Source organism: Diceros bicornis, chromosome 27 (assembly GCF_020826845.1).
Source record: "Diceros bicornis minor isolate mBicDic1 chromosome 27, mDicBic1.mat.cur, whole genome shotgun sequence".
Classification (NCBI taxonomy): Eukaryota; Metazoa; Chordata; class Mammalia; order Perissodactyla; family Rhinocerotidae; genus Diceros; species Diceros bicornis.
The window spans coordinates 39,388,513-39,532,691 of NC_080766.1; the positions used below are offsets into that span (position 1 = coordinate 39,388,513).

General features: G+C 40.5%; 1 protein-coding gene and 1 pseudogene across 1 annotated transcript; one reads left to right on the forward strand and one right to left on the reverse strand.

Moving 5' to 3' along the window:
• Nucleotides 1–21,726: 21,726 nt before the first annotated feature.
• SH3BGR (SH3 domain binding glutamate rich protein) lies at nucleotides 21,727–91,942 on the forward strand. Its single transcript, XM_058523120.1, has 8 exons — nucleotides 21,727–21,851; nucleotides 28,668–28,853; nucleotides 48,088–48,168; nucleotides 64,646–64,720; nucleotides 65,332–65,424; nucleotides 84,233–84,262; nucleotides 88,218–88,368; nucleotides 91,507–91,942. Exons 1-7 carry the CDS (start codon nucleotides 21,807–21,809, stop codon nucleotides 88,332–88,334), a joined length of 627 nt encoding a protein of 208 aa, XP_058379103.1. The 5' UTR covers nucleotides 21,727–21,806; the 3' UTR covers nucleotides 88,335–88,368; nucleotides 91,507–91,942.
• LOC131423036 (cAMP-regulated phosphoprotein 19-like) lies at nucleotides 42,607–43,043 on the reverse strand (annotated as a pseudogene).
• Nucleotides 91,943–144,179: the final 52,237 nt, after the last annotated feature.

Sequence of the window (144,179 nt, forward strand, 5' to 3'; positions counted from 1 at the left end):
GTGTGTGGGGCTCCCACTGTGGAGAGACTGGGTCCACTTTGGGTGGTCGGGGTGCGCACATGGGGCAGGACTGTGTTGACTGTGTGTGTGGACCTGTGGGCGGCAGGGCTTGTCAGCTGCAGAAGACTTGTGCTTCTCAAAGACCCACATAGGGGGTTTGCCCCACCTTCCAAAGCCTGAAACGATTGGGTGCTCCTGTGCCTGAGGCCAGCCCCACCCAGCTGCAATCCTCAGAGAGCTGACAAGAGACCTAAAGCCTGGAGGCTTACAGCAATTGTAAGGCCCTGAGCCTAACAACCTGCCACGCTGGGAGCCTACTCACTTAAAAGAAATACTGCAACACAAATGTGGTATTAGAACTTGCAGCCAACTGTGCTGGGGCTCCCCACACCTGATAAAGAGACTGAAGGGCCCACAACAACTACAAGCAGCTGAGCATTACAACAGCTGGCCAGGAGCATAACTTGGCCTCCCTGGGTGCCTACTGGGAGAGCAAACAGGCCACAACAGAAGGACACACGTAGCCCACATAGGGGTCACCCCTGGAACATTGAGAACTGAGGGAAGCACACTGCAGGCCTCCTAAGCCATCATTTACATAAGGTCACCTATCCAAGAGCAGGAGACGTAGCTGACCTACCTAATACGTAGTCACAAGCACAGGGAAAGAGGCAAAATGAGGAGGCAAAGGAATACATTCCAAGTAAGGGAACAGGACAAAACCCCAGAAAAGGAACTAAGTGAAACAGAAATGAGCAACCTACCCGACAGAGAGTTCAAACAAAGACTGTGAAGGATGCTCACTGATGTGGGGAGAAGAATAGACGAACTCAGTGAGAATGTCAACAAAGAAATGGAAGATATAAAAAAGAACCAATCAGAAATGAAGAATACAATACTGGAAATGAAAAATTCACTAGAGGGACTCAAAAGCAGAGTAGAGGATACAGAAGAACGGATCTGCGAGCTGGACGAAAGACTAGAAGAAATTACCCAAGCTGAACAGGTAAAAGAGAAAAGAATTAAAAAAAGTGAGGACAGTCTAAGGGACCTCTGGGACAACATCAAGCGCACTAACATCCATGTTATAGGTGTCCTGGAAGGAGAAGAGTGAGACAAAGGGGCAGAGAATCTATTTCAAGAAATAATAGATGAAAACTTCCCTAACCTAAGGAAGGAAACAGACATCCAGGTACAGGAAGCACAGAGAGCCCCAAACAAGATAAACCCAAAGAGGCCCACACCAAGACACATCATAATCAAAATGTCCAGAATTAAAGATAAAGAGAGAATACTAAAAGCCGCAAGAGAAAGTCAAGTTACATACAAAGGAAACCCCATAAGGCTATCAGCTGACTTCTCAGCAGAAACCTTACAGGCTAGAAGAGAATGGCATGATATATTTAAAGTGCTAAAAGGAAAAAACTTACAGCCAAGAATACTCTACCCAGCAAGGTTATCATTCAAAATGGAAGGAGAGATCAAAAATTTTTCAGACAAGCAAAAATTAAAGGAGTTTGTCACCAAGAAACCAGTGCTACAAGAAATGTTAAAGGGACTGATTTAAGGGGAAAAGAGAAGACCACAAGTAAGAAAAATTATCTATTTCCATGATAAGAGGGTAATGGATACAAATGTACAAAAAAGAGGTTAGATATGATATCAAAAATATAAAAGGAGGGAGGAGGGGAGTTAAAGAGTAGAGCTTTCAGACAGAGGTCAAACTAAGAGACCATCAATTCTGTATAGAAGAAGGAAGGAACAGAGAAGTACTACTAAAACAGTGAGAAAAAAAAAGTTAAAAAATGGCAGTAAGTACATACTTATCAATAGCTACTTTAAACGTCAATGGACTAAATGCTCCAATTAAAAGGCATAGGGGGCTGACTGGATAAAAAAACAAGACCCATATATATATGCTGTATACAAGAGACACACTTCCGACCTAAAGACACTCACAAACTGAAAGTGAAGGGATGGAAAAAGATATTCCACGCAAATGGCAATGAAAAGAAAGCTGGGGTAGCAGTACTCATATCAGACAAAATAGACTTTAAAACAAAAACTGTAAAAAGAGACAAAGAAGGGCATTACATAATGATCAAGTGAACAATCCAACAAGAGGATATAACACTTGTAAATATCTACGCACCCAATGTAGGTGCACCTAAACATATAAAGCAATTATTAACAGACATAAAAACAGAAATAGACAATAACACAATAATAGTAGGGGACTTTAACACTCCACTTACACCAACGGATAGATCATCCAAACAGAAGATCAATAAGGAAACATTGGCCTTAAATGATACACTAGAACAGATGGACCTAGTAGATATATACAGAGCATTCCATCCAAAAACCGAAGAATACACGTTCTTTTCAAATGCACATGGAACATTCTCCAGGATCGATCACATATTAGGCCACAAAACAAGTCTCCATAAATTTAAGAAGATTGAAATAATACCAAGCATCTTTTCTGACCACAATGGTATGAAACTAGAAATCAACTATAGGAAGAAAATCAGAAAAGCCACAAATACGTGGAGATTAAACAAAATGCTACTGAACAATGACTGGGTCAATGAAGAAATCAAAGAAGAAATAAAAAAATACCTGGAGACAAATGAAAATGAAAATACGACATGCCAGAATTTATGGGATACAGCAAAAGCAGTTCTAAGAGGGAAGTTTATAGCAATACAAGCCTATCTCAACAAACAAGAAAAATCTCAGATAAACAATCTAACAATGCACCTAAAGGAACTGGAAAAAGAAGAACAAACCAAGCCCAAAATCAGTAGAAGAAGGGAAATAATAAAAATCAGAGCAGAAATAAATGAAATAGAGACCAAAAACAAAATAGAAAAAATTAATAAAACCAAGAGCTGGTTCTTTGAAAAGATCAACAAAATTGACAAACCTTTAGCTAGACTCACCAAGAAAAAAAGAGAGAAGGCACAAATAAGTAAAATCAGAAATGAAAGAGGAGAAATTACAACAGACACCTCAGAAATACAAAAGATTATAAGAGAATACTATGAAAAGCTATATGCCAACCAAGTCGACAATCTCGAAGAAATGGATAAATTCTTAGAATCATACAACCTTCCAAAACTGGATCAAGAAGAAGTAGAGAATTTGAATAGACCAATCACCAGTAAGGAGATCGAAACAGTAATCAAAAACCTCCCCCCAAAATAAAAGTCCAGGACCAGATGGCTTCCCTGGGTGAATTCTACCAAACATTCAAAGAAGACTTAATACCTATCCTTCTCAAACTCTTCCAAAAAATTGAGGAGGGGGGGAAGCTCCCTAACTCATTCTATGAAGCTGACATTACCCTGATACCAAAACCAGACAAGGACAACACAAAAAAAAAAGAAAACTACAGGCCAATATTACTGATGGACATCGATGCAAAAATCCTCAACAAAATACTAGCAAATCGCATACAACAATACATTAAAAAGATTATACACCATGATCAAGTGGGATTTATTCCAGGTATGCAGGGATGGTTTAACATTTGCAAATCAATCAACGTGATACACCACTTTAATAAAATGAAGAATAAAAATCACATGATCATCTCAATAGATGCAGAGAAAGCATTTGACAAGATACAGCATCCATCTATGATAAAAACTCTGAATAAAATGGGTATAGAAGGAAAGTACCTCAACATAATAAAGACCATATATGAGAAACCCACAGCTAATATCATCCTCAATGGTGAAAAACTGAAAGCCATCCCTCTAAGAACAGGAACCAGACAAGGATGCCCACTGTCACCACTCCTATTTAACATAGTACTGGAAGTCCTAGCCAGAGCAATCAGGCAAGAGAAAGAAATAAAAGGGATCCAAATTGGAAAGGAAGAAGTGAAACTGTCACTATTTGCAGATGACATGATTTTATATATAGAAAACCCTAAAGAATCCACCAGAAAACTTTTAGAAGTAATAAACAAATATGGTAAAGTTGCAGGATACAAAATCAACATACAAAAATCAGTTGCATTTCTGTACACTAACAACGAAGTAGCAGAAAGAGAAATTAAGAATACCATCCCATTTACAATTGCAACAAAAAGAATAAAATACCTAGGCATAAACTTAACCAAAGAGGTGAAAGAGCTGTACACGGAAAACTATAAAACATTGCTGAAAGAAATTGAAGAAGACACAAAGAAATGGAAAGATATTCAGTGCTCTTGGATTGGAAGAATTAACATAGTTAAGATGTCCATACTTCCTAAAGAAATCTATAGATTCAATGCAATCCCTATCAAAGTTCCAACAACATTTTTCACAGAAATAGAACAAAGAATCCTAAAATTTATTTGGAAAAACAAAAGACCCCGAATAAGTAAAGGAATCCTGAGAAAAAAGAACAAAGCTGGAGGTATCACATTCCCTGATTTCAAAATATACTACAAAGCTATAGTAACCAAAACAGCATGGTACTGGCAAAAAAACAGACACACAGATCAATGGAACAGAATCGAAAGCCCAGAAATAAACCCACACGTCTATGGACAGCTAATCTTTGACAAAGGAGCCAAGAACATACAATGGAGAAAAGAAAGTCTCTTCAACAAATGGTGTTGGGAAAACTGGATAGCCACATGCAGAAAAATGAAAGTAGACCCTTACCTTACACCATACACAAAAATTAACTCAAAATGGATTAAAGACTTGAATGTAAGACCTGAAACTACGAAACGTCTAGAAGAAAACATAGGCAGTATGCTCTTCCACATCGGTCTTAGCAACATATTTTCAAGCACCATGTCTGACCGGGTAAGAGAAACAATAGAAAAAATAAACAAATGGGACTACATCAAACTAAAAAGCTTCTGCACAGCAAAGGAAACCATCAACAAAACGAAAAGATAACCTAACAATTGGGAGAAGATATTTGCAAACCATACATCTGATAAGGGCTTAATCTCCAAAATATACAAAGAACTGATGCATCTCAACAACAAAAAAACTAATAACCCAATTAAAAAATGGGCAAAAGACCTGAACAGACATTTCTCCAAAGAAGATATACAGATGACCAACAGGCACACGAAAAGATGTTCAAAATCATTAACTATCAGGGAAATGCAAATCAAAACTACAATGAGATATCACCTCACGCCCGTCAGAATGGCTATAATTAACAAGACAGGAAACAACATGTGTTGGAGAGGGTGTGGAGAGAAGGGAACTCTCATACACTGCTGGTGGGAGTGCAAACTGGTGCAGCCACTGTGGAAAACAGTATGGAGATTCCTCAAAAAATTAAGGCTAGAACTACCATATGATCCAGCTATTCCACTGCTGGGTATTTATCCAAAGAACTTGAAAACCCCAATGCATAAAGATACATGCACCCCTGTGTTCATTGTAGCGTTATTCACAATAGCCAAGACTTGGAAGCAACCTAAGTGCCCGTCAAGGGACGAATGGATAAAGAAGCTGTGGTATATATACACAATGGAATACTACTCAGCTATAAGAAACGATGAAATCCAGCCATTTGTGACAATATGGATGGACACTGAGGGTGTTATGCAGAGTGAAATAGGTCAGAGGGAGAAGGTCAAATACTGTATGATTTCCTTCATTAAGTAGTAGATAATAACAACAATAAACAAACACATAGAGACAGAGATAGGATTGGTGGTTACCAGAGGGGAAGGGGGGAGGGAGGAGGGTGAAAGGGATAATTCAGCACAGGTGTGTGGTGATGGGTTGTAATCAGTATTTGGGTGGTGAACATGATGTAATCTATGCAGAAATAGAAGTATAATGATGTACACCTGAAATTTATACAATGTTATAAACCAATGTTACTGCAAAAAACAAAAAATTAAAAAAAAAAATACTGTTCTAATGGAAAAATGTGATCCCGTTGATGATATGTTTTTCTGGAATGCACTATGGTGAAAAGGGATGGCTGCCTATAAGAACAATACATTTGTATACGGTGTTCATTTAATTATAGAAGTAGAAATAAGAATGTTCACAATCAAGATATACATCTGAATCATTCTGAATACTACACTCTTGTGTAGTTGTCTTCAATTCTGCTTTTGCAACAAGGCAGGAAAAATAAACATACGCTAAACTAAGATGATTTAAAATGAATGAATGCATACCTGCCGTTCTTTATCAAACGATCCTAAGATGTAGGAAGACCAGTAATGGTATGTTCTGAGTGGAGGGTTCTTCACACTGCAGTATTTACGAGGTTTCCAGGGTAGTATTTTTTTTTTTTTTTTTTTTTTACATGTTTTGGTCTCTTTTTAAGGAAAGAATATATTTCAAAAAACCTAGAATGATATTACAAAAGTAAAATGTTAAGATCTCACAAATAAACATTTATATGAGAAGAAGAAGTTAAAAGTTTTATACCAGTATTAATTAATCAATATATATTCATTTGCATATGGATTGCTGTGTACCTCACACACTCAGGCTCTTTCTCTGTCAAAGGGAATCAGCTATTGGCAGTTAATCAGGAAATTCTTGGTTGTAGTTATCAAACAATCCTGCTGAAATACGGTTTTGAGGAGCCACAACAGAGCAATGCCTCTCAAAATTTTGGGGACAGAACAAAAGATCGTGTGAACCTGCCAGTCCTTTCTTTCCAGTGCAAAGTTGAACATGGATAGTGAAAATTTTTTACATTATACGTTACTTGTCTGTAGACGACAAAAAATAACAAAAGGAAGACCCTCCTAGTACTACTGGTGGGCACTAGATCTTATTTTAGAAGCACTGATATTGGCAGACTTAGTATTATATACTGAAATCTGTCCTTCTGGCCCCACAACCAGTTTCACAAATTATCAGATTCTTGGCTATTACTACAACCAGAAAATCCTAATTCTTGAAGGTAAATATTCTGTAATGAAGTTATAATTAAGTCATAGGGACGATTTAGTTTTCAAAGGGTCACAACTATTTTTTCCAACCCAAATTGTTGTGTGGGTAGGTAACTGTATTCTTAACCAGTTCTGCTTCATGGGAAACAGCAGCCTGACGTACAAGTTTTCCCTCTTTTCTTCTCCATTCGCAACACCCTATTCCCTTTGTCACTTCATTATTCCCCTTAGCACACATCATTATCTAACATAACACGTATTTTACTTATCTAGCTCATTTGTTGCCTGACTTCCCCACTGAAGTGCATGCCTCATGATGGCAGTATTTTTCACCGACTTGTCTACTGTGTATCCCCAGTGCCTAGAAGAGTTTGTGGGAAATGATAAGTCTTCAATAAATATTGATTTAATAAAATTAATGTTCAGGGTGCCTCTATGCTTCCTTCATTCCTGTCTCCATTTCCATTACTCCTGACACACTTTTCACTACTGCTGACCTAACTCAAAATGCCCCAAATGAATGCTTCCCCAAGATGATAAATACATACCTCAAACTAAAAGCTATCTTCATGCTTAATAGTAAAATATTAATTTACATTGCTGTAAGGATTAAGATAAGGATGCCTACTATCTCTCTTGTTATTTAATATTGTTCTGGAGGTACCAGCCAATGAAATTAGACATGAGAAAGACATGAGGTATAAATACTGGAAAAGGAAAGGCAAATTATTTATTATGTGCAGATGACAAGATTATATCCTTAGAAAGCCCTACAAAACACTACAAAATAAAGAGAATTCAATAAAACTAAAGGTTACTATATGAATTAAAGTCAATCTTTTCTATATGCAAATTAAAATGACTTAGAAAATAGATAAAAATCTCCCACCTACTATATCAGCCCCAAAATTTAAAACATCTAACATTGGTTTAATACAAATAACATGAAAAAAACTTTAAAACTACTGAAACAAATAAAAGAAAATTTATGTAACTGGAAAGACATATTGTGTTCTTACATAAAAGGACCAACATGATAAAGATGTAAATTCTCCCTAATGTAATGTACATAATCAAAGTATTCCTAATAAAATGCCAAGAGTAATTTTTTTTGAAATTTGACAAAATGATACTAAATTCAAATGGAAAAATAAATATGGGAGAGCACAGAGGATTTTGAAAAAGAATGATGAGAAGGAACTACCTCTATCAGATATTGAGATAAAAAGCTACAGTCATTAAAATGGCCTGATACTAGTGCTTGGATAGAGAAACATAATGAAATGAAGAATTCAAAAAAAGAAACATATATGGAAACCGAGTATAAAATAAAGGTGGAGATAAGTGGACTATTCAATTAATGATGGAAGGACTATGGGCTAGACATCTGTCTGCAAATCAAAACAGAAGTGAATCCTTAAAATGTAAATGTTAAAAACACATCTTAAAAAAAAAACATGGAGTGTGGCAAGAAATAAAGTTCAGAAATCACACAGGAAATAATCGTAAAAATGCATAAAAATGTAAAACTTCTGTATAACAAAAATATCACAAAGTTAAAAGGCACACCAGAAACTGGGAAAACAAAGAGCTAATTTTCTTAATAATTTACAAAGAATTCTTATAATAATCCATTAGTAAAATGGGCAAAGGATACTAACGCATCACAGAACAAGCACATTACGGAAACACAGACAACCAAGAAATACATAAAAAGATATTCGAACTGGCTCTTAATTAACGAAATGCAAATTAAAGCAATTATATTCCAGTTTCACCTATCAGAATGGCAAAAACAAAAGAATTGGATGAAACATTATTGTTATTCTAACTATGATTACTAATAATACTGATACTGCATAGTTGTTTAAAAAATGGAAGAATGAAGTATCTCTCTATATGTGTGGACATGTAAAGATCTCCAAGACATGTTCATTTTCTAATCAATGTCTACGTGCTGCTTGTCACCTGCCATAACGAAAGGAGTTAAAATCCCATTTTTAAGATTTAAGACTTGCATTTGGTACTGTGGCAGGCTGAATGATGCACCCCCCACCCCTGCCAAGGATGTTCACATCCTAATCCCCAAAATCTGTGAGCAGAACCTGTTACTTTATATAGCAAAAGGGACTTTGCAGAGTGATCAAGTGAAAGATCTTGAGGTGGGGAGATTATCCTGAATTATCCTGTAATACCCATGTGGGCCTGATGTAATCACAAGGGCCTTTATAAGAGGGACCTAGGAAGAGTTAGAAGACAGCAATGTGATGAGGGAAACAGAGTCAGAGAGATATGCTTCGCTGCTGGCTTTGAAGATGGAGGTAGGGGTCACAGGCCAAATATAGACTTTTCTAGAAGCTGGAAAATGCATGGAAATGGCTTCTCCCCTGGAGCCTCCAAAAGGAACCAGCCCTGCTGATAACCCACTTCAGACTTCTGGCCTTCAGAACTGTAAGAGAATACATTTGTGGTGTTTTAAGACACTGAGTTTGTGGTATTTGTTACAACAGCAACAGGAAACCAATACAGATTATTAGATCTTGAAAACATCACGAATCAAAATGAGACTAAAAGCAGGCTATTAAAATGTAAATTAAATGCACTTTTATAAATTTCAAGAAGTCAAAGAAGAGGGGGAGTTCGAACACTTTGGGGAAAGAATTTAACGCTCCCAGAAACCGTCTTGCTGTTTCTACTACATCTAGGAAAAAGATGACCAGCCGTGGGGAGCTGGTGGGATTGTTTGCTTTGGAAAAACTACCTGGAGAAAGCAGCAGACTCTCATCAGCATTCACGATGAAGATTTTAAAAAAGCAAGAAGGCTGGCCCTTGTGCAGAGGCATTGGTGGAGGCATGCCTGGAGGCTGAGACAGCAGGGTGGGGAGGAGAAGACGGTGACAGAAGGTGACAGACAGGTAGCTGGTAAGGTCAGGAAATTAACTACACAGAGCACGTAAGTTAATTGAGGAAATAAGCAAATATAATTAGAATCATTTAGAATCATGGGAGCCACGTTTCTTTCCGCCTGAAAGCGTTTTACTTACATAGAAAGGGGGAAAGTGAGAAAGAACCCTGAGGTGTTGGCCTAAAACAGGAAATATTGGGTTAAAAAATAGATATATATATAGACACACACAAGGATATAGAAACAGTTATAGATCTATGTGTGTGCACATGTATGTATGTGTGTTTTTTTATGTGTGTGTGTATACGTGTGTATTTTTCCTAACTCTGTTCTCTGAGAGGGCCTAGAAGCAATGACACCCAGGAACAATGAGCACACTGACTACCTTTCTCCACTAAATGGAACTGGGGTTCCTTGGAGAAATGGATGATTCCAGGCCTGGGGCAGGCAAAGTACAAGATAAGGCTGTACAAAGGACACAGCAGCCAGCTTGGAGAAGTTCTCACTGGTCAAATCTAGGACAATTTGAGCATCAAAACAAATAAGGAGGATATACAATTATAATCTATTAAGTAAAACAGAAATCCACAAGTTCATATAAACGAATAAATAAATGAGAAAGGAAGAGAAAGCTCTTCCTTACAGAAGATTGACACTAATGAATGTACAAGGAATGGTGGAAATAGATAACGACCACTTGACAACTGTCAGGGGGGTAGTTGAAACAGGCAGGAGTTCTCAACGGATGCTAATGGCCAGTGAATGTAAGTTGGTACTGGACAGGACTTAGCATAATACTAATCACAAGGGAAAGATGGCGACTTTGTGGAGGAACCTGGCCGGGTCATCCAGGGTCATCACCAGGGGTGGGACAGGCGGACCTCATGAGCCTCCCTGGGACTGAGGAGGGCACACAGTCATTTCTGTGGTCTTCCTGCCAGAAGCACAGGTGCAGGGTCTTCCGCCAGAACGAAAGGCCTGAAGTCTTGAACACAAACTCTTTGATGCAAGGTTAAGCAGAATGTTAAATGAATAAAAAAGCTCTTCCCTTAGCTTACAAAAATAGTATTTTAGGGCACAGCCCTGTGGCTGAGTGGTTAAAGTTCTTCGTGCTCCACTTCTGCAGCCTGGGTTCACGGGTTTGGATCCCAGGCGGGGACCTACTCCACTCACCAGCCATGCTGTGGCGGTAATCCACATACCAAAAAAATAGAGGAGGACTGGCACAGATGTTAGCTCAGGGTTAATCTTCCTCAGAAAAAAAATAAATAAATAAAATAGTATTTTATAGGTAAGATGGTCACATATCGTAGGGCTTTCAAAGAACACTATTTCAAACACTGTATCCACTTTTAAGACTATGTGTCTCAATTTTTTGCTTCAGAAATTTGGTCATTCTAATATTGAAGAAGGGAAGTTTAAGAATCAACATGGATTGGGGTTGGCCCCGTGGCACAAGCAGTTAAGTGTGTGCGCTCCACTGCAGCGGCCTGGGGTTCGCTGGTTCAGATCCCGGGCGCGCACCGACGCACGGCTTGCCAAGCCATGCTGTGGCGGCGTCCCATATAAAGTGGAGGAAGATGGGCACGGATGTTAGCCCAGGGCCAGTCTTCCTCAGCAAAAAAAGAGGAGGATTGGCAGATGTTAGCACAGGGCCGATCTTCCTCACACACACACACACACAAAAAAGAATCAACACCAATTAAGAAGAGAGGGAGTACGCTACAGAAGAAAAAAAGGCTTGTGTGGCAAGACACCTGAGTTACAGTGCCAGCTCTGCCAGTACAACCGGCTGTTGCTCTGTTGTTTAATGTACGAAATTAGCCGATTGTTCTCAATGACTTCTAAGATCCAGTCCTGTGTGAAAACCCATAAATTAAACATACCTGTACATATCGGAAATTCCAAGCTTTACTTGATAACATGGAAATGTGCCATGTTCAAAGTTTGGATGGTTATAGACAAGTTATATAGGTTTTGGTCATTTAACAATTTTATATATTTTATTTAAATTTGACAAAAACCTTGAATTCATCACCAGACTGAGCATCCCACAGACTCGCCTTCAGGGTTAGAAAATGTGCCTCTCTACTTCCACTAAGTGGTGGCAAATCAATGTACTGCGTGGCACTAAAGGAAAAAAACGTGGTGTGTGTGCGGGGAAGCTATATTTATAGAGACGTAAAGTTTTAGCTCCCCCTCCTGGTCACTGCCATATTTTAATTTTCAGGATTGACCTGATTATTTTTTACCAGAATTTTCATTCTATTTTAATAAAATTGTGCTATAATATCCTACATTTGATATATCGACACACTAGAATATTCATTTCATTCATTCTTTCAACACATATTTGCTTACCAAGTGCCAGGAACTGTGTGAGGTGTAAGGCACACAAATAGAAATGTTCCTGTTTTCATGGATATCATATGTGGGCAATAAAATAATCACAATTGTGACTGTTCCAAGTGTTTTAAAGGAAAGAGATACAACTCCGTGAGGACACACAACAAAGAAACCTGATTGAGGCAGTGACCTGGGAAGTTCCCCTACAGAAGTGCCGTCTGAATTCAGATTATGAAGCGTCAGTGGAAACTAACTAGGCAAAGAGGAATGGAGGGTAGGAGGGAAGAACACTGCAGACAGAGAGAAGAGACAGTGCCAAGGCCTGGTGGGCAGAGAGGCCCATGCAGCTGGGCCCAGTCAGAAGGGTGAGCAGCTCCAGATGGGTCTCTAGAGGTAGGTGGGGGTGAGCAGCTGCAGTGTCACGGGAGGGCAGGCTTATGATCAGGATCATTAATTCAAGAGCAATGGGAAGCTAGTAGTAAGAAAAGAGGGAGGTTGGGGAAGGGAGGACATAATCAGCTCTGCCTTCTGAAGAGGTTCCTCTGGCTGCCGTGTAGAGAACAGCACAGAGAAAAGCCAGAGAGTGGAGGACTGCAGAAGGCTGGAGGAAGGTAGGCAGTAGCTTGGACTAAGGCGCCAGTGACGATGAACAGCTGTGAAAGATACCCAGGAGACAGCGTCACCAGGGCTTGGTGATCCACTGGATGCAGGGGGTGAGGGAAAAGGTCAGGGAGGAATCCTGGTTTCCAGTGGTAGAGGTCACAGTTGGGTGGGGGGGTGGGAGACTGTTTGGTCTCGTGCGTGTTGAGTTAGTGTCTGAGAGGTAGTAAGAGGGAACGCCATTCAGCTAGCGGGACATGGGGTCTAGCTCAGAAAAGAAGGCCAAACTGGAGACATCAAGGTGGGAGTCAAGAGCATGTAGATGGCGGGCATGGATTTGTGCCTAACGTCAGCATACAGGGGGCACTGGGTGAAAACACGATGAGAGCAGACACTAAGCTTTGAGGACCTGCAACAGTAAGGAGCGCAGGGGAGCAGAGTGAGCCGGATGGTAGAAGGAAAAGCACAAGGCTAGGGGCCGGTGGGGGCGAAGAAGCCAAGGAAAGACAGTGTTTCAAGAGCGAGACGGGAGCAGCACTGTCAAATGCAAACGCTGCTGAGAGACTGAGCAAGATGAGGCCTGGAAATGTCTGATTAGTAGTTTCCGTTTTAGTATAGAGAAGAGGACGGATGGCAGACTAGAGTGGGTTGAGGAATGAGTGACAAGGGATGGATCCATTGAATGTGTTAATTCTTTAAAGAAGCTTCCCCATCAACGGGGGTTAGAGATTGGGCAATAACTGGACAATGAAGGGGAATGTGGGGTCAAGAGAGATTTTTCTTCTGTTTCCTTTGTGACGGGAGACTTGAGCATGTTTAAAAGCCATGGGAAAGAGCCAGCTCAGATGGAATAGGTGGTTATACAGGCATGAGAATGGATAGCTGACAGAGACAGTGCAGGGTTTTTGACAAGCAGGAGGGGAGGAGATGCAAAGCACAGAGAAGGGTGACCCCGTACAGGAGGAAGGAAGATAAGTACATAAGACTTGCAGTGTAGTGGCTGGGATGGAGGCATTCCCATCAGACAGCTGTAAGTTCCTCTATGAAGCAAGAGCATGACAGGGAGGTGGGAGGTCAAATTTGAGAAAAGTGGAGGTTTATGATCTGCACCATCCTGCAGACCCTCTGCAAGCTGTGGCAATCCTACCATGTTACTTTGGTCAGTCGGGGTTTCACTCGATGGAAAAAGAGAAAAAATGGGGGCTGGGGGTTTGAGATTGGCAAGGGTACAGAAGAGTAGGGCCATTAGCTCCCTGAGGGCAGGGACCTGTTGTGTCAACCGCTGCACCACTCTGTGACTGAGTGTCAGCACCGAAGTACTTACTAGCAAAATGATCAGCACAGGGATGACCAACTGTCTCCATTTCAACTTGCCTCTTTTGGTGCTTCTCTAAAAAACCAAAAAAGAAAGAGTAGGGAACAAGCAGAGCCTATATTCCTACACGACTTCTTTTTCTCACTTGGAAGGCGGCTCTGGATTCTTTTATTCTTCCATACAGTCAGTTTTAAGGTTCTTGCCACAGTTCTATTCAGGGACATTGTCACAGACCTAAGAAAGCTAAGGGACATCTTTCAATTTTAGCTTGTTAATAGTCCTAAGGTGTTTATGTAGCTTCGTCTATCTGGTTTAAAAGTTGCAATTCTCAGAATACATACTAAAAATATTGTATTTTTATCTATGGAAACTATAAAATTCATACTTTTTTTTTAACTTATTCACTTGAAATAAGAGAGAAAGGGAAAATAGCATTAGCGCGTCTATACTCAAGGCAGGTAGGATACAAGCAGGGAGACCAATTAGGAGGCTACTGAAATAATCCAGGCACCAGATGAGGGTGGCCTGGACCAGGGTGGTGACAGTGGGGGTTGGGAGAAACGGTAGGATTGTGCAGCTATTCTGGGTCCGTTTAGAAGGATGTGTTGACAGACTGAAGGTGCGGAGGCAGAAAAACAGGACTCAAGGAGGACACTAAGGCCTGGACAACCGGGAGAATGGTTTCCAGCAACCGGCGTGGTACAAGTGTGGGAGGAACAGGTTTGCGGGAATGTCAGGAGGGGTTCTGGACCTGGAGATGCCTTAGATGCCAGAAGCTTTGGGGATGCCGCAGACCTCCAAGTAGAGATGTGGGCAGGTGGCTAAGCGCACGGGTCTGAAGTTCAGGGGAGGGTCAGGGCTGGAGATAACACATTTGGGGCTCATTGGCATTTAGATGGGTTTTGAGCCTATGAGACTGGATGAATTCATCGAGGGAGTGAAGGTAGACAGAAAAAAGGTTCAAGCTCATGTTCAGCAGTGGAAGACTGAAAAAAGTTACCTGTTGGCACAAGTGTGGCACTGAGGGGAAATTGTGGGCAAGGAGCTCCGAGGCTGAGCGGGAGAGGGACAAACAGAGCAGGCGTTTCAAAGGATTCAGATTTGCCCGGGGATGCGCATGGGGAAATGTCTGCGCTAAGGTTGGAAGGCAAAAACAAAACAAAGCAAAGCAAGTAGGTAGGTGCAAAAGGGAAGGTACACGATTCAGATAAAAGAGAAAGATACAGACGAAGGCCTGCAAATAGGGGGAGGGGAGAGACTGGCCCCCGTGTGACCGGAGTGGAGTTGGGGGCGGCCCGAGGGCCTGGGCTGCCCGAGGGCCTGGCTCCTACCCCTGGCCCTACCAGACCACTGGGGCCGCCCCTGCGGCCGGTGCACGTGCCAGGGGTGCCGGGGCGGCTTGCGAGCTGCGCGGCGCAGTCCCACTCTCTGGGCAGCAGGGGGCGCCGGGCGGCTCTTGCCGGCCGCGCTCTGCAGGAGGCGGCGGCCGGACGACCCGGCTACGTTACCAGCTCCAGTGACAGCGAGGCACCGAGGCCCGAGCTGGGCAGGCGCCGGGGCTGAGCGGCCGGACGACAGCGCAAGGCCCGGCACGTTTAGCAGGAGGCTCCGAGCCTCCTGCTCGGGCTGCGCCCGGACCTCGAGCAGCAGCGGAGCGGTTACCTGCTTGGCGCCGCTCCCGCGGCTCAGACGCGTCGCCATGGAAACCCGCGCGCGGGGCCTCCTGGGACGGGCGGGCCGAGGGGAGGAGAGAGCCAGGGGGCGGGGACCGCGAGGCCCGCGCGCATGCGCACTCGGGGGCTCGTCTAGGCGGCTGGGGGCTAGAGTCTAGGGCTAGGGGTGAACTCGGGCGGCACATGTAGACGCCAGGTTCCCCGGGAAGGGAGTGGATCCCGGGAGGCGGTGTAGACGCTTCGTCCGTGCCTGGAAAGGGAGTGGACCGCGAGCAAAGCGCTTATGTTAACCTCTCTTTATAAAGATGGATCACTTTGGTGTAAGAAAATCTGGTCACAAAGCAATGCATGTTTGGTGTAGAGAATTTTGAATGAACAGGACAGTACCAAGAAAAAGTAAAAATCACCTAGATGATGAAATTCTAGGTGATTTTTAATGATTGCACAGGAATTTTTAATGACCGCATAGGCATAAGTAACGAACATTTATATTAATTCTTCTGTTCTCTTCCTCTCCCTCTTATTCCCCTCCTCCTCCTCCCTCCGTTGTAGCAATGTCTTGTATCCTTGTAGATGAATCTTTGAGGTCACCCCTGACTGTTTCCTTAGGATAAATTCCTACGTGTGAAGTTGCAGGGTCAAAGGATGTGCCCACTTTGAGGGTTTCTGAGGGCTTATGAAAGTTTGTCTTCCAGGCGCTTGTCTCCAATCCTTAACCCACTTTTGGGATAATCTTTCTTTTTGGAATGTTTGCCCATCTTATTGTCAAAAATCGACATCTTAGTGGGGCCGGCCTGGTGGCGCAAGTGGTTAGGTGCGAGCGCTCTGCTGCGGCGGCCCGGGGTTCGCTGGTTCCGATTCCCAGTGGGCACCGACGCACCGTTTGTCAGGCCATGCTGTGGTGGCATCCTATATAAAGTAGAGGAAGATGGGCATGGATGTTAGCCCAGGGCCAGTCTTCCTCAGCCAAAAAAAAGAGGAGAATTGGCAGATGTTAGCTCAGGGCTGATCTTCCTCACCAAAAAAAAAAAATTGACATCTTTGATTTTGTTCATTTCTTTGATTACTAGTAAGGATAGACATTTTTCATATTTTTAGCGACCATTTGACCTTATTTTGTGATTTGCATTTTCTTGTCTTTTCCCATTTTTTCATTTGGTGTTCATCTTTGTAAAAATTGATTTGTTAGAACTTTTTTTAATGTTTTTTTTTTTTTGTGAGGAAGATCGGCCCTGAGCTAACATCCACACCAATCCTCCTCTTTTTGCTGAGGAAGAACAGCCCTGAGCTAACATCTATTGCTGATCCTCCTGCTTTTTTTTTTTTTTCCTCCCCAAAGCCCCAGTACATAGTTGTATGTGGAGGTTGCACATCCTGCTAGTTGCTGTATGTGGGACGCCGCCTCAGCATGGCGGGACAAGCAGTGCCTCTGTGCGCGCCCAGGAGCCGAACTGGGCCGCGAGTAGCAGAGCGCCCGCACTTAACCGCTAAGCCAGGGGGCCGGCCCCAGAACTTTTTTTTTTGTGAGGAAGATTAGCCCTGAGCTAACACCTGTTGCCAATCCTCCTGTTTTTGCTGAGGAAGACTGGCCCTGGGCTAACATTCATGTCCATCTTCCTCCACTTTATGTAGGATGTGGCCACAGCATGGCTTGACAAGCAGTGCGTGGGTGCGGCGACTGGGATCCGAACCCTGGGCCGCTGCAGCAGAGCGCGCACACTTAACCACTACGCCACTGGACCAGCCCTGATTTGTTAGAACTTTTTGATGTTCTGTGAGACTCAGGCCTGTGGTGTATGAAAACTCCTCTGTGGTGTATGTTGCAAATATTTCCTCCAGTTTGTCAATTGCTTTTTAATTTTGTTTACAATGTATTTTGATATTTGTGTAGAGTCAAATTTATCACATTTTCCCTTTATGATTTTTGCATTTGGTTTTTATGTAGTAGGGGCAGTGGGCATTTCCAAGCAGACTCTGTTTAATTCTAGCGTTGTAGGGGTGGGTAGGGGGCAAGGCTTTCTCTTCACATCACCACTCCTTCCTCCATGTGCTTTTGGCGTGCCCACTCTCAATTTTGGTGGGCCGTGTGTTTCTACAACCTTCGGTGGTGAGTTATTCCTACAAGATGGGTAGCATCTCCAGGCCGATATGCATTAGACAAGTGTCACCCTAGACTTGACCTTCATGGAAAGATGGCTGGTTCATGGCTGGTGGTGCTCCCAGGACAGTAACAAAAGTGGCAGTGTATTTTTATGGGAACATCCCAACCCTGGTTCTCAGAACTGGAGGAACCTGAAAGATGAAGGTTCCTCAGAACTTCCTTTCCCATCTGAATGGTCCCTTCCTCTCTTTTTTTGCTAGCTTTTCCCAGTCTCTAGCCTTTGTTTCTGCTGTTCAGTGGAGTGCTTCTTTTCCATCTGTGTCTTATGGCGGGGGGAGAGGCCCTTGGGCTAAAAAACTGAAGAACTGCATTTCAGTGGTTATGGTAGTCACCTCCATCATGCTGCATGCTAATATATGCCTTTATTTGTCTGTATTAGCTTCCTAAGGCTGCTGTAACAAAGTACCACAGACCTAGTGGCTTAAAACAACAGACATTTATTCTCTTATAGTTCTGGAGGCTAGAAGTCTGAAATCAAGGTGTTGGCAGGGTCGTGTTCCCTCTGAAGTCTCTGGGGGAGAGTCCCTCCTTGCCTCTTCCAGCCCCTGGTGGCTCCTGGTGTTCCTTGGCTTGTGGCTGCATCACTCCAATCTGCCTCTGTCTTCACATGCTGTTTTTCTCTATGTCTCTCTGTGTGTATTCTCTTCTCAGAAGGACATCAGTTGTTGGATTTTGGGCCCAACCGAAATCCAGGATGGTTTCCTCTCAAGATCCTCAACTAATTTCATCTGCAAAAACCCTGTTTCCAAGTAAGGTCACATTCTGAGGTTTAGGGTGAACGTGAATTTTGGGGGAGACACTATTCGACTCACTACAGTTGCTATGATGGTCACCTCTGTCATTCTACATAATAAAAACATGCCTTTATTTCTTATTTTAGGTTATCCATAAAGTTATGCAAACCAAAACATAGCATCTGGTACCATTTATCATAAGAGCATCTGAGGATCTCTGTGAAGTTTGGAGCCAATATTTCATACTCTTATCATTAAAATTAGGTCAAATCATCCTTTCACAATCTATGTCTATGTCAAATCATCACAATGTACACTTTAAATATCTTTCAATTTTATTTCTTAATTATACCTCAATAAAGCTGAAAAAAAAACTTCATTCTGTTAAAAAAATTAGGTCAAATGTAAAAGTATTGTTATTTGACTTAAACATCAAGGACTAGAGATGTGAAATGACTGGCTTCCTGAATCTTCACTAGATTATACAGTTTATTTCTGAAGTGAATATTTTTTCTTTAATTAATTTTTTATTGAGGTAACTGGCTTATAACATTATATAAATTTCAGGTGTACATTATATTTCAATTTCTGTGTAGACTACATTGTGTTTGAAGTGAATTTTCTAAGTCAGAGATTTATTGAGCTTTATTTTAAGACTCATTTGGAATGTTTGGTGTTCCCATTAATTATCTTGAAGCTCACTTGTGTCACTGTAATAAATCTAAAGATCTTTCAGCTGGAGTTAGCTTATTACTTTCTTAAGTGCTATTTGGAGAAAAATAGTGTGCTTGTGTGGTAGACTTTAAGGTGTTGGAAAAAAACATTTTGTATGACAAAAATAGTATATATTCACTGGAGAAATTTTGAAAACACAGAAAAGAAGAAAAGCAAAAATGATCTATAATCTTTGGTGGGCTTTAAAATATAATTTATAATACTAGTGACTTAAAATTGGGGAACCATTAATCATCTTCTCCAAGGGCCTAATTTTGGGAGTAAACTTTGCATGGTGAGGCTCTACGGTAAATTGTGTGGGCATCATCTCAATCATTCGTCCTGACATGCAGTGGTCCCGTCTTATTCGAGGTTTCGCTTTCCGTGGTTTCAGTTACTCGGCATCAACCACAGTCCGAAAATATTAAATGGAAAATTCCAGAAATAAACAACTCGTGAGTTTTAAATATTGCACCATTCTGAGTAGTGTAATGAAATCTTGTGCCGTCCTGCTCCGTCTACCCGGGACGTGAATAATCCTTTTGTCCAGTGGATCCACACTTGGGTGTATATGCTACCCACCCAAGTAACCATCTTGGTTATCAGATTGACTGTCCCAGTATTGCAGTGCTTGTGTTCAAGTCACCCTTATTTTCCTTAATAAAGACCCAAAGCACAAGAGTCTGTGATGCTGGCAATTCAGATATGCCAAAGAGAAGCCCTAAAGTGCTTCCTTTACATGAAAGGGTGGAAGTTCTCGCTGTAATAAGGAAAGAAAAAAAAATTGTATGCTGGGGTTGCTAAGATCTATGGTAACTTTTATTACAATGTATTGTTATAAATGTTCTATTTCATTATTAGCTGTTAATCTCTTATTGTGCCTAATGTATAAAATTTATCATAGGTATGTGTGTATGTACAGGAAAAAACATAGTGTATATAGGGTTCAGTACTATCTGCGGTTTTAGGCATCCAAGGGGCATCTTGAACATATCCCCCCACAGATAAAGGGGAGACTACTGTAAGTGAATTTGAGCTATATTCCAGGGACAGGGTGTCTTTTCTCATCGCAGGCACCTGCCTGGTGGGGAGAGGAGCAGGCCTCCAGGCCTCTGGGACTCTGGTGAAGGGGCACACGCAGAAGCCAGACAGATCCCTCCCTGCTCCTGGGTGTCAGTGCCACCTTCTCCAGGAGTAGCAGGGAATTAAAAAATTTGAGAGAGACTCAGTTACCTAAGAGGACTAAATATCCCTCCCGGATGACTTTGCCCCTTGGTACCCTTGATCTTGATTCTGAAACCCATAAAAAGAATTGGGTGGCTAGATTTTGAATTCCTCTAACTTTTTTTTTTTTTTCTGTGAGGAAGGTCAGCCCTGAGCTAACATCTATTGCCAATCCTCCTCCTCTTTCCTTTCTCCCCAAAACCCCAGTAGATAGTTGTATGTCATAGTTGCACATCCTTCTAGTTGCCGTATGTGGGACGCCGCCTCAGCATGGCCTGATGATGGGTGCATCGGTGCGCGCCCAGGATCCAGCCGGGGCCGCCAGTAGCAGAGTGCGGGCACTTAACCACTAAGCCACGGGGCCAGCCCCTGAATTCCTCTAACTTTTAACGCAATTCAAATTATTTATGTAAATAAGATGGAGAGAGCCTGCTACAAACAGATCATTAATTTTCTTCCCCCAGCATCTCTAAAACGGTGAAGACGATTTGCTTGTTGAAGTCCTGGGCACCGGCGAGCCAGCCGCCCTCTCCCTGCCTGCACTGGGATATCAGAGAATCCTTACACGGTCCAAGGCCTGTCACCTCCTGTTCTTTATGAGAGACAGGTGGCAAAGGGAGAAAGCAGGAAACAGACCACTCACAAAGGAATCTATTGTGTGACAGGTCGCTGAATTTGTTTTTCACCTGCCAGAAAATTTTAAAGAAGCTGCTATTTATTTTTTTAAAGGTCTCTGTGGCTCTTCCGACACCAAAAGCCCTGTAAACACAGCCTCCTCCGGCTGAGCTGGTGTTTCTGGGCTTTCCCAGCCCGCGAGAGGTCCTCCCTCCTTCCTTTCTCCCGGCTCCTCTGTCACCCGGGGCCCCACCTCCCTTCACCCCAAGGCCTCTCCCTGCAGGCCTCTGATTGGCGCGCGGCGCAGCCTGGCCTTTTAGGGACTGTTGTGGGGCATTGAAAGCGATAAGGGAAAGGGTCCAGTGGCTGCTTTTATCAACCAATCAAATATTTTCCCGACAGATCCCCAAATATTCCCTAGCCAATGGAGGGGAAAGCCCAAGATGCCCGGGCTGCTCCTCTGAGAGACAGAGCTTAAGTGGAAGTGGGAGGGGCCGGAGCTCAGAGGAGCCCTGGGCCCCCGCCGGGTCCCCCCTGGCACTCGCTCGGCCGTGTCACTCTCAGGATTTGTCTAGCGCCGCGCGCCCTCACTGGGGTGTGTTGGGGGGAGTCCTCTATCCGACTATCAAAATGGTTATCAAAGTGTTTGTGGCCACATCTTCTGGGTCCATAGCGGTAGGTGTCCGATGGCACTTGTGTGGCTGTCTTCCTCTACTATTTTCTGCATAACTCAGACTTGGAAGTAGAAGGAGCGGGTATGGCCCAGCGGTGGTCTTAAATTTCTCTGTGAGGCGTGTGTAAGTAAAGCGTGGCTCTGCAGTAAGCCCGTGTGCCTTTGCGTTCTGCAATTGTCTTAGTGGTGTTGAAGAAGTGTATCAAGTGTGTGATCCGGAGTAGCTGGGTGTGAAAGGGGATGCGAGGAAGGGGGTGTGTTCGATACTAGACTTTTTAACATGCAGTTGTGTCCTGTCGTGTTGCATGTATTAGACAATCAGAGAGTTTTTTTTTTTTTGTAGAGTGTTTCTGGTAGTCATTTTGTAAGACTAATTTAGAGTTGCCCATAAATGACACTTTGTGTAACAATATTTGGAGCCTGTGAGGAACCAGATTACTAAATGACTCCTGGGTGTAATTACTTGTGTATGCAATGTAGCTATACTGGAAGTGTAAAGTTAGCATGTGTAATACTATTATTTGAGGAAAATGATGTCACAGTGACAACAACAAACATCTCTGAGGCCACAGTTTTAAATGCTCTAGGAATTCAAACGGACCAAAAATAGGTACTGAAAGCCGACCCTCACCACATTGCTTTGTCGAATTTCTTTGGGACCAGGCTCGGAATCACCCGTCCACCTCTCCAATTGTAGCCTTTGTTCTGTGCGAGACAGACCTGCCTTGAGAAACAGGGGTAATGGAGACTCGTTCCTCCCTGGAAGTGATTCAGGCTTTGATTTTGGGCTTGAACTTGTTGTGTCTATCTGGGACTGAGATTTCAACCAGCATTTTAGCAGAAGTTAGGGAGGCATGGAGAGAAAAGAGTTTATTAATCCAGAGAGCTGGAGACCAGCAAAGGGGGCTGTTTCCTTTTATATCTAGATCCGGGGCAGTCTCAGGTTACAGCCTGGATTCCAGCAGTCACTCAGCGGGGGATGATACCCCAGGGAGCCGCTGGCCTGGCCAGGGGACAGCCCCAACAGCAACTATTGAATGTCACCACTCCCAGCCCTGAAAGGTTTGCAGAGAGGGCGAGAAGAAAACAAGAGAAAAGAGCCTGGTTTTCCCTTCTGAGCACAACTGATCAGCAACTGTTTAGTGAGCTCTCGAACATCTTTTAAGAGAAAAAGATGAGGAAAAATTCTAAATGTAAAACTGCAAAATCTTTTGTGGCTCTTGATGACCTCAGAAACTTTTAGTTGTTCTAGAATGAGCATGTTTTGGGACTATTTAGATAAAAAATAATTGTTTTGCAGAAAATGCCTTTTGTGGGCTTTAAACATGTGGTTGACACTCATTGCTGGAAACTTTTACCACTTACCTCCCAATCCTCCACATATTCTGTAGACCAAGTCTGAGTGGCCCTTTGCATCCCTCTGGAGACAATGAATAAATTTAAGGATTTCCTAGGATTATTTGATGTCCTATATTCTTGAAGTTTGTGAGCACCTTTTAGTTAGCCTTGGAAAATCTGGAGGGGCGCCATTCATTCTAGGATCTTAGAAAAGCCAAGTTAATTCTGGTTCCCTAAGCAAATGTTTTGGTGCCACTTGGAGCTGTGACCTTGGGAAAGTTATTTCACCTTGCTAAACCTCAATATCCTTAGCTGTAAAATGAGGATAAGAATAGTACCCAACTCATAGCCTTGTCATGAAGACTTAGGAAGTAAGCATGAAGTGGCCGGCATGGTGTTGAGTGCTTACTCAGTGCTCAATAAATATTATAATTATTTAGTTAATGTTATAATTATTAGTTATTATAATTGTTAGTTAATATTAATTAATATTATTGTAGTTGTGATAATTATTAGTTAACATTAGTAGATCTGAGTGTATGATGATTATATTTCAGAAGAGTTGTCCCAAGCCACATAAATAGGAGAATTTCTGTCTTATCCTAAAGAATGAGAACTGATTACTCTCCCAGTGTCTGTGCTAATGATTTTTCCTGGGTGGGGGAATTTCACCCAGAAGCTTCTCTGCACGAGAACCACAGAGCAACTGCCAGGACTTCTGCTGTGTGTGTGGTGGTGGTTCTGCAAAACCTTGACTACTTACTTCTTCAGCCTACATACTTTAGGATTCTTGCCTGAGATCTAATCAACGAGGGCATTATGACTTCTCTTGGATGGATGAAATAAATGAAACAGGAAAAAACAAATTGTAATCTCTTTTTGGGGGATTTCACATATGCACTGTGTATCACATCTCTATTTTAACAGTTGACACTAAGGCGTGGTTACGTGTTTTTACAGAGGGGTTTGAAAGTAGAGACCCTGCGAGCAGGAGAAGGCCTGTGTCTTCTTGTATGACCCTCCTCTCTTCCTGAAGGTCATTGCCACAGGGGGCTGCGGGACAGAAGGAGAGAGGACAGTCCTCACTGTTTCCAAGATACAGAGCCCCTGAAACCACGGTCTTTAAGCACAGACCCTAATGGTGGCTCCTGGGCTTCTCAATCCTTTCTCCAGTCTTGACTGAGTGTAGACACAGTGGGAAAAACACTGCTCTTGAATTAGGTGGATCTGGGTGTGAACCTTGGAAAATTCTTTAATTCATTGATCCCTCAGTTTTGTTACTTTAAATTGGTGATCAGAATATTTACCTGGCCTGGCTGTCAAGACGAGTGGATGAGATAACAGTGTGCTGGGTGGCTGACTGTGTGGGTTCTCAACTTGTGGTACAGAATGCTTTTCCGTGTGTCGTCTTTGGTTCTCACCAAAACCAAAAGAATGAGGAAGGCGGCATTCTATCCATTTTGTAGATGAGGCGATTGAAGAGCAGAGCCCTTGCTCAGACAGCAAGCTTCTGCAGGTCGTCTCTGACTCAAGTGAGTGTGCTTTCACCACAGTACAGTGACCTCGGTTGGAAAGGCTCCTAACTGTACGAGACAATAAATGAGAAGTGCCAGGCAGGTGACCCAAAGATCACTCTAACACGTTACAGTAACGAACAGCGACCAGTGACTTCAGGACAGAGATGAACATTTTCTTATGAGTAAATGTAACAAGATAGGAAAACAGACCTCTGTGAGCCTCCACTGAGGTCCCAAAGGCTCCAAATGACACCGACTCCAAGGATCCCCAGATCCCCCAGAGAGATGGTACAGCCTGTGGAGCCAGCATTGGCTATGGTGCCCTGGACGGGGGAGAAGGGGCAAGAGGTGGAGAAGGGGAGTGTGTCTGTGGCAAGAATTATTGGGGTGCTGTGCATGCCCCTTGCCTGAGGTCATGAAAGGGAGGTGTCCTCTGCAAGCTGATGCTGCATCCCTGGGGGTCAGCTCAGGAGGCCACGGGGGGAAGAGCTGCACTTTGCCTGCGAGGGTCCAGCGGAGCTCCTTGAACAGGGACCGCCCCAAGGGGGTGGACTGAAGGGGAGAGGGCCCCCCCACTCTGGGTGGGCATCAGGGTGCTGGCAAAGGTGACCATGCCAGCCAGGTGAGCTCACCTGCTCCCTACATCTCCCTCCTCCCCTGGGCTCATCCTAAGACCCTCTCCAGCCCCAGGCAGAACTCGAGTGATCCAAATAGCCAGATGAACGTTGCCTTTGGCCCAGTTTAAATTACTGGTGTTTGGGGAGTACAAAGGGGCAGATTTTATTTTTCTTCCCTTTTTTCGGATAGGAGGCTGAGAAATAGCTCTTAACCCAATGTCAGTTACCTTCCTGTAGATGCAATTTCTTGTCTCACGAGGAATAACAGTAAACAGGTCTTCCCCTCTTGTTTTCTCCATCTCTGACTTTCTAACAGAAGAAACATAAGGCAGGACTTGGGGAAATGTTTTTTTTCTAGTCAGAAATCATGGAAAAGAATGAAATCCTCTCTTCATTCCACCTCATGTCCTGAGGCATGATTAGTAGAGATGGAAATAATGTTGGCGAGGTGGCAGCGGACCTCAGTCAGGCTTTATTCAGGCTCTCGGGAGGGTATTTGAGAAGGAAGGAACACGGTTTTGGACAGAAAAAAGGATGTTGCCTTCTGAATATTTAATTAAAAGTAAACCTGCCTAAAATGAAGACATCTCTACTCTTCGAAACAGCAGTTATCTCTGAAAATATCTAAAGGAATCAGTAATTTATAAAGTGGTATGAATAATTATGAACAGGTTAGAAAGTATGTATAGAAAACATGATTAATTAAGATAATAATTTAGTCCAACAACCTGTCATCAGGTCTGATGGGATTTTGTAATAGAAATTCATCCGGGGAGCTGTAGAATCCGGAGTAGAGTTTCTGTGAGGAGGAGGGGAAGGTCCAGGGGCCACCCCAGCCTAGCCTTCGGGGAGGGCACATCAGTGGAGAAGCATGCAGCCCCTCCCTTGGTTCTGTAGATGTGACACTCAGGAATGTGCCAGAGTGCTTATGCCGGAAACTTAAGGGAAATTCCATCATTACACACCTTTCTGTGTGACTTGCATTTTTATCTTTTGTCCACGCTTACCCCAAACTGAAATTTATATCTTGGTCCAAGTTTACTGGTTAAGTGTTGTATTGTAGCTAACAGCAGTCTTTGATTTATAGATCTAATGCTTTTAGTCAAAATATCTTTGTTATATTGATGGTACAAATGTTAATTAAAAAGTAAATGTGTGATTACCATTTATATTTATGTGCATATGTAATTTATATATAAAACTTTATATGTAATTTATATATAAAACTTTATGTATAATTTATAACTACATTAATTTTTTTTTTTTTTTTTTTTTTTTTTTTTGTGAGGAGATCAGCCCTGAGCTAACATCCGCCAATCCTCCTCTTTTTTTGCTGAGGAAGACGGCCCTGGGCTAACATCGGTGCCTATCTTCCTCCGCTTTATATGGGACGCCGCCACAGCATGGCTTACCAAGCAGTACTTCGGTGCGCGCCCGGGATCCGAACCAGCGAACCCCGGGCCGCCGCAGCGGAACGCGCGCACTTAACCGCTTGCGCCACCGGGCCGGCCCCCTACATTAATTTTTAAAAATTTTAAAATTATTTAATATTGATTTATATTATATTTATGATTAATTTAACGTATACAATCAACCAAATTATATAGAATTTGTTTTTGGTGATGATTTCATTCCAGTGCTTAAGCATCCATATGTCTTACTTTTCCTTATATTGATAGCATCATTCATCTTGGCAAAAGTGAATAAAATCAATTTTTTTCTGGTATACAAATCTCTGCGGAAGGAATTGGTTTATCCAAAAGAAGGTTTGAATCTAGAGATTCGGTTTGGGATGGGCATGTAGCTTTTACAGCATTTATGTGGAATCCTCAAAGTCTAGTCCCTCTGTTGATAAACAAGTTACATGAAAATGACAAGGGGCTTCATAGTCTATGAAACATTTTTAATGACTTGTTTTCATTATGAGACAATATTCTATTCAGAGGACTTAAAAATTAAGATATTAAATCTTTTCATGTCCAAGAAAATACTTACTTAAAATTTTAATCTTACTTTTGAGAAATGACCATATTTTGCCTCTTTATTATCTTTAGTGTATTCTCTATCTAGATTGTACAAATGAGTTCTTTACATTTTTTTCACCCAAATAATCAGCTTATAAATCTACTCACATGAAGAGCTGGGCACAATGTCTTGTGCAGAGTAGAAAGTCAATAAATAAATGTTGATTATTCAATTGATCACTCTGGAAGTCTCTTCCAAAGGTGCTTAAAGTGTTGTCCACAGAGTCTGCTGTAACCTGTTTACCAGTATTTATAAAAGAGGACATCATGCATTTCTGGGAGTGAATTCTTTGTTGTCATTGTTTCTGGGGAAGGAGTTCTAAGCTTTAAAGATGGCCACATTCATAAGACATGGTAGTTTGTAGGGGCCGGCCCCATGGCATAGTGGTTAAGTGCGCACGCTTGAGCACCAATGCACCGCTTGTCAGCCATGCTGTGGCAGCATCCCACATAAAGTGGAGGAAGATGGGCACGGATGTTAGCTCAGGGCCAGTCTTCCTCAGCAAAAAGAGGAGAGTTGGCATGGATGTTAGCTCAGGGCTAATCTTCCTCACAAAAAAAAAAAAAAGAAGAAATGGCAGTTGGTAGATACAATCCGTGCATGTGACCCATGGGTAGTGAAAAGGGTGCTCCAGTGTTCTTTCTGAGGTGTGGCTGGGGCTCCGCTCTCCGAGTTGAGTGTTAGTAGGAAAGGAGAAATCTGTGGGAGAACAGGGTTGTTTTGCTGCCTTACTCTTTATTGTGCTGGGAGAAATATCTTTCTCCAGCTTTTTCTCTGTCCTTCCCCCTGCAATAATCTCCATGTGGGCTTTTCAAGTTCCTGTACTATTTCTAAAGCTACTTTTGTTCCACGTGACTCATGTTCCTATTTTCATAACTGTGAATGAAGTGCATTTTAGTATGAGTATACTCAGTATTTGAGTTTCATAGTAAATTCTCTTTTTCTCTTTTCTTCTTTCTTTTTTCCCGGTCATCCTTTTTCTTCATAAACAATTCTTATTTATTTTTTGGCATTAAAACTTAGCAGAGAATTAAAAGTATCTTGAAGATCTCAAATAAAAGCTCTGTGAGAGCATCTCTGTTTTTATTAGGTCGATTACACCATGATTTAAACATTGATGAGATTACAATTTCAGAATTTCTGCAATCACTCTGTTGATCCTTTATAATAAGGTGTGATTTTATTATTTTCCTTGTTTAAATACTTAGCAAAATTATTTGTGTTGTATGGCATAGTTGGAGAAAGGATTTAATTTATATAGATATAAGCAAAACATTTTTAAAAAACGGTCTAATAGTTATCTTTCTCTACTCTTGACCAGATTAGGAAGAAACAGCAAGAAGTAGTGGGCTTTTTGGAAGCTAACAAAATCGACTTTAAGGAATTAGATATAGCTGGAGATGAAGACAATAGAAAGTGGATGAGAGAGAATGTTCCTGGAGAGAAAAAACCGCAAAATGGGATTCCTTTGCCTCCCCAAATCTTCAACGAAGAGCAGTATTGTGGGGTGAGTGTTTGGTTTCTTGGAAAATTCTTTTGCATGTGTGTTTATCAGAAATTGTTTAAAGCAGGTTAATTTTGAGGCAGCATTTGAAATTGTTCACAATTTTCAAGTCATGATCTATTTCTACTACCCCATTCCTGGATTGCAGATCCCTTGTGAATAATCAGTATTTAAGATTTACAAAATGATGGAAACAATGAAATGAGTCAGAAGTTCTTGGGATTATTTTAAGGTTCTTATTTTATTTAGAAGAATCGAGGTCACTTGTTCAAACAAAGTTGGAAAGGAATTCTAATCAGCCTTGCAGTTTACACATACATGCACCCATGCAGACACAGGGTAAGTTTTCATTTTTAGAAAGAATGACTTGCAGAAGTAAAGTCTTACTACAAATGCAAGATGGATTTGTGTAAATGTATCTAAATAGTTTAAAAACTGGTCTGGACATTTTATTACTATTTCAATCTCTTTACTTGTGATTGGTCTATTCAGATTCTCCATTTCTTCTTGGTTCAATTTTGGGAGGTTGTATAAGTCTAAGAATTTATCCATTTCTTCTAGATTGTCCGATTTGTTGGCATATAATTTCTCATAGTATTCTCTTATAATCCTCTGTATTTCCATGGTATCCGTTGTAATTTCTCCTCTTTCATTTCTAATTTTATTTACTTGAGCCTTTTCTCTTTTTTTCTTAGTTAGCCTGGCTAAGGGTTTGTCTATTTTGTTTATCTTCTCGAAGAACCAACTCTTTGTTTCATTAATCCTTTCTACTGTTTTTTTGGTCTCAATATCATTTATTTCTGCTCTGATTTTTATTATTTCTCTCCTTCTGCTGGCTTTGGGCTTTGTTTGTTCTTCTTTTTCTAGTTCTGTTAGGTGTAATTTAAGGTTGCCTATTAGGGCTTTTTCTTGTTTGTTAAGGTGGGCTTGTATCGCTATGAGTTTCCCTCTCAGGACCGCTTTTGCTGCATCCCATATGGTTTGATATGGCATGTTATCATTTTCGTTTGTTTCCAGATAGTTTTTGATTTCTCCTTTAATTTCATCAATGATCCATTGGTTGTTCAGTAGCATGTTGTTTAATCTCCACATTTTTGTCACTTTCCCAGTTTTTTTTTCCTGGTTCATTTCCAGTTTCATAGCCTTATGGTCTGAAAAGATGCTTGTTATGATTTCAATCCTCTTAAATTTATTGAGGCTTGCTTTGTTTCCCAACATATGGTCTATCCTAGAGAATGTTCCATGCGCGCTTGAGAAGAATGTGTAGTCAGCTGTTTTTGGGTGGAGTGCTCTGTATATGTCTACTAGGTCCATCTCGTCCAGTTTTTCATTTAAGTCTAATATTTCTTTATTAACTTTTTGTCTGGATGATCTATCCATTGCTGTAAGTGGGGTGTTAAGATCCCCTACTATTATTGTGTTGTTGTTGATTTCTCCTTTTAGGTTTGTTAATAGTTGTTTTATGTACATTGGTGCTCCTATGTTGGGTGCATATATATTTATAAGTGATATGTCTTCTTGATGGAGTGTCCCTTTTATCATTATATATTTCCCTTCTTTGTCTTTCTTAACCTGTTTTATCTTGAAGTCTACTTTGTCTGATATGAGTATGGCAACACCTGCTTTCTTTTGTTTGCCATTAGCTTGGAGTATTGTCTTCCATCCTTTCACTCTGAGCCTGTGCTTGTCTTTAGTGCTAAGATGTGTTTCCTGAAGGCAGCATATTGTTGGGTCTTGCTTTTTAATCCATCCTGCCACTCTGTATCTTTTGATTGGAGAGTTCAATCCATTTACATTTAGGGTAATTATTGAAATATGAGGGTTGAATGTTGCTGTTTTGTCACTTATTTTCTGGTTCTTTTGCATTTCCTTTGTTTCTTGTCCCATTTGTTTTGGACTGCCAATTCAGTTTGGTTGTTCTGTCTTATGATTCTTCTAGTTTTCTCTTTGTTTATCATATGTGGTTTTAATTTGATTATTTGTTTAGTGGTTACCTTGAGGTTTGGGCAAAAAATCTTCTGTATGAGATAGTCCATTATCTGATAGCCTCCTATTTCCTTATACTAAGTCAATTCAGTCACTTTCCTCTTCCCCTTCTAAGTTGCTCTTGTTATACCTTATTCTATCTTGTGTTGTGGCTGTGTGTTTACAGTGATGAGGTTAAATTTATTTTTGGTGAATTTCTTCCTTTGATCTTTGAGTTTAGTATTTAAGTGGTTGCTAACCTATTCCGGTAAAGATCTACTATTTCTCTGATTTTGTCTGCCTACTTTTCTCCTTACTCCAAGCTTTGTGTTCCCTTTCTCTTCTTGTTTTCGGGCCTGAGGGCCTTCTTGAGTATTTCTTGTAGTGGCGGTCTCGTGGCCATGAACTCCCTTAGCTTTTGTTTATCTGGGAGAGTTACTATTTCTCCATCATATTTGAAGGATATTTTTGCTGGATAGAGTATTCTTGGCTGAAAGTTTTTGTCTTTTAGTATTTTGAATATATCATTCCAGTCTCTTCTAGCCTGAAAAGTTTCTGTTGAGAAATCCGCTGAGAGCCTGATGGGAGTTCCTTTGTACGTTATTTTTTGTTTTTGTCTAGCTGCCCTTAATATTGTTTCTTTGTCGTTGACCCTGGCTAGCCTTACCACTAGGTGTCGTGGTGAAGGCCTTTGTCTGTTAATATATATAGGAGTCCTGTTGGCTTCGCTTACTGGTATTTCCTGCTCCTTCCCCAGATTTGGGAAATTTTCAGCTATTATTTCCTTGAATAGGCTCTCTGTTCCTCTTTCCCTCTCCTCTCCCTCAGGAATACCTATAATTCTTATGTTACATTTTCTAATAGAGTCCGATATTTCTCGGAGTCTTTCTTCATTTCTTTTTAGTCTTAGTTCTCTCTCTTCTTCCATCTGGAGTATATCTGTATTCCTATCCTCTAAAGTACTAATTCTTTCCTCCATATTGTCAGCTCTGTTCTTTAAAGATTCCAGATTCTCCTTTATCTCCTCCATTGTGTTCTTCATCTCCATCAGCCCTGATAGGTTTTTCTTTATGATTTCAATCTCTTTTGTGAAGAAACTCCTAATCTCATTGAATTGTTTGTCTGTGTTGTCTCGTATTTCGTTGAGTGTTTTTATGATAGCTATTTTGAAATCTCTGTCATTTAGTTTATGGATTTCTGTGTCTTCGGGGTTGATTTCTGGTTGCTTGTCATTTTGTTTCTGGTCTGGTGATTTCATATATTTTTGCATTGTGGTTCCTGTGTTGGTTTTGGTTTTCCTCATCCTGGAAGTCTCTGGTTGCACTTTCCACCTGCCGCCACTGTGTGGTGGTGAAGGGCTGTGTAGTCTAAGCCCCCTGCGCTCTGCCCCAGTTTTTCTGCTGCGATCCGCAGTTTTGTTTTGTTTTGTTTTGTTTCTTTTCCCCACTGCGATCCACGGGTCCAGTCCAATTTATTCAGGTCTGCCTCGGACCGCTAGATCTGGTCGAGCTGCAGACTCCGGGTTGTGGGGAGGGGGGAGCTCTCTCTTTTGCCCTCTGGGTCCCTGACGTGGGAGGCTTCTCGTTTGCCCCTCTTTATCCGCTCTCTGGGTTGCTCAGATGTTGATGGTAGCCCTGTGGCTCCTCTGAGCCCTCTGTGCGGGAGTTTCCCACTGGTTGAGAGCGCCCGAAGAGCTGCAGTTTCCCGCCGAGGGCCGCCCCTCCCCCCTCTCTGGGAGCCGCGCGGACCGGATCGCTGATCTGATGGGGAGGGAGCGGAGTTCTCCTTACCTCTCCCCGCTTCCTCCGGGGGCCCAGCACGTTCCGCTCTCAGATGTGCGGCAGTGTGGATCCCTCCGCTCCAGCTTTTGACTGTCTGGGATTCCGTTGTTTGTCTGTGGCTGTTACTTTTGTTGTATTTTGTGGGGGAAGAATTCACGGGAAAGCTCACTCCGCCATGATGCTGACGTCACTCCTGGTCTGGACATTTTGATTACAACAACAATTTTATTTTATACACTTAATAGTTCATTTCACTATAAAATCACTTTTTCCTAAGAGTTTACAGATTCTACTTAGTAAATCAAATTGTTGAAAAGGAACTTTTAAAAACTCAAAGGACTTTAGGACATGAGAACTGGAAGTTATCTTAGGGGTCATGTAAGCTTTCTAGATCATTTGTCAGATGCAGCAAGCAGGGCTCTGGAAGGCACAGGGAATTGATCAGCCTTGTGCTATAATCTAAGGCCAGAGCCAGGTGTAGGAATCTTAACTCACCTCTTCTCTTCTTGCTACACAAAACTGCTGGCCCTTTAGGTTAGCTTCTCTTTACCTTTCTCATCTAAAGCAGGTGTTGTCAAACCATAGCCTGGGGGCCAAGGCCTGCAGCTGCCTGTTTTAGTTGATAAAGTTTTGTTGGAACACATCCACGCTAATTCATTCACCTATTGCCTATGGTTGATTTTGCACAATGGCAGAGCTGAGGAGTTGCAACAGAGACTGTAAGACCCACAAAGCCAAAAATATTTACTATCTGCCCATTTCCAGCAAAGCTTTCCGGCCTCTGATTTGAAGCATGAATTGTTTAGTTGCTGGGGGTTTGTCTTAGCTTCCTAGGGCCGATGTAACAAAGTGCCACAAACTTGGTGGCTGTTATGGACTGAATGCTTGTGTCCCCCTAAAATTCATATGTTGAAGCCCTAACCCCAATGTGATGGTATTTGGAGATGGGGCCTTTCGGAGATGATTAGGGTTAGATGAGGTCATGAGGGTGGGGCCTTCATGATGGGATTAGTGTCCCTTATAGGAAGAGGAAGCGAGAGCAAACCCTCTGTCTTCCCCATGTGAGCACACAGCCAGAAGGCAACTGTCTGCAAGCCAGGAAGAGAACCCGACTATGCTGGCACCCTGATCTCAGACTTCCAGCTTCCAGAACTGTGAAAGAATACATCTCTACTGTTTAAGCCACCCAGTCTATATGGTATTTTGTTATGGCAGTCCAAGCTATCACAGTGCCTTAAAATAACAGAAATGCATTCTTTCACAGTTATGGAGGCCAGAAGTTTGAAATCAAGGTGTCATCGGGGTTGGTTTCTTTGGGAGGTTCTGAGAGAAAATCTGTTCCATGTCTTTCTCCTAGCTTTTGGTGGTTGCCAACAATCATTGACATTCCTTGGCTTGTGGATATATCACTCCCATCTCTGCCTCCATATTTACATGGCATTCTCCTTGTGTGTCTCTCTGTGTCTTCCCATGCCTTCTTATAGTACACCAGTCATTGGAATAGGGCCCACCCTAATCCAATATGGTCTCATCATAACTAATTACATCCGTAAATATCCTATTTCCAAATAGGGTCACTTTCTGAGGTTTCAGGTGGACACAGATTTGTGGGGACACTACTCAACCCAGTAGAGGGCTATATGAATTTACACAGCTGTGTTAGCATTCTTCAGAGGCTTAGCTCAAAGTCCTGTGGCTGTGGGAGTGCTTTCAAACAGTCTTAATGTGATCAGCACTTATTTAGAGGAATGTGTGGTTCAATCCAACTCTGCTGTGGATTTAAGCTGGAGCTTCCCAGAGTGTAGAGAGGATTTCCTCCTTGAGGAAGAATCCTCCCCTCCACCTCCCCCTTCTGCCCTCCCCATACCCTCCCCACCTCCCAACATCCCTCCACCCTGACCCACATTCTAGGTATTGTAGCTCTTGTTCGATAAGGAAACGGATAATAAGGTTTTTTGGGGGTAGTGGTGGTGTGCAATTATTTTATTTTTAATACAAAAAATATATATATGTATATTTTTTTTGGTGAGGAAGATTTTCCCTGTGCTAGCATGTGTTGTGAATCTTCCTCTTTTTGCCTAAGGAAGACTCACCCTGAGCTAACATCTGTGCCCATCTTCCTCTATTTTGGATGTCAGTTGCTGCCACAGGGTGGCTCTGCTAAGTGGTGTAGGTCCATGCCTGGGAACCGGACCCAAGCTACCGAAGTGGAGCATGCCGAACTTCACCACTAGGCCATGGGGCTGGCCCCTAAAATATTTTTTTAATAATTGAAAAATTAATACATGTGGACACTGAAAAATTAAAATGGTTCAAATATTGCCTCCAATGAAAATTATTCTCCTTCCCATTTCAGACCCCTTCACTCTGGTTCCTTCCCCTGAGGTGGGCTGGCATCTGGGAAGTCACCCAGGGCCCTATGCTCAAGGAAGCTCTCTATTTGGTTTAATGCTCTACTGTCACTGTCTTGAAATTCATAACAATTTTTGAAAAGGGACCCAGTGTTTCATTTTGCACGGAGCCCTGAAAATTAAGTAGCGGGTCCTACCCTGATCAACCAATGTAGGCCATTTCTTGATCGACTTTCCAGAAATTTTCTGTGTATATTTACCACTGTGTATCACTTAAAAATGGGAGTGGGGCCTGGCCTGGTGGCGTAGTGGTGAAGTTCACGTGCTCCACTTTGGCGGCCCAGAGTTCACAGGTTCGGATCCCAGGCGTGGACATACACCACTCATCAAGCTGCGCTGTGGAGGCTTCCCACATACAAAATAGAGGAAGGTTGGCACAGATGTTAGCTCAGGGCCAGTCTTTCTCACTGAAAAAAAAAAAAAAAAAGGAATGTACTATACCCACGTTTTTTTCACTTAATAACTATATCTCAGAGATCATTGCAAAGCTGAGCATAGTCCTTATTTTAATGGATGCGAAATGTTCCATTGTATGCGACATAATTTATTGGCACAGTCCTCTGATGGGGAGCATTCAGGTTGTTTTCAGTCTTTCACCATTACAAACAATGCTGCAGGAAACCTCTTTATACATATAGATCTTTGTATCCAGTATAAGCATAAATATGTAGGATAAATTCCTAGAAGATGTGCTCAGTTAAAGCATATGTGCGTCTCAAATTATGATAGATGTTGGCAGGTGGCTCTGTACTGCGGTTGAACCAATTTACATTTCCACCAGCTCAGTTTGCGAGTGGCTAGTTCCCTGAGACTTTGACAACACTGTATATTGCAAACTTTTGAATCTTTGCCAATCTATTGGATGAAAAATGTATTCTCACAGCTTTGACTTGGATTTCTGTCCTTGTGGGTGAGGCTGAACATCTTTTCCTATTTTTATAAGCTACTTGTATTTTTTCTATGACTTGTTATTTTCCTGTTGGGTTACAGTGATGTTTATTGGTTTGTTAGAGTCTTTACTTATGAAGGAAGGTGGCCCTTTTAATTCCATAGATATTGCAAATATTTTCCCATGTTTCTTATTTGTCTTTTGTCTTTTTAAAGTGATACTTTTTGGAATGCAGAACTTTAAAAATTTTTTGTCTAGACAAATTTAATCTTTTTTCTTTGTGGTTCCTGCACCCCAAGTCTTGTTTAGAAAAGCTTTCTGCACTCTAAAGTTTTCAAAAGAATCATCTCATGTTTTCTTCTAGTACTTTTCCAGTGAAAGTAGGATTTTAAATCTCTTGCTTTTGCTTATTTTAACTGCCCTTTTTAATTAAGGCTGGCTACAGTAGAGACAATATTGAAGTGTGTAGTTTTCAATCTATGTTAACGCCTAGGGTAAAGTTTCTGCAGTTATTTTCTGCTATAAAAAGAAAACTTCAAAGGCATTTCTTATCCCGTTTTGCTGTGACCTAGCAATTTTTTAATTTGAACTGTGGTGGAGAAAGCAAACGTTTCTCAAGTTAAAAAAAAAAAAAGACTTCTATTTTAAAGATATATTTTCCTATTACAAGTATGGATCTGATGAGATGAGCATACAAATTATTTTATGTTTAACTGTTTTTAATTCTTTTTAGTCCTGCCTTCAAAGAAGTATTAGTGGTTTATCTTACTACCAGCTTTGCTAAATTTGCTTTTCTGCAGTCTGTGGACACTCTTAACAAAAGTACATTAGTGAGGCAGAGGGCTTTGTTTCCAGAAAGTAGGTAAAAATGATTATTTTTATCGTAGGTTCAGATTTTAAAAGGAGGCTCAAATGTTCTGAAGGATACGTTAGGTTTAAAAAGGCGTAAAGACGAATGGTCCGTCAATGTATCTTTCCGCATGATTGAAATGTGTACTGTAAGAATAACTATGATTTAAGGCGGCTCACTGGTCTCTGAGGATTCTTGAATGGTCACCCATACGCCATGCCTGATGATGGCAGCAGGGAGAGGGAACCGCAGGGACAGGCAGTAGATTTCTCTGCGCCAGGGCGTGAGAGGACTGGGTGTCAGGGTAGTTCTAAATACCGTTGTGTCTCTGCCGGTCTGAACGCCTGCTGCTCTCTGCAGAACAGATGAAGATGTTATCCCAAGGGCATGGCAGACAACTGTTAGCTAGAGAAAGGAGACACCCGACAGGAAGCCAGGCACAGAGGAGGCCAGGTTACCCGCCTGGCAGAGGAATATGAGCTGGAAGTGGCAGATGTGTCTGTCGATGCCAAGTGGGAGTCTGTGCATCTCAGCCCAGGTAAGGGCTGGGGTGACTGCCTGGGTCTGAACATAACCAAAGGGGGCTTTGACCATTCAGCAGAGAGGCAGGTATCCTCAGGGCTGCAAGAGAGGGCAGGAAGCCAGCTCAATTAGGGTGGGGGGAGGGCTCTCCCAACACAGTGATGTTACTGAACAAGCTATTTTATGTCATTAAAAATTTATTATGAAATATGCCATTTATGATAAAAATATATAGTTTAAAGAGGAATAATAAAATGAACAACCATGTGTACACCATCCAGTTTGAGAAGTATGATATCACCAGAAATTGAGAAGTCCACTGTGTTCTTCTTCCCATCATGTCCGTCCGCCTCCCTCTGCCCCAGAAGAAGCTGCTGTAGTGAATTTTGTGTTCACCATATCTCCTCTTTTCTTTTTTCTTCTTTTTTTTTGTTTTTGTTGAGGAAGATCAGCCCTGAGCTAACATCCATGCTAATCCTCCTCTTTTTGCTGAGGAAGACCGGCTCTGAGCTAACATCTATTGGCAATCCTCCTCCTTTTTTCTCCCCAAAGCCCCAGTAGATAGTTGTATGTCATAGCTGCACATCCTTCTAGTTGCTGTATGTGGGACGCGGCCTCAGCATGGCCGGAGAAGTGGTGCGTCGGTGCGTGCCTGGGATCCGATGGGGCAGCCAGTAGTGGAGCGGTGCACTTAACCGCTAAGCCACGGGGCCGGCCCCCTACTCTTTTCTTTCATCTCCCGTTTATATATCTAAACACTACGTTTGGTTTTGCCTATTTTTGAGCTTTCTATAAATGGACTCAAACTCCATGTATTCTTTGACTTGCTTCTTTCACCAACATATTTTAAAGATACATCCATGTTGATCAGTATTGTTCATAGCTTATACATTTTCACTGCTCCAGAATGGACACTGGTGTGTGTCCCAGTCCATTTGGGCTGCTGTAACAAAGTACCATAGACTGGGTAGCTTATAAACAACAGAAATTAACTTCTCACAGTTCTGGAGGCTGGGAAGTCCGAGATCAAGGCGTCAGCGTGGTTGAGTTCTGGTGAGGGCCCTCTTCCTGGTTCATAGCTGGCGCCTTCTCCTGTGTCCTCACGTGATGGGAGGGTGAGGGAGCTCTCTGGGGTCTCTTTTATAAGGCATGAGTCCCGTTCATGCGGGCGCCACCCTCATGACCTAAACACCTCCCGAAGGCCCCACTTCCTGATACCATCGTCTTTGGGGGTTAGGATTTCAACATATGGATTTTGGGGGGTCACAAACATTCAGACCGTAGCAGTGTGGTTTCTGGTCTTTCGCTGTTACAAACAGTGCTGCTCAATGAATGCTCTCGACAGGTCTCCTGGAGACATGCGCGTTTCTCTTGGTTCTGTTAAGCAGGAGCGGAATAGCTAGGTCACAGCGGTCAGCATGTTTCACTTCTTCACCAACATTTGGCATTGTCCAACTTTGACATCTTTGTGAGCCTGGTGGATGTGAAATGGTAACTCCTTGTGGTTTTAATTTGCATTTCCCTGATTTCTAATGAGATTGAGTAGCTCTTCATGTTTGTTTTTCCTCTTCTGTATATCTTTTGAACATTTTTCTGTTGTTTTTGCCTTTTCCTTATGATGGAAAAAGAGTTCTTCAATAGCATAGAAGAGACTAATCTTTTCTCATGTGCACTGCAGATCTTTTCTCAGTTCATGGCTTGTCTTTTTACTCTTCTCTACTCTGAAATCATAAAGATATTCTCCTGTATTGTCTTCTAAAATTTTTACAATTTTGACTTTACATTTACTTCTTTAATGGATCTAAAATTAATAATTTTTTGGTACATGGTGTGAGGTAGATTGAAATTGAACCTATTTCGATTTTTAAAAATAACCGGTTAGGGGCTGGCCTGGTGATGTGGCGATTAAGTTCATGCATTCCGCTTTGGCGGCCTGGGGTTTGCTGGTTTGGATCCTGGGCGCGGACCTATGCACCACTCATCAAGCCAGGCTGAGGTGGTGTCCCACATAGAAGAGCTACAACTCTACAGCTATGATACATGACTGTGTACTAGGGCTTTGGGGAGAAAAAAGAAAAGAGGAAGATTGGCAATAGATGTTAGCGCAGGGCCAATCTGCCTCAAAAAAAAAAAAAAAGCCAGTTATTTCATCCAGTTGTCTTATCCACATTTATTAAAAAGTCCATCCTTTCTCCACCTATCTACAGTACCAGCTCTGTCATAATCATTTGTATATTGTGTGTGGGTCTATTTCTGGACATTTTGTCTATGTGTCTTGCTATTTATGGTCCAATACCATGCTCTCTTTATGATCACAGCTTTATAATAAGACTTGCTGATCTCCTTTTTCTGCTTCTTCTTGTCATTCTTAGCCCTTTGCTTTTTCATTTTAGATTAATTATCTTATTTGGTTCTACAAAAATCCCAGCTGAGATTTTGATTGAAAAATTATTGGATCTATAGCTCCATTTGGGAAGAATTGGCATCTTTAAGATACTTTTTTATGGAGATCCCAACATATCCAACCCAAGGATATGTTCTATAGCATCATTTATTTAGGTCTTCTGTAAAGTTTAAATTTTCTTCATACATATGTTGTTAGATTTTTTTGGAGGTACTTCACATTTTTTTTTTTTTTTTTTTTTTTTTTTTTTTTTTTCGTGAGGAGATCAGCCCTGAGCTAACATCCGCCAATTCTCCTCTTTTTTTTTTGCTGAGGAAGACGGCCCTGGGCTAACATCTGTGCCCATCTTCCTCCACTTTATATGGGACGCCGCCACAGCATGGCTTACCAAGCAGTGCGTCGGTGCGCGCCCGGGATCCGAACCAGCGAACCCCGGGCCGCCGCAGCGGAGCGCGCGCACTTAACCGCTTGCGCCACCGGGCCGGCCCCAGTACTTCACATTTTTTATGCTCTCTTTTTTCAAATTACGTTTTCTCCCTGATTGTTGCTAATATAGAAATAACATTTTATGTTAGTATTTATATCCAGCAACCTTGCTAAACTCTTATTAGTTATAATAATTTATCTGTAGATTATTTTGGGATATATATAATGTGTATATTCATATATATATAATATATATAAATTATTGAGGACAATTATGTTTTTTCTTACACAATATCTTTCTGTCTTCTTTTCTTGACTTACTGCACTGGTGAGGGCTTTCAGAACAATATTGAACAGAAGTGATAATAATAGGCATCCTTGTCTTGTTTCTCACCTTAAAGATGGTGTTTTCAATATTTTCCCATTAGATATGATATTTGCTAAAGTTTTGTGTAGCTTCCCTTTATCAGGTTAATTTCCTAGTTTGCTAAAACATTAAAAAAAAAAACACGAATAGGTGTTTAATTTTATTGAAAAACTTTTCTTTACCTATTGTGGTAAACAAACAGTTTTATTTCTTTAATCTGTAAATGTAGTAAATTATTTACATATTTTTCTGGTATTAAATCACCATTATGTTTCTGGGAAAAACCCATCTTAGTTGCAGTGCATTAACTTTTTATATGGTGTTGGATTTGGTATGCTAATATTTTCTTTAGAATTCTTAATCTATGTGCATGAAAGAGATCGAATGAGGTCATATTGTCCTTTTCTAATTTTGGTATCCAGAGCAGGTAGGCTGGCCTTGTTAATTCAGTTGGGGGAATGTTCATTCTTTTTCTGTTCTCTGTGTGCCGTTTATCAATTTATTGCCTCTCAGCTCCAAACCCAACCGTCATCACCTGCCCTGTGATAGTGGAGCTGGATTCTTATGCATTTCTCCTTTGCAGTGAGCACAATGTCAAGCTTTGTCAGTAGAGCATGCTGGAGGGACATCGCAGGGGACAGGGACTTTTCTGTCTGCTTCCCATGTCCTTGTGTGTTTTGCTTCTTCTTCCTCTTATCACATGACGACAGCAGTGGTGTGTGTGTGTGTGTGTGATATCCAGTAGTGCTGCACCTCCATCATGTGGCCAGAGCATAAAGCCCCTCAGCACACTTGCATCCTTAGCCCTAGCCTGGTGACCTCATTGTGGTCCATCTGATGTGGACTCTGTGCACCCCAGGCCTCCCACCACCTGGCCACTATGTGATAGCCCCAGCCTTGGCCCACCTGCACCCCAGAAGGGTGTTTTCTGTTGGCCAACATCTTAGGACCAGCTCTGGCCAAGGACACCCCGTGAACTTCTCCACCATCTTGGGGCTGCAACCTCACCCTATCTTGTGAGGTCTGAACCCTAGACTTGGGGAAGGGTCCTCGCTCTTTTCAGTTTCTTTCCTGAGGCACTGTCCCTCAGCCCTGGGGTATTCTTCAGTCTTCTCTCCCCCTTTATAGTTACTTTCCAATTATAGTTAATAATAATTACTGTATGATATCAGTCTCCTAATTAGACCCTAACTAATACAGCCTGGAAGAGTGTGTGCGAGATTGGAGAGATTGCTTCCTAGAAAGTGTGGTGGAATTTACCTGTGAAACTCTCTCACCTTGGTCTTTTCCTTGTGGGAAAACTTTCACTGCTGATTCAATTTCTTTAATGAATGGGATTTATAGTAAAGCACGACTGAAGCTTTCTATTTCTTTTTTTTTTTTTTTGAGAGGTTGTGCAAAACTATTGTATTTACAAAAATAGCACAAAACTGAATTCAACAGTCAAGACACCTGCACACTTCATTCACATTTTCAACAGCATAAGGTATTCTGTGCAATAGAACTGAATAAGAATACTAGCTTCAGTGGCAGCTGTGAAGCACTAGAGTCATATAAATTACACCACAATGGGCAAATATTGCCCAAGTAAAATTCTGTTGTTAATCCTGAAACAGGTTCAAGGCCATTCAACTTCAGTCACAGAGATACAAATATTTTGGAGCCCCATCTATTTGCATTTGAAATATGTGATCTTTCTTCCAATTTGTGGTCTTAAACTTCTGTTTTACAAAATGCAAAAGGAAAATACAGAAGAAATCAATACAATAAAGATTATATTAAATAAGAGTAACATAAAAAGCTATAATTAAGATGAACTAAAGTAAGCCAAAATATTAAAATTGTAAAACTTGCTTATTGCATGTTGGAATCAGTTCTAAAGTGGGAGTTAGATAATATATGCAGTTATTTTCAAATAGATTGCTTTATGTGGCTCTAACATGTTCTTTTCATCAGTGCGCTGTTCAACTAATCAAAAACCCCTACAGATGTATATTTCCTCGCAATAGCAGTACACACTACTGCTGCCTGCAAAGCGGTCACTCTCAAATGACTTGGTGAATGAAAGGAAATGAAAAGCGGAGAAGTAAGGTATTAAGGAGAAGTAATGGGAATTAGAAGATGCAGGTGGTTCAGCTCTTTTAATCAGCCAGCCAGCTTGCTGGCAACACGGGTGGTTTCTGTCGAGGAAGGCCCAGTGCAGTGGGATCGTGGTCACCACGGCCTCTGTCTTATCCGGGGCTGCAGTAGCAAGTTGCTTGTTCTCCATGTTTCCTTTAGCCATGTTGTAATCCCTGAATCAAAATATTTTTGCCCTTTCTGCAATCATTCCTCAAGGAGTCTGAAACTCCAGGCTTTTGTCCCAGACGAGGATCCCTTGCTATTAATTTTGCTTCAGCTTTCTCTGGACTAGTCGCTTCCATTCCTTCTGCTCCTCTGCGGAGGCAGCTTTGGGACTTCCACAGACACACTGCCCGTTTGCAGACCAGATGTCGGGAAAGATGCGATTACCTGGTGGCCAGGCCCCCGCCCCCTGGACTCCCAGCCCCCCTCTATTTCTTCTTAAGTTGGTTTCCATAAATTCTATTTCCACAAATTCTAAGACATCCACTCCATCTGAGTTTTTAAGCCTAGCATAAAGTTTTCAATAATATAGTTTTATTACCTGTCTAAAATATATAGTTATGTCTTCTCTTCATTTCTAATTTTTTTCCTTTGTGTCTTTTCTTTTTTTTTTTTAAAGAAAGTGCATTTTATTTATATATCTATTTTAATAATTTTTATTTATTTATTTTTCCCCCAAAGCCCCAGTAGATAGTTGTATGTCATAGCTGTATATCCTTCTAGTTGCTGTATGTGGGACACGGCCTCAGCATGGCTGGAGAAGCGGTGCGTTGGTGCGCACCCAGGATTCGAACCCAGGCCGCCAGCAGCGGAGCGCGCGCACTTAACCGCTAAGCCACGGGGCCGGCCCTTTGTGTCTTTTCTTATTTTTCCTCTTAGTTAATCTTGCCCATAGGTTTTTTTTCATTTTTGTCTTATTTATTTGTTTATTTATTTATAAAATTTACCCTTCTTTCCTTTTTTTAAAAATTGAGATATAATTGACATATGACATTGCATTAGTTTCAAGTATACAGCATAATGAGTTGATATAAATATATATATATATACATTGAGAAATGATCACCACAATAAGTTTAGTTAACATCCATCACCACACAGTTATAAATTTTTTTCTTGTGGTGAGAACTTTTACCATCTACTCTCTTAGCAACTTTCAAATTTTTTTTGTCCTGTTGATTCTTACTGATGTATGTCTATATCTATACGTCTCTAGCTATATATAATTTTTCCTCCTATTTGCTAAATTTCTGCTCATCCTTATTATTTTTTCTTTCTATACTCTTTGGTTTCTTCTTTTCTTCCCTACTTTCATGTTTAGTTAGCTGCTTGGCTCACTACTCCTAAACCCTTTTTCTTTCCTAATGTCGATATTTAAGACTATAAATTCCCCTCTGAGTACGTCTTTAGCTCATTCCGTATATTTTGATATACAGTATTCTCATTGTTATTTCTAAAACATTTATAATCCATCATATGATTTCTTTTTTGACCCATGCATTGAGATTATGGATACATTTGGAGTTTCTTCTATTATTTCGTAATGTGCTTTTTATTTTTCCCACTATGACGGTTTCTTTCTTTTTTTATCCTTTCTTGACTTTATTGTATTGACTAAAGTCTCTTTTTCTAATTTTATCTACCTCTTTACTTAGTAGAAGTGATCTGTTCTTTCAGTGATTGCTTTAGTTATTTTAACACACATGCTTAATTTAAATGAAAGATAATCAGTATCTTTACTCTTGTCCCAAACGTTAAAAGAGCCTTTACACTCTTTAATCACCCTCTCTCTACTTATGGGTGTTTTGTTTTTTCAGTATATTTTTAGTTTGTTGACTTCAACCCCCCACCCCCCAAATTAGACATTTCTACTTATTGTTTTTATACTCAGTATTTGTTTAGATTTAGGTTTACCTACATGTTTATTAATATCTTTGCCCATGATTCCTTCTTGTATCTTAGATAATCCATGTGGAATCATTTTCCTTCTGCCTGAATACATCCTATAAAATTGCCTTAAGTGAGGGTCTATTGGTGGTATGTTCTCTAAATTTTTGTTTGTTTAAAAGAGATATTTTCCAGACAAATGTCTTTATTTTGCTCTCATGTTTGCAAAACAGTTTCACTGTGTCTAGAATTCTGGATTGGTGGTTAGTTTTTCTAAACACATTGAAATTATTGTTTTATTTTCTTCTGTCTTCTGTGTTGCTGTTGAGAAGCCAGCTGTCAATCTAATTGCCATTCTTTTGTAGGGAAACTGTCTTTTTTCTTCCCTGCTCCCTCTCTCCCTCCCCATTTCCCTCCATCACCGCTTTTAATAATCTTTCTCTAGGATGTGTCTATGTTTAGAATTCTTTTTATTTATTCAGTTTAGAATTATTGATTTGGCTTCCTGAGTCTAAGGATTGGTATCTTTCAACAAGTCTAGAAAATTATTAGCCATTGTGTTTGAGTATTGTTAGCTTCTCCTAGAGTACCTATAAGATGTTTCTTAGACCTTTTCACTCTGTTTTCCTGTAATAATATTTCTTCCACACTTTTATTCTTTTTTTTCCCTCTCTAGATAATTTCTTTGGTTGAATCTTCCAGTTAGCTAATTTTCTCTTCTGATGTGTCTGATCAGCTATTTAATCCACATAGGTTGGGTTTGCAATTCAGTTATTACATTTTCATTTTGGGGAGTACGTTTTGGTTCTTTTCCAAATTTGCTTGATTGTTCTCTTTAGTTTGTTTATATCTTGTGTTTTCAAGCTTCTCTTTCATTTCTTTAATATGTTAAATATAGATATTTTATATTTTCTTCCTGATAATTCCAATATCTGATTCTGATTTATGATTCTGCTTTTTGTTATTTCTGTTGGCATTCATTTATGGTGTATTTTTATTTCCTTATTTATTTTGTGATTTTTGACTTGGAACTGCTCATTTTTTAAAACTTTATTTCTGGATACTCTTTGAGCCCTGGAATTTGTTTCTGTGAGTTTCCTGGGAGCTTTATAAGAGCTAGAAACCTTTTAAATTAAGATTTCCTTTGAAGATGTTTTGGACCATGCATGTCATGGGAATTTGGACCACAAACTCATGTGAATTCTGGCTTGTGGTTATGAATTCTCAGGGGAGAATATTTTCTCCTCCACTCAGCACCAAAGTGGAGTCAGGCAAGGTTTCTTCTGTTCTGCATGGCAGTACTATTCCTCATTTATATTTATATTGAAAGTAGAGCCTTCACCAGGGTTCTGGAGTGTGTGTGTGTGTGTATGTATGTATGTGTGTGCATGTATGTATGTGTGTATACACATGTGTGTATATGTATGTATATGTATTTATGCGTGCATGTGTATGTGTGTGCTCACATGTGTATATTATGTATGCAGGCATGTATTTGTGTGTGCACATGTACACGTGTATGTATGTGTGTGCATGTGTATATTATGTATGTGTGCACATGTGTATATGTATGTTTGTGTATATATGTGTGTATGCATGTGTGCATGTGTGTATGTATATGTATTTTGTATATATGTGTATGTATGTGTGCATGTGTGTATCATGTAGGTGTGCATGTATGTGTATGTGTGTATATGTGTATGTATGTGTATGTATATCCATGTGTGTACATATGTATGCATGTGTGCATTGTGTATGTATATGTATGTGTGTATATATGTGCATATGTGTGTATGTATTTGTGTGCATGTGTGTATGTATGTGTATATGTGTGTGTATGTATGGGTGTATGTATAAATGGTGTATGTATGTGTGTTTGTGTATGTCTGTGTTTTATAAATCTCTCCACCTTGAGGAGGCCTGAGGCTTTATCTTCTTCCTCCTTTTCCCTCAGCAACATCAAAGTGGAAGCTAAAGATCTGGGTTTATCAGAAACTCTCAGTGTGGATGGCAGCCTTCATGTATGCTTACTCTTAGGATTCCTGATCTTTCTTGGCTATGATCTTTCCTTTTGTACCTGCTCAGCAATGCATTTGTACTTTTTGTCTTAATCTGGTTTAAAAAATTTTTTTTCAAGGCAGTGTTTCATGGCATCTATTGTGCCACACTAACATAAATGGAAGTTGAAAAACCATTTTATACTCATTATTTTCTATATTTATTTGTTAGCATCAAGTCAGAAATAATGACAAATTGTTGTTCACTCCTCTGAAATTCTGAAGAAGCTATTTGAACTTAAGTTGAAGCAAAAGACAATTCACTCAACTGTAAGAAAACCTTTATTGACTTGGAAGCTTCTAGAGTTGGCCAACTAGAGAAGTTATCAGATCTTTATCTATGGAATTTTTGGAAAATAACATAACTTTGCCTCCTGATATTTCACCTACTTACCAACACTACTACTAATGTATTCTATCATGTAACCTTTTAATAACACCTACAAAGCGTGTGCTCCAGGAATCAATCAGAATTTCTGATACCAAAGGATCACTTACTCATGATGCTCTATTTCCTTCAACTGAGATTTGAGGCAGCTTACAAAAATGCATCAGTATAAAAGAATAAAATTAATCAATGAGAGAATCAGGATAGCAGGTAGAAAATAATAAAGCTGTGGATAAGGTTAACACACAGGAGTATATAACCTTTTCTTCCCAGTATAAGCAGCCTGTATTTGGTTTTAAGCTTCTTAACACACAATAAGAGCAGGGTTGGCAATAACACGACTAAGTTGGTTTGAGTGTCATCCTGTTCAGGCCAGGCCAGACACACCACTGTTCTGAGTGGGTCTTTTTGGAACACTGTTGAAACTGCATCACAGCCCTGCTGACAAAGATGGGCAGTAATGAAGGAGTCTGAGGGAATATGTTTATGTTTTAATGATAAAAAATGAAGCTCTTCCAAGCTATTGACGACCACAAGACTGAAGTGTCGGTTTAGGGCTGGACCCACCTGGGGAAGGAGGTCACTCTGGGTGGGGTCTGGGGTGGGAGGTGGAGCTTCATCTAGCTTCAGATTTCGATCAGGTACTAGGTTTCACATCACTCTACAGTTTTTCCCATTTTGCCAAAACAATCGCAGCTCTAAGCCCTCCACGATCTTGTGGCTCCTGGTATCCGAAGCTTCCTGAGATGGATCTGGGCCCTTGCAAGCTACAATAATGACAGTAGAGAAACCCTGTGTTGAGATGTCTGCAGGACTCTTTTGCTGGGTATATCTGAGTCTTGTCAGCAATTCCTGAGCATGAACAGGTGTGTGTGTGTGTGTGTGTGTGTGTGTGTGTGTGTGTGCATATGCGTGAGTTTATTCTCACCACTCTGTAATAGGCACAATGAAAGTGTGTAAAAACAAATGTGAAGTTCACGGTTAGATTACTTATTTTTTAGAGTTAGTCATCTGTGACAGAATAAACTGGGATAACCTTCTGGGTTAGCTCCTAACTTAAATAAATAAATAAATAAATAAATAATGAATAAAAAAGATCAACTTAGGTAAATATACTGGCTCACAACTGTGCAATGGGTTTAAACATTCTTTTTCTTTGCTTTAAGGATTTTGACTCTTTCTTCTCTGCAAAAGAAGAGAATATTATTTTTTCATTCCTTGGTCTGGCTCCCCCTCCGGGCTCTAAGGTAAGCTTGAACACCCCACTGGGACCCAATACAGGTCATAATAAGTGAAGATAGAAATCAGCACCCAAGACTGTTTAATAAATGATGATCTTTAAGTTAACATGGTTTTAATATACTCCTTATTCTGAGAAAGTCTTGTGCATAGAGATGATGTAAAGTTTTTACTAAAACATGTTCCCAAACTATGCTTTTCATATTTTTGCCCTGTTTACACCTTGTGATAGTAAGTTTTACAATACCTAAGTTAAGAAATATCATTGCATTCAATAATCTTAAGTGGAGTCATTAAATATGTAAAAAAATGAGTTCCTAGGTTGTGTTTATGAAATTATTTGTTATGAACTGACTTCTCATATAGCTTATGTTAATTTTATAATGATATATACCCCTATATTAATTATTTCTATTTAAAATGAATTGAACTTTTTTAGTCTGATAAAGAGGGAAAAAGAAAGATCTAGATGTAAGAACAAGATAGATTTCATCAAGTTTTTTTCCTTCGGTATTGTTTCATCTTTGATTGTATATAATTATGTCAATTAAATAGAGAATTATGCTAATAAAGCTAATACCATGGATTTGAATGTCTAATGGAGAACACTTGGCTTAATTCTATGCAACAGCCACTTCATCCTTACCTCTATTCAGAATCTCATACACGACTCTCCATAGATACAATTCAAGTACACATTTGTTTAATTCATTTATTTCTTGATCAATTTATTTGTTTGTACCAGCTTCATTTCAAAAGAGATTTGTGATGACTGAGTCCAAATTAATTCTCACTATCGGAGAAACAACTCAAAATCGCGCCATATAGGGCTGGGTGTGTCTCAGAGGCACGTGGATGTGCTGTCGTTCGTATGTCAGCAATCTTCAGGTGAAGACCTCTGAGGTCTCTTAGTGCTTAGGTTAACTCAGGTCCAGCACTAATTCCTTCTCCAAATGGTAACATGTAGATTTCACAGTTGGTTAATGGTTCTACAGGAGGAAAAAACCTTCTCTTTTAAGGAAATACCTTTCTGGCTTTTGCCACCTTAAATGCAACATATTTCATACACTTTATTACAGTTTAAAACATAACTAAAGGCGATTACAATCCAATTTAATCTTCTTTTTTTGGTACAGGAGTTTTATTTGGTATAAGAGTTTGTTAACTAGGTCACGTTAGTTTAGCTATTATGTTTAACAGATGGTTCCTTAGTGTTAAGGTACATTTCTTGGTGGGGACACTCAGGTAACTTGTATCTTGAAGATGGGAAGGAAGGATGGAGGAAAGAGTGTTTCAAGCAAAGGAAAGAGCAGGTGCAAAGGCCCTAAAGCAGGAAAGAGCTTGGAGAGTTCTAAGACCTGCTATGAGGCTGGCGTTGCTGGGTGAGGGGAAGAGGCCCCACAGGATATGGGAACAGCAGGCCGGCAGCCCATGGGCCATAGCACTGCTCTGGATTCTATCTTAAGTGCAGTGGAGACATTGTAAGAGTTTTAAGCAGAGGAATAAAATAATCTTATTTCTTTCTTTAAAACTCATTTTGTCTGTTATGCGATGAATGATTAAAGAGGTGCCAACTGTTATAGTAATACAGATGAGATGTCATAGCGACTTGAACTGGGGTGGTGGGGATAGAACCATATGTAAGTGAGTGATCTTAGGGTCTATTTTGGAGAAAAAATTGATAAGACTTGCTGGTGGATTGAATGTGGGAGTGGGGATGGAATGAATGATTACTCCCCGCCATTGGATGTAGACGTTCATTCTGGTGGAGGACCATATTTACAGGGGGATGTTAAGTTTGAACAAGACATCTAAGTGAAAAAGTGAGACAGGCAATTGCAGACTGATCTACATCTCATTGAAGTGTGATTGAAAACGCACATGTGGAAGCCACCAGCATGTGGGTGGAGTTGAAGTCATGGGGTCTGGTGAGATTACGTAATGAGAGAGGGTCGACAGCAAGGAGGCCGGGCTAGGGGGCGGTCCAAGCTTAAAGGTGGATAGAGGATGGGGAGAAGCCAGCCGAGGAGGCTAAGATGGAGAGTCTGTGAGGCAGGAGGAGACCAGGAGCCTGTGGTGTTCAAGCTGCCGAGGAGGAGCATTTTTCACAGAAGAGGGTGAGGTTAGTTGTGTTCAGTGATGCTGAGAGATTGAGTCAGGTGAGGACAGAAGAATGACCAGTGGCTTGGACACCATGGAGGTCATTGGCGGCGGTGACAAATAGTTTCTGAGGAGAGGTGGGGCCAGAAGCCAGGCTGGAGAGGTAGAAGAAGAACTGGTGGTGAGAAGCCGGAATTATGAATAGTTATCTCTGGAGAATTTCCCCGTGAAGAGAAGATATCAGGCCTCATAAAAGTGCTTACTCATGCCCCGCCCCTGGAGATTTGGGCAGAGTCCCTTCACTCCCTGCTTGCTGCCAGTTCCCTGAGCTTTCTTGCCCCTCCCCACCTTCTAGACGCTTCTCCCGTCTCTGTTTAACTCAAGTTCTCTCTCAGTAGACACCTCTCATATTCCTACTGCTTCTCAATCCCCGTTTCCAGACCCCAGACCAGTGGGTGGTGGGAGGCGAGAGGCTAATTTTTACAACTGAAGACCTAATAGGGGTTTTCTGAACAAAAGTGATTTTTCTATCCCTGGTGAATAATAATCTGGCAAAGCTTTGAAATGAGAGTTTTCCTTTAACCTTCCATAGGCCAGATTTTAGACAAAGCTACCCTCTCCAGCAATAGTCACAATAAGCAGAAGGGAGAGAGGGTAGTGGAAAAATTCACAGCAAATCCCAGGAATCGTCTTTTCTTCATTTCTTCCCGTGGCAATGTTCTTCATTATTTTTTCATTCCTTTTCTTGTAATATTATGATTTTTTTTCAGATAGCTATGGTCTCCATAATGATCATTTAAAACTTTTGTCTAATACTCTATGAAATTGATGTGTCTTAATTGACTTATTCCTTTAATTTTTATTTTTACTTGTTGTATCGTAAACTTGCTTATGCTGTTACAGTCTCATAATGGCCATTTAAATAGTTCATGTAATAGTCTATCAAACTGGTGTGCCATAATTTTTACTATATTTTTGAACATTTGTTGCTCACAATTTTTCTATTATAAATAACTCGGCAGTGAATGTCGCCATGAAATAGCCTTCTTTCTTTTAGAATATTTCCTTAAGATACATTCCCAGTAGTGCTTTTAGTGAGGTGAAAGTGCATGAGCAGTTTTATGGGATTGAAATGTGCCACCAAGTTGCTCTCTGGTGGGATTATAATATTTATCCTGCTGAACCATGGTGTACCAGCCTCACTGAACCAGCGATGATCGTATTTAATCTCCTTGATTTTAGGACCATCAGATTCTATTTTAAAATTTTGTTTCTGATTTTATTGTGCTCTGAAGAGGGAATGTGGTGTGATGAATGTCTATCTTAAGTGCATCTTTGAAACCCAATGTATATTTTCACTTCTCTATGAAAAGACTGTTTTTTGAATATTGAAACTTTAATTTTTATCAAATTAATATGTGCATAATAGTCCTACAAGGATTATTAGAAAAATCGGTAGGCCCTGCCTCAAACCCTGCATGTGTAAACTTTCTTTTACAGGTTGTGTGGTTACAGAATTCCGTGTTGGACATTATTTCCCCTTGGAGATGTGAAGGCGCTGCTCTGTGTTCCTTCTAGCTTCCAGAGTTGCTGTTGAGACACCTGAAGCCAGTCTGTCTCCTGATCCTTTATTTGTGTTTCTCATTTCTGGGAGATTTTAGGATCCTTTTTTTGTTTTTGTTTTTGTTTTTTTTGGTGAGGGAGATTAGCCCTGAGCTAACACCTGTTGCCAATCCTCCTCTTTTTGCTGAGGAAGACTGGCCCTGAGCTAACATCCGTGCCCATCTTCCTCTACTTTATATGGGACGCTACCATAGCATGGCTTGACAAGCACTGCGTCAGTGCGTGCCCGGAATCTGAACCCCAGGCTGCCGAAGTGAAGCATGCGCACTTAACTGCTACGACACTGGGCTGGCCCTTCCTTTTTTTTGTTTTGAAGTTGTATGATGGTGTGCTTGGAATAGGTCTTTTCTTTATTATTTGTGCTGGCACTTGCTGGACCCTTTTAATTTGGAAACTCCTATCCTTCAGTTGGTATCATATTTTTTGGAATGTGGTGCAACTTGCTTTTTAACAAACAACATTATGTTTTGAGATGTATCCATACTAATATGTGTAAATCTATTTCAGCCTCTGCTATGTTTCCTCTTATCACATTTAAAAAAATACGTACACTCAGTTTTTAGATTCCGCCGTGATTTGTGCTTAGGTACTGTCGTATTGCATGAAATTCTCTTTAACTAGGTGGAAGAAAGAGATGGTCATGGAATATAAAACCTGGCCCAGAGAGACCTAAGGGCCATCCAGTCCAGATTCTTCTCTTCCCAGAGGAGAAACTTGAAGTGCAAGGGGCTTACGCGATGTGCACAAAGATACTCCACTAATGAGCAGCACAGTCTGTGCTAGAACCTTTGGTGTTGTCAACATTGCTTGGGTTTATAGGTGTTTACGCCTGTATACACGGGGAAAGTCCTTCAAGTCTCCTTTGGGAAGACACTTGATTTATGGAAATGATATTATTTGTTGCAGTGTCGTTTTATAGTAAACAACATTGTGGAGACGGGTCAGCAAGGAAATTAATCTTGCTCCAGCTAAAAATAGACACTCTTGACAATTACGTGGAAATGTATGCTTATAAAATGATATTAAGCATCATAAGCAGTATTGTTGCTTTTAGACAATTTTTCTTGTCTTAGGCAGGCTATACCAGGCCAGTTTTCCCAGGAGGGCTTTGTAAGTAAGCGCTGGCCCCATAAAGTCAACCTTACTTCTTTAAAAGCCTCTGGTCATATCTGATTAAATGACCCTCATTCTTTTTTTTTTTTTTTATTGATGTCTTAATAGTTTATAACTTTGTGAAACTTTGGTTATACATTATTGTTTGTCAGTCACCACATACATGTCTCCCTTCACACCTTGTGCCCACCCCCCACCCCCATTTCCCCTGGTAACCACAATGCAGTTTTCTCTGTCCATGTGTTGGTTTATATTCCACATATGTGTGAGATCATATGGTATTTGTCTTTCTCTTTCTGGCTTATTTCACTTAACATAATACCCTCCAGGTCCATCCATGTTGTTGCAAATGGGACAATTTCTCTTTTTTTTATGGCTGAGTAGTATTCCATTGTATATATATACCACATCTTCTTGATGCAATCATCAGTCAAAGGACACTTGGGTTGCTTCCACTTCTTGGCTATAGTGAATAATGCTGCAGTGAACATAGAGGTGCATAAGCCTCTTTGGATTGTTGATTTCAGGTTCGTTGGATAGACTCCCAGTAGTGGGATAGCTGAATCATAGGGTATTTCTATTTTTAATTCTTTGAGAAGTCTCCATACCATTTTCCATAGAGGCTGCACCAGTTTGCATTCCCACCAGCAGTGTATGAGGGTTCCCATTTCTCCACATCCTCTCCAACATTTGTTGTTTTTTGTCTTGGTGATTATAGCCATTCTAACTGGTGAGGTGATATCTTAGTGTGGTTTTGATTTGCATTTCCCTGATGATTAGTGATGTTGCACATCTTTTTGTATGCCTCTTGGCCATCTGTGTATCTTCTTTGGAGAGGTGTCTGTTCATTTCCTCTGCCCCTTTTTTGATCGGGTTGTTTGTTTTTTTGTTGTTCAGTCGTGTGAGTTCTTTATATATTATGGAGATTAACTCCTTCTCAGATATATGTTTTGCAAATATTTTCTCCCAGCTGGCGGGTTGTCTATTCATTTTTATCCTGGTTTCATTTGTCTTGTAGAAGCTCTTTAATCTGATAAAGTCCCACTTGCTTATTTTTTCTATAGTTTTCCTAGTCCGAGTAGGCATGGCATCTGAAAAGATTCTTTTATGACCAATGTCAAATATTGTGTTGCCTATATTTTCTACTAGGAGTTTTATAGTTTCAGGTCTCACCTTCAGGTCTTTGATCCATTTTGAGTTAATTTTTGTGAATGGCGATAGATGGTCCACTTTCGTTCTTTTGCATGTGGCTGTACAATTTTCCCAATACCATTTATTGAAGAGACTTTCCTTTCTCCATTGTATGTTCTTAGCTCCTAGTTGAAAATTTGCTGTCCGTATATGTGTGGTTTTATTTCTGGGCTTTCAGTTCTGTTCCATTGATCTGTGTGTCTGTTTTTGTACCAGTACCATGCTGTTTTGATTACTATTGCTTTGTAGTATGTTTTGAAGTCAGGGATTGTGATGCCTCCAGCTTTGTTCTTTTTTCTTAGGATTGCTTTAGCTATTCGGGTCTTTTGTTGCCCCATATGAATTTTAGTATTATTTTTTCTATTTCTGTGAAGAATGTCATTGGGATTCTGATTGGGATTGCGTTGAATCTATAGATTGCTTTAGGTAATATAGACATTTTAACTATGTTTATTCTTCTAATCCATGTGCATGGGGTATCTTTCCATTTCTTTATGTCATCATCAATGTCTTTCAGTAATGTCTTGTAGTTTTCATTGTATAGGTCTTTCACCTCCTTGGTAAGATTTATTCCTAGATATTTTATTGCTTTTGATGCAATTGTAAATGGTATTATCTTTTTGGGCTCTCTTTCTGTTAGTTCATTATTAGCATACAGAAATGCAACTGATTTTTGTAGGTTGATTTTGTCCCCTGTGACTTTGCTGTAGTTCTTGATTATTTCTAGTAGTTTTCCAGTGGATTCTTTAGGGTTTTGCATATATAAAATCATGTCATCTGCAAATAGTGAGAGTTGCACTTCGTTGCCTGTTTGGATTCCTTTTATTCCTTTTTCTTGCCTAATTGCTCTGGCCAAAACCTCCAGTACTATGTTGAATAAGAGTGGTGAGAGTGGGCAGACTTGTCTCATTCCTGTTCTCAGAGGAATGGCTTTCAGACTTTCCCTGTTGAGTATGATGTTGGCTGTGGGTTTGTCATAAATAGCCTTTATTATGTTGAGGTACTTTCCTTCTATACCCATTTTGTTGAGAGTTTTTATCATAAATGGATGTTGGATCTTGTCAAATGCCTTCTCTGCATCTATTGAGATGACCACGTGGTTTTTATTCTTCATTTTGTTGATGTGGTGTATCACATTGATTGATTTGCAGATGTTGAACCATCCCTGTGGCCCTGGTATAAATCCCACTTGATCATGGTGTATGATCTTTTTAATGTATTGCCATATTCGGTTTGCCAATATTTTATTTTTACATCTATGTTCATCAGAGATATTGGTGTGTAATTTTCCTTCTTTGTACTGTCTTTGTCTGGCTTTGGTATCAGGGTGATGTTGGCCTCATAGAATGAGTTAGGAAGTGTTCCATCTTCCTCTATTTCTTGGGATAGTTTGAGAAGGATGGGTATTAATTCTTCTTTGAATGTTTGGTAAAATTCGCCAGAGAAGCCATCTGGTCCTGGACTTTTATTTTTTTGGAGGTTTTTGATTACTATTTCAATCTCTTTACTTGTGATTGGTCTATTCAGATTCTCTATTTCTTCTTGGTTCAGTTTTGGGAGGTTGTATGAGTCTAAGAATTTATCCATTTCTTCTAGATAGTCCAATTTTTTGGCATACAGTTTATCATAGTATTCTCTTATAATCCTTTGTATTTCCGTGGTGTCCGTTGTAATTTCTCCTCTTTCATTTCTAATTTTATTTATTTGAGCCTTTTCTCTTTTTTTCTTAATAAGTCTGGCTAAGGGTTTGTCAATTTTGTTTATCTTCTCAGAGAACCAACTCTTTGTTTCGTTAATCCTTCCTACTGTTTTTTTGGTCTCAATTTCATTTATTTCTGCTCTAATTTTTATTATTTCTCTCCTTCTGCTCACTTTTGGCTTTGTTTGTTCTTCTTTTTCTAGTTCTGTTAGGTATAATTTAAGGTTGCTTATTTGGGCTTTTTCTTTTTTGTTGAGGTGGGCCTGTATTGCTATGAATTTCCCTCTCAGATCCTCATTCTTAATACCACACTCCAGGCAAGGCCTTGGTTACATAACCAGTTCCAATTATGCACTGGTAACAAGGAACATAGATTCTTATTGAACCTAGGCAAATAACTATATTCCCATAAAAACTAAAAAGATTCAGTAAAAACTTTTGAATTCTGGAGGGGTTAGGCAGAGAGATCATTTACAGATGTTTCATTTCAACTTACAAAAGCAGAGTCGACTGCGTTGTTATGATTTATAAAAAGCTTAAGAGAAAAGACAGAAGGCTCCCTTATGTATCCAGAAAATAGGACATTAAGATAACATGAACAATATTCCAAATAAAAACTATAATTATCCTTCATTGATTCATTCAGTCCTATGTAATTAATTCTTGTTCCGCTGGATCTGAGGTTAGTAGTCTCGTGAACCCATCTGCTTCTCAACTAGAGTTCTAGAAATCCTGACAGTCCACTGATGTGGTCTCTAAGTTGTTTAAGTGATGCCATCAGAAGCCTATACCCAAAAGCACCTGGCATATAATCCTTTTCTGTGGGGCTCTGGGTCATTCTACGTGGAAGATGAAGCATTCTGGCCTGTAGCTGATTGCAAAAGCTTTCAGGGAAGCATCAAAGTAAAAAAAACTAAGAAAATATCTGTGGATGACAAAGGACTTAAAATGACTATGGTTAATTTTTTACCAATAATTTTCAAAGATGAATGACTTGATGAGAATTATACCAAGAATAATGCACCTGACAAGAAAATTTGGTTGTTTCTGTGGCATGCAAAACAAAATAACAAGTCAATCCAAAAAAGTTTTAGACAAAATACCTATAAATATAATCACTAAGCCTATTTTCAAAGAAGACAGCAAACATTATATCTTTTTTACAGAAATGGATGAATAGAGGGAAAAATGTTAATTTTTAATAATTTTAATAATTACCCAGACATAATATACCATGAGTTTACCAAGCATATGTACTATGCAATATACCAGAAATACCAGGCATATTCTTACCATATATGGTAGGACTGTTTCAAGAATATCAAGTAATGAGATTCAGGAGATCTGAGGTAGATCCTAAATATCTATATATTAATAAAATTATCTGAGTAGGTGATGAGAATCCCCAATTGAAAACTACTATCCTAGAACATCCTAGATTGAAATTTAAAAAGTAAAGATATGACCAAGTTAACATTGAAAGCAAATACCTGAAATTATGATTGATGACCTATACAATCATTGTCAAATATTAGGTAAAGAAGCACTAGGGGAATATTATTAAGATGCCAATGGAAAATATCCTGTTATATATGTAGTTAGAGTCTCCCCTAACTGGTAGAGATAAGTACAGTCATGACAATGTTAAAGCATTACATTTACAGAACGCTGTGTGGTTGTGACTATTCAGTGTCCGAATTTGAACCTCCCAGTGAGTGGTGTCCTCATGGGAGCCCCCTCAGGACGTCCTAACATTCCCAACAGCGATACCAACATTGCTTGAAAGAGGTTTCAGGTCCCTCTGTTGAAGTCATGGTGGCATCCTCTAGTGGAAGATGGATTTGCTCTTTGGACACATCCAAGTCTGAGGAATAAGGCACAGATAATATATCCGGATAATGCAATTTTGGGCCCCAAATGATGTATGATTAAAAGTTTTGATACTCATTTTCTGGTATGATTAGTGAATTCCTGTTGAAACCAATTTTGAGTAATGGCAAAAATATTTAAATAAGTGCAGCATTTCCCGGTAACCCAAAAGAGGAAGACCACACTGAACACATGATTCAGGTGCCTTCAAATGAAGGAGCACAAAAGGAAGAAGCAGAGGGAGACTTGGAGAAACATTTCATGAGAACCATAAACGATATGAATTTGGAGCAGAAACAGACATTCTGGAATCTCCTAATTTGAAACTGCAAAATGAACAACAGAGAGAATGGACACCACTGAGGCCCACACTGTGGTTCAAGATCAACAAGGGGAAATACATCAAATGTGAAATAAGACACAGAGAAATAGAAGCCATGAGGGAAAACCAAGAGTCTGGAAGTCGGACACAGGAGACCTAACATGTGAATAACAGGAGTTCTACAAAGGACAAAAGTCCAGATAGGAGAGAACCAACAATTAAAGAGACACCGGAAGGCCTTCCAGTGGAAGATGATGCTGCAGCCTCCCCTCCAGCCCCTGGTCTCACGACTGTGCAGGAAAAGCAGAGAGGGTGCTGTCTGAGGACTGGAAACTATGGAAGAATCCCTGAAAGATGGGATGCAAAAAGGGTTGGTTTGAAGAAGGAAACCAAGGCCCCACTACCTGCCAATGGTGGGGTGGCTCTAAGGGCCCTCCATGCCCCCAGGAGGTGTATTCCAGCTGCAGGAGGGGCCCTGGGCAGTGATTTGGAGCAGCCTCTCACTCCACCTCCATTCTGCCCTTAGTCCCAGCAGTGGTCAGTGGTCAGCAGAGGTGCCTGTCCCTGGGCGGAGCAGTGAGTGTGAGCTGGGTGGGGAGGCAGGGCAGGCCCCAGGGAGCTGCTCTTCCCCCAGAGGAACAGGGAGAAGGGTAGACACTGGCAGTCAGCCTCAACCCTGGATGAACATTAAAAGCACCGGGGGAGCTGTTAAAACTCTTGCCACGGTGGCATCCAAGATCAATTAAGCCAAAATCATCGCTGGGAGGGGAGCTCCTGGGTGAATTTAATGTGCTGCTAATGCTGACAACCACTTTTTAAAGGAGAACATTGTAATAATAGTAAAAGCAAGAATTTTAAACTGTCCCAGAAAAATCAGGGAGTTGTGGAAGGACATATATAAAAAGGAACCTATATGAGAATATCTATTATGATTGGAGGATATGGAGAAAAGAAGGGAAATACAGATGTTCTGAAGGTCTCGTCTCAATTGGGAGAAGTCAGGTAATCCACTTTGATGGGGATCATACATATTATGTAATTGTGATATGTTAATAGAGAACTGTAAGTTTTATGAGTACAAAGGTAAGCAGTAGTGAAATAGAAAAGCATTTTAGAACATTTAGATGAACAGGACAGGGGGCAGAGCTGAGGAACACAGAATGAAGAGAAACTTAAGCCAACAAAAGTAAGGGAAGGAAAAGCATGAGAAAAGACAGACAAGCTGTATGAATTAATATGGTAGACGGAATTGAACTAACTATATCAGTTGTTCTAATGCATTTGTAGAGGCTGAAATTTCCTAGCAAAAAAAACAAAGAAAAGGAAAAAAGACAGTTTGGATTCTTAAATAGTTGTTCTACAGCTAATAAAAGAGGGATGTTAAGATCTTCAGTTATGTGAATTGGCTGTCCCTCCCTTTAATCCTGCCAATTTATGCTTAATATATTTTAAAGCTCTGTCATTAGGCACATTCATATTAATGGTTGTTATGGCTTCCTAATGGATTGACCCTTTTATCATTATCAAATGTCTCTTTTTTTTTTATCTCTGATAATACTCTTTGTCTTTATATATCTGTATATATCTGTCTATATATCTGTATATTATGATATTAACAAAGTCACTACAGGCTTCTTATGCTTTCTGTTTGCATGGTATATCTTTTCCCATCCATTTGCTTTCAGCCTACCTGTGTCTTTATTTTTACAGCATATCGTTGGGAGACAGCGTAGAATTGGGTCTTGTGCATTTTTATTCATTCCAACAATCTCTGTCATCAATTGGACCATTTAGTCCATTAGCATTTAAGTAATCATTGAATTGGTTGTGTTTAGATTTACCATTTCATTATTTGTTTTCTATTTGTCCTCTTTCCTTTTATTCCTCTGCTTTATGCTCTTTTGCTTTCTTTTGTGTTATTTGGATGTATTTTAGAATTTCCTTTTAGTTTATTTATTGGCTTTTTAGCTTTACCTCTTGCATTATTTTTGTAGTGGTTGCTATAGTGATTGTAGTGTACATTCTTTTGTTTTTTTTTGGTGAGGAAGATTGGCCCTGAGCTAACATCTGTGCCAGTCTTCCTTTACTTTGTATGTGGGTCGCCGCCACAGCATGGCTTGACAAGCGGTATAGGTCCGTGCCCGGGATCTGAACCTGTGAACCTGGGCCGCCAAAGTGAAGCATGCTGAACTTAACCACTATGCCACCAGGCCTGCCCCTAGTGCACATTCTTAATATTTCACAGTCATGTTAGAGTTAACATTAAAACACTTTATAATATGTAGAAACATTGCAATCATATATATCCATTTACTCTCCCCCATCCTTTATGCCATATGTATCATATATATTACATTTATATATATCATCAATTCAACTATATAATGTTATAATTTTTGCATTGAACAGTTCTATGCATTTTAAAGGGTGTAGGAGGAAAAATAATCTTTTATATGTATTTGTTTTATTTTTTCTTTCAGCATTTTAAATATGGTTTTTCCTTCTGTCTCTGGTCTCCATAGTTTCTGATGAGACATGGAAATTGTTTGAATCTTTGTTCACTGTATATAATATATCATTTTTCTGTGGCCACTTTCAAGATTTTCTCTTTATCTTTGTGCTTCAGCCATTTGATTATGGTGTGTGTAGGCATGGTTTTCTTTGTATTTATCCTTTTGGGGGTTTGCTGAGACTCTGGAATCTGTAAGTATATGTCTTTCACCAAATTTAAGAAGTTTTCAGCCATTATATTTTCTCTCATCTCCCCTTCTGGCACTATAATTACATTATATGTTAAATCTTTTTTTATTATACCATACTTCCCAGAAGCTTTTTTGCATTTTAAAAACCTTGTTCCTCTCTGGTCTTCAAATTGGATAATTTCTGTTGGTCTGTCTTTAAGTTCATTTATTTTTTCTTCTGTCATCTACATTCTGCATCCAGTCTAGTGAGATTTTTATTTCAGATATTGTATTTTTTCAGTTCTAGGATGTCCCATTTGTTTGACTTTCGTAATTTCTATTTCTCTGCTGGCATTTCCAATTGTTTCACCATTGCAGGTGTATTTTCCTTTATGTCTTTGAGCACAGTCATAATAGCTGCTTTAAAGTCCTTGTCTGTTACTTCTAAATCTGGGTCCTTTTAGGTTTGGTCTCCATTTATTGCTTTTTCTCTTGAGGATGGGTCATATTTTCCTTGTTCTTTATAGTCAACTGTTTTGGATTGTGTCTGGGACATAGTGAATATTGTGTTGTGGAGACTGTATTTTGTTACATTCCTCTGAAAAATGTTGACTATTTTTTGTTTGCTTCAGTAGGCATTTACTTTGTTGGACTTGAACTGCAAACTCTATGTTTCTAGTAGCAGCTCAAATCTCAGCTGAGTTCTTTCTTTAGTTGAAACTAGTCCCATGCAGGCATGGTTCAGGGCTCAGATGGAGATTTTGGCAGTTTATAAACAGAATTTGGAGCTCCTTCTGTCTGCCTGTCTCCTATCCAGGAGTCTGTCCTCATTTTACAGTGGCTCTGGTTGTCCCAAATTCTGTTTTCTGACTCTTTAGGCCAAAAAACTGTAATTTTTCCTACTGTGGCTTTATCTCTCCCACAAGATTTGTTTATTCTCAGGCTTATGCCCTGAAAACAGCAACTCACTCAGTGCCATTCTCATCTTTTTTTTTTTTTAACTATCTTAACCATTTTTAAGTCTAGAGTTCAGTAGTATTAAGTATATTTACACTGTTGTGCAAAAGAACTCCAGAACTTTTTAATTTTGTAAATCTGAAACTCTATACCCATACAACTCCCCATTTTTTCCCCCTCTCCAGTCCCTGGTAACCACCATTTTACTTTCTGATTCTATGAATTTGACTATTTCAGATACCTCATATGAGTGAAATTAAACAGTATTTGTCTTTGTTATGACTGGCTTATTTCGCTTAGCATAATGTCCTTAAGGTTTATCCATGTTGTGGCATGTCACAGGATTTCCTTCCATTTTAAGGCTGAATAATATTCCATTGTATATATGTACCACATTTTGTTTATCCATCATCCAGTGGTGACATTTGGATTCTTTCCATCTCTTGGCTATTGTGAATAATGCTGCTATGAATGTGGGTATGCAAATCATTCTCTTCTTTTAAGTGTCAACTCCCTCTTGAATCTTCTTGCTTCAGTTTATTCTCTTGTTTTTCCTTTTCTTCTGTTTTATTTTTTTTTAAATTTTTATTTTTAAAAATTTTATTCAGAGTTTATATTCATTATCTGTTGGAGGTTGTGTTCAATAGAAGATTACATGGTTATACTGGAATTGGAGTTGTCAGTGAAACTGGATTTCAGCAAAGATAGAGCCATATGCTATTTATAAGAGCACAATAAAATTTAAAAATTATCTTTATTTGTGTGTAATGTAATTGTATGCCTAGAAATCTCAAGAAAGTCCAATAAAATCCATTAGGATTAATAGGATAGTTTATTAAGTTTCTTGATAAAATAAAAATATACAAAAATCAGTAACTTTTATTTATATCAATAATAACAAGTAGTAAGTTAAAATGTAAAAAAATCTCATTCACAATAGTGATAAAAATCTATAAAATGTTTATAAATAAATTTATCAAGAAGCATATCGGGCTTCATATTACGCAGAACACAATTTAATTTTATTCTGAAAGACACCAATAAATCCTAACATAATAGATCTACAATGTTCCTGGGTAGGATGACTTAAAAATAAGAAGCAAAAATTTTCTAAACAGATATATTTCGTGTTATTTCAATCAAAAGTGTATTTAAAAATTTTTGACAATAGAAAAAATGATCTTAAAATTTATTGGGATAATAAATGTCTGAGAAGAGCCAAGAAAATTTGGAAAAAGAAGACTTTGTGTAGCAACTTGCCTTTCTGAACATTAAAATTCATGTTACAAGCCACAGTGATACAAGCAGTATATTGGCATGAGAACTGATAAATACATCCATAGATATGTTTATGTATTTATATATGAAATAGTGTATTAGTAGATACAAATACATATGTATAGAACAATAAATGACAAAAATGATGTCTTAATTCAGTTGGAAAATGATGGTTATAAATAGTTCAGGAGTAATTTGCCATCTATCTGGAAGAAAACAGAGCCCTACTTTACATTATATGCTAAATTAAATTCCAGATGGATTAGAGCTCTATATGTTAATAACTAATATAAAATAATAGAACTACATTTCAGAGAATAAAATTTAGATAAATTTATGTGTATAAAAGGCTAAAAGCTAAAAAAAATACAATAAAATTTGTAAAAAATTATAGACTGGAAAAAACTTGTAACCTGATAAAGGGCTGATATTTCTATTATATGAAGATCCTCTAAAAGTTGATAATAATAAAAAAGTTGATAATAAAAGACAAACAAGTAAAAACGGGTGAAACATGTGAATGCAATTATCTGAACAAGAAATGTAAGTGGCTAAAACTCACGAAAAATATGCCCTTCCTTTCCAGTAACTACGGAAATGTAAATGAAAACAAAAATAAAATTCCATTTTCTCGCCAACAGGTTGGCCAAAGATTAAAAATAGCAATCACCTTCATTGGTGATGAGGATAAAGGAAAAGAGGACATTCACATATTACTATGGGAAAAGGAATTACCACAATTTCTTTTTTTGGAAAGAAATCTAATAAAAAATCCCCACTATTTTATTTAGTTTAGTATAGTGTTGTTTGCAAAGGCACAAACATGTAAACTTTCTGAACAACCATCAACTGGGAAATATTTGAATAAATTATTATATATTTAATATTAAGCAATGTTACAAAGAATGCGTGAGAACCATATGAATTAACCAGGACAAATGTCCATGATATAGTAAGCTAAAAAATCAAATTGTGCATAGTATGTTCCCATTTCTGTTTTAAAAAAAACACAAAAACAGAACAAAAATAACAACCAACCAAAAAAATAGCCTCTATGTATGTGTTAGGATGGAGTTAGGTACATATGAAATTTTTAATATTGATTATTACGGGAGGGTGGGACTGGAGGGTGTGTATATGGCTTAATTTGTTCCCACGAGCTTGAAGTGCCTGTGTAATAAAAACAACCTAATATTTTTTTCCAGTTTCGTGGAGATCTAATTGACATATAATGTTGTTTTAGTGTAAAGTGTACAACATAATGATTTGATATATGTATATGTTGTGAAATGATTACCACAATAAGTTTAGTTAATATCCATCACCTCACACAGTTACAATTTTTTTCTTTGTGTTGAGAAAAATAATCCAATATTTTAAAAGACTAGGAACCACTGGGTAAGGGAAAAAAGCACAAAGTAGGAGGTGTAGACCTAGCTCTGCCCCTAACTTGCAGTGTGACATTTTCTGTCTTTATTTTCTTGTCTCTAAGGTGTGAGTGGTAGTGACCATCCTACTTACTTAGATTACAGTGTTGCTGTATAGATACAATGAGGGATGAAGACAAACATAATTTGAGTAGTTAAAAGATGTTGATATGCAAACTGTTATTCTCAAGAAATTCTCAAACATTCTCAATTTATATGATGCAGGTGAAAAAATCACCTGAGGAAGCATCTTCCCTTCCCAATGGCGATGTAGCAGGAGAGGCACAGAGTGCCACAGAGGTAAGAGTTGGTATCTCGAACCATCTTCCCCTAGACCAGTTTCCTCAGAATGTCTGCTTGGTTTTCATCTTTCTCTATCTGCCTGCCTGTTGGTCTACCTTATCTACATATCTATCTATCTATCTATCAATCAATCAATCAATCAATCAATCAATCATCATTCATCCATCCGTCATCCATCTGTCATCCATCCATCCATCCATCCATCCATCCATCCATCCATCCATCTATCCATCCACCTTTTTAAATCTCTAAAATTATAAAACCTCTCTCCAACAAGCAATAGAAAACAAACACTACCTAAATATCGAATCCTTTGGAGTTCCCTTCATAAGCCTTACATCGGTGAATTGAAACTCCTCATTAGGGAGTTTATTATTCCACCATGCATGTGAGTCAGACCTATTGACTTTCACCAGCAGATCAAATCAGCAATACTGAGGGGTGGCAATCCTGTACTCTGGTAGCTAATGACCTAATAAATAGGAGGTCCATGTTTGCTTCATTTATATTCTGTGTATCTAAATAAGAAAACCATAGCACATGTGGTCTGGTGTTTCCTTGGAAGCTTATCTAAGGTTAGTGATACTGTGGGTTTCCTTTATGACCAGGGAACAGAGAAGCCTGAAGAAAGTGGAGAAAATGAACCACAAAAAGAGGACAATGAAGATGCAGCCAACCTTGCTGAATCCCAGGAGAAGAATGTGAGTGTTGGCTTTTTTCACTGTCGTTTCACTGGATTCAGTTCTGTTCACCAAACATTTATTGAGCTTCCACCAGGTGCTGGGAATCATTCTGGGTACACAGGAGTGAGCACGAAAGAAAGGAGCTGAGGGCTTAGCCAGGGAGGAAGCAAGTAATTTTCATTTCGCATGTTAACTGCTGTGGTCGAGGTGGGTAAAGGACACTGAACCCAGGCCTGGAGGCACAGGCTAGACAAGGCTTTAATAATTTGTAGTTGTGTTGTTAGGGTTAGGTTAGACTCAAGTTCTTTATAGAACAAGGGACCTTCTGTCTTGGTCATGAGTAGTGACGGACTCCCAGCGTACATCCACCAAGAGCACTATCCAGTGGGGACTCAGAGCTAAGGGGGTGGGGCATTTTGTGGGAAGCCAACAGGAGCTGAGGATAGAAAGGAGGGAAACTGACATCAATTCCATTCCAGTCAGGGGAATCACAGATACCAGCTGATCTAATTCTAAAGGGGTTCCAATTCGGGGGCCGCAGGATAAAGGGTGAGGAGTATGTTGTGGTGGGGGGTGGGATTCTAGAACTGCCAAGCTGAGATAATGGGGGACCAGATGGGCCACTTATTCAAGGAATTCTAAAAATGTGGCTTGGAAGCCAGGTAAGTGGGGAGACCCTGCTACAGGGAGAGCCTGATGGGGTGCGGTTGCTGGCATTGGGCTGAACTTCCTCTTAGGAGAATTCCAGTGGGCTTTTGCTTTGGGCCAGTTGTAGCAAACACTGTTTACAAAACCCTGATGGTTTGTGTTTTTAACTATTTACTGATTTCAGGAGAGGTGTGGACAGTTTTTAAGATAGTTGTACTCTCATTCCAGCAGATGGAATGTGGCTAGGAAGGGCGCCAAGTGTGACAACCATGCTATGGAAAATGAGGGGTGTGGAGTGGGCATCAATTTATCTTTATCTTAAGGAATTTAAATTTGGGAGGGGCCAGGGCAGCGAATTCCCTCCTATTTGAAGACTGCTATTTCAAAATGTTGATAATTTAAGACTCTTTGAAGTTTTTCTTTGTTGTGAAGAAATATGAAATCTTCAATCTTGGCCTAGAAGTTAAATGGGGCTTCATACCAGCTTGTATAACTCAGAAATAATAAATTTTAAATTAAACATTAGCGACAGTTTCATTATCTTGTAATTAAAAAAAATGTTTTTATCATTTGATCTTCACATGAATCGCATAAGGCACTCTTACAGTGTTATTGATTTACACTTTGAAATTCAGTTTCCTTCGTTTAAGGCAGAGAGACAGAGATAAAAAAACATTATACCTCAATCCCTTTTTCCCCTGAGACCCAGAGGAAGGTAGCATTTTTATAACCAGACCTGGCCTTCTATAGGAAGAGCAAAGTTTGTTTCAGCTCGTCAGCCACTGGGCCAGGTGAGTTCAATGAAATGATAAGCCATCCAGCCTGGGCCTTTCTTTGTTACTATTTTTTAAAATTATGAGCCCTTTCCAAAGTAGATTATAATCTTGTAGATTCTGACAGGAATTAAAAAAACTATTTTTGTTATTTTTGCATGGGCTGTGATGAAGAAACGACTAAGTAAAAGGCATTTTTATTTTACATGAATGTATTATTATTGACATTGATTATCAAACTTACTTTTCAAGTCTTGAATAATATTTATTCTACATAAAGGCAAATTCTGACTTTTTCCCATTTGACAAGTGATACATGCTCTATGACTTAGTTTAGTTTAGTTAAATAAGAGAAAACCCCATGATTTGTCAGTAAACAAGATTGACAATGGCATAACGTGATTAGTCTTGTGGTTGAATGTATAGGAAAATCGATTGAAATTTAAAAAGGAGACAAAAACGATCTCATATTTACAATGCTTGCATTTTGTGCTTAAAGAACCACCCTGTTTATATAGTTTTGGGGTTTGTTTTTAGAAGTTCAGACAGGGAGGCTGTCTCGGCTCTTTTTTACGGCATCTCTCCCTGTGTGCACCCAGGCTTAGGCGGGCTTATTTGTAATAAACAGAAAAACTAATTAGATACCTGTGTTTTACCTTCTTTAACATTGATTTTCAAAGTAGCAGACAGATCCTAGTAGGTTCTTCTAGATATTACAACTCAGCTAGATTCAAGGCTTTTAGGTAAGAACTCCAGCTCTGTTGAAAACTGTCTTGAGGAGATTTCCTGGATCCTTGCTCTTTGCTCCTCCTAACCCACTGTGTTTAAACAGCGGTGCTCCCTGCGCTTCCTCCCTTAACCTACACTCCATGAGGGATATAAATGAAGAATGTAGTATTGTTGTAGCCGGGTAGTAAGTCAGATGTGAGCAGGGGAAGGCAGAAAAGCTGACAAACCAAAATAGAAGCAGCCTCATGGGAGGACCACTTAAAACCCCACACCCATAACATCCTGTTTTGCAGCCCAACATTCACAGAGCTAGCTTCCACCTGCTGCCCCCTGACCTTACCCTCATTATACTAAAATCATAATAAATTTACATTGTGGTTTTGACCCTCCCTTGCAGCGGATAGAAACCATGACTGTTCTGCCAAGGACCATCTAAGGGGAAAAACTCCCCCTCCTAATGTGAGAGAGGGGGCAATAAGCCAATTGGACAGACCCCCTTGAATCCCCTCCTATACCCCTCCAGAACCTATATAACCTAAACGTTACTCAAGCCCCAGCACAGTCACTCACCTCGAGCCTGCCCACTCCCTCTCTTGGAGTGTACTTTTGCTTTGCAAATAAGTCCCTTCTGGCTTTGAACTTTTCTTCGTATGTTCACTCACAAATTTTTTTGCCATGCTGAACAAGAACCTGGAAAACCCAGCCAGCCCACCCGGTAACATCTTTGGCAAGCCAGCCAGGAGACTATAAATAGCTGACAGTCAACCAGTGGCGAGTCTATATTCCTCACCTCCCTTGCGCTAGAGGAATTGTCCTCCTCTGTCACACTACCGAATCTCTCTCTTCCTCCCCTGTTTCCCTTTTCTGGCCTGATAAGAGGGCAAATAGCCGCACACAGGGGGGGTGGGCACAGGTTGAGCAGTTAAAAGCCATCAGGGCACTCGCCACCTCAAAGAAGTCACCAGTGACAGGATGAGCTGGTCACAGAATGGGGTTAAATCTTAGTCCCCACCAGCCACAAGAAAGCATCTGTGCCACGAACAGGAATCCAGTGAAGCACACACATTCCCACCCTGCGGCAACTTCCCCTTTTAGGCAGCTAGACTGCCCGCCACCAGGCCTCCTTACTTCTCTCTCTCTGTAACGTCTCTTACTCCCACCTTCATCTTTTCCTGTCATGGGGAAACCAAAGCCTCCCTCTTGCCTTGTCTCTGCTGCCGCTGCCCATGTTTGTTTTGATGTCCTTTTTAATTGGTGGTGGGGCTCTAAAGTCTGCGAACTTTGCTGCAAGCTATCACTCCAGTCCTGTTCCTTTTCGCCTAAGTGTTGCATTTGTTCAGGCCACAGGTTGGGTTATGAGCCTTTTTTTGATTGAGTTAGAGACACCCAACATCAGGGTTTTAGCTTATGGGTCTGTTTAATTAGGCACCTCATAGAATGCCACTGGGGCAAAATTCTCTGTGACATACATGTGACAGTCACTTCCACCTGGACATCTGATAAACTTAGAGAAATCCACAAATTTTTATTGGATGAGACAAAGCCAGGCCAGTTTGACTCAAATACTCCCTACCTTAGTGACCATCACCAGCCACTAGATACTGAGTAGACTTATAGATCAGGCTTCATGGGACTGTTGAGAGCAGTGTTCCATCAGGACTCTAGGTCCTGAGGGATTCACCCAGGAATGAGGGGACTTATAATTGGCCATAGTTTGTACCATAAACCTCAGAAAGGTCTTCATCTCCATGGGCCACAGGGCACAGGACACTGGCCCCTGAGACATCGGGGCCAACAGAGAGATGGCATATAGTGGGTATGGTGAGTCCCACACTCCGTACACTCTAGGTATAGTGAGTCCTGGAATGCCGTGGGTATGGCGAGTCCCAGGGGACCTCCCGGAGGGACAAAGTGTCACTCCCACCTCCCTCGGCAGTATGCGATCTGGTTAGAGCAGAGGGACAATGGGGATGCCCATTCTCCCTCAGCTGCCCCTGACACTCTCCCTGAAGGTTATGAGTACTACAAACCAAACTCCTCAAGCTGGGAATGGGCCTCAGCCACCACACTCTGGGTTAGAGTCCCAGAGTACCCTGAGTTAGAGTCCCAGGGTTCCTACTTTCCCCTGAGTACTACAAACCAGACAGCCAGTTGTAGCATCCATACCTCTTTTTGCAGAAGGAAACTCTCCCTGAAGAGTATGGATTCTGCAGCATCCATCCCCAAAACCTCCCCTCTGGGGTACATTCTTAAGAATTGGGAGCAAAATCACCTCCAGTAGAGCCTTTATGGCTCTAAGGGATGACCCTATTAATACAACACATGCATGGAGAAGTGTCAGCCTGTGATGCAAAATACACCTGACACTATGGTGGCCTCTGGGACTGAGGGGACTGAGGCCCCTTCTCAACCAAAAGACCCAAAATCAGGGCTCCCACCTACCTCTATGTCACCGCCAGCTTGTCAGCCTCCCTTGCCCACTGCACCCCCTCAAACTAACAGGGAAGTCCCATCGGGACTATACCCCCTCCAAGAAGTAGCCAATGGCCAGGTAGGGACCATACAAGTGCAGGTACTCTTTTCTATGTCCAAACTGGTGCAGTGCCAGCAAAATCTAGGGAAATTCTCTAAAGACCCAGATGGGACCTCAGAAAGTGCTCCTCTCCACCAAATTGAGACCAAAGTCTGTGTGCAACACAGTTTGGCCAAGTTCTCATGTGGCCACGGGTGAGTGAGCCTCTTCTGGCAGCCCTCTGCACTTTCCTTTCATTTTCTTTTACCTCACTTGTTGCCACTTTCCCTTTTCCTTTTGTTTGCATGCTGCAAGACTGGGTATGATAATTATCTTACGCAGCTGTCACCAACTATAGCAAAGGGACAAAATCTTACAGATTACTGGGTTTACCACACACCTCCTAAATCTGCCACTCTTTACCTATATCAATTTCAAGCTACACTTAACTTTTCAGATCTCCAAGTGCCCGGGGCAGGAACACCAGGTCTAAAAAGTGCACCCTTCCTTTTACAAACCCTCAAGTTCCTCCCCTTGCGTAAGGTCCCTAGTCTTGAGGGAGGAATTATATGGGTCCATGTGCCCTTCTCCATGGCTGACCTAACTGCCGGCCAAAACAAGCTCGGTAGATTTTCAGAGGATCCCTCCCACTTTGTTAAAAATTTGAGGGTCTAACTCTCTCATTCAGCCTAACCTGGGCTGACGTGTGTCATCTTGTCCGCTTGTAGAACTCTTTTAGGGATGCATTTTATAACCCAGTCTGCCCCAAACATCAGGAGAAAATTACAAAAGGCTACTCCGGGACCCCAAAGGCCTGTCAGTCATTTGATGGACATGGCCTTTGGGGTGTCTAACAATCGGAACTAGACAAAAGAGGCAGAGAAGGCTCAGAGAACTAAATATAAGGCCCCACTGTTGGCCGCGGCTTTGGCTGCCAAGCCACCACAGGGTTACCCAGTGAAAGGCCCTAAGGTGTGGGCAGGACCAGGGAAGCCCTGGTCAGAGCCACTTCCAGAGCTCTAAGTGAGAAAGCTGTCACCTCTGTGGACAGGAGAGACATTGGAAGCAGGAATGTCCTCAGACTAAGTCCATGTCCACCACACCTTGTCCGCTCTATAGACTTAAGGGCCTCTGGAGGAAGGACTGCCTCGGCTGTCTCCGGGGTCGGGGACATCCCTAATCCTACTGTCTCACGAGGATGATTGACAGGGCCCAAGGCACCTTAGCTCGCCCTCACCATCACACCACAGGAGCCTTGGATAACCTTTGACATGGTAGGTAAGGCTGTTACTTTCTTATTGGATATGGGAGCCACCTACTCTGTCCTGACCCATGCCTCAGGGCCGTTGTCACTCGTCCAGTAACCGGGATAAATGGGCGTACAAAACTAAGGAGCTTCACTCAACCCGTCACTTGCCTCAGAGGCTCTTCTGTGGTAGTTCACAGTTGGGAACCAACATCACCATGGGTCCACCCCAGGAGACTAGCTCACTGCTCTTGAGAAAACTACAAAATCAACACTAGGACAGCTCCTGTTAAAACAACAAAAGAAAGACTCTCCCAGGCACCAACTATAGCCTAAATGGAAAGGGCCATATCAGGTGTTACTAAGCACACCTACAGCTGTAAAAATTACAGGGCATCTCTAGCCGGGTACATATGACCAGCATAAAACCTGCACCCTTCCACTCTCAACAGGAGCCCGAGGTAAAGTCCAGCCCTGAGTACTCTTAGGCCATCAGACACAAATGGTCCTCCAAAAGGGATACTGGCCCATCCATCAGCCATTAGATGCTGCATATGCCCCCTTCTGTGGACAGAGATCACACTCAGAGCCACCGAGGAGGGAGACCGAAACTTCCTTTTAGCCCTTCTCCCCTGACAGAGAGCAAGCGGTTCCGGGACCCTCAGGTGGGCCTACAACCCCTACCAGCAGGAAGCAGCTACAGAAGATCTGAACTCCGCCCCTGCTTCCAAGGGCCCAGATCTCTTGAGGGGGGAATGTTGCAGAGAAGGTAGTAAGTCAGACATGAGCAGGGGAAGGGAGAAAAGCTGACAAACCAAAATGGAAGCAGCCTCATGGGAGGGCCACCTAATACCTAATACCCACAATGTCCTGTTTTGCAGCCTGACATGCAAGTAGCTAGTTTCCACCTGCTGTCCCCTGACCTCACCCTCCTTATACTAAAATTATAATAAATTTACATTGCAGTTTTGACCCCCACCTTGCAGGGGATGGAAACCATGACAGTTCTGCCAAGGACCATCTAAGGGGAAAAACTCCCCCTCCCGCTGTGAGGGAGGGGGCAACAAGCCAATTGGACAGACCCCCTTCAATCCCCTCCTGTAGCCCTCCACAATCTCTATAACCTAAAAATTACTCAAGGCTTGGCACAGTCGCTCACCTCGAACCTCCCTGCTCCCTCTCTCGGAGTGTATTTTCACTTTGCTAATAAATCCCTTCTGGCTTTGAACTTTACTTCATATGTTTGCTCACAAATTCTTTTGCCACGTGAAAGGAGAACCTGGAAAAACGAGCCAGCCCACCCGGTGACAGTATTAGTGGGTTCCTAAGACTTGTGTGCAGACAGTGTCAGCTTCTTTTGTTTCTCTGGACGTCATTATATCTGCTTCATGCCTCCACCTCATGGCTGGCAGGAAATTCAATCTGGGTGATCTGTTTGGAGACCCTCTCCTCCCTAGGAACTTAGAGTCCCCCTGGAGTCTTCAATGGTGACTGGAAGGGGAGGGAGCGCTGGTTCTTGGTCTGTGGTGATCACGTGATGTGGCTTTTCTGCTGCCTGTTGCAGCTGTGGAGCGCTGGTACCTCTGCGTGGGTCAGGCCCTCTGCCCTGGCTGGACAGGGACATGCCCCTCACAGTGACCAGGCCTCTGACCACAGATAGTTGCTGCCCCATGCAGAGGGCCCAGGTGCTATCTGAATGCCCCCGTCGTCCCTGGCGCAGCTTCTGTGTGCAAGCAGGGCCTGGGTGGCACTACACCTCCTTCTGTCCCCTTCTCTCTTCAGTCTGGCTCTTCTGTTCCCCAACTCCAAGGCCTACACTCCAGGGATCATCTAGCTTCATGGCCTCTGTTAGCCCAGGAATTTGAAGAGCAAGGCCTATAATTTCTTCCCTAGGGGCGGAGAGCCAGAACAAATATGTGGCTATCTTCTTGGAGGATGGGGAGGGACAGTAACTCTGCTCCCTCTCCCCAGTTTTGTGTAGTAGAGAGAACAAAACAAGAACTCATATCCTGGTATTCAGCCACACTATTCATGACAAGGAATACAAAACGTATTTTAACCTTTTATTCTGAAATAATTATGGCCTCACAGGGACATAGTAGAGAGTGCTGTGTGCCCTTTCACCTGGTTTCCCTGATGGTGACATCTTAGATGGCCCAGTACAGTATCGAAACCAAGAATATGACACTGGTGCATCTCTGTTGAGTAGACTACAGACCTTATTCAGTGTTCACTATTTTTTTAAACCTTTCATTTGTGTGTTAAAAACCATTCATTTGTGTGTTCCATTCATGTGCAATGGTGACAAGTCCCTCCAGCCAGTGGTAGTGTTAAACCGTGTGATAAACCAGCCAAATGTCTAAGTCATGGGCTTGTTCCTCTGATCTCAACTATGGCACATGTTCACTCTACGCACTTGTAAACACACAATGCCATTTTATTGGGGAGAAGTATATATCTAAGAATATTATGTTGATTAAAAAAAATCAGAAATGGAGACAGAAACCATTATCTCCTCTAATGACATGGACTTCCCCTGGCCACCTCCCCAAGCCCCTGGGGTTTTTAAGCACAGGTTGTCAAGATGCATATCATTCACTTGCTGACAAGTTGGGGCAGCACTTTGGAAGCAGGGTGGTGAACGTTGAAAAGACCATGAAGTCATGTCTAAGAAGATCTTACCTGTAGCTTCGGACCCCGTGTAGAGAGGGAACTTCATGGTCTCCTTCCCTGATGACCCAGGGAGGATGAGAGGCTAAGGAGGAAAAGAGAGGCTTGTGAATGGTACCTGAGGAATAAAAGAGGAAAGCAGGAGGTCACCTCAGCTTCCGGGCACACTCTAAGAAAGGAACTGCAGACTGGGGACATCATGAGAACTTTATGAAACCCTAGAAACGTTGCAGTTTGTTCATCTTTGTGTTTGGTTTTCATCGAGGTAAAATTATTTTAAGTTGTATTCTTTGCCAACTCAATGGTCCTCTCCAAAATCTTTTAAGACCTTGACTACGTGATTATGGTCTGCAAATCACCCCAGCTTCCTCCAAAACCGGTCTTGAGGAAAGTTGCTTTCTCAAGACGCAGATGTTGGTTTAGGTCCTCGAGGACCTGGCACGTCTAAGGCTGGGTCCTTGTAGTGCTCGAAGATCTAGAAAACTCTGCTCTTTCCCCTGATCTCCAGCTATTCTGAGGCCAGCTGCCTTCCTGAGGTCACTTTGGGCTGGCCCTCGGCTTTCTTCCACACCAGGCACCTGTCCTAACTGGCCACTGCCTGACACTCACCACGGCCGACACCTGTGCTTAGTCCTGGCCATGAGCCGCATCAGCAGTCTGCTTCTCTGGCCAAGTTCCCAACAAAAATAGCTGCTGGTGAAGGTTCTAAGACTTCTCACTTCTGAGGCTTCCCCTGACTAGCTTTCTTACAAGAACAACAAGGTAAAATGATTTTAAGTTGCAGCCTCGTCAAGTCAATGGTTCCTACCCTGACCTAAGATCTTGCAAGAGCTTGGCTTATTTGACCATGTGATTATAATTATCTTTAAAAAACATTTTGCCTATATAGTTTTTTCCAACCATAAAAGTCAATTCAAGCATTGTACATATGTGAGTTCTTTTTTTTAAAAAATTATTTTGTTGAGGTTGTATTGGTTTACAACATTGTGTAATTTCAGGTGTACATTATTATATATCGGTTTCTGTATAGACTCCATCGTGCTCACCACCAACAGTCTAGTTTTTATCTATCACCTACATATGTCCGCGTTTACCCCTTTCACCCTCTCCCCACCCCCTTCGCCTCTGGTAACCACTAATGTGTTCTTTTCATCCATGTGTTTATCTTCCACATATGAGTGAAATCATTCGGTGTTTGTCAGACTCTGGCTCATTTCGCTTAGCATAGTACCCTCGAGGTCCATCCGTGTTGTTGCAAATGGCACGATTTTGTCTTTTTTTTTTATGGCTGAGTAGTATGCTGTTGTATATGTATATATACCATATCTTCTTGATCCATTCATCTGTTGATGGGCACTTGGGTTGCTTCCACGTCTTGGCTATTGTGAATAATGCTGCAATGAACATAAGAGTGTGTAAATCTCTTTGAATTGTTGATTTCATGTTCTTTGGATAAATACCCAGTAGTGGGATAGCTGGATCATATGGTAGGTATTTCTATTTTTAATTTTTTGAGGACTCTCCATACTGTTTTTCATAGTGGCTGCACGAGTTCGCATTCCCACCAGCAGTGGATGTACCTTTTCTCCACAATGTCTCCAACACTTCTTATTTCTTGTCTTGTTAATTATTGCTATTCTGACAGGTGCAAGGTTCTATCTCATTTAGTTTTGATTTGCATTTCCTTAATAATTAGTGATGTTGAACATTTTTTTCATGTGTCTGTTGGCCATTTGTGTATCTTCTTTGGAAAAATGTCTGTTCATATCTTTTGCCCATTTTTTTGATCGGGTTGTTTGTTTTATTGTTGTTGAGTTGTATGAGTTCTTTATATATTTTGGAAATTAACCCTTTGTCAGATATATGATTAGCAAATATTTTCTTCCAGTTGATGGCTTGCCTTTTCATTTTGTTCATGGTTTCCTTTGCCTTGCAGAAGCTTTTTAGTCTGATGTAGTCCCATTTGTTTATTTTTTCTTTTGTTTCCTTTGCCTGAGTAGATATGGTATTCAAAAAGATATTGTTAAGACCAGTGTCAAAGAGTGTACTGCCTACATTTTCCTCTAGGAGTTTTATGGTTTTGGGTCTTACATTCAAGTCTTTAATCCATTTTGAGTTAATTTTTGTGTATGGTATAAGATAATGGTCTACGTTCATTCTTTTGCTCATGGCTGTGCAGTTTTCCCAACACTATTTATTGAAGAGATTTTCCTTTTTCCATTGTATGTTCTTGGCTCCTTTTTGAAGATTAGCTGTCCGTAGATATGTGATTTTATTTGTGGGCTCTCAATTCTGTTCCATTGAAATGTGTGTCTGTTCTTCTGCTAGTACCATGCTGTTTTGATTACTATAGCTTCGTAGTATATTTTGAAGTCAGGGATTATGATACCTTTAGCTTTATTATTTTTTCTCAGGATTGCTTTGGCTATTCTGGGTCTTTTGTTGTACCATATAAATTTTAGGACTCTTTTTTCTATTTCTGTGAAGAATGTCATTGGGATTCTGATCGAGATTGCACTGAATCTGTAGGTTGCTTTAGGTAGTGTGGACATTTTAATTATGTTTATTCTTCCAATCCACATGCATGGAATATCTTTTTATTTCTGTATGTCTTTGATTTCTTTCAATAATGTCATATAGTTTTCAGTGTATGGGTCTTTCACCTCCTTGGTTAAATTTATTCCTAGGTATTTTATTCTTTTTGTTGTGATTGTCAATGGGATTGTATTCTTGATTTCTCTTTCTATTACTTCGTTATTAGTGTATACAAATGCAACTGAATTTTGTGTGTTGATTTTGTACCCTGCAACTTTGCTGTAGTTGTTGATTATTTCTAATAGTTTTCTGGTGGATTCTTTAGGCTTTTCTATGCATAGAATCATGTCATCTGCAAACAGTGCGAGTTTTACTTCTTCCTTTCCAATTTGGATCCCTTTTATTTCTTTTTCTTGTCTAATTGCTCTGGCTAAAACTTCCAGTACTATGTTGAATAAGAGTGGTGATAGTGGGCACCCTTGTCTTGTTCCTGTTCTCAGAGGAATGGCTTTCAGTTTTTCACCATTAAGTATGGTGTTGGCTGTGGGTTTGTCATATATGGGCTTTATTACATTGAGGTACTTTCCTTCTATAGCCATTTTATTGAGAGTTTTTATTATAAATGAATGTTGGATCTTGTCAAATGCTTTCTCTGCACCTATTGAGATGATCATGTGACTTCTATTCCTCATTTTTTAAATGTGGTGTATCACATTGATTGATTTGTGGGTGTGGAACCATCCCTGTATCCCTGGAATAAATCCCACTTGATCATGGTGTATGATCCTTTTAATGTATTGCTCTATTCAATTTGCTAATGTTTTGTTGAGGACTTTTGCATCTATGTTCATCAATGTCATTGGCCTGTAGTTTTCCTTTTTTGTGTTGTCCTTGCCTGGTTTGGTATCACGGTAATGTTGGCCTCACAGAATGAGTTAGGAAGTGTCCTGTCCTCTTCAATATTTTGGAATAGTTTGAGAAGGATAGGTATTAAATCTTCTTTAAATGTTTGGTAGAATTCATCAGAGAAGCCATCTGGTCCTGGGCTTTTGTTTTTTGGGAGGTTTTTGATTACTGTCTTAATCTCTTGTGATTGGTCTATTCAGATTCTCTATTTCTTTTTATTCAGTTTTGGGAGGTTGTATGATTCTAAGAATTTATCCATTTCTTCTAGGTTATCCAATTTGTTGGCATATAGCTTTTCGTAGTATTCTCTTATAATCCTTTGTATTTCTGTGGTATCCATTGTAATTTCTCCTCTTTCATTTTTGATTTTATTTATTTGTGCCTTCTCTCTTTTTTACTTAATGAATCTGGCTAAAGGTTTGTCAATTTTGTTTATCTTCTCCAAGAACCAGCTCTTAGTTTCTTCGAGCCTTTCTATTGTTTTTTAGTCTCTACTTTATTTATTTCTGCTTTGACTTTTGTTATTTCCCTCCTTCTGCTGACTTTGGGCTTTGTTTGTTCTTCTTTTTCTAGGTCTTTTAGGTATAGTTTAAGATTACTTATTTGAGATTTTTCATGTTTTTCGAGGTAGGCCTTGATATAAATTTCCCTCTTAGTACCACTTTTGCTGCATCCCATAAGAGTTGGTATGTTGTGTTTTCATTTTCTTTTGTCTCTAGGTATTTTTTTAATTTCTTCTTTGATTTCTTCATTGATCCAGTGGTTGTTCAGTAGCATGTTGTTTAGTCTCCACATATTTGTGACTTTCCCAGCTTTTTTCTTGTAGTTGATTTCCAGTTTCATAGCATTGTGGTTGGGAAAGATACTTGATATGATTTCAATCTCCTTAAGTTTATGAGGCTTGCCTTGTTTCCCAACATATGATCTTTCTTTGAGAATGCTCCATGTGCACTTGAGAGGAACGTGTATTCTGTGTTTTTGGAGGGAATGTTCTATATATATCTATTAAGTCCGTCTGGTCTAGTGTTTCATTTCAGGTCATTGTTTTCTTGTTAACTTTCTGTCTGGATAATGTATCCATTGATAATAGTGTTAGGTACCCTAATATTATTGTGTTGATGTCAATTTCTCCCTTTGGCTCTGTTAATATATATTTTGCCTTATATACTTTGGTGCTCCTGTGTTAGGTTCATATATATTAATAAGTGTTATGTCTTCTTGGTGGAGTGTCCTTTTTATCATTATATAGTGCCCATGTTTGTCTTTCATTATCTTTTTTTATCTTGAAATTTGCTTTGTCTGATATAAGTATGGCAACACCTGCTTTCTTTTGCTTGCCATTTCCTTGGAGTATCATCTTCCATCCCTTCACTCTGAGCCTATGTTTGTCTTTAGAGTGGAGATGTGTTTCCTGGAGCCAACATATTTTTGGGTCTTGTTTTTTAATCCCTCCAGCCATTCTGTGTCTTTTGATTGATGAGTTCAATCTGTTTACATTTAGAATAATTATTCATATATGAGGGCTTAGTACTGCCATTTTATCCCTTATTTTCTCATTGTTCTATATTTCCATTGTTTCTTTTTCCTAGTATTTCTGCCTGCCATTTCCATTAGATGGTTTTCTGTGATGGTTTTCTTATTATTTATGATTTATGACTCTATTCTGATTTTTGTTTAGTGGTTATCATGAGGTTTGTATAAAAGATCTCATAGATGAGATAGTCCTTTTTCTGGTAGCCTCTTATATCCATTAGCCTATGCAAGTTCCATCCCTTTCCTCCTCCCCTTCTGTTTTTCTTGTCACAAATTATTCTTATTTGTATTGTGAGTTTGTGACCAAAGTGAAACATTTATAGTTATTTTTTATGCTTTCTTTCCCTTTATCCTGTACATTATAATTAAATGTTTGCTAACCTATTCTGATGTAGAGCTGCAATTTTCTGATTTTGTCTGTTTATCTCCTTGGTCAATGCTCTGTAACCCTTTGCCTTTTTGTTTTAGGTAGGAGGGCTCCCTTCAACATTTCTTGTAGGGTGGGTCTAGTGGCAATGAACTCCCTTGGCTTTTGTTTCTCTGGGAAAGCTTTTATTTCTCTATAATATCTGAAGGATACTTTCACTGGATAGAGTATTCTTGGCTGATAGTTTTTGTCTTTCAGTATTTTGAACATATCATTCCACTCTCTCCTAGCCTTTAAGTTTTCTGCTTAGAAATCTGCTGAAAGCCTGATGAGGGTTCCTTTGTAGGTTATTTTCTTCTGTCTTGCTGCCCTTAATATTTTTTTTTCATTGACTTTTGATGGTTTTAGTATTATATGCCTTGGAGAAGATCTTTCTGCATTGATATTAGGAGTTCTACTGGCTTCATGTACTTGCATGTCTAGTTCCTTCTTCAGGTTTGGGAAGTTCTCAGCTGTTATTTCTTGGAATAAGCTCTCTGCTCCTTTCTCCCTCTTTTCACCCACTGGGATACCTATAATCCTTATGTTGCTTTTCCTGATTAAGTCAGATATTTCTTGAAGAATTTATTTTTTAAAAATTTTAGTTCTCTCTCCTCCTCCACCTGAATCATTTCTATATTTCTATCTTTGAGGTCATTAATTCTCTCTCTCCTTTATAAGATCTGGTCTATTTTTCATGCTTTCTACATTATTTTTTATCTCATCGATTGTGTTCTTCATCTACCGAATTTCTATTTGATTTTTTTTTTAAAGTTTCAGTCTGTTTGTTGAAGTATTCCTTCTGTTCACTAATTTTATTCCTGAGCTCATTGAACTGAGTTTTCTTGTAACTCGCTGAGTTTCTTTATGACTGCTATTTTGAAATTTCTGTCAATTAGATTGTAAATTTATGTGACATCAGATTTGGTTTCTGAAGAGTTGTCCTTTTCTTTATATTCTGCCATCTTACTGTAGTTCTTCATGGTGTTTGGTGAATTGATCCTTTGCTGGCCTATTTGTGGTAATAATCACCTTCTCTTATTTGGGTATGGCTTTGGTTACTTTGGTTCTGGCTGCCTGGGTCTTGTGTTCCTCACCTGGTTCTCCATGGGCTCGGATGCTGTTGTCCCATGTACCACCTGTGTTGCTGTTCCCCAGTTGTATGGGGGTGCTGGTTGCATAGCTGCCAGGGCTGCTGGGTTCACGAGTGTCGCTGTCACTGGTGGGAGCCCAGGGACCCAGGGACTTGTATGTAGGCGTTGCTGCTAGTGGAGTTGGTGTCGGGGGTAACTTTACTGGGGGCTGGGTGCTCCCGCCCTGTCTGCTCGCAGTGGTGCAGGTCTGGCTGCTGCCTCTGCCACCACTCTACTACCTGTTATGGGGCAGGCCCATCACTGTGCTGCTGCCACTAACCCTTGGGCGTTCATGCATGCACAGAGCCACTGCCCCGGGGGTGTTTGTGCATGTGTGCATGGAGCTGCTGCTGACTGCTGCTGCAGCTGCCCCAGGGGTGTTTGCTTGAGTGTGGGGCTGCCCCCAGTCACCACCACTGCTTGGGCGTTTGTACGCAAGCTATCACCGCCTCCCAGGTGTATGCATGTGAGTGGCTGCCGTCACCCCACCCGTGTTTGGCTGTATGGGGCTGGGCTGCCCTCACCTCCACTCACAGTCACGCAGGCTGCTACAGGAGGATCTGTGTTCCTGAATCGCTGTCACCAGGGTAAGGGAGGGGGCTGCTCCTCTAATTCCACTGCTTCCCAGGGGTCCAGTCCACCCACCTTCAGATGTATAGCTGCCTGGATCTCTTAGGCATCCTGTTGTACTATGTAGAGAATCCTCTGTTAGTCAATGGATGTTTGGTTGTAATTTAGAGGGGAGAGACAAAGGGAACCTCTCACTCCACCATGATGCTGATGTCACTTGTAGATGACTTTTAAAGATCTGCCCAGTTCTGATACTTTATAATTCTGTGAGCCAAGGATGAAAGTTTAAGTTTTTATTTAACTGCTATATCCCACCTCCTCCTAAGAGGTTGGAGCAGGAGTAGCATACATAAATGCATTCATTCGACATTTTATTGACAGATTGAGTGCTGCCACATGCCAGGCAGAATTCCAGAGACTGAGGATGGAGCAATGAAAATGACAAAGTCCCTGCTTCCCCAGAGCTTATGTTCTGGCAGGGCTGGTGATGGTAATATCCAGGGTTCTTTCAAAACTTACTTGACCATTTAAGGCTTAGTATTTCTGTAAATTCTCTGAGCAATTACTTTCTCTATTTTTTGTCTCTTTCAAGAAATTAAGGTCAAATCAGATATTGATAAAGAGTCCTAGGTCTCTCGATAATTGCTGCTAGCTAACCTGTAAAAGTTGAGACTAGCACTTATTTCTGTAAAACCCCCTACTGCCCTCCAGGATAGCTCTAAGGATAACCCCATTTTTTATAGTGTATATCTTGTTAATGCATTTGTTTCAGCTGAATCCAGTTAATACAAATAATTGGATTTAGAAAAATATGAAACTCTACATAGTTGATAATTCTATGTTGTGTATTGTGAATTTTATTAAGATCTCATGTGGATAAGAAGAAAATTAATGTTCTTTGTGAGCCAAAGAATTCATAGCAGATTTTATATGTTCATTTATCCAGTCACTTAACACATATATTGTGCTTACCCCTTGGTTCCAGACAATGGCTGGCTCCTAGAGATCCAAAAATGAATAAGACACAGATCATGTCCCAAGGAGTACACAGACTAGTCAGGGAGACAGATAAGTAAATGATGATTATGGGAGTAGATAAAGGGGTCCCCTAACTCAGCCTGATGGGTCAGGAAAGTCTTCCTTTAAAATATTGTTTTAAGCAGTGTCCTGGAAGGTGTGGCTGATGTGCAAAAATTGCATGTGATCCGTATGGCTGAAAGAAAGAGTTTTGAGGCTAGAAGGGCAAGCAGAGTCTATATTGTGATGGCCTTTCAACCATTCTAAGGATTGTGGATTAATCTTGAAAGGATGGAAGTTTTTGTTTTTTTTTTCTTTGCCAAGCTGATGGATTTTAATTTTTATTCCCATTTCTTTTTTTTCTTTTTTTTAATTGATGTTTTAATAGTTTTTAACATTGTGAAATTTTGGGTTGTACATTTTTGTTTGTCCATCACCATATATATGACTCCCTTCACCCCTTGTGCCCACCCCCCACCCCCCACCCCCATTGCCCCTGGTAACCACAATACAGTTTTCTCTGTCCATGTGTTGGTTTATATTCCACATATGAGTGAGATCATACAGTGTTTGTCTTTCTGAAAGGATGCAAGTTTTTAAACACAAGGGCAGCATGGTAAGGTTTGTTGTCTTTTAAGAACAGTATCTCTGGCTACAATGTGGAGAACAAGTTGGAGATAAGGAAGACTAGAGGCGATGTAACCCTGGTGAGAGAAGATGGCTGTCATGGCAGGGGAGGGACAAGGCATGGGCAGAATTAGGCAATATTAAAGAGATACAGGCAATATACCACTGAGAAATCAACACCTGAATTTTGCAACAAGTGCAAGACTCTCTTTTCCTGGACATTATGTTAGCACTAAAACTTGGTGTGTTGCCAATGGTGTTTAATGTAAAGATTAGTTTGGAGATTCTCAGTGCTGGAAGAACCTCTTGGGCTGACTCAGCCTTGGCCAGCTGGATCAGGCTTTCATGTACTGCATTTTCTATGCCAACCTCAGAAATCTGAGAGTATTGTTTCGGAACTGGCCAAGAACAGGAGGGTGGACCAGGGAATGTGGCAGTGTGGTGGGTCCTCTATCACTTGTCTTCCATGATTTTGACTTTTCTGTTACTAATCTTGAGAGGCAGCCTGGTAGAGTAGGAAGGACACCCAGGAACCAGGAACCTTGATGTGAGTCCCAATTGTGTTACTTACTTGTCCTGTGACTTTTGGCAAATTGCTTGACTTTGTGGTCTTGGTGTCCTCATCTGTCCAAAGAAGAGACTGGGTGAGAGGATATACGCGACTGCAAGATTACTTTCCACGCTCCCAGTCCAAGATTCCATGAGCTAAATGCCTGAGTTGTAAGGCATTAGGAAGTTTAGGGACTGTTCTTTGGAACCACATCTCTCCACTTAATTACAGCAATTGTAGTACTCTGGTCTCAGAGAGGTTTATCATAGGGCCATTTTGGAAAGGGATGGAAAAGCTCTTATTTCTTTGCATTTTTAGGAGTTATAGCCCGGCCCTATTCCTTTGATCTTGGAGAAATAGAAATTCCAGTGGGCTGGCAGAATGGAGACCTGTCTGAGCCTGTGATGACCTCACCCTCTCTTACCTTGCAAGTTTCTCTCTTTAACCAAAAATCAGTGTTTAAATACTACATGGTTCAGAAGTGTTATCATTTTGTTCTGATGGAGGAAAAGTTTTTGATCTACTTTTATTAATAGGTTCAAAGCTGAAGTAAAGGCATCCTTGTAAGGACATAAAGACAGGAAAGACATAATTTTGTTCCAGTTTTCTAACTGCTTACATATATGGTCTGAATTTTACTAGACAGCTCTATAGATCTGCAATATGCTTTAGATATAGAGAAAGAATTAGACATATAATTAAGCAGTATTACTAAATAATTTTATTGTCTCAGGCATACGAGTGATGGAAAAATGTCTTAATCTCAGAATATTCCGAGGGCTTGAAATATAATGTATGAAATAAGTAGGCATTGCTCAGTTATTATATCTTTGCTATTTATATATTTTATCGATAAATTAATATATTTCATTTTGATGAACATGTATTTATTATAGTTCACTTAATTTTTAGATTCAACTTAATATTTACGTGAATTTATATTTTTTCTTTAATTTTATTTTGGACCTAAGGAAGAAGAGGGAGAGACAGCAACGGAAGAGGTACAGTAGCATATTTTAATAGTTGTGCTTAATAAAAACATCTTTTAGGTCAAAGAATTTTTAACCTGCCTGCCCAACTTGAGGGTATATTAGAACAGTGGTTCTCATCCCCTGTGTGTGTGCATTAGAATCAGCTGTGGTGTTTTGAACCTCCAGAAGCCTGCCTCCCTCAGCCAGTGAATAAGACCCTCCAGGGCTGGGCACTGGCATGCCTTCAGGTTGTCTGATAGAGCTGAGGTTGAGAGTCTTCATTTTAGGAGCCAGGATTGATAGGGATGGGAGATCACATAGCCATATAAGAGCCTCCAATTCCCTGTTTTGGGCATCGCCTTCCTCTCTGCCATCCCTCCTATGGCCATAAGAAAAAACACCAGTAACAAGAAAGAAAAGATTATAAAAATAATTAAAATTAGGGATGTAAAAGAAACATATACATTCAATAAGAAGAAGAATTTAAGAAAGAGATGTCTTAAATGAATAAAGGTAGAATAAGAACTGAAATAGAAGAGAATCAAGATAAAAGGTTAGGAATTATACAAAATAAGAAGAAAGTATTAAAAAATTATGAGTACTGAGTGTATAAGATTTAAAAGTACAATTACAACATTAAAAGAAAAATTAGAGGGGCTGGCCTGGTGGCGCAAGCGGTTAAGTGCGCGCGCTCCGCTGCTGTGGCCCGGGGTTCGCCGGTTCGGATCCTGGGCACACACCGACGCACTGCTTGTTGAACCATGCTGTGGTGGCGTCCCACGTAAAGTAGAGGAAGATGGGCATGGATGTTAGCTCAGGGCCAGTCTTCCTCTGCAAAAAGAGGAGGATTGGCATCAGATGTTATCTCAGGGCTGATCTTCCTCACACACACACACACACACACACAAATTAGAAAACAGTATTAAGGATAAAATTTAAAGGAATAAAATTTATCCTCTGCAACATAATTTAAACTATCGTTGGCCTGGCTGACGTGTTTGTTTATAGAGTCTATGCTTAAATAATAACCAACATTCCCAGGTACAGTAGAAGACCTCCTATCCTGTGTTTGGAGCTGGAGTTTCTTTGATGAAATGAAGAAGTCAATTAAAGTGGTAAATCATAAGAATGTAGGGGCCTTAAATGTTTATTTTGACCTGAAATATATAAACGTGTATTTACTGCCAATTTTTTTGATGCAAGATGAAGACCTTTTCATTAAATGAGTCCAATGATTAGAATTACTTGTTGTCTTTCTAACGTAAACATACTTATTTGTCCGTCTAGAAATTCCAGTTTTGGTTTCTTTAAAATAGAGCAGAAGTTTAAAGACACCTGCAAAGCGATCTAGGTGCATAATATCTCCAGATTTTATGAGTCTTCCTGCCACCCAGCTTTTTTGACACCTTATTTGATAAGTTTTTAAGGTTACTTACATGTATTGGGTCTTTCCAAAATATTCCATTAAGTTTATATAGAAGAAAACATTATTTTCATGTTTATATTTCATTGATTTTCAGGATGTTTATTTAAGTTATATAATTATAACAGGGCTCTAACTTGCATACACAAGGGTGGGAATGAACGTAACCCACACTGGTAAATGAAGATTTCAGTGGGTGGTGATGCCAAACCTACTAGTTGTGAGTGTTCACCATGCTCTGGTTATCAATCAGCGTGATTTAAGAGAGAGCGTATAGACTACAGCAGAGGTTCTCAAAGCAGGGCTCATGGAGCAGTAGCATCAGCCTCACCTGGGAACCTCTAGGAATAAGCATTTTCAGGCCCTGCCCCATATCTCCTGAATCAGAAGCTCTGAGGTGGAGCCCGGCAGACTGTTTTCACAAGCCTGTCAGGTGACTGTGATGCTCCGTCAAGTCTGAGAACCACTGGATTAGAACATAGGTTCTAGGTAATCTGATGTGTTGCCAGATGGAGGTCAATTGCAAGGACTCCTGCTGTTTTAATGCTCGTCATAAAAAGTCCATCTAATTTCAAAGACAATAACGTTTACTTTACATTAGGAACTTGTGTTTGATTAAAAAAAAGCCCTTGATTTTCTTTTGGTGACTGAAATGAGCAATGGGAAATAAGTAGGGAGAAAGAGAGAGCATTGAGATGGAGGAAGCTCTTAAACTCAGTTTGTTTTCACAAATGAATCCTCTCCTTTCCATTCCTTTCCTGCATGTTGAAACATTCTAGCTTTATTTTGAAAGTTTCAAAGAGTGATCTTTTTCTTGTTTGAGAAATTTTGTTTTGCTTCCTAGTAGGCATTGGGGAGGACTTCATTTTAAGGAGCTTCCTGATAATTTTCATTAATTCAGCACTGCAAGGTCAGCATGCTCCTTTCCTGTTGCTGACGACGTGGAAGAGGCGTTATGTGTCAAAATGAAGCAGAATTGAGATTCTTACCCAGCTGCTTGCCTGTGGAATCTGCAGTTTATTATTTGGGATATGGGGAGTTTTAAATTTAAGCCCTAATAGGGATGTAATTATGTGAGTGTGGAGATGAATAAGTTCAGAGAATGTTAGTGAATTCTAAGGGCAGGTCCAAAGCGACATTCTCGGATTCTCTCTCCTCGTATTCTCTCCCCTCATGTTAGCTAAATCTCAGTTACTTTCATTGTAATTAAGAGTTTTAAGAATATTGTTTTTGAACATTTTTGGATTAATCATTTTAAAATGCTAATCAGAGAGCTAAATTAAAATGGAGAATTCAAGGGTAGGGAGAATAATTTACCAAAAGTCACATGTATTATCTAGGTGTTTTATGGACAGTTATCAATGTTAAAAAAAGGTCCCAAATGTCAAAAGAAACTCTCCAGAGAAACTTTTGTTGATTTTTAAAATTACAAAATAGTTCATAATTTTTACAGAAAATTTAGAAAATACAGATAAAAGAAGAAAATAAAAATAGCTTTTAATCCCATTACCCAGAGATAACCACTAACTATACACTCACACACACATATATTTATCAAACCTTGATGAATACTCTTCTGTAATCTACTTTTTTTTCACATAATATATCTATATTTTTTGAGGAGGGGCAGTAAATATAGATCTACTTCACTGTTTTTAATGTTATGTATCAAACTAATTACTATTCTTAGGCCTAAAGATTATTTCTAGCCTATTCTATACTGTGATTTTTCATTATCTATAAGTTATATCTTTCCAATAATTATTTCTTTAGTTTCTCTCTTGCTAGGCAAGCTTCTGTTTTTAAAAATTCCATTTTTATATATAAAAATAAGACAAACATACTATTAATTTGGAAGTAATTTCAGATTAAAGGTATAGGTTGCTGATACTTTGGTTTGAAGAAATTAACTTGTTATAATGAGATATAACCAGCTTATAAATTTAAAAGCTTCATCCTTTCTGACAAAATTCTATTTGCTGAGATTCTTTTTGTATTTTATTCATCTAACTGCCTTCTGAATTTTTAAAGATAATTTGATGACATTAGTCTTTTAATATGAGTGAAGACTCTATGCTTAAGAGAAATCATGAAACCCATTAGAATTAACGTACTGCTCTTCAGCACCATTCCAAACTGTGGGGTCTGTGTTTGGAAAGATGATGTCTTTGTGTGTGTGTGTGTGTGTGTGTGTGTTTGTCTTGCATGTATGTTGTGTGTGTTTTTTGTGTATGTGTGTTGTGTATGGTATATGTGTTGAGTGTGTGTGTGTTGTATGTATACCGTGTGTGTTGTATATATGTTATGTGTTGCATGTGATGGGTGTTGTGTATGTGTTGGGTGTGTTTATGTTGGGTGGATGGTGTGTGTGTTGGGGGTACGTGTGTTGTGTGTTGTGTATGTGTTGGGTGTGTGGTGTGTGTGTTGGGTGTGTGGTGTCTGTGTGTTGGGTGGGGGATGTGGGAGGCCCTCAGCTCTAGCCTGAGATTTTACAATCCTTTCCTCTCTGTATCTTTTGACCCTTACACTCCTCAATGATAATGTAATTTTTGTTAAAATAAGACGAAAGAAGTAACCGAGGAGGGAGCAGAAGGGGAAGCAGAGGAAGAGGAAGCCGAACAAGGAGAAGAAGAAGACGCAGGAGAAGAAGAGGCAGGAGAAGAAGAAGAAGAGTCTTAGGCCTTTTCATGCTTGATTTCTTCAACTTTTCCAGGTAGTTGCGTAACTCTGGGGTTGAAAACTTTTTTACAGTATGCAGTCTACATTACATTTCACGTGGTAATAGGAGAAGTGGATTCCAATTCAAGTATGTCTGTCTCTCTTCCTGAGGTCCTGGGCTGCCCCTTTCTGGAGCCGCAGGGCTGGTGAACTCTATCTGACCCACTTCTTGTGCGCTAGGGCATGGAAGGCTATGGTTGACATGATTTCAAGGAAAAAGCGTACCTTTGAGGCAAGGAAGAGTTTGCTTTGTACCTATTTCCTCCTCTGCCTCTCTGTGACCTTTATTTAAGTGAAGGTACAGGAAATGTTCTGTTGTCAGCATCCTATTACCTAGACTCCTCTGCTGACCAATATACTTGCATATCTATAGGGGAATGACAATCGGTGTTCATAATGATGGCAGTACATTATAGCGTTAAAAAAATCACAAAGTTAGCTGTTCATGAAAGAAAAATATTGCTGCTAGAGATTTAGTGACAAGTGCTTGATATTACGTTTTCGTTTATTAAATATTAACCACAACATTCGTGTAGAAACAGCATGGAACACGGTGAAGTCGCTCTGGGTACCTTTGACAAGTAAGCTTGCTGCCTTGCAGTTTTAAACTTCTATCGATGATGAAAAATAATTATGTAATTCTTAACAGTGTGGTAAGCGCCGTGTCAATATATTAATAAGAGAGTGATAGTGTCTAATGTTAGTGGATATTGAGGACCTGGGGGACATGCTCAAATATTGTGGGCTATACAGATAGATGGGATGTGTGAAAACACCTAAGATCATTACGTGCTATAAAAATATCTGGTTTTACCAGACATTTAGCAAAATACCTATGTAAATATTGTACTATTATTAATATTATTCAACCTTGCAACCAAATTTGAGGCAGCAGTTTATTCTCCAGGGCAGTAAGGATTACAGTTTGCCCTGGTGCTATAGGGGTTCTTTTTTAAACTTAAAGTTAAACAGTTTTTTTAGTCTCCTTACTGTCCCTATTATGCCTCTACTGAAACATGTAGGACAGATTTTTGGGCTGTTGATATTGTAGAGTGGGGAAGGAGGAGAGAATGAGGGAATAAGCATTGAAGCACACAGTAGGTCTTCAGCAAAGCTCTGCGATAAATTGGAGCCTGTCTGGTGAAGGGTGGGCACAAGGGTTCAGTTGGAGAAGGAAGAAGAAATCTCTGGTGCTTTATAAAGATTGGCTAATGCAAACCACTGCTCTATGTACCAAAGACCAATTTGAATAGTGTGACTCTCCCCACTTAATATACTTACACTTGTAAATAAAAAGCTAATATAAAAAAACCCACAATATATTTTTAGGAAATCTTGGAGCTGGTGAGAGTAGCCATCACCATTTATTATTAGACCATGAAAATTTCATCTTTCGTTTATTTAAATTACAAGGTGAATCCAGCCCATCATTTGATGTTTTCCTGGATGGTCTCTTTCATGTTCTGGACACAGAGACCTCCACTTTAAGGCCTAATGATGGTCATTTTGGAAGCGATCTCATTTATTTTATTTTATTTTAAATTTTTTTCTGTTGTTGCTATTGAGAAGTCTGTTGTCTATCTAATTAGTGTCCCTAATCACATTTCTAAGGAATGGGTTGGGACACAGTTTTGAAAAAAAGAAAATCAGCAAGTTTGCTTTTAGAAATTCTCTCTGAAGAATGGTGGGAAAGGAAAATATGCTGACATTTATCCTTATACCAAAAAAAACTCCCAAACAGTAAAGGACTCATATGTGCTGTTTGAATCCATTTCTATTCACTTTGCTTGTAAAGTTCTTTAAAAATTATACAATTTAAATGTTTTAAACCAATGTGAACTCAGTAAAAAATTATGCAATTTTAAATTGGTAATTATAAAAAAATATTGAATGTGAAATGGCACAGCTGAGAGAGAATCCTTCATGTAGCCAGATGGCTTTATAGGCTGAGTCAAAAAAAAAAAGGCAACTACAGCTGTGGCCAGCACATTTTGCTTGTTTCTCTGATGGCTTCTAGTTTGGAAGCCAATCCGTAGTAGTCTCTTCTGAGGTCAAAATGCCTGACAGTGAAGGAGTGAATCAGACAGCTCCCTAAATCCCATGCCTGACCCATGGAAAGATTCCATGTCATTCTTTAAAATGCAACATGGCAATGCAATCAGATTTCAGCAAACCATTCAGCTTCCAAATGTAACTGAACTCAGTGGGTCTATCTCTTGGTGAGTGCAGAGCCAAAAAGCACAACCAAGGCTGAAGTGGGTGAAGAAAAAGGTTTATTGCTTGCACAAGCAATGGAGAACACTGGGGATAGCTCCCAAAGCAGTGTCCCCCACCCCCACCCTGGGGATAGCTCCCAAAGCAGTGTCCCCCACCCCCACCCCCACCCCCCCAGCTTAATGCAGGTGGAGGTCTTATATACCAGAATGCAGAGGATATGTTACAACTGTGTAACGGCTGGGCCTAATCAGGGCACGTGTGCAGGCCTTACATAATGAGCTCAATGCAACATGCTATTACATAACAGGTCTGAGGTAACTTTTGGACACTTAGAGCTAGATCAATTTGCAGGTGTCCTGCTGCAACCGTGTAAGTTTCACTGTAGGATGGCAACATCTGCAAACACTAGGACATCAACCTCTGAAAAACAGCACCTTTAATTTTCTTCTTATCTGGAAAACGTTTGACAGACTGTGTTTAGTTATGCATCAGATTTTCATTAACCCTTTCCTTGCCTGGTTTCTGGTCACACAAAGACAAATCCATCTCATAGCTCATGAATCTTGCAGGCATTTTATTTGAAAAGATGGTTTTAGGGAGAACATGGCAATGAATAGAACTACGAAAGAATTCTCATTGTCTGTGTTTGAAATTGATGCTAAATTGATGCTCCAGGAGAAATAATATATAGATGAGACTGAATTCTATCTCTTAAAGGCCGCTACTTAATACTGTCCTCTAGTCTAGCCATGAAAATTTAATTTCCTTTCTTTGCACTTGGGAACAAATGACGAGCAGTGGTTATAGAATAAAAGGCAATACTTCCCTACATTGCATGTTAAATAATGAAGATTGTGGTGAACATTCTCTGCCTCTCTGTAACAGTCTTTTCCCTAATATGTTCTCTTTCTTTTAGAAAACCTAAGGCATGAAGCAACATTTCAACTATCTCCCCACAAACCAAACTCAACAAAATGCTTTGGCCCAAAGCTAGCACATTTCTCTCAGTACATCCGGGGTTCACCAAGGAATTGTACTATCAGACATGTTTAGATGTACATGGATATATCTACTTAATCATATCAACATGAAATTAAATGTGAAGAAGACACATACATACCTTCATGTGCCTGGCATTTTTGGCCTTTGTTTAGTATTTTTTTTTTCTTTTTGCTCTGCATGAATAGGCCTTCTTACTAATACCCTGAAAAAAAAAGATTTCAAAATATAGAACTTCTCTTTGTGATAATGAGAAAAGTATTCCTTTGTATGTGCCTTATGCTACTTGTCTCAGAATTAGCTTTGAAAAGGAAGAGCGTTCCAGAGAACAGTCATACAAATAAAGATTAATAGCAAATATCTTGTCCCAAGGAGCATTATTTCTGTATTTATTGTCCTTACTTGTGTATGCCTGGACTCAATCTGTCTGTGGCCGAGTCCGAATCCGCAGCAAAAATTCTCTGTCTGCGTTGGGATGGATGTTTTGGGTTGCCCGGATTATTTGGTCCACGTTTTCAAACAACACCGATCGTCTCATTATGTCATATTTTGTGTTATACACACCTCTGTGTGCATTATCTTTGAAGCCTTATCCAAATGTAACTCTATCATCCGCATGTGGAGGGATGATGATAAGGACAAAAAGATTTGCAACCCAGTGCCCTTGGCACGTTTCTGAGCTGAAGGGGGTGGCTGCTTCTATTTCTCCTGCCCTTGATTGATTGGTAGCCTGGCTGTACATGCAGAGCCGGTTACTATAATTTTGCCTCCTGATGCAGAGGGTCTGTTCACCAAGAGCTGGTCCAGCCCTGATGACTTGTTCCCCAGGTAGGTTTGAGGCGTCTCAACTGTCCCACCTCTGTTTATCACAGAATTTTTTCTTTCTTGTAAGATGTTGTCAACATTCCTCCCTTCTCTGCATACAAGTTTCTTGTATTTTTCTTGTATTTACTGTCAGGAGAGCTCGTCTCCTCACTGGTTTTTTATTTAATGACGATGATGGCCATTCAGCTTGGAGTGACCGTAAATTTTTCCTCCTCCTAAGTCTGCCTATTAATTCTGCAGCTAAGCCTGTTGGGTCATTTGGAATGTGTTCTGTGGTGGCAGAAGTCGTATGGATCACGTGAACTCTGGGAAATAGCTCTTTCTTGTTACCCTAGTAACAAAAGGAGGCATTTTGAAGAGAATTAAGACGATTTTGTTGCAAATCGACTACTTTAAAAACATTTCTCCCTTTGCTAAAAATAAGGTGAGAGACTACAGGGAAATGGAAACTCGTATAATTAAAAATTAATTTCTATTTTTTACCTCATTGCATTAAATTATGTCCTGTCTAAAAAGTGTCACAATTTTCACAGCAGCCCCATGCACAAATAGGCCTTCAGCTTTTGCTGTTCTTGGGCTGATTTTTAGCTCATTTGTGGTCGAGTAGGATGGAGATAGATTTATTTAGCTAGGTGCCAACTTTCCTTCTATTTCTCCTATTTTAAAATGAAAATAAGTATTTGTGCAAATAATAAGCAAAGATAAACTAGACCACTTATTTAAATCGAGTTAATTTTTTCCTTACATTGTCTTTCTATAGTCAGAAAGTTAACATCCTAGGAGAGGATTTTTATTTACACACATTTCATTTTCTTTCAAGTATCGTTAAAATGCAAAAATCACTTAGATCAATAATACCATGTAACTGGCATCAGGTATCTACCAGATTTGGTGTCACCTGTCACTCACCTTCAGTGGCTAGTAGGTCCAGTGGCACAGTGAGAAAAGTCCCCAAATATTGACTGTGTGATAGCAAAATATAGTTTAAAAATCGACATGCTTTATCAATATAGGAAGTTTCTAGAAGCTAAACAGCACTATGAATATGTAAAAAACAATAAAAGAAAAACCCAAGTGAATAAGCAGAGTCATTCTGCAAAAAAAGAGAAAAGACCAGAGAAATGGCATAATTATCTGATGATCTGAGGCTAATAGAGGTTCAAAGAGTTTGATTAATTAGTCTATATAGGAAGCCTAACCATTCAGAGTAATGGTTTCTTTTTTATTTTTTAATTAGAAAAAAACTACATAAAAATTCGAGTGCATTTTTCTAACCACTGAAGAATAAATGCTCCCTTCTCTACTCTGCTTTTTCCCCTCCTGGGGGGTTCCCTGGCATTTTTTGGCTTGAAATCTTCATTTGGTACGAGGATCCAAGATATGCGATAAGGATGGTTTGTGGTTGTGACTGAGTTCTTCGTTTTCTAGATTTAATGTGAGAGGTATGGAAAGAGAATGAAATGTATTGCCTGCCAAGGTTCTTGAGGAATATTTAAAAATGTTTTCTTTAAAAATCAGTTTAACATACACGTGCGCAAGTATTGTAAGTGTAAAGGGACCCTAGTGCGTTGTAATGACAGAGAAGGACCGTTAGGTGGTGATACACGACAAGCTTCTTGATACAGTGTCACTGTCCCCAGAGTCCCCTGGTGACGTGTACAAGTTAGGGGGCTGTTGAAATCTGAAGGTGGCCGTAAGGTATTTGTCAACCAGACAGAGGAAAAACAAACACACAAAACCCCTCCACACCAATTGGCCAATTAATTAGTGTATCATTTATAAAGCTTTTATTCAAGATAATTTATTTTGGGCAAAATGTTGTGCATTATTAAAAGCCATTAAAACCAGTAATTGATTGTTTGAATTTCACATCCTTGCATTACATAGGAGTCTATACTCAGAAATGGACTGCCTGCTGACAATTTTGATAAAGACGCAGGATCTTGCGTTAGCCTATAAATGGTTCTAGCTCCTCAGGGAAGTATAAACAGAACCCTGATCAGCGAAGTAGCTGATCATCCTTCCCTGTTTCAAGCCTTTTAGTCCTAATAGACCATATTTCCAAATACTCATGATCCTCACAAAAGCATTACTTTTATGGTTGTCTTAGATACTCAGCTTTTTTTACTATTTGTTTGGAAGGACTTCCTCGTAAGTAGAAAAAATGAGTCGTGAAATCTTTAAAACATATCGGTAGGTCAGGTTATTTTCTAGAACCAGAAATCTGGAGATTGTTCAAAGACGTAGTAGTGCTCTCCGGGGTGGAAGATTCACAATGGGAAGGGGCTCCGGCTGGTGGGTGTGAGGAGCATGGAGTGGGGCAAGGGTCAGGGGATAACAGGAAGAACTCGTTCACATCTATCGGATGGATCTTGTCAGGACAGGAGCGGGACACCTCTCACGGACTCACTGGAATCGAACTCCCAGTTTAGGATTAAAATTAGACTGCTGGTCATGTGTGTGGTGATTGGTTGTACTTAGTATTTGGGTGGTGAACATGATGTAATCTATGCAGAAATAGAAGTATGATGATGTACACCTGAAATTTATACAATGTTATAAACCAATGTTACTGCAATAAACAAAAAATTAAAAAAAAATAAAAAGACTGCTGGTTATTGTGTTTCATAGTATTTTTATTTGCTAACATTTTTTGGGTGCCTGCTGTGAGTCAGGCCCTGTATTAAGGGCTTCACATAATCCCTACAGTAACCCGATGAGGTGGACACCATCCCATTTTACAGATAAGGAAACCGAGGCACGGGGGTGTTCAGTACTTGTATAAGGTCACGCAGCCTGGAAATGGCTGAGCTGGCACTAAGATCTATCTGTGTCCCCTTCTGAGGCCAGGACCAGCCTTCCCAACAAACCCTTTCTTTCTGTCCTCGCCCACGGCCGTGCCCCTTGGACAGTGCTTGGCTGGGCAGTGGGTAGGGTGTGCCTTGCCCTCCAAGGGCATCCTTCCCTGCCCTCCTCTGCTCCACATATTCTGTCTTTAGACTTGATGCCACCGTCAAGACCTTCAGGCCCTGGAGTAAGGTGATTCGCACTTCTCGGCTGTGATCCATTATGTGCTGGTTTCTTAGTTGAACCATTAGAGGGCAATTCCATTCCCTTCAATCTCAAGTTCTTGGGCCCCTCGCTGTAGGTACCAATGCCAGCCCCAGTAATAGAGGGAACTGAACCGCTGCCAGCCCACAGTACTCTAGAAATTGGTTAGTGGCTTCAGATCCAAGATCTTAGGTTGCAGAGAGAAAAAACTAAAAATTGTCATCTGCCTCTTCCAATCTGGCTGTCCTTGGGTGCGCCCCACTCACTGATGCTGAAGGACGCACCCAGAACTCCTCTGGGGCTTAACTGTCAACTGCCACCCAACAATGCACCGGTGCAGCAACCAGCCCCTCACAGTATTTTTAGCCGAGAGGATGATTCCTTCTGGCTCCTAGCTGGGGATGATTTAATGAGGAGAAATGTACCTTAGTCCCCAGACATGAATTTCAGTTTGCTTGTTTTGTAGCAGGTCAGGTTTATCTGTGGTCCCTTTATAAAAAATGGTTATTTGTCTACCCCTGGAAAGAAACAAAAGTTATCTAGGAGGAAAATAAAGCTCATGTTAAAAACATCAACTCATAGACTAATTTCTCCTCTGATTCTGCAAAGATAAAGCAGAGAAATGCAACCTGGTTTTATTTTTGTCTAAGGAGTAGAGATATCTTTCTCCAGCCTTTAGCTAGATTCATAGAGATTTAAACCTTGACATACTGTTAGGTCAAATCCACTAAAAATGCACCTTGATGGTGTTTCAGATAGATTACAAAAGGATTTCGGTGGTATGTGGAGATTCTCTGTGAGACATTTCGGTAGGACAATGGGCATTCTGGATGGCTTCTGAACACACCTGTGGATGGTTCTCCACCTGGCTTGAATTCCTGGGAAATTTTTAGCACAATGATGATATCCTTGACCCATTGTGAAGATTCTGGTTGGGGCTCAGGCGCCAGAGTGTTTTTAGAAGCTCCTCGGATGATTGAAATATGCAGCTGGGTTGGGAAATGCTGGCCAGGAGGAATTTAGACCCCGGGAAATACCCAAATCCTTCCTCCCTCATCTGTATGGGTCCATCAAATTGATCACTCCTAATGGACTTTTACAAAGGAACCAGTGGTTTTCAAATATATATTGTTAAGCCATGGAACACTTTGTTCAAACAGATTTCTGGTATAAAAATCAGATGGAAGGAGAGCTGCTCTGAGTTAGTTAGGGGGACCTTGACCCTCAAGGGGACTCAATTCAGAGTACAGTTTGAAAATCCTTTGCTTGGTTGTAGGTTGTTTTTTTTTTTAAAACAACTTCATTGAGGTTTAATTTATACAATAATATGAACCCATGCTGTTTTTCCAGCACCAGCCAATTCTCCAATTTTCCGTATTGTATCTCCAATTGTAAGACAACTGGGTGTCTTACAATTCAATTCTGACACTAACTCCTGGAGTTAGTGCAGATCCTACAGGTTAAGGTCTGAGACCCATAAGACTACCCTGACTTCAGATGCCAGCTGAAAATGGGGTCTCCAGGCTTCCTGCATTTCTGTCCAGTGGACTACAAATCAAGAGGTTCCCACAAATCTCCCCCATGGTCCCTAGGTTCGACAATGTGCTAGAATGACTCACAGAACTCAGGGAAATGCTATACTTATTATAATCTACTATGTATGATTTGAATAAACAGCCAGATGAACAGGTACATAGAGCAAGGTCCAGAAGGGTTCCAAGCGCAGGCGCCTCTGTCCCTATGAAGTAGGGGTGCACCACCCTCCCAGTACACAGATGCATTCAGCAAACAGGAAGCTCCCCCAAACTCATCTTTCGGAGGTTTTTATTGAGGTTCCTTTACGTAGGCATGATTGATTAAATCATTGGCCACTGGTGGTTGAACTCAATCTCCAGCCCCTGTCTCTTCCCCAGAGGTGGGGGTGGGAGTGGGGGTGGGGATGGGGTGGGGCTGAAAAATTCTGACCTTCGAATCACCTGGTTATTTCTTCTGGCAACAAGCTTCTGTTGTGTAGCTGTCTAAATTCCCCCTACTCCTCAGGACTCAGCTCATAATCCAGAGGGGCTCATTATGAGTAACAAATGACACTCCTATCTCTAAGGAAATGCCAAGGATTTTAGGAGCTCTGTGCCAGGAACTGGAGACAAAGACTGGATATACTTCTTATTATACCACGGCACCCATTTTAAGTGTACAGTTTGATGAGTTCTGACAAACGTGTATATTCATATCACCAACACCCTTGTCAAGATACAGAACATTTCCATCACCCCGTAAAGTAGTGGAATTTAGATTGTAGGTTTTTGAGGACAGAATGCACATGTCATTCATCTTTGTGACCCAGGGCACAGTGCCTGGATCCTATGTGTTAAATAAATTTCTTGGTCAGAAAAGGGAACTAATACGTATTGAAAATTTACTATGTGTCAGATATTCTTTAAAAGAGTTTTCATGCACTGTCTTATTTAATCCTTCCAATGACTGTAAGATCTACATGTTATTTTTATGGAATTTTATTTCTAGCTGGGGAAAAGAGGCTCAGAAAATTTAAGTAGCCTGCCTAGGAGCTACAGAGCTAGTAAGTTGTAGAACTAGGATTCAAATTCTCTGTTTGACTCCAAAGGTCAGGTTTGTTACTACTATTTTTAGGTGCCTACCCAAACAGCTAAGGCAATTTAATTTGTAGGAAAATCCTTAAATTTTCCAGACAGCTTCTGTGGGATCAGCAGAGCCTTTCTGGCCACTGAAGTAGGTCAGATCCTGCTACCAGGAAGTCTAAGAGTTAGCTCGTAACCCTGGGACATGGTATCATTTTGTTGTATCATTTGCTGTTAAAAATAAGAGAATCATCAGCTAGATTTAAAAATTTATCTGCATTTTCCATGTTAGCAACCTTTTTCTATTACACTTATTATTAATTGCCACCTTGTGGAAATATAGACTAATTATTTGGCTCTTCATATGTTGACTCACAAGAGATAACTATTCCACAAAGTGCATAGGCTATTCTGGAGGCTTTTTCTTGAACTGTGGGAATCTTTTGGAGAAAAAGAGAACTTTGTGCGAATCCAGTGTTCTTTAAAATTTTATATCCATCCATCTCCTCCAAGTGGACATGAACTACAGAGAGTAGTTGCTACCAGAGTTCAGTGTGGCACACAGTACCACAATAAGGACAGAGTGAGCTGAAGTGGGGCTGACCTGCACAGGAATTGGTTTGGCCATGTTGATTAACAAAATGTTGAAATACTTCTGTGGCAGTAGGTAAAAAGCATACTGCTCTGGCTTCTCTTCGGGACACGCCCCCCTCCGCTGCCCCATCTTCCAGGAACTAAAAGGTTAGCACCCATCTCCACAGGGGACTTCCAGGATTCTGTTCCAATGCCTTGGCCACTGTCCATTCCCACTGATTGGCTCCCATGACAGGAAGTTGTTAAATAGTTTGAATATAACTCCTGGCTAAAAGTTGTTTTCCAAACAGAAATTTACAAGCATCTGTTCAACTATATTCTTACCTTACTTTTTGGTACAGTTGTGCATCGCCTAACGAAGGGGATATGTTCTGAGAAATGCATCATAGGCGATTTTGTCATTGTGAGAACATCATAGAGTGTACTTATGCAAACCTAGATGGTATAGCCTACTAGATACCTAGGCTACATGGTACTAATCTTATGGGACCACTGTTGTATATGCAGCCTGTTGTTGACCGAAACGTTGTTATGTGGCGCATGACTGTATTAAAAAACCCCAACAAACCATTGCTTTCTCTCTTGACGATTCATACACATACTTTAAGCATAAACAATTGAGTCAAAGTCTATTTCCAAGTTTTTCTGGTCATGCCAAAGCATAGGCAGACATTACAGTATAGCAGTTATGAGCACGGATTTTGGGAGCAAACAGCTTCACTTTTGATTTTTGGTTCTGCTACTTCCTAGCATGTGTGATCTTTGGTTGAGTTATGGCAAGTCACACAACTTCTCTACACTTCAGTTTTCTCGTCTGTAAAATGGATAAGATAGTATCTCCTTCACAGTTGTTGTTAGGGATAAATAAGTTAATGGGTGCAAAGACCTTGCACCAAATGCTCCCTACACGCTGGCCACTGTATTTCAGTTGAATTCTTGTGGATGCCTTCAGGGCTGAGAGCTACTTTTAAGACATTTGAGGCCGTAGCTGCTAATTGCAAAGGAGCTTCTTCTATTGCTTCAGACTGACTTGACTTTGTGGAAGTTGATTTCGGCTCCGTGCCTTTCTGTCTTCTCTTATTGGTCAGAGATCCTTTCCCTAAGGGTTAATTGATTTAAAATGGTAGGAAGTAAAGGAAAAACAGGTTTTAAAAACGAGAAACAAACGTAATGCTTGAATCTTGCATTTGCGGTCTTGACTGTTTTCTCCTGAGCAGTTGGAGGAAAGGAGACAATCACCGTGTATCTTGCATGTAAGATCAACGGAAAGCCAAGAAGTGCGGCTTTTCTGGGCTGAAAACTCTGCAAGTTCCTTGGGGTTTGAATCTTTGATTTTCAATCATTAATGACAAATATAGAGATTCCTATTCCACCCAGCCATCCTTTTCCTTGATAATGTTGTATTTTTGAATTGAAAGAACACATGTAGCTTAAGGACAAAAACAATAGCAGCCTTCATTCTAAAAATGTCAGGAAAGGAAGATGGAAAGATAGACTTTGTGGTGTACGCGTGTGTCAGAAGAGGATAATAATACCAAACAGATGGAGACATTGAGCAGGAGATGGAGAGAAGGGAGCTTCCATATTGAATGCACAGTTCTTACAACAGCAGTGCATTAAGCCACTGATTCTTCCTTCAATCACACGTAGACCCAAGGAGAAATTATTATACATGGTGGATATGGTTTTCTAAAAGATTGTGATCATTTTCATAGAACAGTATTTTCTTTGTGGACATCTAATCTTGATTAAAATTTTATTTGATTTATCTTGGGGAGGACGAAGGAAGAGACTAGAAATGTACCTAAGAGTAGAGAGTTTTTTATAAGTGATGATGATGGAAATTTCCTCCCAAAGATGCATTTTGAGATAAGGTTTTATTAAAAATAATAGTATAATAGAAGTTTCAATGTCCTCTTTCCTTGTACCAATATAATCCTGATGTCAGCTAAGGTTAGCTGTCCTTTAAGATTTACTTAAATTTGGCTCAAACTCCTGTTTCATACACAGAAGGAAACACAACCCCCACTGGGAATTTTCCAAGGGAAAAGATTATCTCAGTGAAATGTTAGTTTAGTGGAGGGAAAAATTGCAATTATTACATATTATGTGTGCATACAACATGTGCCCATAGTGTATCTGTTATAGTTGCTTTGCTTCATAAGACAAGTGGCATAATTTCATTCATTTGATTGTGAAGGGGAGGAAGACTATCCTCTATCCATTCTGGGTCCATTCTGGCTGGGCTACAAATTAAATTGACATGAGACTGAATAGCAGGAGAAAATCAAACAGAGCTTTATAACATGTATACATGGGAGAAACCAGGGAAACTGAGTTTCTTGACAAACAGTGGAGGTTTTCACCTTAAATAGCCTATTCAGGTAGACAAAGAAGGACATTGTGGGTGGGGGAGTCAGCTATGGGAGATTACCAGAAAGCACAGTAATCAAGAGTATGCAGATTTAAGTCCTTGCCTTCTGCACTGATAAGAGTTTCTAGAGATAAGGTCATCCTCCCTTCTTCCTGGTACAGGGAGGGGGATACCTTTACAAGTGGAGATGTTCCTTAAACAGAACTTTGATAAGAACGGGCTTAGCAAGAACCCTCCCAGTCTATCGCTTTTAGGCAGTTTACGGGAAGGTCAAATGTCCTTCAGAGAAAATAATCAAGGTAAAAAGACATATTTTGAGGTGGCCAATTCTGATTCCCCACAACCAAAATAATTTTTAAGTTAATAAAAAAAGAATGACCCAACAAGGACAGGACAGTAAACACACCCCCTTAATTTGAGTTCTTTTTGAAATAATTACAGCGTTTATCTATCAATGTGGCTGAATTTGGACTGGTCTGATCTTGGGTGTCACATTTGGCTCCCTGTGGTATATCTATTGTCTCAACAGCTGTTTATGTTCTTTGTATTAAACAGAGGGGGTGGTAGAGCTGGGACTCAAATCTGGATATTATGACATCCCAAGGTGGCACACTCAGGTGGTCCTGGATGCTCCCTCCAATGTCGTGGAGAGAACTGTGAATTTTATCTGAGCACCTTTCCTCTGGTCTTGCCCATGTTCAATCCATTACCATCAGCCACATCGAACTTGTCACGTCACTTCACTGCTGGCAATCTTTTGTCTCCTTCCTATTGCTTTCAGCTTGAAGTCTAGACTCTATAGATCCAACAAGACTCCACATGTTGAGGCTGTGCTTTCCAATGCTTCTCTTCTCTCTGCATTTCCCCATCACTCTTGAGCCATACTTAATTGTTTTTTTAAGTGTCCTATGTTCTCTCTTGCCTCTGAGCTGTTATCTCTGCTTTTTTCTGTCCTGTAATACTTTAGCTCATTTCATACCCAGAAAAACCTCATCCTTCATGTTTTAGCTGAGACATCAGTTCCTCAGTGCAGCCTCCCCTGAACTCCTCCTACTCTCTTTTGTGGCCAGTTAGCCTCTCTTAGCAGTGCACACAATATTTGTTGAGAACTCCCATTGCCCTCTTAAATCATGAGCCCAAGGCCATCCTGGGAAAATCAAGAGATGGCCACAGTAATCAAGTCTTCTGGGAGAAGCAAGTGGTTGAACCTGGTTGTTCACTCTTTAGTTCTCTTGTTTGACCAGCACAGAAAGAAGAGGTGATCCAGAGGCTGTAGAGGACCAGGTCAGCCTACTGGTGTCTGTGATCATGCAGCTATGCCTGAATTTTTGCCGAGTTTACTTTGCCAGGGCTGGGAAATGGTGGGCAATAACAGAACTTGGGAATGGGCTTTCCGGTTCACCTTCCTTTATCTGGAAGGGGCAGCTGTGTACCTATACACTCTGCCCCAAGCACAGAGACCTCTCTATAATTTAGTCTTTGTTATATAATCATTGTGCATGCACATTATGCATGCACATTATGCATATTACTTTGTGAAATGTGTTGGGAGAAGACAGAATCATGGAAGAAATTGGATGAAATCTGAATCAATCAGTTAAGGAAGCTGTTATGGATAAATTGAGTTAAGGAGTTAAGTTCAGGAGGCTGGAATATGTAGCCTGATTTGTTCCCAAATGTATTAGCAGGTTTCCACTTAAACGTGGTGTTTCCAAATCAGTGGTGAGCATTGCAGGCCAACATGTAGTTTCCTCCTTGTTCCCTCTGTTTCAGTCACACAGGTGTACTTTGCTATTCCTCTGACACACCAGGTATATCCCTGCCTTTGATATTGCTGTTCTCTGCCTGGCATGACCTACCCCCATCTCCCTGTATGGCTTATTTAGATCACTTCCTTCAGATGTCTGCTCAAACTCGTCCTATCAACAAGGCCTCCCCCAACCACTTGATTTAAAGTGGAGCTCTCTCCCCCCAAATACAGTTACCATATGACCCAGCAATTCCCCTCGCAGGTATATCCCCAAGAGAAATGAAAACATGTCTACACAAAAGCTTGTACATGAATGTTCACAGCAGCATTATTCACAAATGGCCAAAAAAGTAGAAACCACCCAAATGTTCAATAAACTGATGAATGGATAAAAAAATTGTGGTATATCCATACAGTGGGATAGTATTCATCCATAACAATGGCTGAAGTACTGGCACATGACACAACATGGATGAACCTTAAAAACACTATGCTAATTGAAAGAAGGCAGACACAAAAGTCTGCATATTGTATGATTCCATTCATATGAAATGTCCATATTAGAAAAATCTATAGAGATAGAAAGTAGATTAGTGGTTGCCAGGGACTGAGGAGAGGGGGCAGAGGGGAGTGACTGCTAACAGGTGTGTTATTTTTGGGAGGCAGCCATAACAAAAATGTCTTGGAAGCAGATAGTGGTGATGGTTGCACACCAGAAATTTCTAGTGACTACACTAGAAATCACAAGATTGGACAGTCTAAAAGGGTGAATTTTATGGTATCTGAACTATATCTCAATAAAGCTGTTAGAAAAGAAATTGAACTCTCTGTCCTCTGGGCACTCATTATCTCCCTTTCCTGCTTCATTTTCCTGCTAATCCCAGTCCAGCATACCACTTATTTATTTTGTTGACTGTCTTACCCCACTGGGTTATAAAGTCCACATGATTAGAGATTTTTGTCAGTATTGTTCACTCTTGTATCCTTTGGGGATAGAACAGTGCATATGGTAGGTGCTTAATAAATCTACGTTGACAAATTGATGGAATAAATGTGACAGTATATACATTGAGGCTGGCACAAGAATGTCATTTCAAAAAGATGATAAAAAGGGCAGGCCCGGTGGTGCAGTGGTTATGTGTTTGGGCTCCACTTCGGTGGCCCAGGGTTCGCGAGTTCGGATCCCAGGCACACACTGACGCACCGCTTGTCAAGCCATGCTGTGGTGGCATCCCACGTAAAGTAGAGGAAGACGGGCAAGGATGTTAGCCCAGGGCCAATCTTCCTCAGCAAAAAAGAGGAGGATTGGCATCGGATGTTAGTGCAGGGTTGATCTTCCTCACACACACACACAAAAAGATGATAAAAAGATGGTTGCTCAGAAAAGGAAAAGAGAATAAAGACAGACACTTTCATATTGGATGACTATCAGAAAATGACTTAGTGAAACTAGGCTTGGATTGAAAACCTTAGCACAGCCTTGTGGCTTTGTAAGATTAAGACTCTATACTCTCAGTGAATCACTGAAGACTCCTCTCTGGGGTCACTTTGCCTACTACAGTGTAGCTCCTTGCAACTAACATTCAGTCCTCTACTCTCTCATCCCCCCAGGAAAACTTAGTTCCTTGATGTTTTAGTATATAGTGTATTCATAGAAAATTTAGAGTTCAGTAAGGCCATCAGGTCAGGAACCGATTGCCATTGAAATGATAGCTTGTTACTCACAGTTCCCAAAGGAGGGGGCCTGCCACACCGTGGATGGCCACATGGGGAAGCACCAAGTAGGTTAGGAGGCAAAGTGAGAGGGGGATTGTGGGAAAGAGCCTTGACTGTGGTTCCTGTGGGAAGCAACAGCCTAGGCAGGGCAAGTAGTCTTAGGGTGGGCTCGTTTGAATAATTTCAGTGGACCCTAGGGCATAGGGACTGTCCCTAATTGTCTGTGGTGACCTGGGCTTGGGGTGATTAGGGCAGGGGGATAGTAGCTCAGAGTATGAGAGGAAGTGGTCAGGGGTGTGGGCTCTGGAATGGTTGGTTTGCATTTGAAAAGCATGCAAGTTGTATACTATCGGCAGGGATTGGCTAACCCTGGGAGGGGTAGTTCCTGCAGGGTCAGCAAGGCCCCAGATGTCAAAGCATCAGACTACAGAAAACAAGATACGATTATTAAGGGTACTGCTGGAGTGGGCATGGAGGCCATCTATGAAGAGGTCCCCAACACTTGGGTTGGCCATGCATTGAGGAGTTGGGTCTTAAAAGCAATAACAACAGCCAGATAGAGCAAGCCAAGTCTATAAGAACCTTAAGCCCATGAAGATGCTGAATAGATCCTAGAAGATACCAAAGAGACCTGTATCATATGGTGGTTGTAAGGTCATAATTGTTAATGTTACACTTAAGTAAGTGTACTGTAAAATGATCAAACTAAGTTATGAGCTCTTCACTAAAATTTTGGCCCATGCCAACAGGCGTTATTACACTACATACCTTTAGACTTGTTCAAGTTGTTCTGTTGGAGGCTGTAAATGTATGCAGTTCTTTATTATTCTGCCCAACATGTATCTTTATTGAATAAAGTGTTTGGTGTGTGTAGGGGAGGAAGACATATCCTCTACCCACTCTGGGTCCTTCTGGCTGGGGTACGAATTAAATTGACATGAGACAGAATAACAGGAGAAAATCAAACAAAGCTTTATAACATGTATACATGGGAGAGACCCAGGTAAAACTGGGTAACTCGCCAAAATGGCGGAGGTTCTCATCTTAAATACTATCTTCAGCTAAAGATAAAGGAAGATATTGGGGGTAGGGGGAGTCAGCTATGGGAGATTACCAGAAAAGCACAGTACACAAGAGTAAGGTTAATATGCAGATTTAAGTCCTCACCTTCCGTATTTATAAGAGTTCCTAGAGATAAGGTCATCCCTCCTTCTTCCTGGTACAGAGAGGGAGATATCTTTACAAATGGAGATTTCCTGTACAATGCAAATGTCTCTTATAAAGGGTAATTTTTTTTATTGCGGTAACATTGGTTTATAACACTGTATAAATTTCAGGTGTACATCATTATACTTCTATTTCTGCATACGTTACATCATGTTCACCACCCAAAGACTAATTACAATCCCTCACCACACACATGTGCCTAATCATCCCTTTCACCCTCCTCCCTCCCCGCTTCCCCTCTGGTACCACCAATCCAATCTCTGTCTCTATGTATTTGTTTGTTGTTGTTTTTATCTTCTACTTATGAGTGAGATCATATGGTATTTTACCCTCTCCCTCTGACTTATTTCGTTTAGCATAATACCCTCAATGTCCATCCATGTTGTCACAAATGGCTGGACTTCATCATTTCTTATGGCTGAGTATTATTCCATTGTGTACATATACCACATCTTCTTTATCCATTCATCCCTTGATGGCACTTAGGTTGCTTCCAAGTCTTGGCTATTGTGAATAATGCTGCAATGAACACAGGGATGCATGTATCATTATGCATTCATGTTTTCATATTCTTTGGATAAATACTCATCAGTAGAATAGCTGGATCTTATGGTAGTTCTATTCTTAATTTTTTGAGGAATCTCCATACTGTTTTCCATAGTGGCTGTACCAGTTTGCACTCCCACCAGCAGTGTATGAGAGTTCCCTTCTCTCCACATCCTCTCCAACACTTGTTGTTTCTTGTGTTGTTAACTATAGCCATTCTGACAGGAGTGAGGTGATATCTCATTGTAGTTTTGATTTGCATTTCCCTGATCATTAACGATGTTGAACATCCTTTCATGTGCCTGTTGGCCATCTGTATACCTTCTTTGGAGAAATGTCTGTCCAAGTCTTTTGCCCATTTTTTAATTGGGTTGTTAGTTTTTTTGTTGTATGAGATCTTTACATATTTTGGAGATTAACCCCTTATCAGATATATGGTTTGTAAATATCTTCTCCCAGTTGTTAGGTTGTCTTTTCATTTTGTTGATGATTTCCTTTGCTGTGCAGAAGCGTTTTATTTGATGTAGTCCCATTTGTTTATTTTTTCTATTGTTTCCCTTGCCTGGTCAGACACGGTACTTGAAAATATATTGCTAAGACTGATGTTGAGGAGTGTATTGCCTATGCTTTCTTCTAGAAGTTTCACTGTTTCAGGTCTTACATTCAAGTCTTTAATCCATTTAGACTTAATTTTGGTGTAAGATAATGGTCTACTTTTGTTCTTTTGCATGTGACTGTCCAATTTTCCCAACACTATTTATTGAAGAGACTATTCTTTCTCCATTGTGTGTTCTTGGCTCCCTTGTTAAAAATTAGCTGTCCATAGATGTGTGGATTTATTTCTGGGTTCTTGATTCTGTTCCATTGATCTGTGTGTCTGTTTTTGTGCCAGTACCATGCTGTTTTGGTTACTATAGCTTTGTAGTATATTTTGAAATCAGGGAGTGTGATACCTCCAGCTTTGTTCTTTTTTCTCAGGATTCCTTTGGCTATTCGGGGTCTTTTGTTGTTCTATATAAATTTTAGGATTCTTTGTTCTATTTCTGTGAAAAATGTTGTTGAGACTTTGATAGGGATTGCATTGAGTCTATAGATTGCTTTAGGAAGTAAAGACAATTTAACTATGTTAATCCTTTAATCCAAGAGCATAGAATATCTTTCCATTTCTCTGTGTCTTCTTCAATTTCTATCAACAATGTTTTATAGTTTTCAGTGTACAGATCTTTCACCTCTTTGGTTAAGCTTATTCCTAGGTATTTTATTCTTTTGTTGCAATTGTAAATAGGATTCTATTCTTAATTTCTCTTTCTGCTACTTTGTTGTTAGTGTATAGAAATGCAGCTGATTTTTGTATGTTGATTTTGTATCCTGCAAATTTACTGTATTCATTTATTATTGCTAAAAGTTTTTTGGTGGATTCTTTAGGGTTTTCTATGTATAAAATCATGTCATCTGCAAATAGTGACAGTTTCACTTCTTCCTTTCCAATTTGGATCCCTTTTATTTCTTTTTCTTGCCTGATTGCTCTGGCTAGGACTTCCAATACTATGTTAAATAGGAGTGGTGACAGTGGGCATCCTTGTCTAGATCCTGTTCTTAGAGAGATAGCTTTCAGTTTTTCACCATTGAGGATGATATTAGCTGTGGGTTTGTCATATATGGCCTTTATTATGTTGAGGTACTTTCCTTCTATACCCATTTTATTCAGAGATTTTTATCATAGATGGATGCTGTATCTTGTCAAACGCTTTCTCTGCATCTATTGTGATGACCATGAGATTTTTTTATTTTTCATTTTGTTAATGTGGTGTATCACATTGATTGATTTGCAGATGTTGAACCATCCCTGCATCCCTGGAATAAATCCCACTTGATCATGGTGTATGATCTTTTTAATGTAAAGACATTAATGTAATGTAATACATTATGTAAGGTAATACATTATGTAATGTAATACATAATGTAAACACTGTGTAAAGACAAAGGAGGATATTGGGGGTGGGGGGCGTCAGCTATGGGAGATTACCAGAAAAGCACAGTAAACAAGAGTAAGGTTAATATGCAGATTTAAGTCCTCACCTTCTGTATTGATAAGAGTTCCTACAGATAAAGTCATCCCCCCTTCTTCCTGGTACAGAGAGGGAGATATTTTTACAAATGGAGATTTGCTTTACAAATATAAATGTCTCACAAAGGGTAACTTCTACTTTTACTTGGTTTTCAGAGCTTTGGTAAGAACTGGCTTAGCAAGGACCCTCCTAGTCTATCCATACCCAGAGTTATCTATGGTGATGGCCTGTCCTGGGACAGGTCTTCTATCTTAAATTATTTTAGGCAGTTAGTGGGAGGGGAGGTCAAAGTTTCTTTCTGAGTTGTCTTCAGCTGGAAATAATCTGCACACCAGAGGGGCACGTCTTGGGGTGGCGTGCCCTGAACCCAATGATGTGTGTGAAAAGTGAGAGCGGATCTTTAACAATCTGTGAATTGTATTTCAAATGCTTGGCTTACACACGCAAATACATGCACACACACACGCACGTGCACACACAGTAGGATCTGCCACTCCAAATTTCTAAAATGGCACAATTCCCCTGCTCTTGGAATCAGAGAAATAACTCTAGTTCTTAGCTTAAAATATTCTGTCTCAGCAAAAGATAAAATCAGGGCAACATTTTTCCCTAAGCCTTGTTTCTTTGGAAATCTTTACTTCCTACCTGCCAGGCCCAGTTCTGAAGCCAATAAATGTTGCAAAAGGCAGCAGATGACCTCATATATTTCCTGAGCCTTAAAGTCCAGCCAATATCTGATTTTACTGCCCCTTGTTGCTTGGTGGCACTTGGAGGGGCCCATTTTATGAGGATGGTGATTAAGTGGCCCCAAGTAATTCTAAGAAATGACCCAGCCTCTGAGGCCTCCTTCTTAGCTATGCTCTGGAGAATGGACTTTGGAACAGAATGACTGGTCCACAGAGATAAGAAGAGAAAGTAGGCAAAGCAAGACTGAGAGTGTCTAAAGTCCCCTCAAGCTGGAGCCTCGTTTTGTCTCCTATGTGATGTTCCTGTTTAAGTAGATGGTGGGTGGGGTGGATTCTTTAATCAACTATAAGCCAAAAAGTAAACCTGTATGGCCTGAAAGGAAGGTCAAATAGTAAATTCCAGAACTAACAAAGATCTTTCAGGGGTCATGAACATACACATGTTAGAGTCAGGATTGGAACCCAGGTCACTCTCATGGCCGTGACACATCTTCTCTATCCCTGTTGATACGTGACTGGATGCTGTAAATATTGTAAATACGCCCACCACTCCTCCTCCTTCTGATTCTCCTTCTCCTTTCTCTCCTCTTCCTCTTGCTCAGAGCTCTCCTCCCCTTCCTCCTCCTCCTCCTCCTCATCTCTTCTTTCTCCTCCTTCTCCTTTCCATCTCTTCTTCCTGTCATTCTTCTTCTTCTTTCCCCATTTCCTCCTCCACCTTCTTTCTTTTCATTATTTCTCTAGCTACCACTTATTGAGGGTTTACTATGCCCCAAGTGCTGTGTCAGGCACTCTACCTACAGTATCTCCTTAAGTCATAAAATTGGTATTATCATCCCCATTTTGCCATGAGAAAATTGATACTCAGAAACATTGTGTGGCTTACCGAAGTTCTCCCAGCTAGCACAGGGCTGGAATTCGACCCCAGATTTGCCTGTCTTCAAAGCTGGTGCTCCAACTACTATGGGCATGGCTCCTTGATATCCACTTATCATTATATCTTAGTTGTGAAGAAAAAAATCACAAGTTTTCCTTCTTGGCATGGGTTCAGTTGTCCTCAGCTCTTGCTGTCGGTTTTGTAAAATTCCAAGGTAAATAATACCTGCCCCTGGCATTGTTTTGTCTTTATGTAGATTGGGTTGACCTTACCTTTACATGGCAGTCGAGATGCTGGTGTCCACATGGAGCTGGTCATGTCTTTCTGTACATGCTGCACTCACCATGGTTGGTGCACGAGGCTGGCTTCTGGCAGACTGTCTTTGAGAGACTTCTCCTGGAGCTGCTTAAGTGATGTTGACAATCTCTCCAAGACCTTTGTTTTTCTCTTGGGTTCAATATGGTACAGCTGTGCTTCACCTTGAGTAATTCTGATCTTTGGAAAAGAATTTATGCCCACAAAACATAAATTATGGTTTTTAGTTGGTCACTATTATTTTTACCTTATTATACCCATAATACATGTTTGAAAAGAAGTGTTTTTTCTCCTTATTGAAGTAACGCATCATGGAATTCCCTGGCAGGAAGCCCCATCAAGACATGAAATTGACACAATGTAAAGACGTTTATGTAAAGACATAAATTCCATTTGCCAAACCAAGCTGTGTGAACGACTGTTGGTAAGACCACGCTGTGTTTACAGCACTCTTGAATACTGGAACTGAGATGGATTATTCTAGATGTTGGAGGGTCATGATGGTTTTTAATCCAAGAATAAAACCAATAGAAATTGCAGGAATAGGAACCAGGAAACCAGTCTGTTTTCAAGCAATGTCTGTAGTTAGGAAAGCACCCTATTTTCCCTGATGAACTGTGTTGCTCAGGTTAAAAATCCAAATGGTTTAGCAATTACAGATGGCTTTCCAAAATCCTATTTGCGTATTTCTTTCCTCTTCCAAAACAGTTTTTTAATATGTGACATCAATGGTTAATAATATAAGCTAACATGCTAGCATGTGGCTCAACTTTAAGTTTTATTTTTTTCAGAGGTTTTTGTGGTGAGGTGTAGAAATGGACGAGGGAGGGCCTGGTAACCATGGCAACAGCATTGCCACAGCAAAGTGGCTCTCAGAGCCCAGGGCACTCAGGCCAAGAGGCTAATTCCTACAAAAAAGCCTTTCCTGTGTTCAAGTGGGGCCAGGAAATCGCCGGTTGCGACAGTGGCCACATAAACCTTCAGCCCGAGGACTCGTGGGGAAAAAATGTGAGTCTTAATCTTCGCACCATTTATTGTTTTCTGAAAAGATGACTGAATAACGCAAGCAAACCTGATGAATGTCCCCACGTTATTCAGACTCCTCTCCTAAAGGGTATCTTTGCTTCGTTCGACACGTTCTCACATAAGGGCATTTTATGCTCATCGTCCACACAGTCTGGACATGTTCTTTAAATATTTCTTGTTCTGTGTACAAAGTGCACAGTAATGAAAGCTGTAGCAAACATCTAAGAGGGATTACAAAGGCTAGGCTTTCTACAGAGTTTGCTTTAAATAACTCCCACTATTAGAATATTATACTTCCTGTAGGGGCTGTCTTGGTTGGTTTCTCCATCAGTTCTCCACTCAGAAATGAAGTGGGATTAAAAGCGGCACCTTTTTCATGATGCGTGATTTCCAAAGTGGTCTACTTTAATCACATTATTTAAGGAGTTTATTGTCAACCAACAGATAATCAGTGTGTTATAAATTCAGGAGAAAATAGATCCCAAGTTAATAAAATGTTTGGGATAGAAAGTATTGAGCCTGAAAAGAGATTTAATTGTGAATTCTAGGGAAAGCGGAGTGTTTAGTTCGGAAATTGTAGTGACAGTAAAAAGGTGCCTGAATTCTAGTTCATTCTGATCTATGACAATAGCTATGTTGAAAGTTACCACGGTAAAATCCTAGGCTTTGTAGTTCAATCTTGGTTTTCTTATTTTCTAGGTGTGAGATTTTGGGTGAATTACTTAACTTTTTTTTTTGGCACTTCTTGAGTTCTAAAGTGGGGATAAAAATGATACCAACCCTTAGAATATTGTAAGCATTAAATGAAGTAATCTATGTGATGTACTTAGCATTGTGACAGTAAGATAACTGCTTTATAACATTGGGACATGCTTAATGGCTCAGTTATGGCTGAGTTAATCAGATCATGCACATATTTCCTTGGAAACTATTACTGGAGTATAGAATGTGGTGATGGAAGGTGATGGTGCTCGGGGCAAGCTACCCCAGGAAACACCACTCTGGTATGCGGATTATTTCGAGCTGAAGACAATAAGGACTCAGAGAACTCAGGAAGAATATTTGAGTTTCCCCTCCCAAACTGCCTAAAGAATTTAAAACAAAAGATCTGTTTCAGGAAGGAGTTATTATCATGACTGCTATAAAGATAATGTAGGATAGAGGTTACAATAGAAAAGGCACCAACAAGCCCATCTTATCAGAAGTTCTGTCTCTCTGGCCACATGCTCTGGATGGCCCTGCGAGGAGTTACCAGACAATCATTTACAAGGGAAGTCTCCATTTGTAAAGGTATCTCCCTCTCTGTATTGGGAAGAGGGGGGATGACCTCATTTCTAGAGACTTATCAATGTGGAAGGTGAGGCCTTAAAACTGCATAATAAACCTTACTCTTGTTTACAGTGCTTTAGTGATAATCTCCTGTAAGTGACACCCCCACCCCCAAAATCCTCCTTTGTCGTTGGCTGAACATGGTATTTAAGATGAGAATTTCTGCTATTGTGTGGAGAAACACAGCGTCCCTGCTTTCTCCCATGTATACATGTTATTAAACTTGGTATTATTTTCTCCTGCTAACCTGTCTTGTTAATTATTTGGCCAGCCATAAGAACCTTAAGGAAAAGGGCAGAGGGAGATTCTCCCTCTTCCCCCGACAAAGGGTACCGTAAAAGTTAGCTTAATTCTTAGCTTGTGTTTGAAGTTATTCAAGATGTTGGCTTCAACGTCTGGAGTTTACAGATCACCATAGGATTCACAATGGGATTGGTAGACCATTGTCCTCCATACACAGCGTCTTGTCCTGGTGATGACAAGGATGTTCTTTTTTCCAACCAAGAAGAATTAGAAAGAAATATCTGGCGGTGACCGGTGTTCCTTCGGCAACTGCCAGCCTGGGGTCTAGACTGGGGAAGAGGGAACACTAAGGGGAATTCCAAGGGCAGGGAATTATAGACCAGGGTCCAGGCCCAGTTCTACCTCTGGGACCTTGAACTGTGGCTACAAATCTCTGACAGCAGAGTATCCTGTGGATCTTCGACTCAAGAAGGAAAACAGTTGAAGGTCTGATTGTGTCTTCCAGTGGATGGCTTGGGTTTTGGTTCCTAAAGTCAAAGGGGAGGATTCTGCCAGGGGCTGTGTGTGAGGTCAGGAGCCTGGGGCTGCAGGGTAGGGAGAAAGGGCAGGGTCTGCCTCCTGGCTCTTCTGCTTTCTGACTACGTGACCTTGAGCAGCCTTGGTGTCATCAGGAGAGCCACGAAGAATCCTAGTACGGAACCTACAGGGGTGGTGTGCACATTATGAAAATATACCTGAAGTGCCTAGCACAGCTCATGGGACCTCCAAAACCCTCTGTTCAAATTAGGCACAAGTGCTTCCTAATGGGGTTTGGGAGCTCTATCTGCCTTAAGGCAAGTGCTCCCCCCAACTCCCTGGGGTGTCTCCCAATTAGGTGAGCTCTGTGGGGCTGGCATGGGGTGGGGAGTTGTGGGATTCTGGACTGTAAGCACAAGGGTGCTGCCTCCTCCACCCTCTCTGGCCACAAAAATGGGTGGAGTCTCCCTGGGCCTCAAACTTGGACAAGTAACCACTTGTGCTAGGGGTTGTTAGGCTCCTAGTGCCCTCAGGGGGCCCTGTGGCAGGACCCCCAACATCTCTACAAGGCTGGCTGGGCCTGGACATGTGCCTGCAGTTCTCTCTCTCTCTCTCTGTCTGTCTTTCCCTCTCACTGTTTTTCTCTGTCTCTTTTTCTCAGTTATGCAGCAATAGAAGCTACAGGGCAGGAGCAAATCCTACTGCACTCCAAAAACACCCAATTAACTGTAGACATGTGTAATGACACCCCAAAGAAGGTCAAGAACTTTCTCAAAGGGATAAAGGCCCCACTGTGTGCGCACTTACAGGAACCAAACCTTTAAGTTTGCACCGAGTACCCCTGATCTACAAGGTGGGCCTCCCCTACCCTGATCTCCTTCAACATCAGCATCATCTTTTAAAAAAATTATAACTATCATACAGGCTCATGATAAAAAACATTGAAATAGCACAGAAAGTAAAAATTCCCCTTCTCTTGCTGATCTTTTTCCGAGTCTTTAGAAGTAATCATTTAATAATGATTATTAGCAATTTGTTAATGATTAATAAAACCTATTAATACAGTTTTTTAATATTTTTCCAGAATTCAAATATGTATTTCCTGTAAGTGAAAAAGCAAGTTGTAGAATGGTAAAAAGAGTATAGTATAGAAATATAGTAGAGTATGGGATTATACATTCTGTTCTGACTTTTTTCCTTTCTACTTAAAATATCCAGGCAATCTTTCCATATCAACACATACAGATTTTTCTTTTTTTTTAATAATTATTTATTTATTTTTTCCCCCCAAAGCCCCAGTAGATAGTTGTATGTCATAGCTGCACATCCTTCTAGTTGCTGTATGTGGGACGCGGCCTCAGCATGGCCGGAGAAGAGGTGCGTCAGTGTGTGCCCGGGATCCGAACCCCGGGCCGCCAGCAGCGGAGCACGCGCACTTAACCGCTAAGCCACGGGACCGGCCCCAGATTTTTCTTATTCTTTTGAAAAACCATATAGTATTACTATGCTGACTTAACCAGGCTTATACTGTAGACTTTGGGGGTAGTTTCTACTTATTTGGTATTATAGATAATGTTACAATGAACATTTCTGTACAGTCATTATTGCATATTAATGCAAATATTCATAAGCTAAATTCTTAAACAGTACTTTAAGAATTTAAACTGGGGGCCGGCCCCATGGTGTAAGTGCTTGCGCTCTGCTGCTGGCGGCCCGGGTTCAGATCCTGGGTTCAGATCCTGGGCTTGTCAAGCCATGCTGTGGCGGCGTCCCATATAAAGTGGAGGAAGATGGGCACGGGTGTTAGCCCAGGGCCCGTCTTCCTCAGCAAAAAGAGGAGGATTGGCATGGATGTTAGCTCAGGGCTGATCTTCCTCACAAAAAAGAAAAAAAAAAGAATTTAAACTGGATTAGTTTGTACATTTTTAATATATGTCACGAAATTCCTCCCCAGCATGACTGTTTTCCACACCTAAACTTAAAAATTTTGCCAACATTGAAAGTAACGCATTTTTATTATTTGTGTCTCAGTTTCTTTAATTATGAGCCAGTCTGAGACTCTTTTCCTACGTTTTCAGGTGAACCACCTATTCAAATCCTGTGTGTTTTTTTCCCATGTTGGGTGGCTTTTTGCTGATATGTAAGAGCTCTTTGTACAGTGAAGAAATAACCTCTTGCTTGCATATGCCATGCTTATCAAGAACAGCTTAATCATTTGTCCTTTGTCCTCTGACTTTGGTTATGATGCTGTGTTTTTTTCATCATGCAGGAGTTGGAAGGGGTTACAGAGTTAACTTATCAACCTGTTTTATGGCTTCTGGGGTCAGCAGTCTTTAACTAGTAAGGGAGTAGTACCCTTTCCCAAGGTTGACTTTGCATTTTAGTGGTGGGTGTAGAAGGTCTTATGATTGGAGAAGCAGTTTGGTCATTGCAGAACAATGGCTGCTTCCCTCACTTTATGGCCCTGGGGGAATTTCAGGAAGTAACCAAAATATCTCCACCCTACAGCTCCCAGGAATGCTTCTGATGCTGTGGTCATCAGCTCACTGCAGGAGCATGCCTCTGTAGGTGTCTCTTATGGAAATGACACCTAACCTTGCTCTGCTTGATTTATTGAATGTCTATGACCAGGGCCTTTGGTGCCAATTAATAGGACAAGCTCTGCTTGATCTAGCTCCTGAGTTTTCCACCCAGACAACTGCTGGGGTGAAAATCCCAAAGGATAGGTGTAGAGGGAGTAGCATCCAAAATGCTTTCCTTTTCCCCTGTAAGCTTTGGGGGGAAACCAAGGGATGCCAATTAAGACAGTCAGGAGACATTGGGCCCATTAGTGATTCAACCAGACTCTTTCTTGCCAGACATGGAATGATATATTAACAAATCATAATCTCCGAAGTTTTCCTTATTTTTGTATTATTTTGTATAATTCTTCCAGATTGTTTGCCTCAGGTTATGAATTGTTTCCGTGACGGTTCAAATAAAGTTCATGTCTCCATGTTTCATTCAACTGTATTGGTTTCCTAGGTAACAAACTACCACAAACTTGGTGACATAAAACAGCAAAAATTTATCCTCTCACGGTACTGAAGGGCAGAAGTCCAAAATCAAGGTGTCGGAAGGGCCACACTGCCGCTGAGCGCTCTAGGGAGGGTGCTGCCTTGTTTCTTCCAGCTTCCGGTGTCCCTAGTCACTTGTTGGCTTGTGGCAACATCACTCCAATCTCTGTCTCCATTTTCACATCATCTTCCCCTCTGTGTCTCTGTATATCCTCTCCTCCTCTTATAAGGACACCAGCCATTGGATTTAGGACTTGCCCTAAATCTAGGATGATCTCATCTTGAGCTCTTTAACTTAATTACATCTGCAAAGACTCTGTTTCCAAATAAGCTAATAATCTGAGGTCCTGGGTGGACGTGAATTTTGGGGAGACACTACTTAGTGCACTACATCCATCGAGACGAATAATCTCAAAACTTTAGGTCAGTGTAGACTCATTTGCAATACTCTGATAATCTGAGAGCTGCAAGTAGCTGGTGCAGGGTTGACATTGCCAAGATTGAAATCCGAAGTAGTACTACAAGCTCCTTGAGCCATTTTGAGAAAAAACTTATCACCAACAAATTTTTCCACAAAATGGTAATGCAAAATCAGTAAAGATCTTGATCAAAGATTCTTGGTAACTTCCTCCAGATAAGCACAACCCTTAACAACTGGGTGATCTTGGCAAAAGCCTTAGAGTCATCATCTATAAAATGAAGATGGCAATGGGCTCTATTTATTGGGGTTGTGTGAATCAAATAAGAAAATACATCTGGAGTGTTTGGTGCAGACTTGGAAGATAGTAAATATTCAAGAAAGGGACAGCTTTAAAACTCTTGAGAACTGAGAAAAGACTCCAGCTCAGCATGTACAGTGAAAATGTTTGGGGATACAGGTGTTTCTTAAAAACAAGTGATAAAATGAGCCCCTATAAGGGTCCAGGCATACTTTATAGATATTTGGATCTTATTATAAGGATAAGGCACCAGAATCAGTCAGGGTACCAACAGAAAGTAAATAGCACACTCAAATTAGGGAAACCCAAGAACGACTTAATGAAAGTGCTGGGTACAATGGTATATAGGCAGAGTTTAGGGAAACCATCATGGTGAGTGCAGTAATAAGAGCGGGAGGGAGGTGTAATGACTGTCACCACCATAGGATCAAAGGAATGAGAAAGAGGAAGTGGTCTAAGGACCCAGAAAGAGAGAGTCAGGTCCCTAGAGAATCATTTATTCTGCCTTAATGGCAGCAGTGACCAAAGTCACCCTGCAGGAGGCAGTCAAGGGAACAAATGCCAAGAATTTACCGTTCTTCCTCCTTCCAATCTCCTGCTGGCCCCCGCTTTGCTGAATCAGTTTTGAAGCTAGAGAGCAAGGGATCTTGTTGATCATCAGGATTATGTGTGGTCAACACAGCCCCTATGAAAACTCCCTAGGGCAAGAAACAGGGTGAAGGCTGGGGCATGGGTCTTGGGGAGGCACATTGAAAGATATCTGACTCACTCTCTTTATCATCTGAGTTCTTGGTCAGATTGTGGCACAGTCTCTTCTGTAGAATAATAATCAAGTATATTCTCTTGAATGATAGGCAACTGGTGGCTCAGCATCATCCGTAATGACCACACATCGGCATAGCTTCTAGTAACACCTGCCAAACCTCCAATGATGGGCTTATGGTATCTGCCCACTTTGGCAAAGGATAAAAGAATGCTGTGGAAAATACTGCAGTCTATGGCACTTTCAGGCATGGCTGCAGACACTTCCGTATCCCCAGACAGCTCAACCTGAGTCCTCCTAACAAGATACAACTTCTGGGCTTGTTGTCATGTGAATCATCAAAACTGCCTGTTGCCAGGGGATGTGACCTGTTCTAACTCCTCCTGGAGTGCAGCAATCCAGGGACCAAAGGGTTAGTTCCAGGCTCCTTGAGAAACCTTCAGCATGGCATCCATTCTTACTAGTTGGCACCCAGGCAAGACTGGTTCAGTTCACCTTCCTGCATCTCATCCCCTTCTGTACTTCTATTTACTTCTAGTATGGGTAGATCTGGGACTGGATTCAATATCATTTTATTGTTTTCTGCCTAAATTCCCATCCATCTGTTTATCCCAAGGGTTTCCAGAAGACAGTTTCCAGAAGATGTGGTGTCTTAGTAGAAACTCTCTCCAAAGCCTAACACATTCCAGGCAGGGTAGCTGGTGAGTGATTCAAGTTTGACTTCCTGAGTTTGGAAGGTTTGGGGTGTCACCACCGAGCATGCCTCAACCCAAATGGCGCAGGCAACTTCTAGGGCTGGCCTGAGCTCTCCCTGGGCCCTTCCTCTTGAAGATAGACTGCACCACCAGTGTGTCCATCTTAGACCCGAAGGGGGCCAGAAGGCTGCTTGGACCTGGGGGCTGGTAAGAGATGGAGCTTCAAGTAGAAGAGAAGGGGTGCAGGCTTCAAGGCTGGCAGCCAACTTGCTCCCTTGATCTAGTCTACAAAGTTAGGGGCTGGCCGCCTTGATGGTGTCTTGTTCCCTCCAGCCTTCTCCACACCCTTTTGTGAACACCCTACACTTTATTGTTCTGAAACTTTACTGACCTGAAATTCAGAGGTCCTGTTCAAGCTCTCAGTCTGGCCCCAACCTGTGTTCCCTGCTTTATCTCCCACTATGGACCAATACAAGCTTTCTACTTGAGCCCAGATTTTCAGGTAACACTCCCTTATCACGAGCACAGCTGCGCGTGCACACACCCACCCCCCCATACACCCACACACACTTATTCACAGTGCTCAGCCTTGTGCCTCACTTATTGGTCACTTGGAAAGTCTTCTCTTTACTTCTGTATATCCAAACTGGACCCCCCTCCAGACTCTCCCCAAATCCCCCTCAGGCTCTCCTGAAGTTTTCTCAGCCAGTCCAGCCCAGGATGATCATTCACTGATTCAGCAGCTATTGATGGAGCATTGAGTGTGTCCGTGGGCTCTCGGCAGAATTCTGGGAGCTCCAGTAGCTCACAGTCTCTTGGGAAGATGGAAGAGAGAGCAGGCAGCTTTGGGACAGTGGGACAGGACTCCAATGGTGTGAAGATAGGGTCTATGGGGACACACAGGATGGTGCCTTCCTGGCCCAGTGGATGGTGTGTGGATGTGTGTACGGGGTGTCAAGAAAGGCTTTTCAGAGGAGGTGACAGCTGAGCCAACCCTGAAGTTGGCTAAGCAGGAAAGTGAAGGGGGCAAGAGGTTGGAGGATGAGCAAATCAGATGTGTGCAGAGGAGCCAGAGGGAGGGGCCATCAAAGGTGGTGTGAGGGACCGTGAGCCCTTCAGGATGGCTGGTGCAAAGAGGGCGAGGGGCATGGGTGCAGAGGGGTGGGTGGAGGAGCAAGTCCAGAGGGGTCCCTTGGGGCTGGGGTTTGAGGTGCAGCCCTGTATACAGCCAGGTCAATGAGTGTTGAATGTCTGAAAGGAGGAGCATGTCCTCTTGCATAGGAACAGGGCAAGGTGGTTCAACTTCCCTCTCCTTTGTCTGGAAGCTGCCTTACTGAATGGCAAGACATAGCATCCCTCCTAATGTGGAGAACATCCTCGTCCTTGGAGAGGAGAAGAGAAGGTTCAGGCAGCTGGGAGTAACTGCTGAGGTCAGGACAAACCCGCAGCCCAAATGCTCCTTCCTTGGCTGGACCCCCAGGGGAAGTGAGGTGGATCTGGCCGAGGAAGAGTGGGTGCTGTGGGGAGGTAACCGGTCAGTAGAAGACATGGTTACTGATACAATCCCCCAAATAACTCAGATCCTTCCCTTGCAATATAGGCTTGCTCCAAACCCCTGCTGCACCAGAGCCTACAAGGTGAAAAACCAGAAGAAAACAAAACAATGCACTGATGCTGCCTTCAGAGGGGAATAGCATCCAAGAGAGGTGAGGGGATTAAAAAATGTTCAATAGTTTTGCCCCCAAAATGTAATGAAGTCACAGTTCAGGAACTCCAGTCCTGTTACTTGACACCACAGGTAAGGGGAGCCGTTCTCAACCTCCCCCTCTCTCCCGTATCCTCTCTCTCCTTTCCCCTCTTCCCTCTCCTCCTTCCTCCCTCCAACCCGAGTCCTTTTCCCCTCCCCTTCCCTTTCCTCCCCTTCCCCCCCTCCTCCCCTCCCCTTTCCTAGCCTTCCTCCCTCTCCTCCCCTTCCCTCCCCTCCCCTTTCCCTTCTTCCCTCCCCGCCCCCACCCCCTTCCCTTCCTCCGTCCCCCCTCCCCTTTCCCATCTCTCTTTCATTACCACTTGGACTTCACATTCCGATGTTTAAACTATTCTCAATCCTCATTTCTTGGCACATTTTCAGTGCTGGTTCAAGCAAGGACCCCCTTGTTTCATGCCTTAATTCCCTTTACCATCCCTTTTTATAATAGCAACAATAATCGCTAAACCTTTTTTAGCACCATTCACTCATTTAATTCCCTCGGCAATGTCATGAGATCATGACCACGAGACTTTCAGCCTAAGGAACTTAGCCACATTCGAGCTCAGGTCGTCTTGCCCCGTGGGAGCCTCAACCACTGCTGTGTACCACCTCACTTCTCCCTCCCTCCTGCTCCCCAACCTTGGGTTTAACAGAGGTCATTTTGTTATGCATTCTTACAAAATGGGTATCATTGTTTTAGGGTCGCTTAAAAACAGGCACAAAATTATTACCATAAATCTCTATTTCTTATATTTTTCAATAAACAACATGTCTAAGATTCACTGTGGTTATGTGCGCCCCTGATCCATTTCTTCTCACTTCAGCACACTGCCTCATGGTTCTCCGGAGTAAGCATTCTACCTCTCCACTCTCCCAGTGGTGGAGGCCGGGTTGCTTCTAGCTGCCTGCTGCTACAAGTAAAGCTGAAATAAATATTTATTTTTTAAAAGGATATATTAAAGTAATTTTAATGTAAAATATCCAATTTTGCTTCTTAAAAAACTTAAAAAAAATTTTTCATTTTGGTCAGATACACGTAACATAAAATTTACAGTCTTACCGTTTTTAAGTGTATAATCCAGTGGCCCTGAGTACACTCATATTGTTGTGAAACTATCACCACCATCTATCTCCAGAAATTTCCCATCTTCCTCAAGTGAAACTCTGTCCCCATTAAACAATAGATCCCCGTCCCCCTCCCCTCAGCCTCTACGACCACCATTCTACTTTCTGTCTCTATGAATTTGACTACTTTAGGTACTGTATAGAAGTGGGATCATACAGTATTTGTCTTTTTGTGACTGCTTTATTGCAGTACATTTTCTAAAACACGTCTCCACCATGGGCTGTGTAAGAATTTCTATACCTAGGATCAGAATTGCTGGGTCATAGGAGTGATTTGGCTTAATTTGGCTAAGGTGGGCCAGACTGTGCTCCAGAATGGCCCCCCAGCCTTCACTCCTTTCAGCAGAGCCAGCATGAGGGTTCTAGTATCCCCACTTTCCTGCCATTACTTGGCATCAGCCATCTTTTGAATTTGTGCCAGGCTAATTGGTGTAAAGTGATTTTCCGTGGTATTAATTTCCATTTCTCTGACTACTGATGATTTTGAGCATTTCTTCCAATGCAGGTTGCCTTTCACAGCCTCTTCTCTATAAATTGCATTTACAAACCATTTTTCTGTTAGAGTTGTTGAAATTTTCTTGTTGGCTTGCAGACGTTTCTTGTTCTACATTTTTTATACCTTGTTGGTTTTATTCCTGGTAAAATCTTCTATCTATTGTTTTTGTCCGCAGTGAACTTTTTTGAACAAAAGTCCTCATTTTCATGTAATAGAACTTATTAGTTTTTCTGTGCACTTGAAGTTCTGTTTAAAAAGTCCAACCCTCCCTACAAATCATGAAGATATTCTCTTATATTTCTTTCTATTAACTTCCTAGTTTTCCCTTTCTCATGTAGGCATTAAATCCATCTCGAGCTCACCATTATTTATGTAATCAGTAGAGATTCAATTTTATTTTGCTTGATATACTTACAATTTCCCCAAGAATATCCACAAACAATCTGCTCTTTCCTAATTGTTTTTTGCTACCCCTATACCATATGTTAAATTCCTGTATAGACAACAGGTTTTGCTCTGCACTCTCTATTCAGTCTCCTTGACATATTGTCTACTTTTGTGCTAATGGCACACCACTTTTAATACTGTAACTTTGAGCTGTGTTTTAATGCCTACTTGGACAAGCCCACTACTTCACATGCCTTTTTAAAAGTTGACTTAACATTCACAGACATTTCTTCCCCCATGTAAATCTTAAAGTAAATTTATTGAGTTCCTGAAAACACCTACCTGGAATTTTCTTTGCGATTACACTGAATTTGTAGGCTAATGTAGAGAAAATGCTGTCTTTAGCCTATTGTTTTCCCATCTAAAAGTCATCTTTCACAGACTCTTGGCTTCTTCACACCCTTAGACAAGGGTCAAGAGTGAACCCTGAGTGCTTGAAATAGGGTATTCCTGCCTTTGGAAGCGAAGCATACCTCTCCTGGTCTATATAATCCATCAAAATGAGTTTCAGCAGGCTCAGGAGGGAGCCTTGGATGCTGCCATCTCCTGGTATCCCTGCCTCCACCTGCACGGAGTGGATGGAACCTGGATTATGTACCTCTTTCCACCTCTAACACCCACAGCCTTAGCACACATTGGCCTGTGTCTTCCGTGACTCATCTCCATGTGTCTTTTAGCCCATTTGTGTCAGTGAGCAGAGAGGCCCTGGAATCCCAGGTCATTCCTGCTCTCCTCATTCCTAGTGCCCAGAGGTGTCTGAATATCTCTTGTATATTCTGCATTTCCCATTCCTCCCCAGTTCCTTAAGCCACTCCACCGCACCCTCTAGAATACATTCCGCTGGACCGGAGGTGGGGCAGGTGTCTCTCCTGTTTCTTATTGCCCCTTCCAGACCTACCTACACTCCTCAGCTCTGAATCTCATGTGCTTTGTTATTGGAGCGGCTGCCCTCAGTCTCCTGCTCATCTATCTTCAATTTCTTGTGGTTCTGTAGACTGAGCGATATTCCTGTTGGCAATGTATGAGGATTCTAGTTTGTCAACATTTTCACCAACACTTAGTACTTACTGTCTTTTTGATTATAGTCATTCTGGTGGGTGTGTAGTGGTATCTTATTATAGTTTTTGTTTGCATTTCCTAATAACTAATGATGTTGGGCACCTTTTCATGTACTTTTTCATATACTTTCTCTGATGAAATGTCTATTCAAATCTTTTACCTTTTAAAAAATTGGATTGTGAGTCTTATTATTGAATTGTAAGAGTTTCTCTATATATTCTAAATGCAAATCCTTCGTCAGATATATGATTTGCAAATATTTTCCTGCAGTTTGTAGTTTGCATTTTTTAATGGTGTCTTTTGAAGTGTAAAAATTTTTAGTGTTGATGAAGTCCAATTTATGTTTTTTTCCTTTTATGATCTTGTTTTTCATGTTGTATCTAAGAACTCTTTGCATAATCCAAAATCATGAAGATTTTCTCCTATGTCTTACATTTAGGTCTATGATCCAACTTGAGTTAATTTTTGCGTATGGTGTCAGTACATCAGAAAAATATTACAGTGATAAATGTATACATATCTAACAACAGAATCTCAAAACACATGAATTTCAGGAGACAGAAATTTAAAGTCAGTATTGTTTAGCTTTTCTTTTTTAATCATAAGAGTATTTAAAGTTGTGAATTTTCCTGTGAATGCAGCTTTATCTGCATATTGGATATTTTTTTGTATGAAATAGTCTCATTTTTTTTTTATCTTTAGATGATTTGTTATTTCAATTTTATTTTCTCTTGGATCCAGGGTTATTTGGAAAAGTTTTTGTTAATTTCTTAGGTTTTTAACGATCTATCTCTGATAGATTTTTAATTCCATATTTGGGATATAGAATGTAGTCTGTAAGAAGCACTGCTTCATAATTTATAAAGGCTTTTTTTTTTTGGCCAAGAACATGAGTGCTTTAGAAATTGTTTAACAAGTATAAGAGAATAACATATATTCTATTAATATCTATTAGCATATATGTATATTCTATGCATATCTATTAAGTTGACTTTGTTGATTATACTTGTGTGTGTACTTAGAATGGTACCTGGCATCTAGGTAGCACAATGTGAGTGTTTATTGAAAGGTGTGATTTTAACAAGGCTTTATTTTATTTCTGGGAGTTTTGATTTATGTATTTGACTGCCATGTTGTATGAAGCATAAAGATTTATGACTGCTATATTTTCTTCATGTTTGTACCTTTTATTATCACATAACATCTCTTTTACCTAGTTACTACTTTCGGCCTTGAATTCTGCTTTATCTGGTATTATTAATGCTATGCCAGCTTTCTTTTTGTCTGTATTCCCATCCCTTTATTTCAACTTTTCTTTGTATCATTGTTCTCTTGTGCTCTCATAAATGACATATAGCTCAATCTGTGTTAAAATCCACTCTTACTGGGGCCAGCCAGGTGGCACAGAAGTTAAGTTTGTGTGTTCCTCTTTGGTGGCCTGGGATTCGCTGGTCTGAATCCTGGGTGTGGACCTACTCACCGCTCATCAAGCCATGCTGAGGCAGCGTCCCGCATAGAAGAGCTACAACTCTACAACTATGATACACAACTATATACTGGGGCTTTGGGGAGAAAAAAGAAAAAGAGGAAGATTGGGAACAGATGTTAGTGCAGGGCCAATCTTCCTCAAAAAAAAAAAAAATCCAATCTTAGTGACAACTCCAATTCCAGTGTGGCCAAGTAAGGTTCTGTTGGACCCAATCTTCCAGCAGATGGCAAGTATAAACTCTGGGCCAAAACCCAAAAAGCCAAACCAAACAAACAACAAAAAATACCTCAAGGCACAGGAGCATGAGCAAAAAGCAAGACGATTCAGACTTGACACTTGAAAGACGAGAACAGCAGAGGCTGAATTACCCATTTTCATGGCTTTTAGCCTGGCAGCAGGCCAAGCCCTATAGAGAAGACAAAATCCCAATAAAAATCCCTATTCTTTCTGGCCTGATGAATCAGAGGCCAGAGTTTGGTGAAACCACAGCCATTGGAGAGTGAGGGGGGAATCCTGGGAAGGAGAGAGCTAGAGAGGGGGTGTCCTCGTTCTAGGTATATGCTTCAAAATCCCTGGCTGATCCCTGAACCATGCATGGATGGGACAGATCCCAGTGAAGGAAAAAAGAAGTCAACTGAGGAATGAGCTTCCGCTGGAGAGAGAGAGTTTACAGTTTGAGTCCAAAGATATTAATTGCTCATTCAAACAAACCATCAAACAAACATCCACATTCTTCAGAGGAGTACAAAGAACTCCACCTCTGAAACACAAGACTCACAATGTCCAGGATACAATCCACAATTCTCTGGGGTATTTTTATTTCCCTACCTCTGTTCTCACACACTCTCTCCCACAACACCTGAGTTTTTCTGAGATAGTTTGAAATTCTTCATTTCACTATTATTACAATGTTTTCCGTTACAGAAGTGGTTGTCAGCATTAGTAGCACATTAAATTTACCCAGGAGCTCCCCTCCCAGTGATGATTTTGGCTTAATTGATCTTGGATGCTACTCTGGCATCTTAGAGTTTTAACAGCTCCCACGGTGCTTTTAATGTTCATCCGGGGTTGAGGCTGACTGCCAGTGTCTACCCTTCTCCCTGTTCCTCTGGGGGAAGAGCAGCTCCTTGGGGCCTGCCCTGCCTCCCCACCCAGCTCACACTCACTGCTCCACCCAGGGACAGTCACCTCTGCTGACCACTGACTACTGACCACTGCGGGACTAAGGGCAGAATGGAGGTGGAGTGAGAGGGTTCCACCTGCCAGCCTGCTCCAAATCACTGCCTAGGGCCCCTCCTGCAGCTGAATGCATCACCTGAGGGTGTGGAGGGCCCTTAGAGCCACCCCACCGTTGGCAGGTAGTGGGGCCTTGGTTTCCTTCTTCAAACCAACCCTTTTTGCATCCCATCTTTCAGGGATTCTTCCATAGTTTCTGGTCCTCAGACAGCACCCTCTCTGGCTTTCCTGCACAGTCATGAGACCAGGGGCTGGAGGGGAGGCTGCAGCCTCATCTTCCGCTGGAAGGCCCTCCGGTGTCTCTTTAATTGTTGGTTCTCTCCTATCTGGTCTTTTGTTCTTTGTGGAACTCCTGTTATTCACATGTTAGGTCTCCTGTGTCTGACTTCCAGACTCTTGGCTTTCCCTCACGGCTTCTATTTCTCTGTGTCTTATTTCACATTTGATGTATTTCCCCTCATTGATCTTGAACCACTGTGTGGGCCTCGGTGGTGTCCATTCTCTCTGTTGTTCATTTTGCAGTTTCAAATTAGGAGATTCTAGAATGCCTGTTTCTGCTCCAAATTCATGTCTTTTACAGTTCTTAGCAAATGTTTCTCCAAGTCTCCCTCTGCTGCTTCCTTTTGTGCTCCTTCATTTGAAGGCACCTGAATCATGTGTTCAGTGTGGCCTTTCTCCTTCAGGTTATTGGGAAATGGTGCACTTATTTAAATGCTTTTGCCATGACTCAAAATTGCTTTCTACAGGAGTTCACTAATCATATCAGAAAATGAGTATCAAAACTATTAATCACATGTCATTTTTGGCTAAAAATTGTGTTATGGAGCTATATTATCTGTGCTATATTCCTCAGACTTGGATGTGTCCAAAGAGCAAATCTGTCTTCCACTAGAGGATGCCACCATGACTCCAGCAGAGGCATCTGAAACCTCTTTCAAGCAATGTCAGTATCGCTGTTGGGAATGTTAGAACGTCCTGAGGGGGCTCCCATGAGGATACCACTCACTGGGATGTTCAAATTTGGACCCTGAATAGTCACAACCCAACAGCGTTCTGTAAATGTAGTGCTTTAACATTGTCATGACTGTACTCATCTCTATCAGTTAGGAAATGTCCAGTACATCTCTAACTGGTTTTTTCCCATTAGTATTTTAATAACATTTCCACAAATAAAGACCTGTAAAAAACATTGAAAGTCCTCCCTATGAATATTATGTTGTTATATAATCATAAAAACATAAATCTATTACTTATATTAAAAGTAATCTTATTCCTGCTCTCCATACACTATATGGAGACAGTACACGTTTCAACAAGACTCTTTGCCAGAATACATTTGACAAACACACACACAGAGACACACACACAGAGATATAGGATTCTTTTAATTAACTCTTTTTAAATCCACCAGTTGGTGGTTGCTATCTTCTCTCTTGCCTTTTGACTTTCTAGAAACAGGCAAATGATATCAAATGCTAGATAGAGTAAGTGGGAAGGAAGTTGGGAAAAAAAAAAGTAGTCTAATCCGATCTCTCCTCTCATAGGTGAAGTCTCCCTACAGAATTTCACATGGCTCAAAATATTTTCTTTAGATGCTAACAATTTGTCAAGATTTCTGACTAAAAATGAGTGTATGTTACTAAGGATGTCCACCAAACAAGCTAGCACACTGGAAAAAAGTGATGTTCCTTTTTCAGTAAAAGAGAGTAGTGTAACCACATGAGTCAGTTTGCTTGTCCTGTCCCAGCCCCTGCAGAGGGATTCTGCTGCCCAGCCTCTGCCACCACCATTCAGAAAAACTGATGTGCATAGGGATGACGTGAGCCAGCCAATCCACTGACTAGCAGCGTCCAATCAGAACCTCTCTTGAGACCATATGCTGAAAAAGGAATCACCTGGCCAAAGAGAGATGAGGTCAGATCTATAAGGTCAAGCAGACCAGGAGCTGGTACTCATTGGGATCTCTGTGTGTGCTGATAAACCTTCACTGAAAGCTGGAGAATGAATGAAGCAGACTTGCAGAAAGAAGCACAGCTGAAAATCCATGGGGCCGTGGAAAGGCAGTGGCTCCTGACTATTCCTCAGTTCTTGGGAGGCCCATTATATTTATAAACCACCTTTTTACTGAATCTGATGTTCCTTCCAACCAAACCAGCCCTGCCTAAGACAAGAAAAAATTATAAACATAATAATACTGTTCATGATGTTTAAGATCATATCATAAATATAAATTTTCTCTTCCCTTTTTTTAAATTGATGTTTTAATGGTTTTTAACATGGTGAAATTTGGGGTTGTACATTTTTGTTTGTCCATCACCATATATATGACTCCCTTCACCCCTTGTGCCCACCCCCGACCCCCACTGCCCCTGGTAACCACAGTACAGTTTTCTCTGTCCATGTGTTGGTTTATATTCCACATATGAGTGAGATCATACAGTGTTTGTCTTTCTCTTTCTGGCTTATTTCACTTAACATAATACACTCCAGACCCACCCATGTTGTTGCAAATGGGACTATTTTGTCTTTTTTTATGGCTGAGTAGTATTCCACTGTATATATATACCACATTTTCTTAATCCAATCGTCACTCGAGGGACACTTAGGTTGCTTCCACTTCTTGGCTATGGTGAATAATGCTGCAATGCTGTTCCCTTTTTTAATTCCCTGTTTTATGTTAAATAAATATTTTTAAAGATATTTAAGTTTCTGTTGATTTAAAAAAACTATATATCTTTTGAGTTTTTTTCTTTGGTTGAGCTAGGGATTACAACACATCTGTTAATTTATCATAACCTACTTCAGACTAGTATTAACTTAATTCTGGTAAAATATAGAAATTTTGCTCCAGTATAGTTCTATTCTCTCCTCCAATTTTACTGTTATTGTCATATATATAGTCAGGTGCTGCATAACGATGTTTCAGTCAAAAAGGAGCCGCATATATCATGGTGGTCCCATAAGGGTAGTACCATATAGCTTAGGTGTGTACTAGCTTATACCATCTAGGTTTGTGTAAGTACACTCTATAACGTTCACACAATGACGAAATCACCTAATGATGCATTTCTCAGAATGAATCGTTAAGTGATGCGTGACTGTATTAAATCTATCTACATTAGAAAACCAACACTGCAGTGTTAGAGTTATTGTTTTGTAAAACTTACATCTATTGAAGAAGAGAATGGATGAGAAAAAACATATTTATAGACTTTAAATTAACCCCCATATTCACCATTTTCTGTACTATGAACTTCTTTCCCTGGATTTGTTACCAGCTGGTGTCATTTGCTTCCAACTTGAAGAATTTCCTTTAGTATTTCCTGTAAGACAGTTCTACTAGCAATGAATTATTAAGACAATTTGTCTTTGTTATCAACTTTGTCTTTGTTTACCTGGGAATATCTTTATTTTGCTTTCATTTTTGAAGATAAGTTAGTTGGATGTAGAATTCTTTTTTTCCCTCAGTTTTATTGAGATAAAAAAGACAAATAACATTGTGTTAGTTTTAGGTGTACATGATGATTTGATATATGTTGCAAAATGATTACCACAATAAGTAGAATACTTGAATGATAGTTTTTTTTCCTTTCAGCACATTGAATATGTCATTCTCCTGCTTTCTGGCTTCCATCTGTCAAATGAGAAGATACATGTTAATCGTATTCAAGCTCCCCTGTACATGAGTTGTTTTTCTCTTGATACTTTCAAGATTTTCTCTTTTTCTTTGTCTTTCTACAATTTGACTATGCAGTATCTAGGTGTGGCTATCTTTGAATTTATCCCACTCAATGTTCATTGGGCTTCTTGGATTTGTAGATGTTATGGACTGAGTATTTGTGTCTCTTCCCAGATTCAAAATCTCCAATGTGATGGTATTTGGAGGTGGGGCCTTTGGGAGGTAATTATGTCATGAAGGTGAAGCTCTCATGAATGGGATTAGTGCCCTTATAAGAAGAGGCTGGAGAGCTATCTCACTTTTTTCCTACCAAGTGAGGATACAATAAGTCAGATGTCTGCAACCTGGAAGAGAGCTCTTTCCAGAACCTGACCATACTGGCACCCTGATCTCAAATTTCTAGCCTCCAGAACTGTTAAATATAAATGTTCGATATGTGAGTTACTCAGTCTATGGTAATTGTTATAGCAGCTTGAACTGACTAAAACAGAAGGTTAATGGTTTTTCATAAATTTTGGAAATTTTTGGCCATTATTTTTTCAATTTTCTTTTCTGCTTCTTTTTCTATCTTTGCTCTTTTTGAGACTCTCATTGCATGTAGATTGTTATGCTTGATGATTTCTCATAGGTCTATGAGGCTCTGTTCGTCTTTATTTAATCTTTTCTCTCTCTTTTCTTCAGATTGGAAATTTCTATTGATCTGTCTTCAAGTTCAGAGAATTTCCTTTCTGCTATCGCAAATCTGTAGTTGAGTCTTTCTAGTGAAAGTTTCATTTTAGTTATTGGATTTTCACCTCCAGAATTTCTGTTTTTTTTTTTTATTTATAATTTCTAGGTCCTTATTGAAAATCTCTATTTTATTCATTGTTGTTATAATTTCCTTTTAATTTTTACACATGGTTTTCTTTAGTTCCTTGAACATATTCATAATAGCTGCTTTGAAGTCTTTGTCAGCTAAATCCAACGTTTGAGGACACTCAGTGACAGCGTCCATTGACTGATTTTTATTTTTCCTGAGTATGGGTCACTGTTTTATTTGTGTGTCTTGTGATTTTTTGTTGAAACGTCAATATCTTAGATTGTATATTATATCAACTCTGGATTCTGATTTTTCCCCCTAAATGTTTTTATTGGTCATTTTTTTCCCTTGTTCCTTTTTTAAGTGACTTATTTGGGCTAACTCTGTGAAATCTGCTTTTTTCCCTTTGGTATCTAGCTGCTGCTGAATATGCTTTTTTGTTTTGTTTTGTTTTTTGTTTTTGAGCCTGACTTCCTTGGTTTCTCCTCTCTGTGTAGCTTGGTAGTCAGCCAGTGAGGTTGCACAAATATTGAACTATATTCATGATAGACTGGGTCTTGTCTGAGCACAAGGATTATGTCTCTGTAAATCTCTGTGTTGGAATTCAAGGTTGAATAAAAATAGTGTTAGTGGGGCCCAAAGTAGGAAATGGATCAACAGAAGCACACATTTTTAAAAAAGTTATTGAAGTATAATGTACATTCAGGAAAGAGCAATTATTCCAAGTACTCAACTCAATCAGTTTTCATAAACAGAGCACGCCTGTGAACCAGAACTCAAATGAAGACACAGAACATCACCAGAACCCCAGAGGCTCCCCTTGAGCCCTCTTCCAGTACTCACATGCCGCCAGGGTAACCACTCTTCTGACTTCTAGTGCTGGAGATTAATTTTGCCTGTTTTTGAATTTTGTGTCAATAGAATCTTACAGTAGGTCCTCTTTGCTGTCTGGAGTCTTTACTCAACATTATGGTTGTGAGATTCATCTATATTATTGCATTTTGTTTTAGATAGTTCATTCTTCTTGTTGTATGGAGTTTTGTTGCTTGAATCTTATGGTCTGCAAAGCACTCAATTTGCTAAGTACTCCTAGGTTTTGCAACAGCAGAAGGTAAAAATTTTGCTCCTTGGAACCAAATGATGTGCAGATTTTGGCAATTGGCAGAGAATTAAAAACAATTAGATCAGACTGGTCTGAACACTGTGTGAAATTAACAGACTACATTATAGGCTCATTACAGGGTCTACCAGTTGTCTGCTGTATTTATTTTTAAAAAATCATTATATAATTTTATTTCCTCCTTTCTCATGCTTGCTCTCCGAATTCATGGTCATCTTGTTATAGTGTTTTGGGGGGATTTCTATATATTTTTATTTTACTTTGTAAAAACATAGTTAAATAAAAGTGTACCAAAATCATCTGTTGCCTGGTTTTAGCACAATTATCTTTTAAAAATATTTCCTCTGGTTAAAGGAGGTGTGGTTATGGTTAAGAACTAAGGAAGCCACAGAAAGAATGAACACTTTCTCCTTGTGGAAAAAATCTCACAGCTCTCATCAGGGATTCAGAGAAGAACAGGGTGCTCTGAATTTGACAAAAGGTGAAGGTGAGTGGGGAAAACTGCTCCCTCAGGGCATTGTTCTAATTTCCTTTCAAACGGTTTAGTTTCTTCAAAGTCCCTCAAAAGCTGGCTACTATAGGTGAGCATTTTGCAGGGAGAAGAGGTAAAGAGGATAATTTGTCTCTTCTCGGCACCACTTCTTTGCTCTCTGTTTCCATCCTGGAAATGCTACAGACCAGAAGGAGAGGAGGGAGAGTAGTGGGGTGAGTGGGAGAGGAAGAGATGGGGAGAAGAAATCTAAATATTGGTGAAGGATGATGATTTTGGCTAAGTTTAGATTTTTTTTTTTTGCAGGTAAAGATTTGCCCTGAGCTAACATCTGTTGCCAATCTTCTTCTCTGTCTCTCTTTTTTCCCTCCCCAAAGCTCCAGTGCGTGGTTGTATATCCTAATTGTAAGTCCTTCTAGTTCTTCTATGTGAGCCACCACCACAGCATGGCAACTGACAGATGGATGGTGTGGTTCTGCGACCAGGAAATGAACCCAGGCCACCAAGGCGGGAGCGCTGAACTTTAACCACTAGGCCAGCAGGGCTGGCTCTAGAATTTGGTGAAGTATGGTTTATATTTATTATCACTGTATGCTGAAAAAACAGATTATGTGTGGACTTTAAAACCAATTGATGGCCACATTTATTTTAACATTGGGTGAAAGGTCAGAAGAACTTTCCAGTGGAATAAATAGAAACACATAGAAACTGGTCCTTGGGTGAATGGCTGGCCCATTTGCAGGTGGCGGAGGGCGTCTGCTCACTAACAGGGAAAGCCTTGAGTTGACACTATGGGAAATTTAATTGTGAACTGTTCTGGAACCCAATCAGTGGATTATAAAATGGCTGTATTATGCTCTGAGCCAACCATCTCTGTGTTTGGGCAGCTCCACCACTGTTGCATGAGGATGAGTGGGTTTCCCTTACACTCAGGTAGGTTTCTACATCTGTGTGGTCACATATACATTTTGCGCATTCATTTAATTCACTAGGCAAGTTTATACAAATCATAACAGAATATTTTATACACTGGCAGAAGAGAAAGAATCATAAATTACCTCTTGAGAAATTATATTTTAGAAAATGGCCTTTTTCTTGGAGAAAAAAAGCAAAATTAATGATTTATGTAACCCTTACAGGAAAAATGCAAAGGAGACAATAAGGCATTCTTTCTTTTTTTAAAATTATTTTACTGAGGTCATAATGGTTTATAACATTGTGTATTTTCAGGTGTACGTTATTATATATCAGTTTCTGTATAGACTACTTCATGCTCACTACCAATAGCCTAGTTTTTATCCATCACCATACATATATGCCCCTTTATCCCTTACACCCAGCTGCCCCACCCCTTTCCCCTGTGGTAACCACTAATCTGGTCTCTTTGTCCATGTTTTTATCTTCCATATATGAGTGAAATCATATAGTATTTGTCTTTTTCTGTCTGACTTATTTCACTTAACATAATACCCTCAAGGTCCATCCATGTTGTTGCAAATGGGACGATTTTGTCTTTTTTATGGCCGAGTAGTATTCCATTGTATATATATATATACACCACATCTTCTTTATCCATTCATCCGTGATGGGTACTTGGGTTGATTCCACATCTTGGCTATTGTGAATAACACTGCAATGAACATAGGAGTATGTAAATCTCTTTATATTGTTGATTTCATGTTCTTTGGATAAATACTCAGTAGTGGAAAAGCTGGACTGTATAGTATTTCTATTTTTAATTTTTTGAGAAATCTCCACACTGTTTTTCATAGTGGCTGCACCAGTTTGCATCCCCACCAGCAGTGTATGAGGGTTCCCTTTTATCCACATCCTCTTCAACACTTGTTATTTCTTGTCTTGTTAATTATAGCTATTCTGATGGGTATGAGGTGCTATCTCATTGTAGTCTTGATTTGCATTTCCCTCGTAATTAGTGATATTGAACATCTTTTCGTGTGCCTGTTGGCCATCTGTATATCTTCTTTGGAAAAATGTCTTTTCATATCCTCTACCCATTTTTTGATTGAGTTGTTTGTTTTTTTGTTGTTGAGTTGTATGAGTTCTTTGTATATTTTGGAAATTAACCCCTTGTTGTATATATGATTTGCAAATATTTTATCCCAGTTGGTGGGCTGTATTTTCATTTTGTTGATGGTTTCCTTTGCAGATCTTTTTAGTCTGATGTAGTCCTATTTGTTTATTTTTTCTTTTGTTTCTCTTGCATCAGTAGATATAGTACTGCTAAGACCAATGTCAAAGAGTGTACTGTCTATATTTTCTTCTAGGAGTTTCATGGTTTCAGGTCTTACATTCAAGTCTTTAATCCATTTTGAGTTAATTTTTGGTGTAAGATAATGGTCTACTTTCATTCTTTTGCATGTGGCTGTCCAGTTTTCCCAACACGACTTATTGAAGAGACTTTCCTTTCTCCATTTTATGTTCTTGGCTCCTTTGTCAAAGATTAGCTGTCCATACATGTGTGGCTTTTTTTCTGGGCTTTCAATTCTGTTCCACTGAACTGTGTGTATGTTTTTGTGCTGGTACCATGCTGTTTTGATTAGTATGGCTTTGTAGTATATTTTGAAGTTAGGGATTGTGATGCCTCCAGCTTTGTTCTTTTTTCTAAGGATTTCTTTGGCTACTCGGGGCCTTGTTCCATATAAATTTTAGGATTCTTGGTTCTATTTCCATGAAGAATGTCATTGGGATTCTGATCGTGATTGCATTGAATCTGTAAATTGCTTTAGGCAGTATGGACATTTTAACTATGTTTATTCTCCCAATGCATGTGCATTGACTGTCTTTCTATTTCTTTATGTCTTGTTTGATTTCTTTCAATAATGTCTTATTGTTTTCAGTGTATAGGTCTTTCACCTCCTTGGTTAATTTTATTTCTAGATATTTTATTCTTTTTGTTGCGATTATAAATGGGATCATATTGTTGACTTCTCTTTCTGCTAGTTCATTATTAGTGTATAGAAATGCAACTGATTTTTTTAGGTTGATTTTGTATCCAGCAACTTTGCTGTAGTTGTTGATTATTTCTAATAGTTTTCTGATGGATTCTTTAGGCTTTTCTGTATATAGAATCATGTCACCCACAAACAGTCAGAGTTTTACTTCTTCCTTTCCAGTTTGGATACTTTTTATTTCTTTTTCTTGCGTAATTGCTGTAGTCAAACCTCCAGTACTATGTTGAATAGGAGTGGTGAGAGTGGCACTCTTGTCTTGTTCCTTTTCTCAGAGGGATGGCTTTCAGTTTTTCACCATTAAATATGATGTTGGCTGTGGCTTTGTCATATATGGCCTTTATTATGTTGAGGTACTTTCCTTCCATGCCCATTTTATTGAGAGTTTTTATCATAAATGGATGTTGGTTCCTGTCAAATGCTTTCTCTGCATCTATTGAGATAATCATGTGATTTTTATTCTTCATTTTGTTAGTGTGTGTAGCACATTGATTGATTTGCAGATGTTGAATCATCCCTGTGTTCCTGGTATGAATCCCACTTGGTCGTGGTGTATGATCCATTCAATGTATTGCTGTATTCGATTAGCCAATATTTTGTTGAGGATTTTTGCACCAGTGTTCATCAGTGATATTGGCCTACAGTTTTCCTTCTTTGTTGTCCTTTTCTGCCTTTGGGATCATGACAATGTTGGCCTCATAGAATGAATTAGGAAGCATTCTGTCTTCTTCAATTTTTTGGAATAGTTTGAGAAGGATAGGTATTAAATCTTCTTTGAATGTTTGGTAGAATTCTCCAGAGAAGCCATCTGGTCCCGGACTTCTGTTTTTTGGGAGGTTTTTGATTGCCTTTGTATCACTTTACCTGTGATTGGTCTATTCAGATTCTCTATTTCTTCTTCATTTAGTTTTTGGGAGGTTGTATGAGTCTAAGAATTTATCCATTTCTTGTAGGTTATCCAATTTGTTGGCATATAGTTTTTCATAGTATTTTCTTATGATCCTTTGTATTTCTGTGGTATCCATTGTAATGTCTCATCTTTCCTTCTTAATTTTATTTATTTGGGCCTTCTCTCTTCTTTTCTTACTGAGTCTGAGTAAGGGATTGTCAATTTTGTTTATCTTCTCAGAGAACCAGCTCTTAGTTTCATTGATCCTTTCTCTTGTTTTTTTTAGTCTCTATTTCACTTATTTCTGTTCTGATTTTTATTATTTCCCTCCTACTACTGACTTTGGGATTTGTTTGTTCTTCTTTTTTTTTTCCTAGTTCTTTTATGTCTAGTTTAAGATTACTTATTTGAGATTTTTCTTATTTGTTGAGGTAGGCCTGTAATGCTATAAATTTCCCTCTTACCACTGCTTTTGCTGCATCTCATAAGAGTTGGTTGTTGTGTTTTCATTTTCATTTGTCTCCAGGCATATTTTGATTTCTCCTTTGATTTTTTCATTGATCCAATGGTTGTTCAGTAGCATGTTGTTTAATCTACATAGTCATGCCTTTATCAGCTTTTTTTTTTATTGTAGTTGATTTCCAGTTTCACAGCATTGTGGTCAGGAAAGATGCTTGATGTGATTTCAATCTTCTCAAATTTATTGAGGCTTGTCTTGTTTCCCAACATATGGCCTATCTTTGAGAATGTTCCATGTGCACTTGAGAAGAATGTGTATTTTGCTGTTTTTGGATGGAATGCTCTATATATATCTAGAAAGTCCATCTGGTCTAGTGTTTCATTTAAGGACACTGTTTCCTTGTTGACTTTCTGTCTCGATGATCTATCCATTAATGTAAGTGGGGTGTTGAGGTCCCCTACTATTATTATGTTGCTGTCAATTTCTCTCTTTAGGTCTGTTAATAGTTGCTTTATATACTTTGGTGCTCCTGTGTTAGGTGCATATATATTCATAAGTGTTCTGTTGTCATAAGTGTTTTATTCCCATAAAAGGGATTGTCCCTTTTATCATTATATAGTGCCCCTCTTTGTCTTTCAGTGTTTTTTTTTCTCTTGTAGTCTGCTTTGTCTGATGTAAGTATGGCAACACTTGCTTTCTTTTCTTGCCATTTGCTTGGAGTATCATATTCCATCCCTTCACTCTGAGCCTATGTTTGTCTTTACAGCTGAGATGTGTTTCCTGGAGGCAGCATATTGTTGGGTCTTGTTTTTTAATCCATCCAACCATTCTGTGTCTTTTGATTGGAGAATTAAAATCATTTACATTTAGAGTGATTATTGACATACGAGAGCTAATACAGCCATTTTTTGTCTTGTTTTCCAGGTGTTATATATTCCCATTGTTTCTCTTCCTTTGTATTTCTGGCTGCCATTTCTGATGATGGTATTCTCAGTTTTCTCCTTATTTATGATTTGTGACTCTGCTCTGATTTTTTTTTTAGTGGTTACCATGAGGTTTGTATAAAAGATCTCGTAGATGTGATAGTCCAGTTTCTGATAGCCTCTTATCTCCTTTAGCCTAAGCAGGTTCTATCCCTTTCTTCTTCCCCTTCTGACTTATTGTTGTCACAAATTATTATTTTTGTGTTGTGAATTTGTGACTAAATTGAAGTGTTTATAATTATTTTTTATATTTTACTTCCCTTTATCTTTTATGTTGTAACTAAGTGTTTGCTCACCTGTTCTGATAGAGAGCTGTGATTTTCTGATTTTGTTTGTCTGTTTATCTCCTTGGTAAGAGATTTGTAAACCTTTGCCTTCTTGTTTCAGGTATGAGGGCCTCCTTCATCATTTCTTGTAAGAGAGGTCTAGTGGTGATGAACTCCCTCAGCTTTTCTTTATCTGGGAAAGATTCTATCTCTCCATCATATCTGAAGGATAGTTTCACTGGATAGAGTATTCTTGGCTGAAAGTTTTTGTCTTTCATTATTTTCAATATATCATTCCATTCTCCACTAGCTTGTAAGGTTTCTGCTGAGAAATATGCTGAAAGCCTGATAGAGGTTCCTTTGTAGGTTATTTTCTTCTGTCTTGCTGTGCTCAATATTTTTTCTTTCTCATTGACTTTTGCCAGTTTCAATATTATATGCCTTGGAGAAGGTCTTTTTGCATTGATGTAATTGGGAGTTCTATTGGCTTCATGTACTTGTATGTCCAGTTCTTTCTCCACATTTGGGAAGCTCTCAGCTATTATTTCTTTGAACAAGCTCTCAGATCCTTTCTCCTTCTCTTCTTTCTCTGGAATGCCTATAATCCTTATGTTGCTTTTCCTCTTTGAGTTGGATATTTCTTGAAGAGTTTCTTCATTTAAAAAAAATTTTAGTTCTCTCTCCTCCTCCACCTGAAGCATTTCTTATTTCTATCCTATAAATCACTAATTCTGTCCTCCATAATGTCAGCTCTAATTTTTGTGGTTTCTAGGTTATATTTTATCTCATTAATTGTGTTATTCATATCCAGAATTTCTGAAAGTCACTGAGTTTCTTTATCACAACTATTTTTTTTGCTGGGAAAGATTCGCCCTGAGCTACATCTGTTGCCAATCTTCTTGTGTCTCATTTTTTTCCTCCCCAAATCCCCAGTACATAGTTGTATATTCTAGTTGTAGGTCCTTCTAGTTCTTCTATGTGAGCTGCTGCCACAGCATGGCTACTGACAGATAAGTGGTGTGGTTCCACACTGGGAACTGAACCCAGACTGCTGAAGTGAAGTGCCCCAAACTTTAACCACTAGGCCATCAGGGCTGGCTCTATGACAACGATTTTGAATTCTCTGTCATTTAGATTGTAAATTTTTGTGACTTCAGGATTGGTTTCTGGAGACTTGTCATTTTCCTTCTGCTCTGAAGTGTTACTGTAGTTCTTCATGGTGTTTGATGAATTGATCCTTTGCTGGCGCATTTGTGGTAGTATCAGATTGCAGATTCCACCTAACACTGCTGGGGAGAGCAGGGGCTATGTTTTCTGATCCCACCCCTTCTGCTGGAAGTTGTGCAGGCAGTGCTCTGCAGGTTCATTCATGTGGGGAGAGCCTCTGTGCTGGGCAGACGGGTCATACACTGTGGGCAGGGCCTCTGTGCTAGGTGAATGTGGTTGCTCTTGTGCAGGTGGGGCTGCTGTGCTTGGCAGGGGACCAGATGAGTTGCTGTTCTAGGCAGGAGAGGTGCCTATGCGGGGGCTGAGTCACCACTTGGTGGGTCCTGCAGGCTGCTGTGCTCTGTGGGTGGAGTGCCTTTTGACCAGGCAGGGCACCTTCTCGCCTGCACTGCACTTGGCAGGCAGGTGCCTTTGTGGGGGCTGAGCTGCCACCATTTGGTGTAGAGTGTTCCCACTGGCAGGGTGCCATGGCACAGTGGGTGCTCCTGCGGGCCAGGCTACAACTCTGAAAGTGTGTGTGGGCCGGGCTACCCCCACCTCCTCTTACAGTTGTGCCGGCTGCTGTGTGAGGATCTACGACCTGCCTTACTGCTGCTGGGTGTGGGGAGGCATTTGCTCACCTAGTTCCACTGCCTTCGGAGGATCCAGCCCACCCACCTTCAGATGCATGGCTGTGTGGATCTCTCAGATGTCCTGTTGTGCTGTGTAGGGAATCCTCTGCTGGTTGAAGAATGTTCATTTAGTTGCAACTTATAGAGGAGAGCAAAGGGAACAACTCACTCTGCCATAATGCTTATGTCACTCCCCAATAAGGCATTCTTAAACCTGAAATACTCTTGCAGGTTGCAAGCCCAGAGTAGATCATGGCTATTTAAGAGGGATAGAAATGGGTTTTTAAAATATGGAAAGGGAAATTCCAAAACATTGTTGTAAATAATACCAAGCTGAACATTCCAGATGCTTTCTTTTATCATGTAGCAGCTCCTTCCTAAAGACATGTGGTTATAAGCTCTCCAAAGGTGTCATTAAAAAACTCCCTCATTGGTCATACACAACATAGAGACACTTCTTTTCTTGTGATGGCTACCTAAGTAATTTAGGAATTGATATGCTTCAATAATTCATAATTTATTAAATCAAAAAATTTGCAGTTATTTACAAGTCTCAAAACTTTGATATCAGAGACAAAATACAATGGGGAATGAGAGAAAAATCAATTCAGAAGATACCTGCAAAATGAATTGGTAAGCCAAGTTATGGAAAGTTTTTAATTTTAGACAATCCTAAGGGAAGGGCAGGGCTGGACAGGGCTAGGCAGCTGCTCTGCTGACCTTCATGGGCCCCCACTGGATGTGGCTCTGGGGTCCACACAGGAATGGGGAGAAATTTATCCTGAAACCCCGAAGTCACAAAGTCTTAATCAAAACATCCCCTTTGCCTTTTGCTTACAACACTACCTTCTGAAGGAGACCCTGGGGATGGACTGGGTTCCCCACATTCTCCCACACTCTGTTTCCCTGGTTGCCTCCCAGCCTCTTCCCCAGGCCCCAAGCACCATCTCCTCAACAGCTTATGAATATGGATGCCTGGGTGGGGTGGAAGAGACTCACTGCCCCCACACCCCATCTGCACTTGAGCTCCACTGGGACTCCCAGCTACACTTATGTAAAATATTTAACACAGTGCTTGGCACAAAATAGCTCAATATATGAATGGTGGCACATAGGATTAGGGCCAATGCTTGGGTTCCATGCAAACTCACTCTCATATCCTGCAACATCCTCACCTATGTTTACAGTGCATAGGGGAACAATGGCCCTTAGTGACAATGAATGATCTATGTAATAATCTAGTTGGTAGGTTATGCCTGTGACATTGCAGGTGTGAATGTGGCAGCTAATGACCCCGGGTGCTTGTACAGATCTGGATGGCCCATGTGTGGAGTTCCTCTTGTCTGTTGTCAGGGTGCCTGAGCTTCTAGCCCAATGACACTCCTGACTTCATTCCCCAGAGTGGAACTGCGTGGATAGGCTGAACAAACAGACAGCTGCTCCCCCTGCAACCCCTATCCTCCTATGGGTACTCTCTCTGCTGTGTTTTTGTTTCCTTTTCACCTTTTCTTCCTTCTTGTTGTACCTCCTTTTCTTACTTTCTTTTCCTTTTCTTACTCTGTTTCTTAATTTCCTGGGAAAAGGCTGGTCTTTCATAGATGCCCAGCCTGCTAGAACATGGCTTTCCACAAGAACCAGGCATAGTCTTTGGAGCTTTGGTTATTCTCAGCTGATTTTGTCTTTTGATGCTGAAGAGCTGCTGCTTCTGGATTAAAGTGACTTTTGGGGTGGAGGCTGGAGGTGGAGATGTGTTATGGGTTGAACTGTGTCACCTCCAAATTCATATGTTGAAGTCCTGACCCCTAGTGCCTCAGAAAGTGGCTGTTTTTGGAGATACTTTTTTTTTTTTTTTATTGATGTTTTAATGGTTTCTAACATTGTGAAATTTTGGGTTGTACATTTTTGTTTGTCCATCACCCCATATATGACTCCCTTCACCCCTTGTGCCCACCCCCTACCCCCACTGCCCCTGGTAACCACAGTCCAGTTTTCTCTGTCCATGTGTTGGTTTATATTCCACATATGAGTGAGATCATACAGTGTTTGTCTTTCTCTTTCTGGCTTATTTCACTTAACATAATACGCTCCAGGCCCATCCATGTTGTTGCAAATGGGACTATTTTGTCTTTTTTTATGGCTGAGTAGTATTCCATTGTATATATATACCACATTTTCTTAATCCAATCGTCAGTCGAGGGACACTTAGGTTGCTTCCACTTCTTGGCTATGGTGAATAATGCTGCAATGAACATAGGGGTGCATAAGCCTCTTTGGATTGTTGATTTCAGGTGCGTTGGATAGATTCCCAGTAGTGGGATGGCTGGATCATAGGGCATCTCTATTTTTAATTCTTTGAGGAATCTCCATACCGTTTTCCATAGAGGCTGCACCAATTTGCATTCCCATCAGCTGTGTATGAGGGTTCCTGTTTCTCCACATCCTGGAGATAGGGTTTTTATCAGGTTAAAATGAGGTCATTAGGGTGGCCCCTAATCCAATATGACTGGAATCCTTTTAAAAAGGGGAAATTTGGAGACACACTTGCAGATGGGGAGAACACAGTGTGAACATGAAGAGACTCATGTACAAGCCAGGGAGAGAGGCCTGCAACAGATCTTCACCTCACAGCCCTCAGAAGGAACCAACCCTGCCGACACCTTGATTTCAGACCTCTAGTCTCCAGAACTGTGAGACAGTACCTTTCTGTCGTTTAAGCCCCCAGTCTGTGGTACTTTGTTATGGCAGCCCTAGAGCATTAAAATGGGGCGATTGACAGATTCAGGGCTATTTAGGAAATCTCGTGGTTCAAGATAAGTATGATGGTTAGAAAGAGGGATGTGTATGTATATGTGTATATGTACACATGTGTATATGGGTAGGCATATATCCACGTTTATATAGTCTCATTTTATTGATGTATGAGGAACGGGGAATCCTTTAAATAGTGGAATGTGCACACCCCTCAATAGGCATATTTGGATGGGAGCCAAGCTGCCAGTCTGTGTCCTCCAGGGAGGATGGCTTCTACAGCAACGTCAAGAGCAGCTGCTTTAGAATTTCACCTTGGGGAGGTGCCCTAAGGACAGAATGGCTTATTTAGAAACAATTTTGTCAATTTTGGTGTAAAATATCCTGTTTGCTAAACATAACTAAGTCTGATGCTTCTGATCTCTCCGCCATAAAACCTCATTTGAATTTTCAGACTCAGTAAAAACTGTAGCAAGGGAGTCCTTACATCTTAGGGATGATACATACAGAACTGTTCCCTATGGTTTGTGTCTGGGTAGTGGTTGTCACATTTGCAGAAGTTGGTGCAGCTCTAGAATGGCTGGATTATTTCACAGTAAGCATGTGTACTTTTGATGTTTTTCGTGCAAGTAGAAGAAAAATCATGTGCTTCTTTGCTTTCATCCCCAAATATCCCTTTTATATCCTGATGACAGACATGCCTTCCCACTTTTGATGTTCTTGTATTAGACATTTTGAAGATGATCTCTTTCATTGGCCACAAACTTTTAAAATTATTTTCTCGGCATCCCCTCGACTTATTCTCTTGTTTTACTTTCTGGATTTTTCTGTTGTCTTTATTTTTAAAAAGATTTAAAAATTCAGTGATCTTATAGTCTATGATCTATAGACTCTTAAAAGGGATATTTACCCATAAGGAATAGAAGATTTGAAACAACAAAATGATGATTTGAAACTCACAAATAATCCCAGAGGCAAAGGCATCTAAAGAAGACAGAGGCTGCACAGGAATGTCTTTGAGCTCAGGTTTGAGAAGTGATATACAGAGGATAGAGGGGGAACTGCTCCATCTAAATGGAATAAAACTCTTTGGCAGGGACCTGTAAGAAGGGGGTCAGGGGACCGAGAGGTGTAAGACCTTTCCTTGAGGAAGATACTGTTATGCAATACAAGGAGAAAAGCCAACAAAATCACTCAATCTATGGTCTTCCAAGAGGGTCTGCTGGTTGGAAAGACTGGAAAAATATATAAAGGCAGGTAGACATGGGGGAGATGAAATGATGGTCATAAAATCTAACAAGCATTTATATGGATGCATCAGCACCATAAGTCACACCCCAGAGTATTTCTCACAGCTTCTGGCAGGCACCTTTGAGGATTCATAGTCGTGGGAAGAGTCTCCAGAGATTGGGAACAGACTCGTATGAGTTCCCTTCAGAAAAAGGAGAAAAACAGAGACTCTCTGGACTGGTAAACTTAAGTCAGTCCCTGGTAGCTTCTGGAATGCTGTGTGAAACAGATGGATGCCAAATATTTACAGAAGGAAAAAATGAATGCTGAGTGCCAGCTTAGATTCCTGATGAACCATAACCAATTAGCCTCATTTTCCTTCTTGTTTTTAATTAGTGAGTTTTAATTAGTGAATTCATGTCCCACGTGAGGCCTTAGCTAATGACTTGCACATAGTGGGTTATCAGTAAGTATTTGTTGAGCAAATAAATGAAGAAACAGAATGCATGTGAATTAAATTTGCAAGTCACAAAAAGCTGAATGGAAATT

Coding starts and splice junctions, on each gene's coding strand:
- SH3BGR (XM_058523120.1), top strand. CDS start 21,807: ATGGTTATCAAAGTGTTTGTGGCCACATCTTCTGGGTCCATAGCG. Junction 48,169..64,645: donor CTCCCCCTCCGGGCTCTAAG/GTAAGCTTGAAC, acceptor TATATGATGCAG/GTGAAAAAATCACCTGAGGA. Junction 64,721..65,331: donor AGGCACAGAGTGCCACAGAG/GTAAGAGTTGGT, acceptor CTTTATGACCAG/GGAACAGAGAAGCCTGAAGA.